Below are 144,179 nucleotides of genomic sequence, written 5' to 3'. Positions count from 1 at the left end.
GTAAGGAGAAGCACCAAGCAGAGGTGGACCAGACAGCTTTTAGATGGACAGTTGCTTTGGGCAAATCTAGAATAGAGTGACCTTTCAGATGTTTAACGAGCCCAGAAAAGGACACCTTGCTTCACTTCACGGGACACAGAGTTTCCATTGTGAAGCCTTGATTTCATAATGTCTTTCAATTTCCCTTGGTTACCTATGAAACATTTCAGAAAGAAGAGTTAAAGGTAAAGAAGTGACAGCGGGTACTGTATGTGCACCCTGAGAAGATCCTGGTGCAGGGTGAGTGCTCAGAAACTCCGGGGCCTCTAAGTTGGTAAATGGCAAGACGAGGCCATATCACAGATTGAGAATGTCTGGGAACTGCCTTTGCTTTCTTTCTGAAACTGTCACGGGAGACCAAGGACTACCTCAAACTTCTTAAAGGGCTTCTTACCCTGTCCACATTTAAAGGTCCTATCTCTTAATATGACCCCCAAAGACTGGTAGGTTTTAATAAATGAGTCTGGGGGAATGCATTCAGACCAGGGCAAGCCATCACGGGCTGGTGGGAGTTTTAAAAAAAATAAACAGAAAGAGCACTGTGAGATCCAGAATGTAAGTCAGGCCTGAAAGAGACTTATTACCCAAGCTAGTTATTTTCTTGCCTATGGTTAGAGAATATGTTATTAATGTTTTTCTGCAGCTGCGATGTGCCAGTGGCAGCACCAGATTCCTCTCACCAAAACACCACAGAGATTTATACACCTGATAATGATTTATTGGACTCTTCTTCTTTCTTCTGTATTAATGAAGGATTTAAAAGTAGTTGTGCTTTATCCTCACGTTACTTGATTGTTGTGAGAGACACACCTGTCCTGGAGGACAAGCGGATCTCAGGGGACAATTTACAGAGAGTATGCTCCTGTCTTCAGTCAAGTAGGATGCTGAGTTTGCACCCAGTTGACCACGCTCAATGGTAGGTGGTCTTAAATGTTGAGCATTCTCATTGGCCTTTAGTGAACGGTTTCATCAGAACTCATCTACCCATTATAATATGTTTATCAAATAATGTATGTGGTGACAAGTTTCGAGAATTCTGGAATTTTGGTTTCTTTAAAAGAAAATGGCTGAAATATTATAAAAGTGTGTTTTTGTTTTAATCCCAGGTGAGGGGATCTGAGGCTGCTTCAGACGGTCTGAGCAGCTCTCTTTGTTCTATCAGAAGCGTGTTTTTTTCAGCTGCAGATAGTTTCTATGATTGTGTGATGTTTGAAATGTTGGGAACTTTTCAGAGGGCCCCAAGAGGTAGGGTGAGTGGTTGTTGGTTCATGGGGGTCAGTTGTGGATTGTTAGTAGTCTAATCAAAGAAGAACAAGAAGGAAATTAAACTCAGATCTCTCTCTCTCTCTCTCTCTCTCTCTCTCTCTCTCTCTCTCTCTCTCTCCTTCTCCCTTTCTGTTTGTTTTGTTTTGAGACATTATATGGCCAAGGCAGGCCTTTCCTGTACACCTAGCCTCAAACTTGCAATTCTCCTGCTTCAGCCTTCAGAATAGTAGGATTAGAGGCATGTAATTTCTCACCTGGCTGTAAACATTTCTATGAAAGACTTTCTAACGAAGATTCCACTTCTTGAATCAATAGGCCTTACCTTCTAGAAACAGCTACTTAAAGAAAAAGACATTGGTGTATATTATTTATGGTACATAGTGTTGGGTTTCATAAAGACAAGCTCTTTCAAACATATCATGTACTTGGATAACATGCACCTCAATCTTATTCCTCACCCTTAAGTGCCCTTCCCCCTAGTCTTCCTCTGATTTCATATCTCATGTATGTATGTATGTATGTATGTATGTATGTATGTATGTATGTATGTATATGTGAGTGTGTTTATGTAGATATTCAGAATTCTTGAACTCATAAATAATAGAAACCATGCAATATTTGACTTTCTGTGACCTATTTCACTTAACATGACGATATCAAGTTGCAGCTATATATTTCTTCATCCATTCATATCTATTCACAGATGCAAGCTGATTCTGTAATCTAGTGTTATAATAATTAAGCCTGAGCGTGCAGGTATCCTTGTGGTCCACTGACTTTGGGCATACACTAAGAAGTGGTACAACTTGGTCACATAGTAGTTGTATTTTAGTTCTGTGAGGAATTTGACACCAATTTCCATAAAGACAGGCCCAGTTTGCTTTCTGAAAAGCAATATATGAGTCCCTTCCTGCCAGTCATTTGGTATTGTTTTTCCTCTTCTTTAATTTGTTTTTAAATTGTGCTATTTTCCTGATGCCCCTGAGAGGGTGTGACAACAATGCCCCTTACTACTTTCTTGGAAGAAAATTATAACTCATGGATTATTCAGAGCCTCAGGTATCAATAACTGTGTAGCAAAATGATGAAGGAATGGGAAGGAGAAATGAGCGGGTGAACAATGAAAGAGGAGGAACCAGATGTGTTGAAAGAAGACGCAGCAGAAAGGTCATTACAGCTGTAAAAATGGAGAACAGATTTCTGTAGGTGTCTACAGGTAATGGACAGTCATAAAAGTCTTTCCCAGTGAGACTGGGAAGCACGATGCCCTGACTGTTAATGCATACAATTTCAAATGGCAATAAAAAGACAAAACGCTTGGAGGAAAAAACTAAACTAGGATGTCAAAATATTGAGTATCAAATGAAAGCAAACCATGAAGAACGAGAGTATATCCAAACGTCTTCCACCAGTCGGTTTCCCCATTTCGCCCGGAATCATCATTGGTGTTTGCCTCTATGGTCGGAGGATGGCTCATCTCGGCACTTCAGACAAGGCAACTCAGTGCGCCCATCCAGGTGAGAAGGACCTCTGTGAAAATTCACCACCTTTGGGTCAGTCTTCCCTGGACAGATTCCCCTCTGCTTTCCCAACCCCAGCAAGTTACAGTCTTGTCCCTCAGGATTTAGGGAAACAGCATAACACAGGCGGCATTGTCTGTAATTCAAGGAAAGACCCAAATATTCCCTCAGTTGTGTGTGGGGACAGAGTCCTGGGTTCTGCCTTGTATTCTCCTGGGTAGGGAAGTCATTTTCTCTGGCTGGGAGTAGGGCATTCAGGTTCCCAAGCTGCAGTTTATGGATATGTACTACCCTGATTTCCCTACTCTAGTCTAACGTTCTTCATGGCTTTTCACCAGGCATGTTCATTAAAATGGTTGGTGCTACTCTTTCACACCGTTAGCTGGCAGGGACTGTGCTGACCCCCCAATGCTCTGTGATTGAGTAGCCATGGTCTGGAGGTGGCAGAAGTAGTGACATCATGAGCCTTGATGAGTAGATGGTAAGGACTATGGCAGTGGTGGCATAGATGTTTGAAGGTGTCACTATCAGTAGAAATTCCCTGGTGATGACACTGCTGCAGGAATTCCCCTGGCAGCGACAGAGATTAAAGACATTCTCTAGACGCTCCTCTACTGATTTTAAAAGGTAACTTTGCTTGAATGTAGTAGGTGACCTAGTTGATAGTCATGTACCTCCAAGGCCTGAATTATGTCATTGATATTTCACTAAATCACTGATTTTCAACACTTCAATTTCAGTGTTTTTTCAAAGATTTATATATTTATCGAGTACACTGTAGCTGTCTTCAGACACAGAGCAACAGAATAACAGAAGGTGGCATCGGATCCCATTACAGATGGTTGTGAGCCACCATGTGGTTGCTGGAAATTAAACTCAAGCCCTCCAGAAGAGCAGTCGATGCTCTTAACCGCTGAGCCACCTCTCTGGTTCCAATGTTTTTTATAGCTTCAATTCTTCTTTTGAGTTGCTGACTTTCATTGGTCCACTGTCTGTTGATTGATCATTGTTTTCCTGTTCAAGGACTGCTTAGTTATCAATAACAGGCTACCTTTCAAAGCAATGCCCAGACACGGCAATCAGACCTGGGGAGTGACAAAATAGACCACCTCTTGAATGTTCACTAGTCACACAGGAGAACCACAGTCTCCCCATGTCCCCAGAAGCCTCCTGAGGCATGTCCAGTGGGTCAGGACGCCAGACTGAATCAGGACTACCTGTATCATCTTTAAGGTGAGGCCATTCTTTAAGCATACTTACTGGGAGCCCATGGCTGGGCACATGCTATCTGCTCCTTTCTCTTGCATTTGCCTCCTGTTTTTCTGTAGGGATAATCTCTTCTGTACAGTGTGGAAGCATCACTTGTCAATAAAAAGCTGATGGCATGTCAGCAAAGGGCAGGAAGTAGAAAATAGGAGCTCTGGTAGAGAGATAGGAACTCTGGGAAATAGTCTGAGGTGAGAGATTTTGCCTTGGCCTTGGAGAAGATGAATGAATGAAATTGAGGAGAGGACACCAGCCATGGACAGACATAGACTAGTCAGAGAACAAGGCAAAGCTTATAGCCTAGACATTTATTCATAAATGATTACGATCCAGAGCTGTTATCTGGGAACAAAGAGGCCTGGTAGAAAAGCTTGTGAAGACATTTTTTTTCTGTACTTTTCAGTGGGTCCATCACTTACTTTGGTGGTTTTCTCATCCATTTTGTTGATTTTTTTCCTACATTGTTTACTTTCTTTCCTAGACTCCAGATTAGATCCATCTATTACCCTGTAATATTTTGTATGTAACTGACCATTTTTACCAGAAAACTTTAAAAAGTCTCCATCTGATATTTTTCCCACTTCAGAATCATTGAGTACAGTAGTTGAGGAGTTATGATGTCTTGGGGGAAGTCACGTTGTCTTGCTTTCTCCTATTTCTTGTATTCATGTTGTAATTTCAGTTATTTGGATACCTCTGGATTTGATGGGAAGGGGATTTCTCTTATTGAATACTCTCAAAGCCTCAATACCCGGTGAGAAAAAAAAAACAAAACAAAAAAGCAAAACAAAACAAAAACAACCCCAAGAAACTCGTGTAGCATTGACAGCCTCAAAGTCCACAAGATAAAGAAACACAATTGTATGCCACCAATGACTGCAAAACTAAAAAGGCTTTTAAGTAAAAATTTATTTAGGGTAATTGTAGAAACGGTAAGTTAATTAGCTAAAGGGGGATGAGGAGGTTGTTCTGATGCTCCGATCAGGAGTCTGAGTGTGAACCCTCAAGGTGCTGTTCCCCAATTGGTTCTTGATCAATCAATAAAGATGCTAGCAGTCAATGAGCTGGGCAGAATAGGTGGGACTTCAAGTTTTCACAGGGCAGTCTAGCAGACACAGGAGAGGAGAAAAGGATTTGCTGTGCTTCAGAGGAAAAGAAAGCCACCGGCCATGCGGAATCTAGGGTGGAGTGGCCATTGGCCACTTTCCTGACTGGGTCTGGGGTAGCAGGTGTGAGATTAGAGATCAGCTGAGCTGAGGGCAGGTTTAGGGTGCTGAGCTGGGAGTGAAAGTGAAAAGAAGGGTGCAATAACTGAGGAAGGTTCAGAAGAGCCCCGCCATTGAGCTAAAACATATAAAAAATAAGCTAGTGTGTGTGTGTGTGTGTGTGTGTGTGTGTGTGTGTGTGTGTGTTTATTTGAGGATCTAAGGGAACCTGGGTGGGACTGGTAGCACCGTCTGCCTGGATCTCAAAGCAAGGTAGTAGGAACTACATGTTATAGGGGGAGATATTGAAAGGGAAGAAATGGAGAGAAATCAAGATTAATACACAGGAAGAATGGAGTGAGTAGGAATGTGGTTGAGATGAAGAGAAAAAGCAACGCTAGCAGGAAAAAGAAAAAACAACTCCCAATAATGAAAAATTTCAAAAACAAAACCAAATAAATGTTAGAACAGTAAGGATAGATAAAAATGTAAGTTTTAAAAAACAAAACTGGATATAATAAAGTCAAGAAGCTGCTTGCAGTCTCTAGAAAGACGGGTGTGCACAGGGGGCAAAAAAACCCAAATCACTATGGACAAGAAATGTGGCACCCCAAAGACAATTAGGGCTAGGGATACAACTCAGTGAAGAAAGTGATTGCTTGGTGTGTATGAAGCCCAGATTCAGTCCCCAGTTTTGCATAAATCAGGCACAGTGGTGCCTGCTGTCTGTAATCCCAGCACTCAAGAAGTGGAGGTTGGGGGTTGGGGATTTAGCTCAGTGGTAGAGCGCTTGCCTAGCAAGCGCAAGGCCCTGGGTTTGGTCCCCAGCCCCGGAAAAAAAGAAAAAAGAAAAAAAAAAAAAAGAAGTGGAGGTTGGTGGATCAAAATTTCAAAGTCATCCTTGGCTCTTGGTTGCATGGTGAGGGTGAGTTTGAGGCTAGCCAAAGATAATCAAGAAGAAGAGGAAGAGGAAGAGGAAGAGGAAGAGGAAGAGGAAGAGGAAGAGGAAGAGGAAGAGGAAGAGGAAGAGGAGGAGGAAGAAGAGAGGGGGGAGGAGGAGGAGGAGGAGGGGGGGAGGAAGAGGAGGAAAGAAAAGCCAGATCCCAAGAGAAAATGGGGGAAGGCGTAGTTAGTATCTTATTGGGCTCTAACAGTTGGAGATGCCAGTTACTTGCATGAAGGGAGGGTGGGGAGTTAGTGAAATGGACGGACTCCTGTCTTTCCTATAGTTTAGGCCATTGCTGAGAGCTGTCTTCAACTTTAGCAGCTTCCCTTCTTTGCATAGCAAAGGCCTCCGCTTGCCACCGTTGGTTTTGCGTTCTGTGGGCCAAATAGACTCTTTTTCCCTAGAGACTTTCCAGATCCCCTGAGTGGACTTTGTAGCTCAGAGGGTGTTTTTGAAGAGCATTGAAAGTGTGTGAAGCAACTTCAGCACTGAGATTAGGGCAGGCAAATGGCCTATCCTTTCGCTTATAAGGCCTTTTGAGTATTAACCACCACCACCAAAGAAGAGCTACAGTGTGGATATCCTATACACTTCCCAGTTTCTGAATTCTTGGGAAGTGAATGACTCATAGTGGCCCCAGGGTTTCATCCAAAAGCTGATCTCAGACTCAGAGCTATCAAACTCCAGGCTCCAGGGTAAGTCCCAGTTGATAAGATCCATTCCCAATGACTAAGTATGGAGTTGTCTCTCTTCATTCGTTTCCCAGCCCTAGCCAAACCACCTGCTGCCCACACCCTTGGACCAGTCATGATCCAGTCCCCTTGTCCTTCGTAACTGCCTTTCTGGGCTTTCACTTGTTCAGAAGCTCTGGCAGGACAAGTTGAGGCTGTGAGTCTTAGACCCCTAGGGTAGCTCAGTGTTTAAAAATAGATTATTAATTAGTGTTAGCAAGATGGCTCATCGGAGAGAGTGCTTGTCATGCAAGCTTGAGGAGAGGAGTTTTGATTCCCAGAACTCATGCAAAAGTCAGGTGGGTGTGATGGCTCACCTGTAATCTTAGTGGGCAGGTAGCAGAGATAGGGAATCTCTGGAACAAGCTGGCTAGCCAGACTAGCCAAAATGGTGAGCCTCAAGTTGAGGGAGAGACTCTACCTCAATGTGTAAAGTGGAGAGTGATCAAGGAGGCCTCGCAGCATCAACTGTGGATGAACACATACACACACATACCTGAGCACGTGTGTGAGCCCCTACTTATGTGTATTACAAACATATACTAAAAATACAGAACAAAGATTCTCTGTCAAGATAGCATTCACCGAATCACAGAGTGTAGACGGGGCCTTGGGGCCCCACCCTACCCAAAGGGAGCCAATAGGAGCCAACACTTTCTGGGGGTTGAGGAAATCATTGTCTTTAGTGATGTAGTCGTTGGGTGAGTTACTCACGCTCCAGTGGATAGTTGCACACTCATGCTCATGAGAATGGCCCTGTTTTAACCCAGTGGGTCACAAAGAAAACACAAAGGCATAAAAGTGGAATGGGGACTTGGTGGGAGGGAGGGGTGGTCACTGCCTTCTGAGTCATAGAGCTTGGGCAACATGAGACCTCTCTTGATTATTAATCTTTCCTATCCATCGGAAGACCCACTCTTTCACCAGAGTCTGAACCTGGGTCTGAGGTCTCTCAGGGCCATGGACTTCATCTGTCTGCTTTCCTTGACCTTCGGAGGTGGCTTCAGTTTTTCCTCCCGAGGGAGAACTGAACAATGGACGCAGTATTCAGCTTACTTCTCTCGGCACATCACCTTTCTTCTCTAAGGCTTTTAAACTCTCTTTTCTATGTTGTATTTCTATCATTTTAAAAGTTATTTAAATGTAGTTTTTACTTACTACTGTCTTAGTTAGGGTTGTATTGCTGTGAAGAGACTCCATGACTACAGCATCTCTTATAAACTCTTAATTGGCTGGCTTATAGATCAGAGGTTTAGGCCATTATCACCGTGGCAGCATTCAGGCAGATATGGCATTGCAGAAGGAGCTGAGAGTTCTATATCTGGATCAGCAGGTGGAAGAAGTCAAGTGACACTGGGCTTAGTTTGAGCATCTGACACCTCAAAGCCCGCCCCCACAGTGACTCACTTCCTCTTACAAGGCCACACCTCCTAGTAGTTCTACTCCCTATGGGCGAAGTATTGGAGACCATTCCTATTCCAACGACCACAATTATGTAGGCGTGTGTATCTCATAGTAACTGTATGGCATGTGTCTGGGGTAATGGTGGAAACCAGAAGAGGGAATCAGATTCCCTAAGCTTAAGTTACAGGCAGCTGTGAGCCAATTGACACAGGTACTGAGAGTCGAACTCAGGTCCTCTGTAACAGCAGCAGGTGCTCTAACCACTGAGCATCTCTCCAACCCATTAATATAGAGGGAAAAACTTCAAGTTACAATTTGCCTCACCAGAACATTTTTTAAAAACTACTTTTCCAAAACAGGTTAATGTGAACAATGTATCCAGTAACTTGTCTTTTCTTCTGTTTAAAACTGTATCAAGCCAGTCTACTATAATATTATTTAATACTATAAATTGTGTTGCTATACATAAAGTATGGTTCTGAAAAATGTTATTTGATATGCAAAATTCTTTTTACTTAACATTGGGTTAATCACATCTATGCCCATATTAGAGTGTAGAGAGAGCAGCCTAAGACGTAGCAACAAGGTTCCTGGTCTTATTTTACACAACATAGCTACTCTTTCGTCTTTCCTCTCCCCACCTCTAACTCTCCCGATGCTCCTTATTGGCTGTGGATTGAACTGCGTATCTCCTAAGGCTCATGAATCATCTCAAATTTAGCGGCTTAAAATAAGCTCAGATTCTCTGTGGTCTGGGATCTCAAAACAGCATAGCTGTGTGGTTTTGGTCAGGGTTGCTTTTTTGGAAGTTATAATCAGGTTGTTAGCTGAAGTTACAGTTGTCTCAAGGCTTGATGGATGGAGGACCTTGTAAGTTCACTGGTGGAATACTGACATGGGCAGGGATCTGCTCCTAAGCTGAATCATGAGGTCTCCCCACAGGCTGTCTCCAGCTGGCTCCCCCTAGAACAGACACCCGAGGGGAAAGCCACCATCTCTTTATAATCTAATTTCAAGCATGACACCCATTGTCTCGTATTTGTTTGATATAAGTCAGTAAGTCCATCCAACACCTAAATGAAGGAATGATTCAAAAGCGTTTAAGTCCTAACTGGTCAATGCATTCCCAGCAGCGCATACCCACAAAAACCACTGGGACCTTATTAGCGTTTGCCTGTACCACATGACCGGGTCGCACAGAGGCAGCTTGGGATGGTGATCCCACCAATCCCGTTTCATTACTCTGCATAGAGAGTTAGCTCTGCCTTCATAAAAGGGATTGAGCTGCTTTGGGCAGATCTGCATTGCTAAAATGGAAAAAGCGGACGTAGGAGTGAAACTTCAGCACGCAGCGCATAAGGATAATGACAGGCACGCTGTGCTTCGCTTTATCTTACAAGTTATCAGTCCGTGAGCCTCTCCGGGCACGCATGGCCATGCCTCGCCTTGGATTCAGTTTGCTTTCCTTTGGCTGTCTGCTTGGTTCATTTTCTACTTCCTTCTCTGGTCAGTATGCACAGACACATGCATTCCTTCCTCAGGGAATGCAGAGGGAAGCATCATGTTGACAGTCACATGCAAATAAAAATACCACTTCTGACGCCTATACCTGGTGGGAACATGTTTATTACCCCCAAAGAAGTCAGTGAGTGAATTCGAGCCACCTCCCTTGAGCAAAATGCCCTGGCTCTGGCTGCTCTGCTTTCCTTTCTCCTGTTGGCTGCCTAGGGCATTATCTGAGGACATTAACTAACTTCCAAAGCTGAAGATATTGAGAGAAATAGATCAAATGTCATCGATGCATTCAAGTTTAAAATAAGAATTGTATAATTACTAGAGCATGCACATATATATATACATATATATATGCATAAAGTATCTATTATAAACAACTTAGTTTAGTGTATAACTGTTAAAACATGTGTTTGCTATAAATATCCTCTTTGTGACCATCCATGAAGGTGTGACATTTTTTGGTTTCCACTTCTACAAATTATTATATTATTAATAATATAGTACAAATACTATATTATAATAGTTATATTATTAATTATATCATAACATATAAATATATAATATAATATTAAATATACTGATATTAATATAATGCTAATATAATAAAATTATTAATTTTATTAAGCTTTTATCTAATTGTTGAAGTGCCCATAACTGGAAATCATGCTTAAGAAATTCTGTGTTCACATAATTCCTTTTCAGTAAAGTAGAAAGAAATGAGAAACCAAATAAATATACAAGGGAAAGAAGAAGATGAGCTGAGGGCAGGTAAGGAGTGACTTTAACAAGTTCTTTGGGGAAAATGTGATAATAGAAGGGAGGGGTGGGGAGAGGGTGAGGGTGGGACTGGCTGCGACCTGTGTATACAGATGTTGACAGAAATGGAAAGCGGACAGAATGCACGGTGGACTTTCTGCTGCTTACTCTGTTGTGTATCTTAGAGGTGAGACACCAGGGCAGCAAGAGGGCGGGGGCGGGGAGGGCGAGTTTCTGAAATCTAATTACATTCTGTTTTATATCCAGGGCTGAGTCTCCTTGAATTCCTGTTTTGGTTGCTTTTATTCATAATTAGATTTCATATTCTGGAAGAAAATTGTTTTTTATTGGAAAATAGAAAGCTGTATTTTCTAGATGAAATAAGACATTTAAAATTTGAAATAATATCCTTATATTTTATGAATATGTGGATATTAGGAAGTTATGGTTTTAATGTGAATCTTCCCAGTTTTTGTGTCTCAGAGAAAGTAAATACCTCAGATGAGGGTTCTCAAGCTGACGTAAAACTCTTGGGTGGTTTTTGGTTTAATTTCCTTGTTTAACTTCCTCAAATATAAAATATTCAGCTATGCTTAGCTTTGCGTATCTACATATCTAAGTATAAAATTATATGACACTTCATTTTCAGTAGAGAAAATTATTGTGGCTGCATTAAAATAACTACTTATTTCAACCTCAGTAAAGCCTTCTACACTCTCAGAGCGAGCAGGAGTCAACTCTCCTTTGAAACGTGGTCTAGGATGAGTTAACCATGTGGTTTGTTTGCTTAAAGCAGGACATGCTGACAGTGCAGCGTTTGTACTAGTCGATTCAGTTAGAGAACTCAATAATATCAGGTACTGTTGTTTTCTTCAAAAACCTCCTTTTCAAGTCTTTTATGGTTCCAGTAGAATTCATTTTTGAGAGGTGTGTTAGTTTCTTAGCCACTCAGGGGTCAGCTACAGCAAACTGATACTCTCTAAAAAAGATTGCCCTTTCTACTTTGTAGAAAGAAAATGCTAAAGATTGTTAGTTCTTCCAGGTAAGATGGCAGCTTAAGAGACATCTTGGTACTGTTGAGGAAGAGAAAGGAATCGGGCTAGAAAGCGATAGACTTAAGTTCGTGAGAGAAAATGCAGAAGAGGAAAGACGAAACGAGGTGAGACCTTTACTGGGAAGCGTCCGGAGTGGCAGCTGACTGGTGTCCAGATGCCCCGTGCTCTGGTTTGCAGTAGGGGGAGGTATTGGTTTGCAGGAAGAGGTATTCTTTCCTCCCGGACACTGGCCTTACAGCAACAGCAAAGTGGAGAGAGACCGACCGGGCTGCAGAGACAAAACTGGGGCCTGCCTGAGCCACAGACCAAGAGACATCAAGACAGCACAGACTGTGGAGATGGGGATCGACCTGAAACACAGAAATCTATGTTCATCTGTGGGGGCAGTGGTAGTGGTACCACTGAGTGTCATGGCCTGGGTGAGCAAAACAGGCAAGGATGAGAAATGCAAGGCGGAGTTGGGCCCTGTCTCCCTAAGGGGAGGAATACACTGCTGGAACTGGACCCCGCCTCACTGATAAGAAGGGATTCACCTCTGAACTTGGCACCAGCTCACCGAGGGCAGGAGTGCACAGCTTACACAGCTGAGCTGCCTGCAGGAGGCTCAGACCAGCTCAGCCATGAAAGGGCTCCCTCAACCTGTGGACTTGCTTTCCGGCTGTGTGGGGAGCTCCAGGGAGGAGGACTTTGGCGACAGATCTGTCTTTGAGTCATTTCATCTGCTGTAAGTAGCCCCAATAAAACCCACCGGTTCACCAAGTCCAACTCTGGTGGTATCCTGTACTTTGGTCTGTTGTCACTTTCCTGTCTAGGGTGTGTAGACGTTTGTTCATGGCTCTCCAGGAATAGTGCCACACAACACCATGATGAGCTCTCTCTCTCTCTCTCTCTCTCTCTCTCTCTCTCTCTCTCTCTCTCTCTCTAAAACATTGAAATGATTCTAGTTCATGACTGAATTTCTTTCATCTGGGGACACAAAGTCGTACACATACAAATCAGTAAATGTAGCATGGCTTGTGAATACATTGAAACACATGATTTCCCCAAGAGATGCAGAAAAAGCCTGTGATGAAGTTCAACATCCCTTCCTAATAAAGGCCTGAGGACATTAACTAACTTCCAAAGCTGAAGATATTGAGAGAAATAGATCAAATGTCATCGATGCGTTCAAGTTTAAAATAAGAAATGTATAATTACTAGAGCATGCACAGTAATAAATATATATATGCATAAAGTATCTATTATAAACAACTTAGTTTGGTGTATAACTGTTAAAACATGCATTTGCTATAAATATCCTCTTTGTGACCAACCATGAAGGTGTGACATTTTTTGGTTTCCACTTCTACAAATTATTATATTATTAATAATATAGTATGAATTACTATATTATAATAGTTATATTATTAATTATATCATAACATAAATATATAATATAATATTAAATATACTGTTGTAATATAATGATAATATAATAAAATTATTAATTGTATTAAGCTTTTATCTAATTATTGAAGTGCCCATAACTGGAAACACGTGATTTCCCCAAGAGATGCAGAAAAAGCCTGTGATGAAGTTCAACATCCCTTCCTAATAAAGGCCTCAAGAAAGCTAGCGATGGAGGGAACTTACCTCAATATGACGAAGCCTATTTCTGAGAAACCAATAGCCACCCTCCTGCTAAATGAGAAAATTGAGAAGGCTCCTTCTAAAATCAGGAGTGTGACAAGATGTCCAGTCTCTCTACTTGAAGGGCTTGAAGTCCTAGCTGGAGCGGTAAGACAAGTGGATACAGCTAGGATGGGAAGAAGCCAAACCACACCAGTTTGTAGGCAGCATGTGCCTATATTTAAAGGACCCCAAAAATTCCGCTGTGCAACTTTTTCATTTAATTAACACTTTCAGCAAAGTAGCAGGCTATAAAAGCACACAGAACCAAGAGCCTTTTTGATCTATCGTGACAAAGTTGTTGAGAAAGAAATCATGGGAAAAAAATTTCTTCTTACCGTAGCATGAAAAATTAACCACTTTATAGAAATAAAAGACCTGTACGATGAAAACTGAAGAAGGCACATGATGGTGGGAAGATCTTCCGTGATCGTGATTTGGTAGAATTAATTACCTGGAAATAGTTTACATCACTGGAAATTGTCTACTAAGTCAATGTGATCACTTTTTCAGAAGTGAAAAAGCAACCAGAAAATTCACATGGAAACACAAAAGACTGAAAATAGATGACGCTGCAATCTTAGGCAGAAGGAGCGATGCTACTGAAAATATCTGCTGTCAAATTACATTATAGACTCATAACAACATTGACTACAAGGCACTGGCACAAAACCACACAATCAGACAAGTGGAATACAACTGAGGGCCCAGAGGCAAACCCAAGCCTCTACAGGGCCCTGCTTTTTAGTGAAAAGTCCCAAAGCATGCTTTAGGTCACAGTTAGCCTTTTCAATGAATGGTTTTTGGAAAACTAGAGGCTCCCACGGAGAAGAATGAGGCAAGATCCACGTCTCTCGCTCTGCACAAGAATCAGTTCTAACTTGATCAGGGAACTTAAATTAAAACCAGAATCTCTGTAATTGGCAGAGGGAAATATTTCAACATACGGGCATAAGGATGAGCTCTTTGAAAATATTGCGGGTAATACAGGTAATTACCCTGAGAATTGGTGGATAAAATTTCATGAAACTAAAATGCTTTCGCACAAGAACTCAGTAGAGTGGAGTGACAGTCCACAGAATGGGAGAAAACCTTTGCTAATTACATGTCTAAGAGGGCATTGATACTATAAAGAACTCCAAGAGTTGCCCATCTAATGATGTCATAAGCCAGCCAATGACGCCCTGACTAATGAATATAACTGATATTGATCAAAGAAAAAAAAATACAAATGGCCAGTGATTATTGGGGGAGGGTCTCTGGTATCCTTAGCCAATAAGGGAAATAAATACAAATTAAAACGGATTCGTGATTTCATCTCAGCCAGTCAGAATGAAGGTCAAACAGATAAATGAGATTATAAGGTGGCCTCTGTAAGACAACTTGGAGAAGAAGTACCTGGGCTCTCTGTCAAGCGGTTGTGTTTCTGTTTGCACTACATTACTGCCTTTCTGCCCACCATTGGCCACTGCATGGGGTTAGGAGCAAAGACCCCTTCCTGCCTTGCAGCTTCCCTAGTAGCCCAGCAGTCTGCTCTATGCCCTCTATGAAGGGGCAGCCCAAAGCATGCTCTCAGGCACTACGAGCATCCTCTGGTCCAAGTTCGACATCTCCCTGTGTTTTGATGACAGATATTTAGAATCACTTTGTATCACTGCTTATGGGCGTCCAAACCACAGTCTGCATTTCACACCCACAGGTAGGTGACAGAGTACTCACGCTAGACTGGCCTTCAGGATGCACCAACCTTGTGACACGCTGCCCTGATCTTTAGCCCCTCTGTTATGTGTTTCTTTTAGGGAAGGAGGAGGGCACAGACCCAAGGGGGATTGGCCACAAACACAAGGGCCTTTACAATGGCTCTGATCCTGTGCAATACAGATGACCACAGAATCCCTGTTTGCAAACCTTACCTGTATCAGATGCAACAAAAATTCCTCATCCTCAAAGGCGTGCCTGTAATTGTGAGGTTCAAAACTGAGCAAGGCATTATGGGACAGAACTTTAACACCTGATCTCTACAGAAGCAGCTGGCCAGCAGATGTGTTCTACTAAAGGGAGTAACCTCATTTAGGAGTCAATAGTCACCAGCACATTTGTTCTAGCTTTAAGATTTTAGGTCAAAATAGACACTGAAGGAAATTACTTTTGGGGAGACTGAATATTTATGATCTGTGATTCGTAGCTTGATTATCCTCGGTATTGAAACCAAGGCAGTGGACTGCATTGTCAAGACGATGACAAACTCAAATTACAAGCACAGAGGATACAGGGCCATAAAAAAGAGCCAGCTTTCGATCAACATGTGGCTGCCCCAAAAGAGACACATAACAGAGGGGCTGAAGATCAGGGTGGTGTGTCCTAAGGCTGGTACATAATGAGGGCCAGGCTAGTGAGAGCATCCTGTCACCTACCTCTGGGGTCTCAGTACGAAGGGAGTGAAACGCGGATTGGGATTTTGAAGTTCGTAAGCAACAACGCAAGGAGATTCCAAATACCTGCCATGAAAGCACGGGACAATGTTGAGCTTGGACCAGAGGATCCTCCTGAAGTCACACACTGCCAAGGGGCCAGTTGTGATTGACAGGGAGATCACATCTAGAGGTCTTAATTTCAATTAGTGACCCTAACTGCAACCATCGAACTGGCTTTTGACAGAGATGGTGAGAAAATAAATACTCCAGTCCATCCATGAAAGTATTGATGTTGTTACTTGTGGTCCTAAACTGGTCATCAGGATTTACCAGTCCATTCGGTTCATATGTCTACCCTGGGTTCAGGGTGTCTACCAAAACTATGAATCTTGACAAGGGTTGGAAACCCTTCCAAAACACTAACACTGCTTTCACAACCTCACTGAAAAGCCCTGATACCTCATGGGGCTTCTAAGTGGGTGACTCTTCACCAGGAGGAGTATCTGATGGGTGCAGAGAGTACTAGATTGTATTTGGTCTCGTCCTTTTGAAAACAATGCAGTGGCTACTTTGAATCACATATGATATCAGAGGCGGCTGATGTGTCTGCTTGTGAACTACGAGAACATTTTACTTTAAAATTTTAGTTTGAGAAGGAAAGAAATATTTACACACAGAAGAATGTTCTATAGTAATAAGACTCCATTAAGTTTTTTTTTTTTTCATTAGAGGGTTGGACGAATACCCAGATGTAGGTGAAGGGACTGTTCGTCATTTCTGTAGCACGGCTCAGCCGTCCCTGTGAAACAGTGAACATGCATTCAGGGTCCAACAATTCTCAGTGTCTGTCCTTTTAAGAGAAACTTAAACTGTTACATCATTACCCCTCCTTGGTAGGGAAGCCTCATTCCTGTGTCTACATTGCCTCTTGGTCTCTCTTGGTCTCATCTGTCACCCAGCGTGTTTCCCAGTGTGAGCTGTTGTGGCGTTGTGTTTGGTGTCCATGCCGTTGGTTTATGATGCTTGCACAAACATACACACAGGGACGAATAGACAGCACCACTGGATGATAACATGTGCCAGCTTCTCAAATGTCTACTTGAGTTTTCTCTTCGCTTTTCTCTAACAGGGATTGGACTGTCTCTCAGAAAAAAAAAAACAGCAAAAAAATCTGCTTTTATAGTTATTCTGCCAATAAAAATGGGCAACACAGAGGGGTTTTGTTAAGGTATTGCCTTTTCGTTGTGATTTTGCATTTTTATCCAGCATGTATTTATGAATTTATTACATTTGGTATTTAGAAAACATAAAATAAAAAAAAGCAACAACAAACAAGAAGACAAAGGACGAAAACATAAAACTACTAGTGAAGGTATGGGGTGAATGGAATATTTTAATTCTGCTGGGGGAATGTCGGTCTGATGCAGCTATGTTGGAAAGAAGTATTCAGGTCACTCATGAACTTCAAAATAATCATATGTCAACCGAGCTGCACCAGTCCCTGTGTGTACCTGGAGGACTTAAGTCTTCTGCTGAGATCTGCACACCCACGTTTACTGATGCACTACTTACACAGTCAAGATGTGGAACAAACCTACAAGTCCCTCAGGAGGTAAGTGAAGGCAGTTGGTACATGGACGGTGGGGGCGTTGTTATTCAGCTGTAGAGGATGATGGAAAATGGATGGAGAGCATCACATTAAGCGAGAGAAGCCAGACTCAGAAAGACATGCTATGGCTTCGCTCATATATAAAACACAGATTGGTGTGTGTGTGTGTGTGTGTGTGTGTGTGTGTGTGTGTGTGTGTGTGTGTGTGTTGTAGTGTGGATATAGCAAGAGGGTATAAAAGGGGAAGAAAAGTCTGAAAGGGGAAGTCACAAGAAAAGGTGACGGGATGAGTATGATACAAGCTACAAGCAGGAGGAGGGAGGGGCTGCTGGGATGAGGAAGGGGACTAATAAAGGAAGAGGACAGACAAGAGGGCACTGATGATAAGAATAGAAGCAAAGTATAATGTCATAGAGGCAGGGACATGAAACGTCACAGTGAAATCCACAGCTTTGTATGCTACCGGAAAAAAACCTAATAAACGTTATAAATGTTAAAAGTTAGTGTTAAATGTTAAAAATGTTATAAATATTAAAACAGGTTTAAAACTTAATAAATGTAAAATAATCTAATGTTAAATGTTAAAAACAAATGTTAAACTTAAATAATAAATGTTATTTATTATTGTTAAATGTTAAACATCTAAAAACTTAAAAGAAAGTAACAATTACTATTCATATAGGTGTGCTTTTTATAGAACAATAACTTCTAGAATAGATTTTATTTAGTTATTTGCTCAAATTTATTTATTTAAAAAAAGTGTGTGGAGTGTGTGTGTGTATGTGTGTGTGTTCATGCCACTCCTCTGTGCATGTTGGGTCAGAGGATAACTTGCAGGAGTCAATAATTTCCTTCCACTGTGTGGGTTGTGGGAACCGAGCTCATGTCTTCAGGCTTGGAAGAACCAAAGAGACCTGCAGTTATATTCTGTATTCCACACGACTTAACGAGGCTCCCCACCTCATGAGAACCCACAGAGTCTTGGCACTTGGACTAGAACCTGGGCCTCATAGTCACCGCTTTTCCCACCTCACTGCAGACATGCTCTGTAGGACTGATTTGGGGCCTCCCTAGCCACACTAGTGTCTGGCTATTCTGACCTCTAGTCAGCTAGTGCCCTGAGGGGTCAGACGCTCATCAGGTGAAGTGTGTTTACGTCACAAGGCCTCCGGCTTTCAGAGTCTAGGTTAGTTTTTCTCTGCTCTTAGTTCTTGCAGGATGCTGCATCTGAATTAGAAATGTTAAAATGTTCATTTATAAAAAGTTCATAAATAGATCTACATATATAGAGATGAGTAACTGTACGCCATCTACAGAATTTTTAACGAAATAGACATTATAAAAATTCAGTACCTCAGAACACTTTTACAAAAACGAAACAGGTAACAACCACAGGCACAGATTCATACAATAATCTGGATAAGATTCAAAAAGCTCTGTGACTTTCATTTTAGATATGTCTTTGTGCTGACTAACTGCACATCATGCACATAACCGACGGATTCCCCCAACAAAATGGGGTGCTATCCAGGAACCCTCAATGAAAGATGTAGCTTGCCTTCTCAATTTCCTTCTCCTTATACCAGGCACCCAGTCAGAAGAGACCAACAATTTCTGCTTCTATTGTTCAGCCAGACTGCGAAAATGTAAAGATGTACACTCTGTTCGCTAGAGCAACCACTGTCACTAGTGGACGTCATAAAATGCAGTCTGAAAATACAGTCAAGATAGCAAGATAGCAGGAAAAGAAAATGTCCTGTGAGGGAGACACACACGCAGGTATATCCACCCCAGAAAGGGGTCACAGATCAAGTTAACTGGGGTTACTAACAGGAGTATGGTGGGACGTTCCTTATAGGAGTGGGGATGACTTAAAAGCAGCTACTTTCTTCAAAAGTCCACCCCAGGACCGGTGATAACTCATGAAAGCTGGAATCCTGGAGCAAGCAGACCCCGGGAAAGCTCCTCTGGGTAGCTTGGCTGGTAGGTCTCTCCTCCCAGCAGCTGTCCACTGTGTCTATAAATTTGTTTAGGGAACTTCCATTATATTTCAACTTCTCTCTTCCCAGACTGGGATGTTTGTTTACTGCCTCTTTGTCCACTCGGAGGGAATGTTTCAATTCAGAGGAAACAACTGTTCTACAAGGGAAGGGAGGAGGAGATACAGATGGTATCAACAGAAAACAAAAAATAAGACAGAAAACGTAACTACAACAATTTCTGGACTAACTTGAGTGTAAATTCAATACATGTTTCAATGGAAAAACAAGGGAAGGGGCCACGGTCAGCGGGTAAAGGCTCTAGGCCTGATAACCTAAATTGTCATATTCAAGTGTGGGGCGCGCACACACACACACACGTAATTTTTATAAAAACCAAGAGAAGAGGAAAAACTTTAAGCACTAATTGGAAATCAAAGATTTCAGGCAGCGGCCTTGCTTCTGATGATAATTGATGAATTCTAAACTACTCATTTATAGAGTTGTATAGGCTTCTGAACGGTTTCAATGTCTTGTATCTTTGGGAAAATATTCTTAAATTTAAATCTGGAGAAGCATGATTAAAGTCTGAGAGTTTGATTTTATTCAGGGTGCCCTGGGGTTTTATGCAAATTGAGCTGTTTTCTCAGTGTCAAGCTTTGCATGTGATTTGATTAGTTCTTTGATCTGTGTATACATCCTCAGAAGGTCACTCCTGTGTATACATCCTCAGAGGGTCACTCCTGTGTTCCTTCCCAAAACAAAAAGGTGAGCCTCTTGATAGATTTTCTAGAATAGGGAAAACGACCCTCTATTCCACTATAGTTTCTATCTTGATACCATTCCCTAGACAAGAGCCTTTCTTCCAGGAAGACTCCAAGGTCTGTCACTCCTTTTGTTTCCCAGAAAAGTAACCCAGTGGCTGGCATGTCGCAGATACTTAGTAACCACATACTGTAATGTGATTCTTAGCCTAGGATTTAATTTACAATTGCCTGTGGGATACATTTACCTGTGTGTGTGTGTGTGTGTGTGTGTGTGTGTGTGTGTGTGTGTGTACACGTGCGCGCGCACTGCGGCGTGCATCATCCTGTCACTCCTGTATAAGGAGGCTAGGAGGGGATATCATGTGTTCTGTCTTTTGTTCTTCCTTATCCCCTTGAGGCAGGGTCTATTACTGAACCTGGAGCTTGCAGCCATACTTGGATTTTATATAGGTGTTGGGCAGCCAAAGTCAGGCCTTCAAGTCTGTGTAGTATCAAGTGCTTGACCCCCCCTACCGCCGCCATCTTGCCAGCCTCTTATTCATTAATTAAAAATGTAAACACATTTATATAAATACATATATGTGTATATATATTGTATGGTTAAAGGTTTCTATTATAAGTAGATTGTTTTAGGAGTTTAATAAATGAACACATGTACGCAACTACTACCTAAATAAACAGTTCCATCACTTCCTACATTCTCTTGAGCCATTTGCCATCTAGGCCGCTCTCCCATTCACATGCAAACTAGATGCACTCAGCAGTCCAGTTCATGGCTTTTTTTGTGGATATAATCTTTTGAGATAGATTTGTTAACATGTTTTAATGGTTTATTTTCTCTTTTCCCATTGTTTCTACAGGCTTCATTTTTAATCTGTTGATGAAAATTTAGTTGTTTCAATATTTCGACTAATACTAATGAAATTATGATGGATTTTGAAAGAAAACTTACAGCACAGAGCTGTTTTCTGTGTGTGGAATGGATGAATCATTAGGGCAGACACACAGAGAGAAAACTCACATTGTTTTAAATCTTGCTTTCAACAGTTTACTCTCATGTCAGCAATGCTTGAGTGCTTGCTACGCTGTATCTTCACTAACACTTAGGATCCTGAGTGGTTTTGTTTTGTTTGGTTTCTTTTTACTCCATTGGCTAAATAGTGATTTCTCACGCTCATTTCAAAATTTACATGTCCGCATTTCTGAATTCCCAGTCATTTCCATCTTACCAGATGGCACTTTGGAGTTATAGCTTAAAAAAAAAAAAGTAATGATTTTACCGTTTTACAGGAAAAGGAATTAAAATAACAAGTCATTAATTGCACCATTTTCATTCTCTCTGGGAAAAGGATATCTTTCTTTGTTACATTTCTAGGATCTAGCATGTGTCTGGTGAATCATGTCTACATGTATTATCTGCTGTTATGCAGTAAACTCTCCTGAATGATATGTCCCCAGTGGGGAGGTGGTTCTGAGTTAGGTAAGAAAGCATGCTTAGTAAACCACAGAAAGCAAGAAAATAAGCAAGACCTTTCCCCCCCATCATCTCTGCTTCCGTTCCTGCTTTGAGTTCCTGTCCTTGCTTCCCCTAAGGGTGGATCATGATCCTAACATTCAAGCCAAATAATCCTTCATCTCCTAGTTGTTAACTTGACACAAGGTAGGGTCATCTAGGAGAAGGGAATCTCAACTGAGAAAATGTCTCCATAAGATGGACCTAAGGCAAGTCTGTAAAGCATTTTCTTGATCAAAGATTAATTGGGAGGGCCCGGCTCATGATGGTTGGTGCCACCCATACACTGGTGGTCCTAGGTGGTATAAAAAAATTGAACAAGCGAGTAACTTATTCCTCTATGACCTTTGCTTCAGTTTTTGTCTCCAGGTTCCTGTCCTGCTTGGGTTCCTGGTTTGGCTTCCCCGAAGGATGGACTGTGATCCAGAAATGTAAGCCAACGAACCCTTCCTCCCCAGGATACTTTTTGTCATTGTGTTTATCTCACCAGTAGGAAACAAACTAGAACACAGAGTAGACTGGAATCAAATCTGGCAGTTAAGTCACCTGGACTGGTTCCCAGGATCTGCAGAGCAGGTGAGCTGTTCAGAAGGCCACAGCGTCTTTGGAAATAAGAAGAACAGGATCACAACACAGAGAGGAATAAGGAATGCTTATTCAGGTTGGAATCCTTAAAAGGCCTGACATATTTAAAAAGCCTACTTATAATTTATTAAAACTAGTCTGTGTATTTCTGAAAAATCAACATTAAACTGAGTAGGTCAGCTTTCTATAACTAAAAAAATAATGCACTTGGAAAACCCACAAAGTTAGTAAGTGACGTGTCTTCTTGGATGTCTCAATCAGGAACCAGAGTTTTCCATGGGAGGTGGCAGAAAGTGGGCTTTGTACACGCTTCTGGAATGCAAGAATGAAGGAGGAGTAGAGAGAGGCTCAAAGTCCTCCTCAAGAATGCAGGCACCAAGTCAGCTTAAAAGGTGAAGCCGGCAGAGTGGCCTAGATGATAATCCTGAGGTAGAAACAAGTCAAATTTCCTCCCTCATCTATGAAGAGATCCTCTTGCTAGAGATGTAGCCGTTATGTGTCCCTTCCCCTCTCCACCCTGTGCAGTTAGAAGTACTGAAGAAACAATGAAAAGTTTCAGAGCAAACTCTGCTTTGGATACTGAGCAAACTCAGTTTTCAGTCTTCCGCATAGTGTGCTGTCGGTGACTCCAAATTTGAGTTGTGGGAGCACTGGGCTTCGTTGCTGGGTGGGGAGTCAGAGAAGACTCTTAAAACAGTCTATCCCTATTGTATTTGACCTAGACCGAATCAACAACTGTTCATGAGGGAGTGACTTTGGCTATTCTGAATAGTTGACTGCGAACAGAAGAAGAGGGGTTCAAATGTCTGGCTGTGGTAATAAGACCGTGTGTGGAGCAAAGGAAGAGTCGTGCTTCCCCTTTGTAAGACGCAGGGTGCTGTCGAAGAAATACAGGAGCCAGCCATAGGAACGTTCATCTGGCTTCCTGCGTCAGTGCTTTCTGTACTTGAGCCCAGGTTAGCCCCAAAGCACAACATCTGGCCAAGGTGCAGAAGAGCATCTTTGCCATCTCTTTTCTTCTCGGAGCATCTTTTAGAAGATTTTTGAAGACTGACATCCATGCTTTTGGTGGCACCAGGAAGTGGGTGACGCGTACACCCCAGATAAGTCCTGTTCACCGAAGATGCTCAGATCATAGGGCGGGCCGGCGAGTTGTGTGTGGACACAGGGCACAAGCTGGGCGGGGAGAAGGGGGTGTCTGAAAGCCAGAACCGACTCCTTCGCTACCCGGCGCTCAAGGTACGCGGCGGGGCGGTACTTCCTGACCCCGGAAGAGAAAGTTGTTTTGGGGAAGGGGAGCAAGGGGAAAAAAAGGCACGGTGAGTAAAATGAAAACTCCGAAGTAGTTCTGCTCTCTCTGGCCTTCCGTTCCTGCCCACCTTCGGACCTTTTTGGGGCGCGGCTCCCTCTAGAGTCGCACGCTGTGCGAATGCCCGCGGAGGAGGGGACCGCAGGAGCACCGTCTCCCGACCCTCGGGGGAGCCGGGTCTCCAGGAAAACCCGGAGCGGAGCATCTCCGGCCGGGACACGCCCTCCGCATGCGGCCGTGTGCGCATGCCCAGTGCGCGGCGGCCGCGAGTAGGAAGCGGAGCGCGGCGGAGGGGGCGGTGGGAGGGGACGCTCCGACTGTGGCGAAGGCGCGGGACGCGGCGAGGGTTCCCGCGGCTTCCTCAGAACGTTCGGAACCGTGGAGCCCTTGCGAGGCGCGAGCGAGCTTGGGGCCAGCAACGAGTGCGGAGCGGGCGGCGGGCCGGGAGCAGCGGGGCGGCCGGGCGGAGCGGGCTCCGAGCCCCGGGCTCCGCGGCTCGGCGGGACACGACTCGGGTGTTGGAGGCGGCGATGTTCCACTGCATTCCCCTGTGGCGGTGCAACCGTCATGTGGAGGCCATCGACAAGCGCCACTGCTCGCTGGTCTACGTCCCGGAGGAGATCTATCGCTATGCCCGCAGCCTGGAGGAGCTGCTGCTGGACGCCAACCAGCTCCGGGAGCTCCCCGAGGTGAGTGCCCGCCTTCACCTGGCGCGTTGGCCGGGTCCGTGCCATCCTCCGCTGACTGCTTCGCTTCGGGAGACTGGCCAGTGGGGAACCACTACTGCTCCTCAACCGCCCCTGTCCCTCTCTCCTTCCCGATTAACCCCATCCTCGAATAAAAGTTCTTTTCCATTTATACCGAAAGACTTGGTATTTAACAAGTAGTTACTTGGTGAGTGGAGAACCGTTCTGGCCCACTAAGTAGCTTAGATCCAGGTCTGGGAACTAACGCCGTTTAGGTGGGTAGGTGAGAAGCCAGGTAGCTCACACTGTTCCCAGCTGGGGGCGACCATGCGCCCCATCACGCCCCGGGGCCGATCGGCTAGCAGCCAGTTCTCCAGCTAGTGGCCCGGGGCTCCTCACTTTGGGCTTAAAGCAGGTTCCAGAGGACACTGGGACCGAGCAGCGCGAAAGTAAGCTTTAGTATCTCGGCATCTGTAAGGAATGTGCCCCTGGCCTTATCTCTGTGGGCTGTGCCCTGGAGAGATGGCGCTTTGTCAGCCTCAGTGGCCCCATGGCGGCGTTGGAGTGCTGGGCAGGAGGAGAGAGCTGCTGCAGGTGCCCAGGTTCCCGCCGCTGGGGCACTGCGTGCGTGGACCTGTTGCGTGGTTGGAACTGCGATGAACGTGTATAGTGGCTCCCGCTGCGAGTCAGCCCTGCTGCTGCTGCTGCTGCTGCTGCTGCCGCCTTTCCGCCACAACAGAGCTTGCTTGGATCCGTCCCATTACTAACGCCGTACCTATTCAGAGTTGTTTACGAAAAAATAATCATCTGCCGGACCGAACTTGGCCAGTGACAGATACTGATTGCGCTTCTAGAAGGGTCCGGGCTGGGTAGACGCTGAACTTTTAACCCTTGAATTTTCCTCAGGATTTTAGCTTTAACTGTTAAAGAGGACGCATCCCTAACCCAGGTGTACGGAGGAAGTAAGCCTGTGGCAATCCAAAGGTGCAGGAAATGGAAGACTGCTGGGAGGCCCAGAGAGCCTAAAGACCTTAGTCTCGGAATGTAAATGCCGTGTTTGTCCTTTGGTAACGCTAATGTCCTGCCATTTTCAAAGAAACTCTGATCAGATTTCTGGTTTGTTGGAACACGGGCTGATAACGATCTCCAGTGCTGACAGAGTTTAGAAAATTCGAAGTGTGTTTCTCTCAACACCTCAAGTGTATAGTTCATCTTGAATTAACTTTCCTTGGTTCCCATGGCCACCTCTGTGTAATCGCAAAGATTACCCTCACTAGGACATCTGTAGCACACCCCTCCCACCCCTTAATTTAATTCAGTAGAAAAACCATCCAGTTCCCTCAGGCGTGTATTATTTTGCAGGCATTTTCAAACACAGGATCTGGTTTTTAGCTTTGCTATATTTTTCTTAAGTGGTAAGCTTTAAGTTGTATAATTTTTGAAATGTAGCAAATGTTACTTAAGGCTCTTAAAGGGATTTGAAATAAAGTTACTAAAAGACTTAGTAAATAGCTCTTGACTTTCCAGTGCTTTCTGTAGTATTTGTGTTTTATTGTGGAATTGGAAGCTTTCTTTGAGTTGGATTGGCTCTTCTCTCTCTTCTGTAATTTGTCAGTTTTTCTGTAGTGCTGGAGAGTTTTGCTAGGCATAGGAGACCGAGAATTTTGAAAGTGGCAGGTATTTCTGTAGTTGGTAAATGACAACTCCGAGACTCAAAATAAGGTCTGATGGCATTCTGTAAATACACTAAATAAACATTTCAAAGCCAGAGGATGGCCTTCCTTATTGGCAAGTGTTGCTCTAATAGCCTTCAATCAAGGTCCTGTAAAATGGATTCCTCTCTGTCTTATTTTACTCAGACTGTTGGGTTTGTACATGCTAGACAAGAACAACAACTACCTTGACAGTCTGTTTCCTTCAGTCTTTCCCTGGGCTAGCCATTGCTCATGTCTGAGATCATGTAACTCATTACTACTGCTCACTGGTGCGTCTGGCTTCTAACCCCCAGCTCCTGTCTGCTCATTACCATATCACCCCTCTTGCTGGAAAGCTTCAAAGATTCTTAGTGTGCCGGCCATACCAGCTGTGTGTTTTATTGCCTATAATTTGGGAGCACATCCAGCAGGGAGGCCTGCACCCTCTACCTGGGCATCAGGCTTTGGGATAATGATAGATACCTTCTCTCCACTGAAAGGTCTGCAACCTCTCATTTGCTCCAACATTTTCATTTACAAATTGAGACGCGGAACTGCAGCGCTTTTTCTCAGGGCTCTGTACTTTGTTGGATGGAGGCAGTGTCTGGCTACCTCTGTTTGCAGACGAGTCAGACAACTGCAGCCACATTGAACACAGAGGATGAGACTGGCCTGTTCTGCTTCACACGCCCAGGAAACCTTAGCTCTTTATTTAGACCCTCCCTTTTGAGTCATGTGACTTAGACTGGGCCTTGTTAAACATTTATTAAGGTACCATCACTTACTAATTATTAAAAGTATAGAGGGGGTTGGGGATTTGGCTCAGTGGTAGAGCACTTGCCTAGGAAGCGCAAGGTCCTGGGTTCGGTTCCCAGCCCCAGAAAAAAAAAGGGAAAAAAAAAAAAAAGAGTATAGAGATTAAAGAAGCCATGATTCTTATGAGCTGTTCCCAGTCTTGTGGGGAGGGAGACTGATGACTTAAATACTGATGTGAGTATGGGGTGGGGAGGGTACCTCATCTCCTCTGCCGACTCACCGGCCACAGACACATTGGTAGTAACTTACCTAATCTACTTCAGAAGCAGCCGAGCATTGTGCTGGCTTCTCAGCAGTGCAGGTTGAGGGTCAGGACCCTGTCTTGAGCTTGCCTTTGGTTGGGTGTCAGTCATTCCATCTGACATCTGGCTTCAGCTGTCCCTGCAGCTAGATTCTTTTGTTGTCTGCACTAACAATCCCACTCTTAACTCCTTGAAGTGCCTGCAATGCCTTTGTTCTCTCCTGCAAGCACGAGAGCCCCAGCCCTGTGCCCAGGAGGGCTTGCTCAATAAACAGTTACTTTTCGAGAATTTTCTGCTGTCTCCCCTTGGCCTGTAGCTAATCTTTTGTTGATTGTCCCATGAAAGTATTTCAAACACCAGTCCCCCACCCCTTATTCTTTCTCATATCCTGACTTACTTGTTTGCTGGTTCTAGGGCAGTTATCATGACCTAAGCTCAAACCATATATGCTTACGTGTCCCTCGTCTGTCTACCCAGCTAAATCATTACCTCCACAAGGGCAGGGGTGTTCATGGCTGAACCTAGGCCACTGTGTGGTACACTGTGGGCCCTCAAGTGCTTGTTATCTCTGCGACAGAAGAGTCTGGCATCGGTTAATGAGTCCTCATGTGTTGACCTCAGAAAGCTGCCTACCTTCTTGGCCATCGAAATTCCCTTCCTGTGACTCGACGAACAAGTCTGTAGAAATCACTTGTCTTTCCTTGGAAGGCTTTGACCGCCATCTCTCCTGGTACTAGAAGACACTTGACCACTTTTGAAGTAATTCTTGTACTCTGAACATTTGCTATGAACGTGACTTCAGTTTTAGCCCCTCTAGCTTGCTCTGACAAGGGGCCATCATCCCTTTTCAGAACAAGTTAGCCATGTTTCAGTCAGGTCTTCTCTTTGGAAATGGTGTTTCTCCTTGGAATTCCATTTCTGAGGGACGGGGCATCCATCTTCCCCGTTTCCAACTTTGACTGATTTTCCTCTCTGTCTTCTCTCCATGGCCTGTTTTTCCTCAAATATCTTCTTTCTTCTCAGTCTCTCACACTCACTTCCGTGGTTTCACCTGGATTCATATGGCCTTTTGGTCATCTTTTACCAAGGCCCTTGTCTTGAAGGGACAGCAGCGTGGCCCACATGCTGGATTTAGATAGTTGAGGTCAGGGCTCTATCTCCCGGATACTCTCCTCCAGCCTTACTTTCTGCCGATGTTAAGATTACTGCCTGCCTTAGAGGGTTAGTCTGAGGCTTTAGCAGACCACTGTGAGCCATCTTTATAAATACTGTGGCCAGAACATCTTACAGTGTTTCTTAATTGAAGTGCGAAGGGCCCCTCCCCCTTTAAGGAGTTTGTCAAAACCCTAATTAAATTTTCGATATGGTTTTCAGCAATTAGAGAAATCGCACATCCTGTAACGTCCAGATGACTTTATAAATGAGTAATTGTAATTGCATAGCTTTATCTGAGCGCGCCTTTTATTGGTCACAGCTGGTGAGGGAAGAGTCGATGCGGCTGTATGAGAGTCAGGCGATGCCTGGAGTTGGAAGAGAAGAGAATCTACTGCATTTGATTAGAGAGACATGACAGAGAGTGGAAGGGCTAACAGCCTCTGTGGTGTTAAATCCCAAGGACCCGCACCTGGTTTAATATTACTTAACACATTTCGAGCAGCCGAAATTGTAGCGTCTACAAACTGTTCAGTTGCTGTGTGATGTCAAGTTATTGTTGAGGTCTCCTCTCTTGTCTTTGTTGGGTTTTTAGAGTTATCTCACTTCCTGGTTACGGAAGAGCTGAGGCATGGGTGATAGACCTGTCTACTTAAGTGAGTGTATTAATAAAGGATTCAATTAGTCAATAAAAGGCCAATTACACACTTGAGGAATGGGATTAGAAAGGGGATTGAAGGGGATGTTTCCCCTACTGATCCACACATTTCTCCAGTTAGAGAAGCAGTTCATTTCTCAGCCATCCCGGTATTACTACACAGTCTAGCACTTTATGGCTTCCTGACTGCTTTCTGTGCTGCTTCACGCCTTCCCCATAGATCTCCTTAGTCCCTGCACTCAGAGGTGAGGAAACCAAGCTAGAGAAGGCGTAATTTCCCGGGTTAGTAGAGTGGAGTCTGAGAAGCATTTAGATAGTATCTGTGACATGATTGTTATAGCCGGCCCTCACCAAGTTCCAGCCTTTGTAGTGGGTTCTTTACACAAATCATTTTCCCTGGGCAGCATAACAACCCGTGTTAGCCATTATACTTTCAGTTTTTCAAATGCAGGGAAATACTTAAGAAAGTTAAGAGGATGTGATTATTAGACTTACCCCCCTACCCCCACACCTTCCCCCTTCCCGCCCCCACACGCACGCTCGCCCAATGAGTGACCTGCCTGGGAGGCAGGGAAGGCTGGCAATGGGGGACATTTGGGAGTCTCTATTGGAGGCTGCTAGAGCTTTGAGGAGTTTCGTGCTTTTGGGGGAAATGAGAGAAAGCTTTAGAGGTGGTGATTCAGAATGGAATAGAGAGAGGGAAGACCAGGTGTGGAGATGGAAGGGGCCGCCTGAGGGTGGAGGCCACCCTGTAGTGGGGTTGAACCTGCCCTGTTAGCAGAGGAGGCTGTGGCTGGGCATCTTAGGAAGGTGGTTCCTGGGGGTAGAAGGATCATGTTGGGAGCTGAGTCAGGAGCCCCTCCATGATGTGGCCAGAGGAATGCTGATGTTATTTGTAGGAAGGATAGGGACAAGGCCCTGAGATGTTTATTCCTGGAGTTCTTAGTCTCTGCATCACCTTCCTGTCATGCTGACCCAACTGGACCTGTCTTTCTTTTGTTGATGTTATTTCCCTTCAGTGTGGGGTGCCTTCATTCAACTAAAACGTTGTGAGTTTTGAATGTAGGCTTCGCCTTGGGAGGAAAATGGCCACTCAGATGTGTTGTGGGTAGGAAGAACTTGCGTATTGTTTTCTATTTTCTGGTAAATACCGTCATCATGTTTATGAGTGTACCCATAGTGACCCTGGTAACTTCATGGGCTCTGTTCTTGTGAGAGACATGAATACATCTATACTGTGCCATGATGTTTCAGTAGACTTGGGGGGCTAACACACTGCTGACTTTATAGAATGTCAACAGTACGAGTGGTAAGTCTGGAGCATGGGAGAGGAAGGGCTGCAGTGCGTGATGGGCAGCTAGAGAGAGGTGCAGTCGACTTTCTCAGAATGCCCACGGAGGTCAAGGGCAAGGCTCACAGGTGTGCATCTCCATTCCATGCACAGGGCTAGAAGGACTTGTCTTCTGCCACAGATGTGCATGAAGAGTGGGGAAGTCATGGGTTGGGCCTTAGTAAGCACAGACAAATCTTCTGGATGTCCATTAACTTTCTCTTAGGTGTAATTTAGTGGACAGGAATGGTAATTTACTGTTGCATGTGGTATTTTAGAAGATCTAATGTGTGTGTGTGTGTGTGTGTGTGTGTGTGTGTGTGTGTGTGTGTAGTTTAAAATACCTTGGAATCTTCGAAGTATGTTTACTCTGATGATTGTTGGGATAGTGTACTTATGAAGGCTATAACTTCTAGACTCTAGAGATTTCCCTCATTTGGGGGAAAATGCTTTTTTTTTTTTTTTTTGTTTCTAAGAATGTCAAGGGATAGAATTATCTCAAGGAATGGATTTGCCTCCTTTGGGTGGGAGGAGGCGTTGCACCTAATTATGGAGTGCTCTAGATGATTTCTTGATGGTTGGGTTAGGTTGGACCACTGTGGCCCCTTATTGCCACAGCTCACGCTTCTTTGGAAAACATAATTAAGAGAAACGGTCAGCGTGTGCGGGAGGTAGCTTAGATGGGCAGTTGTGAGGGCCGGATGTAGCTTCCAGACCTTCCAGGATGTGACGTGAATTCAGACTGTTTGACTTGATTCGAAAATGCTGGCTGCACACGTCTGGCTTCATGCTGTTACTATAGCTGGATTGAGTATGGGCTGGGGTGCCATCATCCTGTTTGGTTTTTCTGATAAGATTGATTTGTATACTATGCTTGAAATAGTTAAAGAAAGAAGGAAACCCATTTCTTTTGTAGTGATATCACCCATTAATTGTTTTAGTTTTCTTTAAAAACCATTTAGTTAGGTAGAGAAGTTTAGCATTCTGAAATTCCCTGTGTAGATGAGTATCCTGTAGGCATGAAGACCAAGTACCAGTGTGTGCTTTGGAAGAGCTCCTTGCTCTGCTTTTCTCCACGGCTGAGCTCAGAGGACCCAACAGTGGACAGGACGTTGCAGACAGCTATCTTTTGCAAGATGACACAATGCTGGCTTAGGAGAAAAGAGTCTGAGTTGACATGGCCCTCTTTGGAGAACAAGGTGACAGTGGCAAGGAGGATAAAGGCACCACAAAGCTTGGGCATCCACTTGGTGTGATAGCCCTGTGAGTCAGCCCACTCTGCTGGCCTTCACGCTCTGCCTTCTGTGCAGGCCTGAATCTCTGCCTTGAACTCGTGGCAGTTGTGAGATTGTTCTAGTCTGCAGGGAACCTGTGTTTCATTCTGATCAAGTTTGGAAACAAAGGAATGGCATTCCCTACCTCATAAGGTTGAGTGAAGATTAACTGCCTTAGCACCTGTACAGTAAGAGATCAGTAGTTGGCAGATAGGAAAAGACAATGCAGTTTTATCCTTAGCCATGTTGTTTAGTAACAGAGGCCCAAAGACCTTCATTGTTCCCACCTTTGAATTCTTTCTCCATACTTGGTAAGAGCGATCTAAGCCACAGATGGAGAGCGGTGCCTCCTACGTGGCCTCCCTGCACTTGCAGGGTAAGTTTGGCAACATTCTTGTCATCCGCTTTCTCTGCCCTTGCGCCTGTACTGCCCAGGAGCTGGCTGCTCTGAGTCACTAATGCACCGCACCGTGGTGTGTGCCCTCATGTCAGGGACTGACCCTGCGCTGCTGTACCTCTCTATTGCCTGGACCTGCCTCTGATCCTACTGGACAGAGATCAGGAGAAGCCCTTTCCTGGGAAGCTTGCCTGCTTCCCCTCTGTGGGCTCTGCAGTCCACTGATAACCACTCTTGACTGCAAACATCCCAGTTCCTTCATTCAGAACAAGTGATGGAAGCTCCCCCCCCCCCAGGCTTTGTGTTTGCTTCTGTTGCTCATTAAGGCAGCTAGCATAGACAAGACATAAACTCCGTACTTGAGTGATTTTCTTGAGAAGTCCGTGACTCTTTTTGGGGAGTGAATGAAGTTTAAAATGGGTTTTGAGGGGTGGGAAGATAGTTCAGTGGGTAAAGTGCTTACCACCCAAGCCTGCCATCTTGAGTTTGGATACTCAGGACCCAGGAAAAGCTGGGCACACAGCAGCATATACGGCTTTCATCCTTGTGAGCTTCTGCCAGGAGATGGGATGGGGAGGCAGGAGGATCTCCTGACTCTTAGAGGTTGTCCTTTGATCTCTATCACTCCTGTTTGTCTCTGTGGCCCCCCCTCTCCCCTCCACTGTCTCCCTCTCTCTCTCCCTCCCTTCCTCTCCCTCCCTCTCCCCTCCCCCTCACTATCTGTCTCTGTCTCTGTCTCTGTCTCTCTCTCTCTCTCTCTCTCTCTCTCTCTCTCTCTCACACACACACACACACACACACACAGAGCCTGTTTTTATTATTACCTACAATAGAGAGCCTGGGGATTAAACCAAGATGCACTTGGCTGTCAGCTGTCCCTGTTGTATGAATGGTCGGTTCCATGGTGGTGGAGGAAATCAGCACGGACTTAGGGGACAACTTTAGGTTCTTGTCATTGCCCAGTTCTCTTATAGGGATGGTCGAGGGTGTGGTAATGCCAGGTCTCTGTGTTCTGACTTTCTTAGATGCTAATTTCACAAGTTGATCTTCCAGGAAGGGAGCACATATTTACACACGTGCTTCAGGAGGCACTTAGTGAAGTTAGTGGGACTGCAAATCTAGGCTTAATCACTGTAAACAAGGGTTTGATAATCAGGTGAAGCCACTCCAAATGAGTCTCTTTCTGTGGCCAGTTGTTGATTCCCAGAGTCAGTTAAGGAAGAAAGATGAGCAGATTTTCTCTGGTTCACCCGTACAAATCCACTCACATGTGCGCTTGTGTAGCTCTCCCCAGCCCACACATTCATTCTGAATACCGAATGCTTCTTACCTGTCAGTGGTTTGTCTTGCTTGTCTCAGCTTTTAAAGCTGCAAGGATCTGAGGAATCTGGCCAGAACTTTACGTCTTTAGTACATTAGCTCAAGCAAGTCAGAGGTGGTCATGCCCCTTTAGGCTGACTTGGTAACCAAGAGATTGTATTTGGGAACTGTAGTGTGGGGACTGATAGCTGGGATTATCAGTGGATCAGGATCAGGTCAGGGCTCTGTGCTCCTGAGGAATACGCTCAGCTCTGATAGGGTGTTGGTGCTGGGCTTCCGGGCATCCCAGCAAGCCCTCTGCTCCTTCCCCGCTTCCCCACAGGAGTTACTGAGTACAGGCTGTACTGTCAGGCTTTGTTCTTTCCAGCACAGCAGGTGGAATCTTTGTCTCTGGAACCTTCAGGTAAGTAGATAAACACATAGCAATTCTCCTGATGACAAAGGAGCTGCCGCCACGAGTAAGTGTGCAAGGTTCTGTCTCTCACAAGAGTAAGTGTGCGAGGTTCTGTCTCTCACAAGAGTAAGTGTGCAAGGTTCTGTCTCTCACAAGAGTAAGTGTTCAAGGTTCTGTCTCTCACAAGAGTAAGTGTGCAAGGTTCTGTCTCTCACGAGGCCCCTGCAGGAGACTGACTCCTGCCCTGATGCACAGTAGGCCACCATGCCAGTACAGCAGAAGATCGGCTTGGTGCTTTAGAGTCTAGACGGGGGTGGGGGGGTGGGGGGGTGGGGGGGTAGGGGGGTAGCAGTGGGAAACAGAGGTGACAGGTTCACTTGTCACCAATTGGTGTATGGCACATGGTAAGTGTGAGAGCTTGCGGATTTGCAGAGGACTGGATAAACGGATTTGGTGAGTCATGGTGGGCTTTAAAGAGACCTAGAATTAAGGAGGGGGAGCCCGGTGATGAGAATTACAGAGACATCGAGTGTGTTCTGGGTCCTTTGCCTCAATCTCTTTAAGCTCTTCCTGTGATTAATTTGCTCTGCCCTCCTACAGCCATGTCCCCATTTCTCATAAGTAGCTTTTCCTTACAGATGAGGACCCTGGGGACCCCACTTGCCACCCAGTTACTAAATAGCAGAGCTGGCATTTGAAGATGTAGGGTCTCTCAAGAGTTGGGGACCACTGCATCTTCCTGCTCGCTCGCCTCAAGGTCAAGCGCATCCGAAGCCCCCGCTCAGCCAGAGTCCCATCTGTCCTGTAACAAAGAGACTCCTGATGTTTGGGCTATTTTTGCATCATTAAGAAAAAGAGCATTGAGCCGAGAGATCATTTTCAGAATCAGGTCACCGAGTATTAATGAGCGCATTCATGCATAAACTCTCAAAGATTAGTGGCATCCATTCCTGGGTCTGGCATTCTCACCTTCAGGATGTAACTTACATCTGAGTCCTTACCCATTTTCACGGCAAAAGTGCATTTGTTAGAAACAGTGATGGCAGCACTGGCTTTCTCAGAGCGCCGCTCCCTTATGTCTGCTAGTACCGGTTGGGGTTGTATTCCTGTTTGCGTGAAATCAAGAAGTTGGATTCAGACAGTTTTTTTAGTCGTGACCATGCCTGCTCGCATCATAAAGTGGGTCCTAACATACTTCCTGGAGGTGCACATGCTTTCACACTCCTACCATCGCTGCTGTGAATGAATAAGGTGAACATTTTATCATAGCTCCCACTGCATTTGCTGTGACGGATACCTGGCAGACACAACTTACAGAGCAAAGGTTTGTTTCAGCTCCTGGTTTCAGGATTTTATTCTGCTGGGGCAGGGCTGGTAGGATATAGTTGGCTCACGGTATTGGGAGCATTGTGGAGACTACAAAGTAGAGAAAGCTGGAGTCAAGGACAAGGGGAGTCCAAGTAACAGAAGTTCTCCCACTGAAGTGCCTCTGGTTAAAGAGACTTTTGGTGACTTCACACAACCTGAATGGTTTTAGGTCAGTAGGTCACTTGCTTTGCATGGTGACCTCCTAAGCAGAAGGGGAAGGCACAGCAAAGTCGTTGGCTTGTAGCCGTCAGAAAGCCTGGGGTGAATAGTGCCTAGCTTCTCCATCCCACTTTTGCTGAGAGTGGACAGGTGGGTAGGCGTAAGGAGGGTAGGAACGGTGCGTAGGTGCGTGGCTGTGTCTGAGGTGAGGTGTGTGTCAGACAGGCGAGTGGTTGGCACCTGAACCTGCTGAGCCTGCTGGGGTGCTGCACACACCCGTCTTTCCCATCATGGAGTCGAAGGTAGCTTTCCCCTCTCACTTAACCGTATGTCTTCTGCCAGAAACAGAGACCATCTGTTAAGGAATCCTTAGCAGAAATGATTTCTTTTTCAGATTATACAAAACAAAAAAGAATGACTGTGCACGTAGAGCTTTCCCTATATTTTATTCTCACCAAATGCCTGGGGAATTCTGAAGAGAACAAAAATTAAGTAAGTAGGATATTATAACATGTCCAGATCACTCAGCTGATGCATGTCTCGTGGAATTTCCATCACTGCCTGTGCTCTCACTTCTGCTCCTGATGCCCCTGTCCTGTGCCCAGGCCACCCCAGTCCACAGCCAGGAATGTCTCCCCTTCCCCAGCCTCTGCTTATGACTAAGGGTGAGGCTTAGGTGTGCATCTGCTTGTTTTCTACCTGCTTGTCATCAGCTCTGAATTGGGAAATTCAGTGCCTTAATCACAGGGAAAGGGCGTGCACGTGTGCACACACACACACACACACACGAAACCTTTTGTACTGAAAAATGCACTTATTTGTTTGTTTGTGGAGTAGTTCAGATAAACAAACTCCTTAGCCTGTATTCTAGACCACCCATGCTGGGATCCCTCCTTCTTAAGCCGTCCGTGTCTCCAGCAGTCTTTAAGGATTGCCTGGGTTTAGTTTACTTTCTGTTGCTGTGGTGAAGACCATGACCAAACACAACTTGGAGAGGAAAGCGTCTATTTTACCTTGAAGGTCACAGTGCACCACTGAGGGAGGCCGGGACAGGAACTCAGGGAAAGGATATGGAGGTAGGAACTGAAGCTCAAGCCTAGGAGTGCTGCTTACAGCCTTGTCTCTCAGGCCACCTCACTGTGCTTTCTTATACAACCCAGGACTTTCTGCCCAGGGCTGGCACCACCCACAGAGGGTTGGGCCCTCCCACGTCATTCATTAGCCAAGAAAATGCCCTACAGACTTGTCTACAGGCCAATCTGTTGGAGGCATTTTCTCAGTTCAGGTTCTTCCCAGGTGACTAGCTTTTGCCAAGCTGACAAAAACTCAACCAATACAAGGCTCCATGAGTCTTGCTTCTGCACAGCCTGTGTTTGTCTACTGTATGCTTTATGCAGCCCTGGCCCGTGGCAACCATATTAATATCAAATGCTTGCTATCTACCTGTGTGGAAAGCAGGGGTGTTGCTGAGTCAGCAGATACTGCTGGCAGAGGGTCAGCGGTAGCACCAGCGATAACACATCATTACTCATGTTGACAGAAGGACATTTCCGCCCCTCCTTGCCTCTTAGCAGGGGTGTTAATGAGGAGCAAAATGGCCAAAAGGCAGGAAGTGTTTCTAAAGCCATTGCCTTTGTTGTCCACATGCCAGACAATCTGCCCTCCCCCTGGAGTTAAGTGAAACCACAGTTATATTTTTGAAATACCAAGAGGAGCTGTGTATTAACTGCTGGGAGTGTTCTAGCTGCATTTACTCAGAATTCGGTCCTTAGGTCAGCTTGATGTGGTCTGTGGGATTTATTTATTTATTTTTTTAATAAAGCTGACACTGAAGGCTTTCTTGAGGGTGTAGGTAGGAAAAGACTAGGCCAAGGTTGATATATAGTCTGCCAGACTCCAAAGATGGATGCTTTTTCTTGTTAAATGAAGGTCCAACAAGGGCGGCCTTGTGATCTTTGTGCTACTGGATGTGAGTTACTGGGTCATGAGGTTGTAAGAGTTGCTCTTTTCAAGGGTCTCAGGCTTAGCATTGGAATCAACAGCTGGGTAGATCAGGCTGTGAAGAAGCCAGCAGACAGATTCTTTCTGGAGATTCTGGGCAGCCTGGAAAAAGGCAGGGGATACCACAGAAGCAAGACTGAAGGCACAGTTTGTTTAAGGAGGGTTGGAGTCCTGTCCTGGGTTGCCCAGAATGCAGGTAAAGGACTTGACTTTCGTTCTGTGGATGAATGAGTGCCTTGTAAGACATGCATTTAGAAACCGTGTCCTAATAGCAGCTCATGAATGGATCTGAGGGGAGCCAGGATAGAGATGGAAGCAAAACAGGGACAGTCTGGTGATTAGCCAGACTTGAGACACAGGAGCTGTGGGGAGTCCCTGTAGTGGGGATTCTCAGTTGGAATGCCTACTAGGCTCAGAGTCTGAGGAGAGGGGAGGAGGAGTGTGAGAAGCTAAAGATCAAAAGCCTACTAGGGGAGTGAGGTGGGGTGGAGCCTGGGGGCTTCTGGGAACTGGAGGGGGGGGATGTTGTTGGATACATGCACAGTGTTGAAGATGCCAGCCTCTGCATCTCATTTTCTTTGGAGTAGTCCGCTGTGCAAGCCTGGCATAGAGAAAAGCGGACGTGGGTACCAGGTCCACTTATGCGAGAGTCGTGGCTGTAGGAGGGGTCAGACTTTGTAGGATTCTGATGGAAAGGTACTGGGATGCTGTAGGCTGGGCAGAGAAAGATGGGAGTCACAGTGAGAAGTGAGTGGTCAGAATGAAAGTGGAACTGGTTGTCTCGGGGCGAGGCCACATAAGAGGCCATAGCCAGACCTGAGGCATTGAACTTGACAATTTGTTAAAGGGAGGGGAAGCTCTGGGTAAGGCCAGGCTTGTGACTCATGGGTAGGTGGCAAGAGCAGACAGGGGGTATGTTGGCCACTGGCCTTAAGGATGGCCAGGAGTGGCTGTGCTTGCTCTGTGGGTGGGTCAACTCCACCACAAGCCACAAAGTCATGGAAGGGCCAGGTGGGCAAATTATAGTATGCCAAAGACCTAACTATAGTCGGACCTGCGGCAAACCCAAAATCGTCGTCTACAGGGGACAGCTCCACCTGTCCTACCCAGCATGGCCAGGTGGGCGTGGTGTCTGTCCTCATCCTGTGAAGCTATGACGGCTGCCCCACCTGCCCCTCATCCTTGGCAATAACTCTTGTGCCGAAGTGTCCTGACTTTTAAGCACCCAAGAAGTTGAAAATGGACAGCCTTTGAAGACTTTGGAAAGGCACATTGTGTGAGTCCATGTTAAGTTGGACTTTAGGACTGGGAAATGAGGCGGCGTGGATGGTGCTTGTGAGTCACACACCAGAGTCTCGGAGCATCTTCCCATTCTTGGTCACCTCATCCAACCTGGAAGGCGGCTCAGTAGCTAATTAGTTTTCAGTAGGAGCTAATAGGGCCTGATTGTAATCTGAAGCCTGGGGCCCAGGGATCTGCAGGCTGGGTGCGTAGTCTTTCGCCCTTCTGAGACCTTGTAAGCCTGCTTCTTTCTTCATGTCTAGAGCCCCTCTCTGACTCTCCAGTCTGTTTTTAAAGATCGAGTCGAGTTTTACATCACGTGTACACGTGTGGGTTTATGTTTGTGACTGCAGCTGCCCACGGGGACCAGAAGTGTAAGATCTCCTGGATCTGAGTTACAGATGGGGTGAGCAGCTAACAGAGGTTCTGCAGCTGAGCTGGGGTCCTGCTCAGGAGCTGTGCATTTCTCCAGCCCTGCAGCTTGTGTGTGTGTGTGTGTGTGTGTGTGTGTGTGTGTGTGTGTGTGTCCCAGCTTGTCCACAGCATTTTCATCTTTAGCTTATTTTCTTCTTCATTTGTGCTCTGTCTAATTTGGTTTTTGTTTGTTTGTTTATTTGTTTTCAGAATTCAGCTCAAGTTAGTTGGCTAAAATGTAGGTCAGTTTTGTTTTTCTGTAACGATTGAGTACAATTCTGTGCTCTGTTTCCTTAGTGTGTTTGAGCTCAGTGGGTTAACTGAGGCGTGACTATGTGTCGTGGGGAACCATTCCATTGAATCAGCAGCAGAAAGTGTGTACACACCTCAGTAGATGCCTTGCCCCTCAATATGACCACTTTGTGAATTTATTCACATTTCAAAACAGTGTTGAAACTCCTTAGGAGGTATCCTCAGGCTGCCTGCGCATGTCACTGGCCATTTTTGTGTGCATGTCCTGGCCCTTTGAAAGTACATTTGCTGGTTGGGTCAGAGAACTGAGTGTAAAGACGCAGGCTGTGGATCACTTGGGAAATTTGGTTGTGTGCTAACACGAAGTCATGACACGCTGACTCACCGATGGGGAGATACACAGATACTTGACTGTCGCGGCCTGCGTGGTAGAGTGTGTTGCCTGCTCCCTTCATTTCAACATGTCTTTTTAAGAAACTTGCTTTCCAACATGATGTATTTATTAAGGGACTAGCAGTCCATAATTCCCACTACCAAAGACCGTTTGGTTAGCTTTTTATTGTTGTTGGAGATAAATGTGCAACTTTTGTTGGTCTTCATAAATTGGAAATAATTGTGAAATTGCTTTGCTGTCCTCCAGAGGAGGAATCTTAGAGAGATGGGTTCCCCTGAGAGACTTTAAACAACGATGTGTGTGGGTCCATGGCTGTAGACACTTAAACGGGGCTCATTGCCAGACTCTGGAATTCTTGTTAAATCAACAGCTGGGTTGCCTTTCCCTGGCTGGTCAGTATAGGACCAGCACAGTGGGATAACTGAGTGCTTTGTCAGAAAGCACTTGGGGGTTGTTGGTGATGTCCCTGGGACCACACTATGTGAAGTATTGGCGCATAGGCCTTCGGTATTAAACACATGTAGGTTCATGTCCTTTTTCTACTACCTAATGGCTATGTGATCTTACAGAGTTACTTAGCATTTTTGAGCCTCAGGTTTTTTCCTGTTTTGTAAATTGCTAAGTGGAGAGTGATGGATTCACTACGGGCGCTGTGAGGAATGCAGTGAATATAAACAGAGCGCTCAGCTCTGTGCTACACATGTGATGCTCATTGTTACTGGGAAGAACGGTTCCTGTTCTGAGTTGTGGATACATTTGTCAGAGGGAGTACAGAACAGCCAAGACTAAGAGCCCTATCCCACAGTCTACTGAATGGGGCACATAGACTTGAGTCTGATGCTTCTCCTTGATGCCGTGTCAGGTCTCTGCAAGTCACGAGCCCATCAGGCTCCTCTTCCTAGTTCTTAGTTGAGATTCACTGTTCTTCCTCTGCCTTGTACTCCGTGTCTCTACCCACGTGTATACACACAGACACATAGGCACAGACACACAGACACACACACACAGACACACACACACAGGGCAAGGAAAGCACACAAGCCGAGCGTATTCTAAGGAGCTGATGTAGTACCTGAGGCTTAATTCAGGTCCCCTCTGTTCAGGGGATTGAAATCTGGTGACACTTCTTATCATACTGGCTCATCAAGGCCCAGGAACTGTGTCTGGACAGTGAGACCGGAGACTCTGTTCCTGTAGGGAAATTAAGGCACCAGCAGCCAGGGAGCAAGCGTTCCTCAGACCCATTTGGCTTTGGGCACTGTGATCTTGATCTTACTGAGGGACAGTCATGGCACAGTTTAAAATATTTTATTTGTATTTGCTCTCAGTGCTAGCAGTCAAAGACAGTCCTGGGCTTCGGCCTACTGTGCTGTGGAAACAGAGTGAGTACTTCCAGTGCACGGTTGGCTGGACCCAAGCACTGCTCAGCGGAGCTCAGACGTGCTGCTGTAGTGTTCATCTTTCCTTTGCAGTGTTGGAGGTGGAATAGCTCTGCCTTCTCTGCTTTCTACTCACTTAAAGTTTTAACTGACAGTTTGGTGTTTATAATGGGAGCTCACTTGGCAAGTGTGTGTGTCTGATACAATGCCAGCATCAGAAACCATTTAAGAGAAGATGCTTCACTCTTTAGTGATAATCTTCCTGGATGATCTCCCCCCATGGAGGACGATGACTTTCGTAGCCCTTAACTTGGTGATGATATTCAGGATAAGTTAGCTTTAAAACACAATAGACACTGGGTAAGTTCAGGTCTCCTTGTTAAGTCTTTTTTTTATTACCTGACAGTATCTACAGGAGCATTTGAGGATTAGAATTGATTCCCCTGGGGTCTCTCCCAAATGGTTCTTGAATGTTATGCAAAAGAAGCATCTGGAGAAAGAGCAGTGGCTTAGCTGGAAATGCTGCCTTCCTGGTAACTACAGAAACCACTGGGAAGCCTTTTGTAGTCAGTTGGGGCTGCCAGCATCCACACCGAGCTGTTTGTCGTCCTTCACTTTGCATACAGCGCTATCATAGTAAGAATGTTTCATGATGTGTTCCTTAGTCTACGTATTTTCTAGAAAGATTTGTGTTAGCCGGCTCACTGCTGGAACAGAGGTCTCAGACGGCGGTCAAAGAGAAAAGGGGGATTTTGGCTCACAATTTCATCGTGCAGTCCACAGCTGATTGGTTCTGCTGCCTTTAGGCCTGGGGCAAAGTGTGTGATGAAACTGAACTTTTCGCCTCATGAGCAGGAGAAGGAGGAGGAGTGGAGAGCTAGAGCCTTCCGTTTCCCACAAGGACGTTACCAGCGAGCTTTGGCTCTCCCACAGGTTCTGCACCTTTAGAATCCCACCTTCACACAGAATTTCCATGCTGGAGCCCTCGAAAGCTCTTCCAGATCCACACTGAAGTCTTTGGTTAACTGCAGAGCCTTTTGATAGCTAGAGAGCTGGGGGTGGGGTAGGACACCTGCTCCTTGCTGTGCTGTCTTCTTCCATTACTTCTTTTTTTTTTTCTTTTCTTTTTTTCAGAGCTGGGGACCGAACCCAGGGCCTTGTGCTTGCTAGGCAAGTGCTCTACCACTGAGCTAAATCCCCAACCCCCTTCCATTACTTCTTGTTCAGCTTTATATATGCTGAACAGTCTGAACCCTGCAACACTCTCCCCCAAAACTGAACTCCATTTCCTTGAAAAAAACCTCTGAACATTCATTAAAGATTGAGAAAATAGACAGAATTTCAATTACGGCTTTAACTGTTAAACTAAGAAACATTCACTTAGGTTGCTCTTTTCAGAGGAGGAATTTTTGCTTTTGTTTTGTTTCATTTGCTCCTAATAGAAATTATATCAATGTCAATTTTAGAAACCTTGACAAATTCAGAACTGTTTATAAAGGAAGAAAAAAGAGAAGAGTCACCTTAACCTCTACTTAAAAAGAGTCCAGGCCCAGGAGCCAGACAGGTTCCTGGCCTGCTCACCGTGGAGGCAGCTGCTAAAGGAGCCTACAGGTGTCACTCCCCCACCCCGCCCTCACCCCGCCCCGCCCCACCCCACTCCTGCTCATTGGCATCCATGCAGCTCTTGCTGGACTCTGAGGCCCTTGAGGGAAGGAACCTGACTGTGTCTCTCCAGAGTTGAGGTAATGTTGGTATTCAAACAGATTAAGAAGGTGAAGCTAAATTCTATCTACTTTTGACTTTACACCATTTGATTGAATAAAGACAATTCTGTATGGTCTGTACTTTCATTTTTTTCCCCTCTAGGTAGTTTAAGGAGAATTTTATATTTTTATTGAGTGATGTATGACATACAGAGATGGGGTGCATATGATGAATAGAAAGTGGTCCTTCCTCCTTGTTATATAAAGCATAGGATAGACCCTTTTGGTGTTTCATTTCTTTCCATGGATGATCTGTGTACACACGTATGGATTCATTTGGTCTTTATAAAACCTGCCTTTGGGATGCAGGGCTGTGGCGGGTGTGTGAGTAGATGCATCCCAGCATCCTGTCCCAGCCCCGGCATCCTACTGTAAGGCGGTGAGTGCCCCAAGATGTATAGTGAAGGGTTTTTTTTGCCAGTTTATTTCTGTGGTGGCAAAAAAGCAACAAACACCCAGAAAAATGGAAATAAAGTGAGTTCCTGTCTGTGAAATTGTTTGGATGAGTGGTGGTGTGGCTGTGGTGCCGTCTTTAGAAAGAGAGGGCAGAGATCTCAAAACTGCATAATAGCTCATCTTCGCAAACCGTGGAGAGCTCTGTGTGTGGCTGGGCATATGTGCATTAACAATGATGTCAGCATGACGGAAGCTAAGGAAGCGAGCGCTGAGGTTAAAAATGCCTTCACAATTACATTATTTTCCTCTTTTTTAATGTGCTCTTGACTTTTTCCGAGAATAGACATCAAGGTCATTGAAGTGATTGCCAAATCTATTTCCTTTCACTTTTCGGAAGCGGCAATGAGTAGATAAATCCCCATTTAATTTCATCAGTACGCGCTTTTATCCTTTGGTTTTCCAGTCATATAAAGCAGAGGATATAGACTCACGAAGGACAGCAAAACTCCAGGGCACAAAGAGTTCATCTTGACTCGAGGCTTACAGGGAGGGTGGGGACCCCATCAGTGGCCAAGGGTGTGACATGTTGGAGGATAGAGCACAGCTGAACCTGTACTGAAAGGGGGTGTGATGCACTGCAGGGTGTGATGCACTGCAGGGGGTGATGCACTGCAAGGGGGGTGATGCACTGCAGGGCATGTGATGCACTGCAGGGGGTTTAATGCACTGCAGGGGGTGATGCACTGCAGGGGGTGATGCACTGCAGGGGGTGATGCACTGCAGGGTGTGATGCATTGCAAGGGGGTGATACACACAGGGAACCATCAGAGCAGAGCTTGGATATAGCTCTGAGGGATTGGAGACAAGATACATTAAAGCTCTAGAAGAGAAAGAGGCAGCAAGGACCACTGGATTGTCTCACTAGAAAATGGTGGATCCACGCAGTGGGAAGGTTAAATATCGAAGGTATTCTGACAGCCCCTTTGTTACACATCTTTGTTGCATAGCTTTTTTGGGGGGGGTGTTTGTAGCAAGTAGAACTGAAGGAGAAAAGGGGAGATGTCATTCAAGGGGGACCTGGAAAGTACTTGAAAGCACAGTATTTCATCACCTCTTTTCATAAAAGCGCCTGTTGCAATCCCTGGGGAGTTAAACTGCTGTTAGAAGAACCTTGAATTATTTCCCCCTAGATTGTGGGGAAAGTTTGGTCGCATGTAAAGGAGTGGAAACTTCTGTGTACCAAAGCCGGAAAGGCAGATGGAGAGGATGGGATGAGATGGGGCCCTGCACGCCCGTGAAGCCTTGAGTACGCCGCCATGCCCAGCTCCTGACCCTCCTTTCCACCTGAGATTTCTTCCTAGGTGACTTACTCAGCACTGGTGAGATGTTGTATCTCACTGAGTCTTTTTTTAATGTTGTATGGAAATCATAAGCCAGGGAGCAGAAGCCATTACCTGAGAGAGACTGATGAACGCTGCTTCAGAAGGAGCATGCTATGGAGCTCTCATCGGCCCACGAGTGGCCATTGTCATTCGGACATCAGCTGCTATGATTACCTTCAGGAGACCCTTGCATGGTAGAGCCCTTTAGCGTTCCCTCATAGACGGTGGGTGGAGATAGGGAAGGTTGTCAGTCACTCCCATGTCTGCTCTCAACGAGTTTCTTTAATTCTCTTTCTGCTGCTTGTGGTCTCGGGTGGGTGGACGAGAGCTTGAGTCTCTAGAGCAGTGGTTCTCAGCTTCCTAATGCTTCCTCGGGTCAGGGAAACCCCCACCAGGAAAGCATTTTTGTTGCTCCTTCATAACTCTAATTCTGCTGCTGTCATGAGTAGTAATGTAAACATCGATGTTTTCTGATGGTCTTAGGCAACGCCTGAGAAAAGGTGTTTGATCCCCCAAAGGGGTAGTGACCCACAGATTGAGAACCACTGCTCTAGGAGGTGGGAGGTTGACGGGGGTAGAAGTTTCGGGAATCTTGACTCTTCATTTGTCCTGGCATAGTGAGGAGTTTTGATGATGAAGCTTCTGGGGACTCATTGGCTCACCAAACTGTGTCGGGGTCCTGTCTGGGGTGAGGAGGCGTTCTGTGCAGCTCCTCAGGGAAAGATAAAACATTGTGTATGTGACTGTTGGGTCCCTTTGGGCTTTCTAGTTTTGGTTAATATGTGTAGTTCAGGGACATGATTCTTGAACTCCAGTTACCCACACCGTGACAACCTTTCTGCAGTCTTTTTATGAACATTGGCTTTAGGCCAAGTCTCCAGGACTGTACTGAATTTTAAGGTTTTTGGATCTCAGTGCAAGACTCTGCATTTCTTGATGCTAAATCTATTCTAATTAGATTAGCACACCAATGTAAAGCACAGTGCAGCCAATTCTGAAGAGCACCTCCCCCCAACCACACGTAGCTGATTTTATACAACTTCCCAATCAGTTTCAAGGACCCTAAAATCAGCAGCGTTCATGGGACTGGGAAGAAAGGAGGAGCTCGAGATTGCTTCCAGGTGACGGTTAGGTCCTTCGCCAGCTGCTCCTCCTTCCAACTTCTTTACCTTTGGAGCGTCATTCTCACACTGGTCCCTTGAGGGAAAAGGAATGTCCTCTGTGTTAGGCTGGGTGTGCAGGCGGGTGGCCCAGCATGCAAATCCCATGGTAGGACACACCGCACACCAGCACACCAGCTGAAGCTTGGGTTTCCAACTATGGAAGTGCTGCTCCACCTCTCAGCCCTGGGGTCTTCTAAGGGGCAGATAAGCTTGCCGACCAGCGTTTGTTAAGAGGCTGTTGCTTGTCCAACCAGTTTGATTCCTCACCCCTCATTTTATTCCTCAGAGCATGTTGCTGTGTTTTGTCTAGAATACAAGGAGGTGTTATTCTTACATTACCAAAAAAAAAAAAAAGAAAGGACATTGTTTGCTATAATGAGGAAGTTGCACATTGAAGTCACATGCAGTAAGATCATAATTTGCTAAATGCATTTGTAAGTGAGGCAGATATAAGCAGGGAGAAAGGTAAAGCAGCGCATAGAACTGTCAACACTTAGGGACACCGTGGGCACTGCTCGCTCATATCCCGTAGTGCCAGCTACCCACAGCCGTCTCTGTATGCATCCGTTCTCCGGGTATTAGAGCTTATTCTCTCTTTGTCCTTCCAAAGAACACGGGAACAGTGGTCCAGCTCTCTCAGAACAGTGGGAGGAAACCTTTCACACTTGACTCCATGTTTGTCATGGTGTGCAGCGTTGACTGTGAGCTTTCTCTGTGGAGTGGCATTTGTACAGCACCTGACCACCCTATATGTTCAGTGTCTGCCTTGGATCCCAAGTAACTTGTCTCACTGTCTCTGCTTGTTTTCTCAGGACAAAGCCACAGGTGACTTTCCTGCCTCCCACCCCCAGGCAGTTTGCTTTTAATAGCCACTTCTTCCATAAAATGTAAATTGTAGTTTGTGGCTGCACTGGACAAATATAACTCATGGTTGGCTCATTACTGCATGTGCACTGTCACTCAGTTGTTTATTTTTGATGTTAAAAAAATGGAACATTTTTGAGGACTCCCCACCCCCCAAATACTGTGTCTCTTAAACCTTATGATAGTGTCATCATTCTCAGGGATTTAGCAGTATGAGTTATGATGTGCCTCTCTGTGTCATTTATTCAGAAAGTATTTTGGGGTCTTGATTATGTGAATAGTTCTTCTTCTTCTCCTTTTTTGCTGTTTTGAGATAAGGCCTCCTGTAGCCCTGACTGATGATGAATTGATTACGTAGCTCTCCATGAACTTGCGGCTGTTCTCCTGCCTCTGCCTTTGGAGGACTGGGACTGTAGGCATGCGTCACACACCTAGCCTTGCTTGTCCTTAAACGTTATTTCTACCGTCCTTCCAGGTTATTGTTCCATGACGATGACAGAGCTGCTGCACTATTCGTCGGTGCTGAGGGAATGTTAGCAGAGATGCGAGGTGTGGGTGGCTTTGGAAGGGCGTGGCAGTTATAGTACTCGACCCTTCTTTCATCCTCTCTTCATTTATTTTTACTGTGAGATTAAGCTGCATTTGCATTTTAAGTGGGGACAGTAGAGTATCTCAGTGCTGATTTTGAAATAAAGTTCGTCAAAGAGAATATCATTTCCACACTGAGTCATATGTCAAGAGACCGTCTCTCTGTTCTCTTCTCTTCCCTACTCTACATTTCCAGGTGTTCTGAGAACTGCTAAAGGGTCGGGTTGCTAGAATGCAGTACAGATCCTTGGGAATAAGAACACAGCAATGCAGGGAAATTACAGAGGAGCTGAGGGGAGGGTAGGAGGTAGCAAAGGCTCACAAGTTCAGGAGAGCAGGGAACCTGTGTAGACTTGACTCTTCTCTCTTCAGACAAAGGGAACAAGAAGCCAGAGAGGCATTCAATGGCCTGCACACCAGGAGTGGAGGAGTGAGGAGTTAGATGCAGTTGATTCTGTCAGAGTTGCTGTATTCCAACCCTGGAAGAAAGCTTCAGTATTCTGAAAACCAGCATACTCCTCCTGTCCTCTCAGACCAGGGCTGGAGCAGTGAACACATGTGCTGCTAGTGGTTGATAGGGAGGGTAAGCTTAGGGCCCATTGTCTCTGGACGGGAGGCCAGTTTCTAGTAGACTTGTGGGCCGTGAAGTGGTTGGTTTATATTTTAACCCTGGTTCACTCAGGGTTACTGGACAAATGGCCACCTCATCTGTCACTGGCAAAGCATTGAAATCTCATTGAATATAACTAAATTCTCATTTTGTTCTGCCTGACTTTGTCCCCGTGGAAAGTGCACCTTTAGAATGTGAGGAGATCATTACTCACTCTGAAGTGTGAACTCTGAACCGGTTCTCTGAAGTCTACTCTTGCAGACTTGTAACCAACATGCCTATTTCGGGGAAATGCCAGACTGTCCCATGAGTGAGGAGGACAGTTGGGCGTGTGCCTTCCCATGTGCTGGAAAGGACCAGAAGAACCAAGAATGCCACGGTGCCATCCCGATTCTTCCAGAATAGCCATCACACATACCGTGTCCTGGTTACCTTTGATTGTCAACTTGACATTGCCTAGAGCCATCTGAGAGGAGGGGTTCCCCAGGTCACACTGGCCTGTGGGAGTCTGTGTGGGGCTTTGTTTCCGTTAGTAACTGATGCAGGAAGGCAGGCAGCGCCATCCCTATGCGGGTAGTCCTGGCCTATAAAAAAGCTAGCTAATGTTTCTCCTTGGTTTCTGCTGCACTTCTTTGGTTATGAATGTGTTCTTCTCCGACTTCTCTCAGTGGTGGAATGTTTGCTACCTGAGAGTTGGAAGCAGCCTCACTAGTTTGCTTTTGGTTGTGGTAATGCCATAGCAACAGACTGTAGCAGTGGGGCAGACTCTTCTATTTGCTCTTTGTTGCTGTGACCAAACACTGACCAAAAGCACCGAGGGAGGAACACGTCTATTTCATCTTCTGTTTCCTACTCACAGTTTATCATTGAAAGAAGCCGGCAGGATCCCAAGACTCTGTCAAGTTGACACTCATGGCTAACCAGTGGTCAGGCACTTGTTTGGATGTATTTCTAAAACCTAAGTTGATCTGCAGAATGGATTACCTGTGTCCAAAGATGTCTGTGAATTCAGTCAGTGCCTCTGTAGATGACAGCATCCAAAAGTTGGACCCTTGGTCACTGCTGAGTCTAGCCTGCCTATGTCTGAGGTATCTGAGGTATCTATCATGGCCCTTTGCATGGGCCTCTCGTGCATTCCCATGTAATACTGTCCTCATCTGTGAGCCTCCCCTCCCGTTTAATTTAAAAATATGTTTCTATCAGCATGGAAAAATATAATAAGTTATATTTCTACATTTAAAAATTCTTTGCGTCATTGTGGGTGGTGGTACACACCTGTAATTCCAGCACCGTGGAGCAGAAGCTGGAGCATTGTATATCTGATCTTTTTTCTTTATACAATCCTCAAGAAAGCTGCTCTGGTTTCTGTTCCCTGACTTGACTGACCACTGATTGCTTCCTCCAAGTTCTTTTCATTTACCAGGGGCCGTGCCGTACATTGTGTTGCGCTCGGCTTTTTGTCATATGATCTCAGATAATCTATAGATTTCCTTGTCGCTGCTTGTAAATGCTATATTTATATGCTAGTTAATTATAGGCCAAAGTGCATACCACCCAGTGTTACCATAAATTACCTTGGCAAATTTTGAATGTGAGGCAGAAAATATGCCTACCTGGAAACTGAACTTGAACCCGAGGGCTGTTAAGACGCTTTCTAGATCAGTTGCGTGTCTGATTCTACAATTCTTTAGAAAACGTGCCAAGCTGTCATCAGGCCTGCTTTGCGTAGACCTCACTGCCTTCACAGAGGATTCTGCCGTAATTTAGTTCAGTATATACGGGAGTATATATTTTTACCTTCTTGCTGTTGGACTGATTCCAACAAGAATCAAGCAAATCTGATTCTTTGCTCATGGCAGGTCTTCAGATACTTAGAGTCATGACTGGAAATACAGTAATTGGACTCCTATAAAAGGTTGGTTTATATGCTCCCTTTTATAGTTCATAATGTTAGTAGGTTGGACACTTTACTGTGCAACAGAGGCAGAATGGACTTTGGATATAGTGTATTATGTCCTTTGCAAATCTGAAAATTTGGAAAGTGATCATGAATGCTAATTTGGGCAGACTTAGATCAAGAAGCCTGGATATCATATTGGCCTCTCCCTCAGGTGTTAACTGCTTGTACAGTTAATTTTAAAAGTATAAGCATTTGGCCCGGGGTGGGGGTGGGAGGAGCAGAGATGTCAAATCCTGGGGGCCTCATTGGCCAGCCATTCTAGTTGAACCATCAAGTTTCAGGTTCTGTGAAAGATCCTGTCTAAAAAAATATGGTAGTGAGTGATAGAGGAAGACACACTTAAGGACATGTGTGTGCACACACATAAACACACAAAAGAAACTTTTGTGAAAGTAGAATTAGAAGTCCTGTTGTGCTGGCATTCAGAAACAGACTGGTGTGGAGTAAGTCCCTTTGTATGCAAAGGAAAGAAGCAAGCTGTGCTCTTTATTCCAGCCTTGGCATCCCCTCCCACCCCTAGCCTGCTCCTGTGCTGAGTCTCTGAGGCTTGGATCCTCATCAGTCAACTGGGGATATTTATAAACTGCAGTGTATCACCCATCGCAGACCTCCCGAATCAAACTCTGACAGGGCCTAGGGACCTGCTAATAATATACATTGGGGATGTTAGCTGCTTGAAGAACTGCTAGAATATTTTACTGTCCAGTCCTAAAATCACAATTTTACATGCGTTTTAGATAAATGCAAGTGTGGTAATATCTGAGGTACTTGTAACTCCTTATGCTCCACCCATTTCCTCCTGGGAACCGTGTTGTCTCTGCTGTAGTGAATGCGCACTTTAACCTTCTCATCCATCCCTTCCTTGGGCTCAGGTCGCAGAAGGTCTAATCAGCAGATTCAGAGAACATTGAACTTACAGCAGCAGCTGGCCTGACGTGTGGCTCTGGCATTTCACATCTGCCAGTTGATGTGTAGCAATTGATTGCTCACTAGGTGGTGTAAGAGCCAGCACTTTGTAAGCTCTTAAAACCCACTGGTGTTAGTGATGTAACAAGCATGTGCCAGGATTCTTTGAGTTCCTACCTTGTTCTGTGGTGAGTGGTCAGCCAACTGAAGGCTTTGAGAAGCCATGCTTATTATATCGGGGTGCTGGGGGCAGGCGGTTTTCTGCAGGCCTACTTGAAAAGGTATAAGCACATTTCATAGGGTTCCTGAGCATATATAGAGATGCATCTAATGTTGGCTCTGACCTACAAAGGAGCAGAGCCTATTGAGGAGGTCGAGGCTCTTTCATTGAAAATTAAAAAAAGCAAACCAACCAATCAACCAACCAACCAACCCACCCACCCACCTAACCAATCCACCCAACAACTCAAACAACCAACCCAACCAATCAACCAACCCAACCAACCAACCAACCCAACCAACCAACTCAACCAACCAACCAACCAACCCAACCAACTCAACCAACCAACCAACCAAACCAACCCAACCAACCAACCAACCAACCAACCAACCAACCAACCAACCAACCAACCAACCCACCACCACCCACTCCAACCAACCAAGCAACGAACCCACCCATCCAACCAAACCAACCAACCCACCCAACCAACCAACCAACCAACCAACCAACCAACCAACCAACCAACCAACTAAACCAACTAACCAACCAACCAACTTAACCAACCAACCAACCAACCAACACAACCAACCAACCAACCAAAACACCCACTGCATAATTTACCTTACCAGTGTTCTTTCTTTTCATAATTAGAATCGCAGTCTGCTGGTAGTAAAAAGAGGGGTGGGGGCAGAGATTTAGCTTCCTCTGGTTGTCATCTGAGGTGCCCAAGGTTGCTGGCAGTTCTTCAGGCAGAAGAGCCCTGTCACAGGGTAATAACTCCTGGGCCGCAGGCAGGCAGGCAGGCTGGCTGGCTCCCATCACTCTAGAGGCCATTCTAGCCAGAATGGTGAGAATTGGTTTCTTCTGGTGCAGCCTTCCAGCTCCCCTCTTCACTGAGTCTTGCTGACCCTGCTCTGAGCTTTCCTGATATCTCTCTATCCCTTTCACCCATATTTTGGTTCACAAAATTTGTTGGTTTGATTGATCTGAAGTACACTTTTGGATCCCCTTGCCTGAGTACCGATGGATTGTGGGTTACTGGACTGGACTTGTATTTAAGGTCTACTCTCTAAGACCGTGTGTCATTCGATCCTAGCAGTCTGTTGACTTCCCTGTAGAATGACTTTTGTATGTGGTCCTTCTCTGCTTTTGCAAATCAAAGGAAGTCTTAATGCGTCAGCCCGCTTGCAGTTCAGAATGTATGTAGTTGTATCTTGAGAGCATATTCCAAGGGTCACCGGATGGTTGGGTTAGAGCTTCTTATGCTTGGGGAGTTGGATGCAGAAAAGGGATCTCTTTATTAATAAGCAGTTACTATAGCTAACACATATATACATTTCCACACAGGCAGCTACTAGGTATGTTACCCATATTCACTCACGTGATGTCCACCGCAGTAGAGACAGATACCCTGGTTGCTCATTTTCACGATGGAGAATCCAGGCTGTTAGGTTAAACTGCTTGCCTGAGTTCACACGGCCAGCCAGGTAGTTAGGGAACCCTAGAGACTTTGCTCTGCTCTGCTCATGGGCCTTTGGATGTGGCTCTGAGCCTCAGCAGAGATTCACCTCTGGTATAGCTAAACCCTGCCAGGTGCCCTCCTTGTGCTCCAGTCTCTTCCTTTGTACCACCAAGCCTGGATTGGGACTGTTTTTAGCTTAAATGCAATTGTGTGTGTAGAAGCCCTAGCTAATATATGGCACATTAGAATTGTTTCTCATTATTTTAGAGGTGCTTTTGAGAAAAATAAGCAAACAGTGGTGTTGTGAAGTTTTTGAAATTGGGGTTTCAGAAGCACTTACTAGTGATGCTTTTGAATTTTAAATTGCTTTAACTCCTACATATGATAAAGTCCTATACTTAAAAGGAGTCTGGGCATCCTGAGCCCACAGTCTCAGGCTCTAGAATGTGCTTTCTACAGATTTCCAGAGGCAGAGAAGTGCGGATGTGAGGCCGTTCTCTCCCTGACCTTAGTGGTCCTGATGACCGGTCCAGGGAGCCAGGACATAGTAGTTGTGCCCTCTTGTTTTGTACAGATCTGGGTAAAGAAATGGGACTGTCGCCTGGGAATGAGACACTGGGAAACTGGAGCAGAGGAGTCATGGAGACCACTGTACTGGCTCAGGAAGTTGCTCAGGGACCTGGAGCAACTGGTCACATGGAGGTCTGGTCACACCTGGACACCAGCTCTTTTGTGTCTCCTGGAGGTTCAGGTGCCAAGGATGCTCTCCCAAACTTCACTCTGGAATTATGTCTGGGAGTATCTTGTATTACCACCCCCTTTCCACATCTGCGTGTTCCTGTATGCACAGGTGTACAGTGTGAGTATGAGTATGCCTGTGCGCAGAGGCCAGAGGGTCATGTCTGGTGTCTTCCCTGACTGCCTTCTGACATCTTCAGGTTGTCTGTCCCTTGAACCCACAGCGCCATGATTCAGCGTGTCTGCCTAGCTGGCTTTTCCACTGGGGTCCCCTGAGCCTGCCCCTGAGTGCTGAGACTACTTGTGGACTACTGTGTCCATCAGGTATCTCTGTAGGCTGTTAGGGATCCAGACTCCATATTTACACCGGCACAGCAGGCGCTCTACCTGCTGAGTCATTTCCCAAATTCTTCTAGTCTCCCTTCCATAGTCTTCCTAGTCTCCTCCTCCTCCTTTTCCTCTTTCTCCCCTTCCTCCTCCTCCTCTTCTTCTCCTTCCTCCTCCTACTTCTTCAGTTTTTCATCAAGTTTCTTTTTGATTGCATGTCACAGAAATTTCTGACTCCGGGAGCTTCTGAGGTGATGTGCTGAATTTGGCCCTTAATAAATAATGTTTTAAGTAACCGTCTGGCCAGCAATTGCCAGGACACAGCCAGAACTAGAGCTTAGTAACAGGGAAAGAACTGTAGCCCTCAGTTATGGTAGTAGGGTAGCTCACTGTGTGGCCTTAGGCTGCCATCCATCATACTTGTAAGGTTTAGTATTGGCCAACTTCTAGAGTGTTTTGCCTCTTACCCAGGTTGCTAGTAAACAGTAAAAAAAAAAAAAAAATACAGTTCACAGATTGTTAAGAAGAACATCTTTTGACTGAATGGCTCCAGGGCTGCCTGTTCTCTTCATGCAGAAAGCAGACGGAGGGCTTGAGCATTTAATCAGATGAGAGGGCGGGTGGGGTGGGTTAGTGGTTGCTCTTGGGCCTTAAACAGTAGGCAATTCAAATGCTTCTCACTTAGACCTGTGTCTGTGGCTCTTCATCTGGATTAAAGGTAGAATTTGATATTTTGTGAAGCCAAACTGTAGTGGTCAGTGTGAAATTTGTTTGGGTTTTGCATTGTTGAGTTGCTATGGGATACTCTGAGCTTTTCCATTCTGCTGTTTACTTCACTGTTTCTGTTAACCAGTAGGGAATAGTGTGGATTTGGTCAGTGTGAGAAATTCAAATATGCGAGTGTTTATTTTGAAGATACAAGTCTGTACCTTCAGAGCCACAGAAACTTTGGAATGTAAGCCTATGTGGATAGAAAGAAACCCTTATACTAAAACTATAGAATTTGAATTTTCTAACTATAAAATCATATTATAGCTAATGTGTTTTCAGACTAAAGTTCAGCCCACTTCCATTATAAAATTTTGCAGTGATTGTAATTAGATAGTTATATTTCTGAGTGCCTAAAATCTGTCTAGAGCCTAACAGTTTGAATGCACAGCTTTGCACAGTTAAACCAGGTTTTATGTGTTGTTCTTGAATCAACTGGGGTCCTGTTGGACTCTACAGTGTGTGCATCTGGTGACTGGGTTGGGTTTTAGTATTTGTTGTATTCTGCTGCATAAAGATACCCTTGCTGTGTTTTGGAAAAGTACTGTGGCAAGATCTTGAGACAGGCTTTCCAAAGTAAGTACATCATGGCTGCCCCTGCAAAGCTTAGTTTAAGATCGAATCCTTGGCTTCAGTATTAAGTTGCATTAAGTGGTGAATCATGTTAGTTACTCCCATCCCCTCAAGATTTCTTGATAAGGGCTTAAAAACTCTGTTCTCCTACAGCATTTTTGAGAATATAAAATAAAGGTCTTTTTGTGAAATTATTCATTAAACGTATTTTCCTCAAAAGGGACTGACTTTTAATCTGTGAACTGAGCTTAAGTTTCAAGGCACTGTGTTATTTGCAGTCTTCCAGTTCTTGCTTGCTTTCTAGAAAAGTCAAATCTGATTTTGGACAGTATGAATTTATTGCTTCAGAAGACAATCTCCCCCCCCCCCCAGCAGTAAGTGACATAGACACAGGGTAAGCACTTACTGTGGCACATGCCTTACTCCTGAGCGCTCCACAGCAGAGGCAGAACGGGGTTTGTGAACTGGAAGTCAGTGTGGTCTACACAGTGAGTTCTGGGCGATGTAGCGAGACTATCCCAAGCAAGCAAAACAAAACAAAAGTCCCTCATAGACATGTCGACTGCCTTACTCCTGCCATCAAGGTTCCTGCCATTGTGAACTGTGCCTTGAAACATTACTAACAGACATTTACTTCCTTAGGCTGCTTCTATCACATATTTTTGCACAACAATCAATAAAAGCGACAAAGAAAAGATGTTTAAACAAGGATCTAGGACATAACAAGACAGGTGGGAAGCATGAGCCTGGTTTCCATGGTGACTCTACATCATGTCATGTTGACAATCAAGATTAACCATCACAATGACACCACTGTCAGCCTGACACCCAAGCACATCACCTTTGGGCCCTTTTGTCCTCATAGACTCATGGCGGTCATCTCATGGCGTGTCCAAATCCAGAAGTCACCACAGTGTTAAACAATCTCAATATAGCTTTAAAAGTACAAAGTCCGAGCCTCTCAGGCTGGCCTTGAACTCACAGAGATCTGCCTGCCTCTGGTTCCTCAGTGCTCGGATTAAAGACATGGGCTACTATGACCAGCCTGAAGGCGTTCACCCAAGTGTGAGCTCCTGTCATCTAAACACACATTTTATGCTTCTAATTCCCAGTGGCACAGAGTAAGCATTTCCATTCCCAGAGGGAAGAGTCAGGGCATAGCAGAGAATGACGGGAACAGAACAAGACTGGAGTCCAACAGGAAAACCGCCAAGCCCTTCAGTGCATGGCCAGCATCTGGGCTCGAGGTGGAGTCTGAAAGTATTTCATAACCTAACATAGCACATGTGCATCCCAGGGCTGGTGCAAAACAAACTAAAGTTATACAACTAGTATAAAACTTACTTTGCCTAAAAGGTGTAACAGGAATATGGGAGGGGGACAAGGGTAAATCTGTTGAGAAAAATTAAGCCTAATGGTTAGACTTAAGTTGAGGACTCCTCAGCTTCTTTATGTCTGTACCGATGCTTTCAATCACAGAAAACCAGAGGCAGCGATGTACACTAAAGCGTGCTTTAGCCTTCACATTTCCTCTCTTGTTGTCGTTGTTTTGAGACAGAGAAGCCTTACTTGGTAGCCCAGTATGACCTGGAATTGGGATTTCTGAAGTATATTACTGTCTGCTGCTTTCCACCTTCACAATTTAAACAGTGATAACATCAAGGAAAACTTGAAAAGATAAATAACTTACACGTAAAGAAAGGAAGCCAAGGAGCTAGAGGTGTGGCTTCCTAGAGTAGAGCACTTGCCTAGCACACTGGAAGCTCTGAGCTAAGTCTCTCGAACCCCGTAGAACTGGGTGTGATGGCGCATGCACCATTCCTAGCACTTGGACTGTAGAAGGCACAAGGCTAGAAGTTCAGGGTCATACTCAGCTAGCTACACAGTCAGTTCAAGGCCATAATAGGAGAAAAGAGGAAAAACACAAAAGTCGAATATATGTACTCACATTTATGAAGCCCAACTGACCCTTGTACATAGGTGCTTATGTAGGTTTCCATTTATTGGGCTGGACTGTGAGGTTTCATGTTTAGGCTGGATATAAAGGTAATGAACCAATTTGTTTAGTAAAAGAAAATTCAAAGCAGTGTTCAAGCCATGTCATCAGCGTTGCTCCTTGCTCAGGTCCACAGTGAAGGAAGTGGGGAGAGCGGAGAAGGGCATTCAGATGGGAGACTGCGGGACACGAGACGTGGATCCATCAAGGAGCTCAGAGCCATTAGAGGGGCATCTCCAGCTTGAGGGTGAGACTCAGGAGACAGAAGGCTTCATTTGTTAAACCAAACCCAATTGAACGACAGTGCCTAAGCGGGGAGTAGTGATGAATGGCTGGCTCCCTGTTCCTCAGGTAGGACTGCCTAGCAAAGTACCGCCCAGCCACCCATGGTCAGCACTGAGAAACTGATACAAATGTGTGTGTGCAGGGGGTGGCCCTGTCTCAAGCAGGTGGCAGAAGTTGGAAGTATCATACTGGTGTTGTGTGCATGAAAGATACAGGTCTGAAGGGATCATGGGGCATGTCTAAGTTTCAGAGAGCTCCTGAGGCCACACACTAAGTGGCTAGGTGTGCAACCCTGTTAAGAGGCTCCCCTGGGAGGCTACTGAATGAAGCCATGAAGGGAAAGCCTAAGTTGCAATGGAGACCTCAGGGCACTGAACCATGGGATATGCTCAGGAGAGAGCTGCAGGCACAGACAGAGTGGAATCCGCCCTAGGGAGACATCTGAGGAGGTGGAAGGTGCAGGACAGTATACCTAAGTCCCTAGAGCCTGTCTTAATGGCCAGCGACCCATTTTAATTGTTAGTATTTTCTTAGTTGATCTTTCCCAGACCATCCTGCTCTGCCTAGCTCCTGTTGCCCCTGTCATTTCTCTGTGGTACCACCAGCCTGGTCTTTCCATGCCAACAACTAATTAGGGTTCCCAGTAAAGTAATACTGTCCTAATGTCTTCTGGTTTTAATTAAGAGTTTCTTCTGTCCAAGTATTGCAAATGCCACCGTCAACTTTGTCCACTTCTCTGATCAAGCATGAAGAACAGAGCATTCCTGGCTTTGTGATTTTCAGAGTGATTTGTCCCCGAGCCTTTTCAACAGTGGTGGGGGAACCTTGGGCATTTACATCTTTATTAAAGATCATTAATGGTGAAAGTGTAATGGGGCGTGAAAGTGCCGTGAGAAGAATTCAATATGCCAGCAAATGAGAAGATAAAATAATCAACGGGATAAAGTACTGAAAAATTGGAGACCTATTTTGAGCAAAATAAACGCAGCCCTTTTGTCATAAATGCCCAAGTGCACACCTGCTAGCACTCAGCGGGGAGCGGATTTGTCTGCTGAAAATTGGCTCCTCTGAGCTTTTAGGGCTATGGAAAGAAATGAGTGAATGGTTATTTCTTTGTTGCACAAAGGCTTCCTGTGCAGCTAAAACACAAACCTATTAAATATTATATTGTAGAGTATTAATCTGCCTTCTGAGCAAATAATTTGGCAAGCAAATTATTTTTCCAATTATAGAAGAAATAGTTTTTTTGGACGGGATGGAGCTTTTTGTCTCATTTCATATTTATTAATCATATTAACTGTTTCCAATTTTTGAGTATATGGATATGAGATTTCTAGTTTGTGGATCACTATTTCAAATTCTTTTTTTTTTTTTTTTTTTTTGTTTTTTTTTTTTTTTCGGAGCTGGGGACCGAACCCAGGGCCTTGCGATTCCTAGGCAAGCGCTCTACCACTGAGCTAAATTCCAACCCTCAAATTCTTTTTTGGCTATGAATCAGTAGTTTATAATTGAATAGGTCTCTTGAGATACAAAACAGTGCTAGGATCTGTGCATATGGTGTAGAGCAATTAAATAAATCTAATTGTATCTATCACCACATTTAAAAAATGTGCTGAGAACACTGAAACAAAGTTCTTTTAGTTGTCTTAAAATGTGTAATACACAGTTCTGTTTCCCATGCTGTATGTTAGGAGAGGATGGGGAATACTGTGTGAGTTTGTCTACTGGTGCCAGTTGTCCACACAGATGCTCGAAGTGGGTGTGCAGTGACCTACTCTGTCACTCTCTGCCTATTCTGTTTTCTCCAAGGCCAAGGCTGGCATTGTCTTGGATAAGCTGGGAGGCAGCAACCACAGAAATCCTTCTGTCTGTGCCCTCCTCAGAGCAACTGGGGGTATTGTATGTGAGTGCAGAATGCTCGGGCCTCCTGGGTAGGTGCTGGGGTTTCAGGAGCAAGCTACCTTGCCAGCTCCCAGTGGTTTTGAATGTTTGCTAAAACCCTTTCAGGATGTGAGAGCAGTTTTGTTTGTTTGTTTGTTTGTTTTTAATTCTGGGCTTAGCTCAACTGGTTCTTCTATTCTATAAATATTGTCCCTTCTTGTCTATTATAAATTTTTTGTTTACTATGAAACCTTTTACCCAGGTACTTGCTTTTTTCAGTTTCTGTTAGAAAACTTACCACTTTGTGATTAGCTATAGCATTTTGTAGAGTTCTTTACTCAGTTGTAATACAGTTCTCCTGCAGTGGATCTAGAATTTGCATCTTAGTTTTTGGTAGACTCTTAGGCTAGCATTATTTCCTCTGATGTTTTTAAACGTTTTCTGTTACTCTGCCCATGTGTAGAAGAGACTATTTTCCAACCTTCTGGATTAGGTCCTTTTCATGACATACACATACCCCTGAGGCTTCACCCTCCTTCCCTGGCCCTGTTTGCCCTGCTGGTAACTCCTCGTTACCAGTGCTGTCTCGTCTGGAACTCCTTTACTCTTCCTAGCCCTGGTCCTATTCTCTCGAGACATAGTGGGGCTCTTGGGCCTAGACCTTAAAATCCACCACATTCTATTGTTCAAACCAAGTCACAATTCCTTTTTATGGTCCCCTTTCTATTTTCATAGTGCCCACACATATATGTAAATGCATACATTTGTACACACACACACACACACACACACACACACACACACACACACTTAAATCAGTCCACCTGTGTGAGAAAACATGTCTTTGAGTCTAGCTTCCTTCATTTACATGCTGATCTCTACTTCTGTCCACTTTCCTGCAAATGTTTGTCTTTGTAGTAGAATAAAATTCCATTGTGTGTGTGTGTGTGTGTGTGTGTGTGTGTGTGTGTGTGTGTGTGGTGTTTTCAGCAGTAGGGTTCTTCAACCCAACCCTGGTGGGCAACAGAGTTACAGTAGTTTGTATTGTTTTGGAGTCTCTGCGACAGACCTGACCAGCAGCTAGAGGGGAGGGGTAAAAATAAAATAAAAAGTAAAAGTAAAATAAAAAGTAAAATAAAAAGCACCTGGGCTTGTGGCTCTAGGGTGAGTGAGCACAATAATCCCGTGTCGGGTAATTCTAATTAAACACTTATAACTATATATTTTACATGTGTAATATACATGAGACGTGTATAAAATACTAGGGTTTCATATGGGTTTTTTCACACATCCTTGGAGTTAGTTATTCCTTCTCCAACCCCTTCTCTGCCATGTATGTCTAGAGTATTGAAAACTCTCTCTTCCGTTAGAATCCATTTACTGACTGGATAACCTTTCATTGTTTCTATTTGCACTTTTTCATATATCCTCGAGATTAATTCCCTGCACCCCCTGTGATTGGAAGATGTTCTCACGTCCTGCAGACTGTCTCTTTCCCATCGGTGGTGGTGCTCTCTGCTTGTACAGAAGCTTTTGGATGTCATGGACTCTGCTTGTCAGCTCTTGGGGTCATTTGCTGTCCCACTGGGGTCCTTCCAGAAAAACCTGTCAGTGGCTAGGAAGGCTTTTATGTAGGTTTTCCTCTGCCATTTTTAAAGTTTCAGGTCTTACATTAAGGTCTTTGATCCATTTTGGACTGGTGTTTTTGTTTGTTGCTTGTTTGTTTATTTTGTTTTGTTTTGGGGGTAGGATGGGAGAGATGGACCCTGTCTCCCATTTCTATCGATGGAAACCATGTTACACCACCCTCCTTAAAGAGGCCGGCTTTCCTTCAATATATGTTTGACACCGTTGTCCAGCGTTAGGTGTCTGGCTGCAGCTGGGGGCTTCCTTCTGTTTCTTGACTTAGTGTCAAAACATACACATTTTGTTCCCATAGCTCTAGTACACTTTGGTATCGGGTGTGCGATACTTGATTACCTCTTCCCTTTCATGGATAATGTATGCTTTCAGGTAAATTCTAGAAGGTTTTCCCTCAGTTCTGGAAGAATCTCATTGGAGTTTTGTTAAGGATTGGGATGTAGCTGCAGATCACTCTTGCTAACATAGCCGTTCTCACAGTATGAACGGCCTCTCCGTGAGTGTGGAGGGCTCTGTTCTGAGGTGGTTGTTTTCTTCAGTGTCTCAGAGTTCTCAGTTGTAGAGAAGGTATCTTTTACCTCCTTTGCTAGACTTTGTTTTCTTTTGAAGCTAATGATATTGTTTGTCTCCTAATTTCTTCCTCTTCATTATTGGTTTACAGAAAAGGCTGCTGGGCTTCGTGTGCTGATTTTGAATCCCAGCATTTTCTGAAGCTGTCTAGGGTTTTCTGGTGGAGTATTGGGGGTTTTCCATGTCATCTACACGCAGGGAAGCACTCAGTTTGGCCTTTCCTGTCTCCGTCCCCTTGTTCTCTTGTCTTCTCCGGTGCTCTGTTAGATAAGATTCGGGATAATGGGCACCTGTCTTTTTCCTGATCTTGTAGGAAATGCTTTGGTTTACCCTATCTGTATAAGCGATTGATCAAAAGGCCAGCCTAAATGGTTGAGGACAGGGGAAGGGATTTGATTTATGTTATATAAAACACAAAAAGGTAAATGATTTACGTTAGGGATTAGAAGACCTCCACTGTGGCAATAGGTGTCATTGTAGCTCAGCCCCAGCTGTGCAGAAGCTTGTGGCATTCCTGACACTTGTTCCTCATGAGAACCCATGCCCGTGGTTCTTCTCTACTTTATAGAGGAATTTCGGCATCTTGGGAACGGTGGGTTGATGGTTGGCCGTATAGTAGCATGCAAGGATGCAGGTCTTTCTTGGATGCAGAAAAGAAGTATTAATAGTACCAGAAGGGCAAAAGACCTTGTCAGATGGAGAATGGAAGCAACATTTTGTTTTGTGGAATGAAGGGCTCAGCATCTGCTAAAAACAATAGTGGCTGTAAAAAGCCTGGTACCCCGTAACAACCTAGGGCAATTGGGGTTTCTCTGGATATAATTGCACAGAATGTGGTCTAAGTGGGTCAGTGAGCTGTAATCAAACATGTAGATGTGAAGAATAGTGTAACAGTGTGTTCTGTCACATGATTGCTCAGGGCTCAGGCACCCTGCCAGAGAGCTACACAAGTTGTTCTTCACGTGCCCCGGCTGATCTCAGAGGCAAGGCAGAAGGGCTTATAGCTTATGAAGGGAGCTGAAAATTTATGATGTGATATAGTTTGACTGACAGCCTCCTGAACTGTGTAAGAAAGCAGGCGATTTAGAACATTTGAACCCCACGATTAGATCCACAAGGCTGGTTTGGGAAAGGACTGAGGAGTTCCTGAGGGTTCATTTTGGGATGATGGCATACTGCAGTTTTACTAGTATGCGCCTTCCCATGCTGACTAAAGCAGTGTTTGGGGCAGGCTGTAGGTGAGGATGCTTTCAGCCTGTGGAATGAACCATAGTTTGTTTGCTTGTTATGACCTCTCTTAGATGTGGGGATTTGTAGGCTGTTGTTCTTGTTGTTTACTGCAGACCCGAGTACCTGATTTACTTGATTTCTTGTGTTACATGAGCCCTAGATACATGGAATTGGTGATGGCTCTTGTATTTTTGCTATTATGCCTTTCTTGGAAAACAAAGTAAGCTTTTCATGCTTGAGTAAACACATTGATGTATTATGAGACTGTCAGACTCTTTGAACAATTGGCATCGGCTCAGTTATTCAAATATGTGACTCTTTTCAATGGCTTTTGTGTTTGCTAATGCTTTAGTACAGCTAGTATAAAGAGATTGCCGTCCCTTAAAATAAATCTCAACTGATGGTTAAAGAAATCTCAAGGATTAGCGCCCACTGAACACCTTTTTCATTATCATATACATCCAATTAGTAAAACCGTTTGTGCAGATTCATAGTTCATTTAAATAATCTGTATTTTTTTAACGTTAAAACCAGTAGTCGTGCAGTACTCTTGTCACGTGACCCGAGTGATCTGCTTCCGTCCTACCCAGTGGATTTTAGCATGGCTTTTCACAGAGAACCTGAAACTTTTTCTTCTAGAATTTCGTTTGCATTGTAAACCGTTTTCAAGTTCTATTGCGTTTGCCAATAGTCATTTTTATTATCTGCAGAATACTGAATTATTTAACAGCTGGATAGCCTTATTCACGATGTGCTTCCTGGTTTTAATTTTAACATCATAATGCAAAGATATAGCTGTGCGTTATGCTTGCTTTTGCTGTTTTCAGCTATAGCATGAGGAGAGGTACAAAGAAGTTTATCAATAGGCTTGAAAATATTTTGTCTTTCCTGTGTTACCCACTCGCTTTACAAAAGGCAGTGCCTCTTTGGATCTCTATATAAATATTAATACTTTTCTTCTCTTAGTCAAAAAAGGGGCAAAATAACTACTAAATATTAGCATCTTATAATCAACATTTGGAACATCCTCTCACCTTAGCATCGACTTTCTCTGTAAACTCATTTTCTAGTTTTAAAAATGTAGTTTATGCAATTGTTTCCCAGTTCTAGTCATCCAGGGACCATGACAGTGAAGGACAGGGGCCTCTTGCCTTTCACGTCTCTGCCCCTGGGCTTTTTGAGAACTTTCTGCTCTATGCTGTTTCTATAAGTCCATATGGCCAGTGGTTTGTTTGTTCATTTTTCGGCTGGGTAATGTCCCACTCTGTAGCTCTCTGTAGATGTCCTGTAGTGGAGTTGAAGACTCAGCTCCCAGTTTCTTGCCTTTGTAATACTGACATAAGCTTTATCAATGTCGATGGAATAATATTATTGTGACTGTTATGTATTCCTCCTAGCCAGATCTTACATTTATGGTACGATTTTCTCTTCTTATGATATACATTCCCTGGGATTAACTCATCCCCATTTGCTTGTTTCGCTGTCCCCGTTCCTGTTTCTGATTTATCACTAAACATCTTGAGACGTGCAGATTTCTTCATTGTATTTCCTACCACATCAGGGAATCCTTGAGGTGCATTTTTATTCATATTTTTAAAGTTTCCATCTGGGAGCCTAGATATTTGGCTTCTGTGTAGACTGGTTGTTCGTGGGGCTTGTGGTTCAGGGGCATTTGGAAATCTTGATTTCGTTCTGAGGGTCTCTTTTTGTCTTTCTGAGCTTTGTTGATTCTGTATTCACAGTGCGTCATTGACTTTCAGTTTTGTGTCGGGTCCAGCAGCATTCTGGGTTCCATCTCTGGTTTGTCTTTGCCCCTTTATTTTACTCATGGGAAGGTTAAAAATTCCAGTTAGTTTGCACTATTCCTTAATTGTGCTTTTTAAAAATCTGTCTTATTTTGTGTTACTGTGATGAGAACAATTGAGAGAAACGAGGGCAGGACAGATTTATTTTGGCTTACGGTGTCAGTCCCTCACTGTAGGGAAAAGAGACACATTTAAGGGGAGGTGAGTACAAGGTGGAGCCTGTTCCCTCATTGTGGGCCGGCATTCAGAGAAAGGGAGGCGGAGCCGGGATCTGGGCTACAACTGTCAAGGTACACTTGTCCAGCTAGGTACAGTGCAGACCCAAGCCGTAACACATTCGTGTTGTCCTGACACTGCCCTTGGGAACCAGAAGCCGTGTTGTGCAGTTTCGTGTGTTCGAGCACCATATTATTACATGGGTTATTACTTACAGAGCAGTTTGGTTTTTCTGCCCCACCTCCCCATCATTTTGCCATCCCTTGGGTTTCACCAAACTTCTTCTAAGGGAATATGCCAATTTTATTTACTTCTCTTAGATTCTTTAGTGGGGGCTGCAATAATTTTAAATTTCTAAGTGTTTAAATCAAGTTTTTCTTGATTTGGTAACATACAGCTTCAGTTTGATTCCCCCCACCCCCAGTCTCCATGCTTTAAGTTTTAGCTGATGAAGTTTCCTTTGGGTCTCTGTATTGTTTCACAGTGTGTGTGTGTGTCTGTGTGTGTGCGCGCGCGCGTGAGCGTGTGTACAGTCCTTCATGTGCATGCACACACACTTGGCACCTTGATAGTGTGGGCTTTTTCTTAGGTATCTAGAGAATCTGGACACTGTTAGAGATGCAGGTCCTGGGGTGTGGGTGAGATGAACATGTGTAGACAGTGTGTGTGCTGGGGTGGGCGGTCACCTTTCGTCAGCTCCTCTCTATGATGACTGGTACCTCTGGCTCTGTGCCCATGCCTGGGGTCCTGTTGCCCCAGACAAGAGGGTGAGCTCTCACTGATAGTCTGTAATTGATTTTTTTGTTTTTTTAAAATTAGGATTGCCTTATTCTTGTCCTTAAAGCCCCTGAGTTTTCTGTGAGCTTTTTGTGAAGGATCGAAAACAAGGATTTAGCTGTTTCTTAAACATGAATTTCAATCACTTTTCCTTCATTTAGAGGTACTTGACCTAATTTCTTTATGTCTACTTACAGCACAGCACCGTTTTCTAAAAACTTTATTATTACTTTCCCCGACTTTTGCCGTTAAGACTTTTGTCACATAACAGAATATGTAGATAAATTAAAAAAATTTGTTGCATAATTATCTAGTTCCCCTTTGCTTTGTAGGGTAGTAGTCTTCACATATTTTTATGTTTATGTTCATCGCTGTATAAATTTTAATACATCATTGAGGGGTATAGAAGAAAGACTACATAGTCAGTCTGCCTCCATTATGGGGATGCAGTGCAGACTTTTGATTCTTGGTCAAAATATTTTTTTTACTTACTGTACACAGTGTGACATATTACACCTATAATCAATTGAATTAATTATTATATTGAATAGAAACAATTTTAATTACAATTCTAAAATATATTCTGTTTATATGTTTATTTAATATAATTTTAATATTAGTTTTGATAAGTAGATATGGCAATCTCTCCTCACGAAGTTGCTTGTTCATATTTTAAACATTTTTTTAAGTACTTAGAGATAGATAAGGAATTCACAAAAACTGTATGTCCTGAGAGGTACTTTGTATGTAAAGATTATTTATATTTTATATCTGTATATGAAGATATTTCATATGAGCAGTTCACTACTCAAATCAGGGAACTGACATTGGTACAGCCTTTATTAGTCTTGAAATGTAAACTGAAATATTCTGTTAGCTCGAAGGGCCATGCAAATATGTATGAAATCCATGTAACACCGTTTTCTTTTTCAGCAATTTTTCCAGCTAGTGAAATTACGGAAGCTTGGACTCAGTGATAATGAAATTCAGCGGCTCCCTCCGGAAATAGCAAACTTCATGCAGCTGGTGGAACTCGACGTGTCTCGGAATGGTGAGAAGGCATCCGTCCCTCACGTTTCTGTGTATGGAAATGAGTGCGGTTTATGTCTTTGAGACATGGTCTTACTTTGTAGCTCAGGCTACCCTTGAACTTGCAGTCCTCCTACCTCAGCCCCCTGAGTATGAGGAACCCAGGCTATCTAACCATGCTTGGCTAATAACACTTTGAATAGTTGGCCAGCTTCTCATGTTTACTAACACTGTTTTTGTAACTTTTAAAAGTAGCTTCAGTCCTCACTCCTCAAGTTGGCTGGAGACCACGTGACTTAGCTTGCTCAGCTTAGTCTGGCTTGTGAGACAAGGTCTTAGTATGTAACTCTCTACTCACCGTGAGCCCCGGCTGGCCCTGAACCTGTGGTGGTCCGAGTGGCCCTCCTGAGTACTCGGGGTTTGGGTGACTGTGACCGGCACTGGCTCCTTTTACTGAAACTGGCACGGAAAGCTGCTGGCCAGTGTTCGAATGCTGTGTAGGGAAATCGCGTCCCAGAGAAAGGTTGATCTCGCCAGATTACGGTTTAGAGTGACCTACCCCAGCAGACTGACGTGCCATGAGCTGTCTTCTGCTCTCTTAACCAGGGGCTGATGGCTCTGTCCTCCTACGTTTATGTGGCTGACTTGTGAGTTCACTAGTACACTTTTTTCCACTATTAAACATTGTACAGGGGAGATCCAAGTGCCTCTCATGTTGAAGGAGAGTCTGTGCATCCTTTTCAGTCCCCTGCCCGCCTGCTGCTTACTGCAGAGTGAGGGGAACCGCAGCTCCTGCTGTGGTCCTCTCTAGGGGTGAGATTCGGTCTCACAAGGACCCTTGGGACTCCTCAGGATGGGCCCATACAGCTAGCATTAGCTCTGTGAAGAAGAGCCCTTTCATGTCTCTGACATGACACATCTGTTTTGTTTCGTTTTCTGGAAAAAATAAAAACAACCCGTGAGTTGCAGACACTGCGGTTCCGAGAACATACCTGGAAGCGGATCACTGTTACAGTAGTGAAGAGGAAGATCCCTCCCTTTTTATTTAAACACCGCTTACATGGCTCTCACTTTCCATTCTGTAAGTTGGGAGGTGCCTATCGGCTGTGCTGTTTTATTGACACAGAAACTTTTATCTTTCATGAAAACTATTCCTGACTTTGAAAGTATTGGGGGGAAAAAGTCCTGCTTTAAACTGGCTTATGGGGGCTGGGGATTTAGCTCAGTGGTAGAGCGCTTACCTAGGAAGCGCAAGGCCCTGGGTTCGGTCCCCAGCTCCGAAAAAAAGAACCAAAAAAAAAAAAAAACTGGCTTATGGATCACAGAACAAAAGATAGGCTGGGAGCAGAGTGGACGTTCCAGCAGTTGATACCACTCGGGGTTCATAGCCTCTGTCTTACTCCTTCTTCCTAGGTGCTGTGTCCTTCCCTCTCCACTGGCCCACCCCCTCGGGGCCACCTTGTGGTATTCCCCCAACACGCAACTTTTATGGCCCACATCTGTGTACTTTTCTGCTTCTGTCCCTGATGTGGTATCCATTTATCAGTGACTCCTTGCTAAGGGAAGAGTAGTTCTCCAAGCTTACCCTTTTATACCAACTATCAGGTACAAGCTGCAAGATGGCTACCCTGAGAGGTGAGAGCACGTCACAGAAGTGACTCCTCCCTCCCGGAGGATTTCTGGTCCTGAGCAGACTTTGTCTGCACTGGAGTTGAAAGGGGGACCTGGCCTGTCCGGGAGTGTACCTAGGAAGTGCCTGTGAGGTAGAAATGACTTCCTGTCTTAGCAGTAACCCGAGTTACTAAAACAGTTATAAAGCTGCCTGTTAGTTTTATACAGAAGCAGCAAACAACTGGAAACTGAAATCACAAAGTCTGAGGAAATAAAACGCATCTTTGAAATTGGAATTAGAAAGGAGAAATTAATAGGGGCTGGGAAGTACTGGAAGAAGAAGGAGCAAGCTTCTGTGTTCGCTGTGATGGAAAGCCCCGGAAGGTCCGTAGAGCTGGTTGCTTCCTGGCTCCACAGTTCTCAGGGCAGCACTTGTAGCTAGGAGGGAGCGCTACATGCTTCTTCCATTTGTCATTTCTAACCCCTATGTATTGACACGAAGCTAACCATGCCTGAAGTCCGTGACAGGGCATAACATTTTCTGCCCTGGGGATACTCTGAACCTTAGAAATTTCGAATCCAAGTCATGCCTTTTGTAAGTCTTGGGGCTTTATGAAGGACCCGGCAATTTTTTTTCAAGTTCCCTGAGGCTGTTTAAAAATGCTGTCCCGGAAGAGCCTTGCTTTCATGATCGGGCTTGCTAGAGATGTGGTAATTTGGGGCGGGGAGACAGGTACATGAGATAGGGGCAAGAACCCCCATGCATGTAGGAGGAATGAAGCATGGGGCGTGGGTGGGTAAAGGGAAAAGCCTGGTCAGAGTGACAGAGCAGAACAAGGCCACTACTTTATACAGGGACAGGGTTGTAGGCCATTTCCACATGGGCAGGCCTCAATGTGCTTCCTCTCCCTTTTCCTTTTATTTACAGTTATTTTTTTTGGCAGATAAAATGGCATCAATATGATTTCCAAGGCAACCGAGTAGGTAAATAAAGGTCACAAAGCCTGTTAGAGGCGGTGTGAGAACCTACTCTGTACACTTTTGGGCACTGAGGGTCTGGGGCTGCTGTCTGAGGTCTGTCTAGTCTCTGCTTTTCTCTTGCACTAATTGGAGCTGCCTGCTGCAGACAGAAGCTGATTGTCTTTAATTCCCTGCCCACCAGGGCTGGCCGCTTCTTGAGGGCTTTCAATGGAATGATAGTTCCTGTGTTTCTAAAAAGCAGTGCTTTGACCATGAAGGAAGAAGACAAGGTGTGGGTGCCAGGCTACACAGCTATTGGATTACTGAGTGTTGAACTTGAACATGCAGTGACAACCTGACAGTTTTGTTAAATTGAAGATTCTGGGGTAGTGGGTCTGAAGTGGCCTCGAGACTTGTGCCTTGGTTCCCAAGGGCTTTTAACCCTGCCATGAGCTGCTAACCCTGCCAGGGGCTGCTTACTCACCCCCCCCCAGGGGCTGCTAACCCTGCCAGGGGCTGCTCACCACCCCCAGGGGCTGCTAACCCTGCCAGTCTACTAAACAGACAGTAGCAATATTTTAGAAGTCCGCACTCAGACTTACTATAGACTTCCTTTAGGAGTCTTACATGATTGTGAGCCTAACTTCTCTGTGCCTCAGACAGTCCTGCACCTCTGCTTGTAAGATGGGTAAAAAGATATTCCTGGCTCAGAAAAATATGCTAGAGTTGACTTAAGTTCACATTCACTTGGATTCTCTTTCCTTGCTTAAATGAAAGATAAGAGAGAAGTTTTGTGTTTCTTTCTAAGAAAGTGTAGATTTTTTTCAAAGCATTATGAGGTGAGGGCGATGCTTATGGCAATGCTAGGCTGTGAGGCTGGTCACCCTCCTTTTGGTGGGGATATGGAGTAGAGGCTACTCCCAGAATTACTGCCAAGGACCTTGGGCCAGAGTCCTGGCTCTGTCTTCAGTGCCAGAACTGCTTTGGATTGGCTCTTGAGTCTGCTGGGCTGTGATGGGATGGAATGAGGCCTTACTTCTTGTCTGAAACACGTGAGCACCAAGTTTCATGTCAGATAGGAAGGGACCAGAATATATCAAGAGAAAAAGATACTACATGTTTTCCTTGAACATGGATTAAAGGGTGGGTGGACTATAGTATATGGAGTTGATATCTGGGTATGGGATTAAAATCTTATATAAAACTGTACAGACTTATTTCATACAGTTCAAGTGTAAGGCAATTTCTATAGTTCAGTGCCTGTAGTTTGATGCTGGAACTTAATGTCTGTTTCCTGTGCCCACCTGTTCTTGGGTGTCCTAGGGAGATGGCCCCTGGTCATATAATTGACCCATTATATTATCTGATATCCAAGGATCCGGGGCAGACTTTCCTAATGCATCATGCATCAGCCCCAGTGTTAGTAGATTGAGTTTTGTAGTTGACACTGTAATTTGGCTTCAGCCATTGCATTTCATTCCCCTTTTAATTTAGTTTTTCCCCAAAGTATGAGGCCTAGACTGCTGGCCTTGCTAGAGGTTGTTATTGGTAGAAGTGAAAACCTCTGACACTTACTATTGAATCACAGTGACACACTATCCGTTTTCCAGTTTTATCCATGAGTTGCTATGTGTAAGACCTTATAACACTATATCCTATTTAATATTCATTTCTGACGGTGAAAGTGGCTTTGTTTTTGTAATCTAAAGCACTATGCTCTTTTGGGAAATAATTATTGAGATTAAAAGGGCAATTTAAAAGAATACTAAAGAGCACAGGAGGGTTGCAGTGGAAGCCGAGGATGGCCAGCGGGCAGATGCTGGTTAGTATTGCATACTGAGCCAAAGAGGCTCGGCCTGCTTCTCTCATAAGGAAAATCCTGCTTTGTGACTGGAAGTTAGCAAACCTGAGTTAACCAGAACTTAGCCGTAGGGTCTTTTCAGTATTACGTAATGACACCATGGCTGCCCTCCCTGCACCAGAGCCAGTCTTCTCATCTGTTCTGGGGCTTGGACCTCACTTCAATGCTTAGGGAAGTTCCTTCCGTCCAAGCAGGGGGTGCCGGGCAGTGCCTGTGGTTTGCAGCTTTTGGCTTCCTTGGTGTAACTTATTACCAGGCTGGAGACCTGCTGAAGTGATCTTGTGCCTGCGTTGGAGTCTGTCCTGAGAAAAGATCTCTCTGGCAGCACAAGTCTACAAGTCTAAAGTGTCTGTCTGTCTGTCCTTCTCCTCAGTTGCACACTGTTCTCATTTGTTTTATTTGTGATTAAGTACATGCATCCACACCAGAAGTGCTGCACGAGTCAGTTTTTACCCACACACACTTGCTACAGACTGTACTGAAGCCATTGCTCTTTTCTCTCTGGCTGTCGGACTTAGGCCCAAGATAAACACTGTGCTTAGCACATTGCATGGTGGCTGGACCAGGAGAGTTTCCTTGTCATGGCTACCAGTGACCATAAGAGATATCGGCAAAAGGAAACACACAGCTAGACTTGCTTTTCATGAAGGGCGGCTAGACAGCACTCAGCCTAGAGCCTGTCCTTTGAGTTACAGAAATGTCTGCTTCCTCTCATGTGCCTTTTCTGCCTCGGTATGTACCTTCCTGTGAGTTAATACAGAAAAGTAGGGTTGCTTTCTACTTGCAAGAAGCAAAGTGCTTAGTCACTGTGAGGAGACACCACGATCAAGACAACTTATAAAAGCTCAGGTGACAGCAAATGCTGGCGAGGATGCGGAGAAAGAGGAACACTCCTCCATTGTTGGTGGGGTTGCAGACTGGTACAACCATTCTGGAAATCAGTCTGGAGGTTCCTCAGAAAATTGGACATTGAACTGCCTGAGGATCCAGCTATACCTCTATTGGGCATATACCCAAAAGATGCCCCAACATATAAAAAAGACACGTGCTCCACTATGTTCATCGCAGCCTTATTTATAATAGCCAGAAGCTGGAAAGAACCCAGATGCCCTTCAACCGAGGAATGGATACAGAAAATGTGGTACATCTACACAATGGAATATTACTCAGCTATCAAAAACAATGACTTTATGAAATTCGTAGGCAAATGGTTGGAACTGGAAAATATCATCCTGAGTGAGGTAACCCAATCACAGAAAGACATACATGGTATGCACTCACTGATAAGTGGCTATTAGCCCAAATGCTTGAATTACCCTAAATGCCTAGAACAAATGAAACTCAAGACGGATGATCAAAATGTGAATGCTTCACTCCTTCTTTAAAAGGGGAACAAGAATACCCTTGGCAGGGAAGAGAGAGGCAAAGATTAAAACAGAGACTGAAGGAACACCCATTCAGAGCCTGCCCCACATGTGGCCCATACATATACAGCCACCCAATTAGACAAGATGGATGAAGCAAAGAAGTGCAGACCGACAGGAGCCGGATGTAGATCGATCCTGAGAGACACAGCCAGAATACAGCAAATACAGAGGCGAATGCCAGCAGCAAACCACTGAACTGAGAACGGGACCCCGTTGAAGGAATCAGAGAAAGAACTGGAAGAGCTTGAAGGGGCTTGAGACCCACATGCACAACAATGCCAAGCAACCAGAGCTTCCAGGACTAAAGCCACTACCTAAAGACTATATGGACTGACCCTGGACTCTGACCTCATAGGTAGCAATGAATATCCTAGTAAGAGCACCAGTGGAAGGGGAAGCCCTGGGTCCTGCTAAGACTGAACCCCAGTGAACTAGACTGTCGGGGGAGGTCGGCAATGGGGGAGGTGGGGAGGGAACACCCATAAGGAAGGGGGAGGAAGGATGTTTGCCGAAACCGGAAAGGGAATAACACTAAATGTATATAAGAAATACTCAAGTTAATAATAATAAAAAAAAAAAAAAAAGCTCAAACTGTGTTACAGAGCAATAGTGACGAAAAATTGTGTGATATTGGTACAGAGATAGGCAGGTGATCAATGGAATAGAATTGAAGACCCAGAAATGAACCCACACATCTATGGTCATTTGATCTTTGACAAAGGAGTTAAATCATCCAGTGGGGGGGGGGAGATAGCCTTTTCAACAAATGGTGCTGGTTCAACTGGAGGTCAGCACGTAGAAGAATGTAAATTCACCCATTCTTATCTCCTTGTACAAAGCTCAAGTCCAAGTGGATCAAGGCCTCCACCTAAAACCAGATACACTCAAACTAGTAGAAGAGAAAGTGGGAAGAGCCTCAAATGCATGGGTACAGGAAACATTTCCTGAACAGAACACCAACGCTCATTCTCTAAGATCAAGAATCAACAGATGGGACCGCATGAAATTGCAAAGCTTCTGTAAGCCAAAGGACACTATCATTAGGACAAAATGGCAGCTAACAGATTGGGAAAAGATCTTTACCAATCTTATATCTGATAGAGGGCTAATATCTAATATATACAAAGAACTTAAGAAGTTAGACTCCAGAGAATCAAATAACCCTATTAAAAAATGGGATACAGAGCTAAACAAAGAATTCTCAACTGAGGAATATTGAATGGCTGAGAAGCACCTAAAGAAATGTTCAACATCCTTAGTCATCAGGGAAATGCAAATCAAAATAACCCTGAGATTCCACCTCATACCAGTCAGAATGACTAAGATAAAAAACTCAGGTGACAGCAGATGCTGGTGAGGATGTGGAGAAAGAGGAAGACTCCTCCATTGTTGGTGGGATTGCAAGCTGGAATCTGCATTCAGTCTGGAGGTTCCTCATAAAATTGGACATTGAACTACCTGAGGAACCAGCTATACCACTCCTGGGCATATACCCAAAAGATGCTCCAAAAATATAACAAGGACACATGCTCCACTATGCTCATAGCAGCCTGATTTATAATAGCCAGAAGCTGGAAAGAACCCAAATGTCCTACAACAGAGGAATGGATACAGAAAATTGTACATCTACACAATTGAGCTACTAAAAGCAGTGACTACATGAAATTCTTAGGCAATTGGATGGAGTTAGAAATATCATCCTGAGTGAGGTAACCCAGTCACAAAAGGACACACATGGTATGCACTCACTGATAAGTGGATATTAGTCCAACTGCTTGGATTCCCCAAGATACAATTCACAGATCATGTGAAGCTCAAGAAGAAGGAAGACCAAAGCATGGATGCTTCATTCCTTCTTAGAAAGGGGAACAAAATATTCAGGGAGGAAATAGGGAGACTCAAGGGTGGAGTAGAAACTGAAGGAATGACCATTCAGACTGTCCCATCTGGGGATCCATCCGATATACAGACACCAAACCCAGACAATATTGCTGATGCCAAGAAGTGCATGCTGACAGGAGCCTGATATAGCTGTCTCCTGAGAGGCTCTGCCAGAGTCTGACAAATACAGAGAAAGATGCTCTCAGTCAACCATTGGACTGAGAACAGGGTCCATTGAGGAGGAATTAGAGAAGGGACCGAAGGAACTGAAGGGGTTTGCAACCCTATAGGAAGAACAACAATGTCAACCAACCAGACCCCACCAGAGCTCCCAGGGACTAAACCACCAACCAATGAGTACACTTGGAGGGACCCATGGCACCATCAGCTATGTAGCAGAGGATGGCCTTGTCAGGCATCAGTGTGAGTAGAGGTCCTAGGTCCTGTGAAGGCTCGATGCCCCAGTAGGGGAATGCCAGGGTGGTGAGAGGGAGGACAGGATAGGATGTTTCCAGAGGAGAAACTGGGAAGGGAGATAATATTCAGTTAAATCAGACAAGAATGCCAATAAGTAAATCAATTTGAACCTACACCCGGGGAGTGGGAGAGACAGAGAGACAGAGACAGAGACAGAGAGAGACAGAGAAAGAGAGAGAGAGAGAGAGAGAGAGAGAGAGAGAGAGAGAGAGAGAGAGAGAGAGAGAGAGGGAGAGAAGACATTTAATGGGGGCTTGCTTAGTTTCCCAGGGTGAGTCCATGACCATCATGGTAGGGCGGCAGGCAGGCACAGTGCTGTAACAGTGTCCAAGAGCTTGCACCCTGACTCACAGGTGGCCGACAGACACTGGGCCTGCCATGGGGTTTTGAAACATCGAAGCCCACCCTCAGTGGCATACCTCCTCCAGCAAGGCCACACCTCCTAATCCTTCCTAAATAGTCCACCTACTGAGAATATAGATAGATATCAACTTATCTAAGCCTCGTGTTTTCACCGTTACATAGCATGTCAAGCTAGAAAAGACAACTCCGGGAAAGGGAAGAGGACCTTAGGGAAAGAGTCTGGGAATGAGAAGCATTACTTAGAACTGTGACTTGGTGGTTATGTGTAGTGATGGTCTGATTTCAGTTAGTGGTGTGCTTTCAGTCTAGTTAACACCACTGCACAAAGCCAGTGATGCAAGTGACCACGGGTCCCTTCTGAAGACAAAGCAGCTATAGACTATGGTCCATTAAAAATGCTTTTGGTTGACTATGGCCCTGGACTTTGTTTATAAGTGTTTGTGGGGGCAGGGTGTGTTTGCATGTGGATGTGTGCGTGTGTAGAGGTTCCTGGCCGATAGCTCCCTCTGCTGCTCTCCATTTGTGTTCGGAGGCAGGGTTCCTCGCTGATGCAGATGCTCACGAATTAGGCTATACTAAATGGATAGTAATCCCCAGAGATTCTCTTGGCTCTGCCTCCCCAGCACTAGGTTTATAAAGGGTGTGTCTCTATGCCTGGCTTTCCTTTCCTTTCTTTTTAAAAGCCTAAGTGCTGGTGCTTTGAATTCATAACTTCAGGCTTCCATGGCAAGGACTTTTCTGACTGATTCATCTCCTTACCCCCTTATTTTTTTTATTGAATATTTAAAGTACAAGGTTCTATGTTGAGTCCACCTGCCACTTAAAGAGGAAAATCCACAGGTAGTACAGATAAAACTATACATAAATGACTGTCGTACGGTGTGTACGGTTGTACGGTTACCTAAGCTTTTAGTAACTGAAGTCAGTGATATGTCAGTATGTGAGTACACAGAATGGGAAAAGCTGTTATGTTGAATCTGGTGGGCTTTAATAATTTTTTAAATTTACTTACTCTTTTGAACTCCATTTTTCTTTTTTATTGTAAATCAATATTTGCTTTAACAATTCTTACAGCTTAGTTGCAGAATTGCTGGTTTTCTTTCTTGGTTTGCTTTGAGCAGGTCTCATGTGGTCCAGGCAGTCTTGAACTGGGCTGTGAGCAAGTGGCTTTCTCAGCGTGTCTGTCACATGTTTATTATAAACATATTTGCAATATTGTGGCAGATTTATAGTGACAGCATTAAAGTGGAAATATATCAGTGCTTACCTGTTAGCTCCCCACTGACAATTTCAGTATCCATAAGGTCATGGGAATAGTATAGATAAGATCTAAAATTACACAGACAATAGTTGATTGGTGTGCTACCGGGGACTTGGCCAGGTTAAAGTAGTTAGTTCTCACTCATTGCTATGGACTCTTACAGAACCTTGGTGTTTCAACAAAATGGGGCAATTTTATTATTGCTGAATGAATAGTGCAGCATGCGAAGGACATTGAGAGGGGGTAGATGCCCAGGGCTTCTGCACCATATAGCTTCATAGATCTAGGCTTCCCCATGTGGTATCCTGCTGTCATCCAAGGTCGCCAAGGTCTTCATGGGAGACATGTTTAGACTTCTTGGCTGAAAGGAGCTGGGAAAGGACAGACAGCTAGAAAAAAAAGAGGGAACTCTGGCTCCTGGTTTAGCACAAGATCATCTGCAAACCTTGTGTTTAACTTGCTGAAATAGTATCATTTTGTGCCGGAGAAAGAACACCAGGAAGAAGAGGGGGAGGCAGTGCACGGGGACCACCTCACACAGTCTGGAACACTGAGAAATCCATGCTGTCCTCCCTCGGGAAACTGGAGTTTCAGGAAATGCCCTGCTAAAATTCCTGTCTGACTCTGAAGTTGGGGAGTATGGTTGGCTTCGTCAACTGTGTCTGTTTAAATGTTTATCTCACCTGGAAGCATCCTCACAGACTCACTCAAAGTTTAATTTGTCACACTGTGCTGCGGTCGGGTTAATGCATACACTTCCTCACACCTAGCACTCACTCTTGCAAATGGGCACAGCCTTATGATCCTGTGGTAACGTTACTGCCTTCCAGCAGTGAGCCCCTCATTTGTAGGAAATGCCCATGAACCCCAGAAGAGAACAGATCTGTAGAAAGGACACACATCCAGAGATAGGTCAGGATCACTAGTACACAGCATTATGCTAATGAGTGTGATTTCTAACCTGAAACCTGAAACTTAACGTTAAGTTGGAGGTTAAAAGTTGGTGTTTTACTTTGGGGAATCCTTGAAGCACTCGCTTTAAGCAACACAAGGTCATTAAAGGATTCGGAGCCAGTGATAGTTACTTAACAGATTCGTTTGGCCTTTCTAGGTCCTAGTTTGCTTCATCCGTGAAGTGAAGACTTTAGGCTTAGATTAATGAAGAGGCTGCATGTAGCGCTTAGGGCAGCCTATGAAGGGCCACAGCAGTGAGTCTACAGTTAATCCTGCCCACTTTCCTTTGGACATGAAAATCTGAGTTAGCGCCGAGGGTCAGAATCCAGGAGTTTGCTGAGGATCCAGCCTCGATGCAGCTGCAGGAGTGACAGATATAACAAATCCCGTCACAGGCTTGCCCCTTGTATCTTACCTTCGCCTCCGTCCTGTGACTTGTGGGTACCACTGTCTCAGGGTGGGTAAGGAAACTGAGGTTTGAAGATGTTATCACAGGCCCCAAATTTCTCCTCATTAGTGGTGGAACTGAGACATGGCACCATGAGAGAGTGACGCTCTTCATTGTTTTGTGATTGAAGATAGTAAAGCCAGGGCTGATAGTTTATTCCACATTTTTAGAGATGAGAGGTTGTCAATTTCTGGTTGTCAACCTCTGAGTTGAAGACAGAAACAGTTTTCCTTTTTGGTTTTCCAGAAGGTAGTTTCTTAGTTTGTTCAGGAACAAATAGCCTTACACTGAGCAGTTTCCACTCAGGGGGAAGCTTCGTGTTTGTGATTCAGGGGCTGAGAGGACCGGGAGTGGAGCAGCTGCTGTATCAGTGAGGATATGCCGCTGTCTGCTTTGAGGGTGCCATCTCCTGCTGCTGTATCAGTGAGCATATGCCGCTGTCTGCTTTGAGGGTGCCATCTCCTGCTGCTGTATCAGTGAGGATATGCCGCTGTCTGCTTTGAGGATGCCATTTCCTGCTGTGTCCCTTGGCAGCCGAATAAGGGAGCTGGCTGTTGCCTCTTTTATAAGGAATAAACTCTCTTCATAACTTGTTCTCTTCCCAAAGGCTCCCCTTAACTCAGTCACTTTGGCTATTAGGGACACCAACACTAGATGACACCATGTTGCTTGTGACTATCTTGAGGCTGTCATCCAGTGAAGAAAGACACAACACAATAGTTCTGAGGTAGTGTGCTGCTCTGTGGTAAGAGATGGGTTCATTTCTAGGATCCAAGAGGGAGCGCAGAACACACACGTTTGTACCTTTAGAGGAAAAAACAAAGCCATTAGAGAGCAGTGAGTGTCCCTCAGAGGCAGGTGTGGCTTTCCCCTCTGACTTTGTGAGCTCTGGTGGCTGCTGACTAGCTCACCCCACGCTCTTTTCCAAGGGTGTGGTTGTTCCCTGAGCACTGCTGGGAAAGTTGGGATTCCTGACGTAGATGCTGGGTGGTGAGAGGTCAGGATGGCATCAGCTGTCAGTGCCGCTTGGCTGCCGTAAACTTCCTGGGCTCTGAGTTCATTGCCACAGCTCATCTCGCCGGTGGCATCTGTGAGAGTCCACAGGCTCCCTTGCTCCTTACCCCTAAAGGGACAAGAGCAGCCCCTCCCTGAGGAGGTCAGCACAGTGAGCTGTGAGGGTCACTGCTGTTTTAGTTTCCGCTTTTTAAGAGTACGAAGGAGAATAGCAACAGACGTAAAGAGCCAGCTCTGTAATGAAAAGACGGCCGTGTGAATCTTTCTTGTTGACAGGTTTACCGCTGTTAATTGTGTACCAGAATGAGGCGGCGTCCTTCATATGCATTTTCTCATTCATCCTCAGAACATCCCCCTGGCCTCAGCTCAGTCTTCCCTCTAGAGATGCTAAGGCTGAGTTGGGCTGAACGCTGACTCCAGTTGTGTGGTTTGGATGTAGTATGGGCCTAGGTGTTCTAGTTCTAAAATTACAGTTCTGCTTCCTCAGAATTAAACTTATAGTTTTTAGATAGAAATAATTATCATTAGTATTTTCATATTTCCCACTTTATTACTTGTTTCACAAAGTTGACATCATTTATCAATAGGTGTACATATACTGCTTTTATTTACTTAATATATGCCTCGAGGGTTTCTGGTGACAACATGGGTTAACACAGATTAATCTGGGTAACTCAGCTATATTTTACATTTCTGGAGAAAATATGAACAGACCTGTAACTTTAGCACCAACGGGAAAGCTCTAGATGCGAAAGCTGAGCCTGGCGTGCTGTAGCTCACACACAGGAGAGGTTCTAGCAGAGGATAATGTAAGCTCCGGCCAGGCTGGGTGGACAAAGCTGAGCTTCCAGCATTGAAGTCTGTTGGTTGCTGATCCCACGCTTGCCGGAACCTCTCGGGGAGCCACGCTCATTCAAAGACATATGTGGACATGTGGACAGGAACAGACCAAGGATGAACATGTGACTTTCTAAAGTGCCATGAAGCAACCGGTTCTCTGTTTACCCACCATGTACTGTTTGCAGAGTGCCTGTCGAAAGGGCCATGCACACTACTGGTTGACGCCTTGAAGTATTTAACTTTGCCTTCAACTTTCATGTAATGGTGTTGCAAAGCCGTCAGGAGCAGGCTCTCTAGTCACCAAGCCAAGGGCAGTGGGGTAAAGAGGAACAACAGCTCTTGAGCTAGTCAAGCAGGGAAGGCTGAGGACAGCTTTCTGGGAACGATGACAGTTCAGCTTTGGGGAACAGGTAGTTGATGGAGACAAACACATTCTCATCTGTGCTCATGAAACTGTGATTGGATTTAGATGAGAAGGCTTGAGATAATATGGAAATTTGGGGAAAATGAGCTACATTATTGGAGCTGATGAGAGGAAGACAGCCATGAGACCTGAAAGGTGAAGGCCGGGAGCATCTTCCGGAAAGCTCTTGGTAGCTGTGAAGGTGGTGCAGTGGAGTGGTCTGCTGGACCTAGCAGGAGGCTTGAAGTTATGTAAGGACAGGCTGGATGCAGGAGGCCAGGGAAACCAGACTAAATGCACCAGACCCGAGGGCAGCTAGCTGCAAGCTTGCAAGTGGGGTGCTGTTGTGGGGGCAGAGGTCAGTTTATTCCTGAGATGACCCCTCACCCATCACCCTGGGAGACGGGAGACTTCGAAAGGATGACTCCTGTCTGTGGGCATGCGAGGGTGAGGTGACTTTGTCAATGGAGAGGTTTCGTGGCAGCTGAATCTGAGGATCTGAGATTTAAAGGGCGTTTTTGGGGAAGAGATGAAGGGCTGAGAATCCTCCATCTTTATTGAGATCCGAGGTTCCAGTACGAATGAAATCGCTCTGGGGAGGAGCTGCAAGTGCTGGAGGGGCAGAAGAGCACGAAGGACATCCTTGTAAAGGGAGAGAACTTGGGCTGGGCTCTGGAAGAACTCAGTGGAGGATTGGCTAGCAGTGCTGACGGCCACTGTAGGAAAGGTCAGACAGGGAGTGACAGAACAGTGGTTCACAGGGATGCAGTGTGGAGAGGAAGCTGACTCTGCAGATTAGGCTGTTGTCATGTCATAGATGAACCCATTATACATAGCCTGTGGAAGGACAGAACCCTGGGTTGGTCTTTAAAGGGCTGCTGAAAAAGAGACCAGACAAGCAAACCAGGAAGGAAGAAGTTAAGAAAAAAAAGTGGGAGCTGAGGAAGCTAAGGGGTCGGGCACCCCAGGCAGCATGGAGTATAAAGTGGCAGGGACTGGGTAGAAAGTGTGCACTGAACCTTCCACTGTGTCTGGCGGAGGCCCCCGTGATAGCCGAAGGGAGCAGTTAGACCATGTAGTGCTGAAGTACTCTGTTCACACGGTTTGAGAGATCACAGGAGAACTCGAGACTCATTAGCTGTCTCCATTTCCTCCAGGAAACAGCAGTGATTACTGTTCGCTGAGGGTCAGCCTTGCAGAGGGATGGGGTTGCTGACAATGGTGGGTGTGTCCCGGACAGCTACAATAGATGGAGGAATTTCACAGCACTCTGTGCATCCTGCATGTGCCTGGGCGTTACATGATGTGAGCACAGGCATGGCTGCTGCTGCAGTGTGGTAGTCTCAGGAGGAAAGGAGTGTGTGTAACCCACCACCCAGTGTTGTCTTTCTGCAGCTTACACACTGGCTGTGAAGGGGACCAGGCTACGATCATTTTAGGCCTTTGGTCCATGTTGAGGGTTGAGGGTTGAGGGTCCCAGACAGGTGTTTTCATCTGAGCTTTTCCATTGCGTTCACCGTACAGTGCTTGCAGGTTTATTTCATTTGGGATTTTCCCTCAGAATTAGAAAAGTAACATGGTCATTATAAAATGCCAATGGGGGAAACTTCCTCCACAGTGATAAGGTTGTCTGTCGAGTATCCCACTATATGTGGTTAATTTTATTTATTACTTTTCCCAACATAGAAATCTTCTGATACTGCCCAGGCTTGGCTTGACTCTTGCATTCAAGAGGCTCTCCCCTCCGAACCCTCCAAATAGCTGTGGCTACAGGTGCATGCATGCACCATGCCTGGCTTTGTTTAATTCATTTATGACTGTCCTGACTGCTGAGATCATAGTGGGCAAATATCACTCCTTCTTAAGTGTTGCCATGTGGTCCAGCATAAATGTCAACTCCTGGTCTGGTTGGACAAATGACCAGGCGAACAGCCTGAGCTTTGCCATTTGTGCCACCATTTTTGACCCCTCAGTTGTGTTCCCAGAGATGATCATAGCAGGGATCATCATGTTTGTCCTTTTCCATTATAGGCCTGCTTATTATGTAGAGGATGCCAGGAACGGGGAGGGGTCTCTGAACTGTATGCAGCCTGCACTGTATAAGCTGTAGAAAGGTTTAAGCTGTTGAGGAACTGGTAGGTGAGTGGTAGAGAGTGTGTGGAAACAGGATGATTGCACATCTGTGCAATTGTAAGCTGATATTTATAGTACAGTCTAAGTTGTCATAAAGGCACCAAGACTTGTACGTTGAATCGAGAGACAAGACTCACTTCTACCCTGCACATCAGGCGCTGACTGGTCACACACAGCAGAGGAAGACTGATGACCAGGAGAGGACACGATGCTGTGTTCTCAGGGATGGGCAAGCTGTCTTAGTAGAGTCCTGCTTACAGGTTTGAAAGGGTTAGACAAGAAAACACCCCCAAGGATGGTGACTCAGAAGTCCCTCGCAGTTGTCAGCCAGAGCAAGCGAGCGCTGGTTTCAAGGGTGGTGATACCAGCTAGGATTCTTTCTAGAAATGTTAAGTCTGGATTGTGGTTTGTCTTCTTTTCCTGGAGCAGTTGATTCTGCAGATGTACTCTGAGACCACCTACATAGAATCTTTGCTAAAATCCCTTATTTCCATCTCAGCCAAGTCAGAATTTCTGAAGCCAGATAACTAAAGTTTGTATTTAAAGACCAAGAACTTTAAATTTAAATTGGGAGCTAGTCACCCGAACCTGGGCAGTTCTTGATTGGGTCCGGATGCTAAAGTAGTTTTGGGGCCAAAAGGATGCTACAGTCTGACCTTTCTGGTCTTTATCTAAATCTGTAGTAGTTTGATAAGGATCGATTACATGTCCCTAATTTGAAAATCTGAAATTTGAAATATTCTAAAATTTGAAACATTGAGTACCCAAGTGAATTTTGGCTGTAGGGATTTTCAGCTGATGTACTTGATAATTTAATGTCAACTTGGCACAAACTAGAGCAGTGGTTCTCAACCTTCTAGTGCTGTGACCTTTAAATGTAGTTTTTCATTTTATCGTGGCTCCTCCCCCAACCATAAAATCATTTCATTGCTACTTCCTAATTATAGTCTTGCTACTGTTATGAATTGTAAAGTATCTGATATATCCCCCAGGGGGTCATGACCCACAGGTTGAGAATCACTTACATTTGGGATGTGGGAACCTTAACTGAGAAAATGTCCCCACCAGACCAGCCTGTGGGCAAGCCCGGAGTGCATTTTCTTGATTGACAATTGAAGTGGGAGGGCCTAGCTCACTGCGGGTGGTACCACCCATGGGCAAGTAGTCCTGAGTGCTGTAGGAAAGCAGGCTGAGCAAGCCATGAGGAGGAAGTCAGCAAGCAGCACTCCTCTGTGGCCTCTGCCTTAGTTCCTACCTCCAGGTTCCTGCCTTGACTTCCCTTCTTAATGGGAACTACGAAGGTGAAATAAACTTTTCTCCCTGAGTCACTGACAATTGTTTTGGTTTTATTACAGCAAAAGAAACTTAAGAAACCTAGCAAAATCTATGTACATGTCTGAAATTCAGAAAATTCCAAAATCTGAAATACTTTTGGTTTCAGGCATTTCAGATAAGAGATATCAGTTTGTACGGAACATTATTTTTGCCCAGTTCAGAACTCAAATGTCTGTTACAGAGATTCAATTACCATTCAGGAAAAGCAAGGGTCTCACCTTCTGCCTCCCCACCAGGTCTTGGACTGTGGTACCTGTGAAGATTGCTGTGAGGGTGTGGGAGTTAGTCCAGCTACAACATCACATCTCCAGGTGTGATTAGCTGGACCACGCTGCATGGTTTGCTCTTAGTCTTGGTTTTTGTGTGTGTGTAAATTACAGAAAACACTAGTTTTACAGCATGTATTTCATAACATTCATCCAGTGCCAACATAAGGTGGGGGGAGGCGAGGGGCCCAGCGAGTGTTGTGTGATGGATGCTTGCCGAGACAGTGCCAGTTTCAGTGCCTGAGCTCTGTTGTGTCTTTAAGGAACTCAAACACCCTTATGGGTATCTTTTCATCTGTCAGTTGACAACTTGTAATTTGAAAGCTTTTTACAGTATTCCTCTGAGTAATGTAAACATGTTTTGAATTTCTTTTGAGTGCTTTTCTTGTACTCCATTTTCCTCTGTATCTTTTAAGGATTACTTTAGAAAAAAATGTCAGTGTGTATTGGAGGTAGAGAACTTCTTAAAAGAATTAATTTTAGGGTTTGGAAAGCTGGCCCCATTGTGAAGGACGAACAGCTCCTGTGGAGGGCCTGAGCTCCATTCCCAGCACTCACGTCGGGCAGCTCACAAGTGCCTGCCAGCCCAGCTCTGAAGCCTCTGAGGAAGAAGAGGCTGTGTGAGATTGACCTTCCAACCTCCATCCTCCGTCTCTCCTCATCCCTACCCACCTACAGAACAGAGATCTTCCATCCCACGCAGTTTAAGCAGACCTTCAGCACAGGCTTTTGGAGTTGACTCTGTCTCTATAGGAGGAAGTGACCTCGCTGTGGAGGTAACGTGTGTATAGGAATACTGTGAGGTGCCACGGTAATGGCCAGCTCCTCAGTCAGTAGTGATTTAAGTCTAGCTAAGTCTCAGGTACAAGCGAGGCAGGGTTTTGTTTTGTTTGCTTGCTTGTTTGAGGCAGTGCCCTAGGGATACCCTGGGCTGCCCTTTTGACTTCTTGGGCCATGGTGGCCCCAGAGATTGGTATGTTAGGGCTGATAACCTGCAAAGGTAAGTGCCCTGGTATTTTCAGAGGTTTCTATAAGACTCCCCTCCCCTCCATCTTCTCCTTCCCTCCCTCCCTCCCCTGCAGGGTCTTACTCTGTAGCCCAAGCTGTCCTTGCCTCACCTGCTGTCCCGTCTGTGCCAGACAACTGAAAATCCCTGCTGCTGGACTACGCAGTGGTTATATTACTATATTAGGGGTGCTTTGGAAAAACCCAGTAGTGAAACAGTTGAGAATGGTGTCCTGGCTGGTTTATCTAGGCCAAATGGCTTCTCCCTGCACTTGTATTGAGCTGTGTTCATTCTTGGCCCTGCACTCTTACCTACTCTGTGTATGTTATCCAAAGAGTGACTCATTTAGCCTGTGATTGAGTCTCTCAGCTGACAGTCAGTGTGTATAGTGGTGTGGCAGGCAAACACAGCTCGGTAGGGTGTGACCTAACTGGAAGGGCAGGAGGCACTTTTATAAGAGACCATAGCAGTGTGAGACTGGTCAGAGGAGTGGGCCGCAGCAGGGCTGTGGGGAGTGGGCCCCTGCAGGGGTGTGGGGAGTGGGCCCCTGCAGGGGTGTGGGGAGTGGGCCGCAGCAGGGGTGTGGGGAGTGGGCCCCTGCAGGGATGTGGGGAGAGGGCCGCTGCAGGGGTGTGGGGAGTGGGCCCCTGCAGGGGTCTGGGGAGTGGGCCCCTGCAGGGCTGTGGGGAGTGGGCCCCTGCAGGGGTCTGGGGAGTGGGCCCCTGCAGGGCTGTGGGGAGTGGGCCCCTGCAGGGGTCTGGGGAATGGGCCACTTCAAGGATGAGTCAGAGGGAGAATTTTTGCTTCATGGTCTAAGGGTACCCCCCCTTAGGTAGGGGTGTGGAGTTAGATTTTTCTGGATCAAAATATACATCCATTAGAATTTTCTAGAGGATTTGATATATAAGTCCCAGAGACAGTATTTTAGCTGTATTAAGTCAGAATAATTCCAAAGAGCTGTAATTTTAAACGAAAAGGGAAGGTTCTGATGAATAACACTATTTCACTTTTGATAGTTGATATTTTCTTGAAGTATATATAACTGATAATCAAAATCATATATGTATTATATATTTAAACATAACTGGTTTTAGGAGAGAAGTAAATGAATGGCAAGTGACTGTATTTCTTTCCTTTCTGTTATTTTATATGAAACCTAGTACTTAATATTGTCTATGAAACAAGACCTTGTACCTGCAGACATGATTAAGCCAACTCTGTGGGGAAGGAAAAACTGAGCTGTAATGATTGTTTTGATGTTTGTTGCCAGCAGTCTTGGTTGGAACCTTTTCTGAAACAGCGTCCATGTGTCCTAGGCTGGCCTTGAATTCACTGTGTAGCTGGAGGTGACCTTGGCCTCCTGAGTTTCCCGTCCCAGCCTCTGGGAGCTGAGAGTATAGGGCGTGCCACCACACCCAGCATGAACTTTTTTTTTCAGTGCAAGTAGCATGACTTGTTCCAAGACTTATACAAAATAACATTTATGAAGGGCCCTTGTCTGTCTTGCTTTCTTCCCTGCATCATGTGAGGCCCAAGCCTGTCAGCCTTCTTGTTCACTGGAATAAATACCTGGAACTGGGCTCTGTGCACAAGGCTGGCTGCCTCCTGGGTGTCTGCAGTGCTTGGGATAGCGTGATAAATGGAAACATTTGAAGAAACTCCGCTTTTAGCTTTTCCCTTTCATTACCAGAAGAACAGCTGTGACAGCAAAAGGGAGACTGGGAGAGCGCATTCATATTTAGCCTTGTTTGACAATCCCAGATATTTTTAAACAGGATTGAGTCAGACAGCCTGCAGCCCAACATTCAAACTGTCTTAATCAGCCAGCCTGTTTGGCACACAAGGACCTTGTTTTATTCTAGTAGTAAATAATTCTAAATGAATCAATGTGATGTACTGGCTGTCCCCAAAGTCACAGTGTTCAGTATGTCAGCACAGCCTGTCAGCGTCTCCTGCACATGCTTGCTCTCTTTGCTGCTGGTTGTCGTGGTCCTGGTAGAGTTGGATCCTGTCTCTGGCCGAGGTTTAATTCATGGATTTTGTATAATAGGATGCCCCATTCTGGGCCATCACAGCCTTCTCTCCCTCCTGCTTCCACTTACATTGCCAAGTAAACACTTCTCACCTTCTGCCCAGAAGTAGTTCATGCCGTGGTGCTCATTTCCTTCAGATCTTGGGATCTTAGCACTCTGCTTCTCTGTGGCTTGGAGGTTCTCATCCCAGCAGGCTGCTCTCGGTTGATAGACTCCTCATGCACCCACCATTCCCTTCTGCTCTCCCAGGCCATCTGCTCCCACCATCCTCTTCTGTTTCTAACATAGGTGTCCTTGCCCTCTGCCCTTGCTATGTGGCTGCATTCCTTTTGCCTTCTGAGAAAGGGTTTCTCTCTGCTACTTAGATTATTGAATTAAAGAAAAAAAAAATCTAAACATACTGAAGTGACTTTCCTCTGAACCTTGGTACCTTCTTCAACACCCCTCCTTTTTTTTTCTCTTTCCAGTTGTCGGGCTTATTGAAGACTTAAACTACTCCAGATTCTCAGACATGGAGATTCAGTGTACCTGTGTAATTTTTTAGAAACAGTTTAATTTCTGTGGACTAATAAAGATGTACTTGTGTGTCTGTCACAGGAAAGAGTGGAGAAGCAAGTGTAGATCTAGAATTACCACTGAAGGCTCCTGCTCCCTGGGCACTGTCATCTGTTGCCTTGGAGATGAGAGGTGACTCCGAGGGGTGCTGTATGAGTGAGGGGCTTGATGAGAAAGTGACAGCAGTGGGAGACTGTCATGGCAAAGCAGAACGGTTCAGATAGGTCATCTCAGCAATTGCTTTCCTTTCTCTGGCTTTTCGATGTGGACCTAGGATCAATAGGAAGCGGAGGTGGAAAGAAGACCATAGGGGAAAATCAGAGTGAGCAGTAGCCGGGAACACCCTGCCTCCTGCTGGGAGACAGCTCAGTGCACTGCCCTGGGAACTGGACAGTACTGCATGTAGAACTCAAGGAAGCCTTTGGAATCTGAAGGTTTAGATGCACTGCGGACCAGTGAACTACTGTGAAAGTCAAGATGCTTAGCTAGATATTGGTGCTGAGGGAAAGTTAGAGATGTAAGGTCTACACCGATGCGCTGGCTTTAGGGAATTGGACTGTTGATGTGTAAGTGAAAGCCTAAACTCGGCTCCATAGGTTGTGCAAAGCTCTGGAGCAGGTGAGCCAAAGCCACCAAAGCCATTCCTGCGTCTGCTTGACAATGACAATGACGAGTTTCTTAGAGCTGCCGTCTCTAAGGAGAAATGTGACGTTAGAAGTCACTAGTGCCGGCCATATGTGGAAGGTTCTACCCCTTACTTCATGTAACCAGCTTTAGGTAAGACAGACTGACTCAAAGTAACACCCCAAATTACAATTAGGTCACGTGCCTGTGGGATGCACGCTGCCCGGATGAGCAGGGTCGTCATTTGTTGTTGTTTTATTGACATTCAACATAGGTTTGTCAGCTCTTGTTTTGGTAAGAAAAATGCTTGCCATAATTTAGTAAGAGACACATTGTAGCCTGCCAGCCCTGGATATCATTTCAAACAACAGTCCTCTGTCATTCTTTCCTTCACTCGTTTAGCATCAGGATGAGAAAGCCTTGCCGTGTCTCCCCGTTCTCCTTGTTTAGTTAACGAGTGAGCGCGCTTTGGAGACTGGAGTCTGGCTGTCGCTTTACCTTCTTCTCCTTTCTCTCTTCCTCGGGCTCCTCAGCCTTTGTGGTTGAGCCTCTCCTCACCTCACTTTTAAAGACAACAGTTTGTTTCTAGAAATTAGCTTACAGCTATACCCTTCTTCCCTCTTCTGTTGCTGTGCGGGCTGCACTCTGAGCGATGCGTTTGGCTCTTGACCCCCCCACCTATTCCTCAGTTCCTTTCTTTTCTACGCAGTGGCTCTCCAGGTATCTGTGCAGCATCCTTAAAACAGGGGGCTCACTCAGTCTTGCCTCCTCTGACCTCCACACTCCTCACCCACCCCCATTTCTGACAACAACCTGACAGTATTTTGTATTTCTCTGCGTACACTCCTCTGTCATCTGTAATCCCTGCAGGGTGTCTGGAGAGCCTCACATGTGGCTCTGTAGATCTTCAGGGGGACCTCTGTGTCTTCTTGCAGAGGGATTGACCCAAAGCTCTGCTGTTCCAGGTGTCAGTGGAGTGGTCTCGGGCCATTTATTTGATGCTTCTCTGTCTCTGAATAGGCCTGCTACTCTCCGTCTCCACATTTGTCACACAGAACAAGTGCCGGTGAGCAGCTGATTACTCACTGACGTGAAATGTGTCCTGACAGACAAAGCAGGCTGTCCACAGTCCTCCACAAAAGGAAGGGCTCTGAGTTCTGGAAACAGAACTGAAACCCGTGCTTAGAAGGAAAAGGTCACAGCCTAACGTCTTCATTCCTTGGCATCACTAAAATGGTGGTGGATCGGTGGTATGGACATCAGGAGCTGCTTTACCTTGATAATTTTGGGGTCCAGTGACTCCTTTATTTCTTATAGGAACACATAAACTAAACTTACACATTGCTTTTGGTGTGGGGTAGAACAGACTCTCAGCCTGTCTGTTAAAAGTAGATGCCCTGAAGGTCAGGGGATGGCCTTTGACATCGCGTCTGAGGTGCTGTGTCTGTTGTGAAGGCTCTGTGTGTGAGCGGCCTCCACAGACAGTGCAGGAATGGTGGTCTGCCTGCTCTGCGGCAGCTTGGCCTTGTGAGTGTCCTCACAGAAACTGTCCTGCTGGCAAACTCTGGATTTGGTGTGTTCCTTCCAAGACGGCTAAAACCCACTTGTCAAAAGCAGTTCAAACTCAGAGATGATGATGATAATTTGCAGTGGATCTGAATTAAAGGTTATCTTAAAAAAGAGGAATAAAAATAACAAAATCTGATACTTGCAAAATGCCTGAGAGAGATTTTGTTATTTTTATTCTTGTCTGTAAATGGACATGTCTAATATGAACTATAAAAAGCAAGATTAACATTTTTTTGTCTTTTACAGTATTGGCAAGTAGAAGTTTTGAGTTATGTAATTTAATAAGTTGATGGAAATCTTAACGCTAAGTATTAATTTACTAAGAATATAATATTAAATGTCTCTAACCTTTATATGGAAATACATTCTGATTCTGGGTTTAGTCATTATTGCTTCTCAAATCATTTGAGCAACAGTAAAACGCTCATATTCTTGCTAATGGCCTCACTCTTCCCCAGTGTGTTTGTTAACTATAAGGCAGAGATGTGACTGCTGCTCATAGACAAGGAAACCGTGTGCTGCAAATTAATAGTGGACCGTTAGGCTGAGCCAAAGTCAAGGGAACTTTCTAGTCCTCAAAGTCACCCCTTCCTTACCTCACATTCATGCCTCAGCTTGTCCTCTACCAATGGCTTCTCTCCTCCTCCTGAGCTTTGCTAAGGTCCACCGGTGGCCTGTCACCAAACAGTTCTTGACTAATGCTATCTTACCAAAGCCATAACATGAGGCCAGGGGAGCCCCAGCTTTCAGTAACTTTCTTTCAAAGCACATGACTGCTCAGCACTCTTTAATTACACTCATACCATTCTTGTCTGAAACTATTCGTTTAGAGCACAGATATTTAAAGGTCATGATTGGCATGTGCACTCAATGGACAGAAGTCAGGCTTGGTTTTGTATTCCTTCTCCTACTTTATATATTCCCAGAGTATAACCTGGAGTGGAAATGCCTTCTTCTAACCAGACCTAGTGTAGGTTGCTTTTGCCTTGACTTGCTCAGCTGTGTTCTGTTATCCCAGAATCCCTGCATTCCAAACTGTTACTAAGCAGAATTTTTGGAATTTGTGTGATGTGTGTGGCCGTCTTTTCAAGCCTCAGTGGTGTTCCTGACACCCAGATAGAAAGGAAGCCTACTTCCTGAGCTATCTGTCTTATACAATGGAAGTCTGTCTGAACTGTGTCTTTTCCCCCCAGTTATTTTCACTAATAGAACATCAGGCCTCTATAGAATTCATATTGTGATGTGTGGCAGTTACAAGGCACCCCTTCTCCCCATCATTATACAGACCCAGCAGACCCAAAATTGTGGCAGGAAGGGACTGTTGTGGTCTGTCCAGGCTGCTGAGCATTTTCCAGGCCAAGGCAGGCCTGTGTCCTACGGCTGTCTAGGTTGCAGAAACAGCAGTGCTAATCCTGTGACAGATTTGTGTCTTTTTTATTCCTGTTGCCTGCTTTTAAATTAGAAGCTATTGATCGTGCAAAACCATGGGTTTCCTTCCATTTCCATACATGTACATAGTGTATGTGCTCTTGTCATATCCGCCTTTCGTTTTCTGTTCCCTTTCCCTCTTCCACATCCTTAATCATCCACCCCACGCCTTCCCCTCGCCTCTTTCTTGTTATTACTTTGAGATAGGATTTCATTCTGTCTCCCAGATATCCTGGTTTGTACTGTGTAGCCCAGGCTCACTATCTCCCAGCTGCAGCCTCCCAAGTGCTGGGGTTGGGGGCCTGTGCTGCCATGTTTGGTTGGCACCCTGTCTCTTCCTGTTATTTTCGTGGAAGCCCATGGAAGAAGGACCACCTGTGGCGCTTCTCTTTGTCATGCTGCCTTAATTTTCTTACTCGATCGTTAGTTCCACTCATTTTCCTACAAACGGCAGCATTTTACCCCTCATGACAGACTGAATCTGCAGCGTGACTGTAGACTATGTCTCTTCACCCGTTTCTGCATCAGCAGGCATCTAGGCTGCCCATGTAATGGCCGGTATGAAGAGTCCTGTAGTGAGGACAGAGATATCCTCACTGTGCGCTGGCTTTGATTCCTTTAGGTACTTCCTCAAGCACTAGATGGCTGGGGCTGTGGTAATTCTATAGTTAGTGTTTGGAGGAACCAGTCTACTGACGTTATAGTCTGGGCCTATCATACCCCCGTCAGCAGTGTAAAGGAGCCTCCAGCCCATCTTCACCAGTCATCTTACCTTTTCTTGATGGAATGAGCTGGGGTAAGAGTCATTTTCATGTGCATTTTCCTGATGACTAAGTATGCTAATTAAGCATCGCATTTATTGGTAGTTTGAACTTCATTTGAAAACGGTTCAGCTTTTTTGTACCCATTTCTTAGTTGGATTACTTGTATTGTTATTTAATGTTTTTATTTTGAGTTCTTTATATATTCTGAATCTTTATCCCCTGTCAGATTAATAACAGGCAAAGACCCCCTCCTGCCAGTTTGCTATTTCGTACTTGCCAAGGCTCAGTACAAGAACAGAACTAGCAGAATGAACATTTATCACAAAGAGGCTTTGTTAGATTGGCTTACATCATTTGAGTTGGATAGGCCAGCAATGGTTGATGATGAAGAGACTGAGAACCTGGTGCTTGCTCTGTCCACAAGACGTCGGTCTACGTCAGAAGGCTGAAGAAGCTGCGTTCTGGTGTAGGGAAGGATGGCAAGAATAGCAGCAACAGGGTGGGTGCATTAATAAGTAGGGAGAGGAGGCAAAAGCAGCACTGTTTTCCCTCAGACCAATTCTGGGCTGCTGAAGACACCACTCATTCTGGGGAAGGCCATCCATCATTATTTAATCCTTACAGGAACTACCTTTTGTGACCTGGCCAGAGGTGTATTTCTTAGTTTATTCTAGACCCAATAAAGTTAATAATCAAGATTAGCCACCAGAAGTTCACTCCTTGACAGCTTGATACCTAATTATATCTCCTCGTGTCGTGTTTACTTTCTCAGTGAATGCAGTAATGACTGAGGTTCTACCTAATACCATACAACTACCCCACACACAGCTAAAACACCGTTATTAGCAAAATAGGACGAGTGCTCATGGCAGCCACAGTGCCCATTTCTGTAACTCGTCATACGCACGGCCTTAAGAGCTATTTATAGCTACCTTTTCTAACACTCATTCTGTTTTTCCTTCATTCTCCGCAAGCAACCCACCAGGTCATGCTTGGTCTTTATCTGGAGGGTGACTCACACCTCCATTTCTGTAGGTTATGGGCCATTTATTGTCCCTGCCTGGTTGAATTGTAGTTGCTCACTGACCTTAATCATAGGATATCATACCACCAAGAGACACCATCACAGACCTCTTCTATCCTTATACCTTTTTGCATCGTGGGGAAAAAAAACACAGTCTAGCTTTTTCCTGATGGCCTGGATAAATCGTCCTTTCCAACACTAACTCATTTCTCAGCCTGTTGACTCAAAGGCATCAGAACTGAAAGTGGCCAGGGGGACAGCCTTAGTTTCCTGTTCAGAGGAATAGTTTTGCCTTCAGCAGGAATATTACCCCCTCTAGAATCAAAATGTTTGGCCAACAGAGCCTGAGGTCACAGAATAGTGACCCCACTACTACCCCTTAATTCCAGGAGCCATAAATCCTGGCTAGAAGAGAAACAACACCATTTAATGAATGCTAGTGTAGCCTTCTGGAGAACCTTGCCTTAGACCTCCAGATATTGCTACCTATGGCGTTGTAACCAGCTTTTTAAAGACCATCCCACCATATTGTCAAGCTAACTGCTTCAGGATGCATAAACTCACCGTCTCACTTCTTTGGGTGTGAGGTGAGTCCTTAGTCAGAAGCAGTGCTGTATGGAACACTCTGACTGTGGTAAGGCATTATGTAAGTTAATGGACAGTAATTTTGACAGAAGAACTACATGCAGGAAGGCACGCCCATACTCAGACATATCTGGTATCCTTCCAGTTAAGTATAAAGCCTATTACCAGATTCCTTTGTTTATTACCCCAGGAATGGTGCTAGGGGGCTCAGTATTGATCTCCGTAGCTGGTGTATTTGGCCTACCTTGGTGAGTAGAGGCGTACATTATTAAACCCATGCATAGCTTCCATCCCTGCCACCACAGCCGTCTGTCCATGTGGGCACTAGTCAGGGAACGAGGCTGACTAATCAGTGGGGTCACCCTAGCTACTTATTACTGTTCTCCTTTGCTGAGGGTAGCCTTCAGTTCAAAATGTACATGTGATACAAATATCTTTCTGCTCCTTGTGTATTTCAGAGACCTTTTTCTTTCTCATCTGCCTTTCTCACCAGTTTTCAACTCACCAGTTTTCTAACCTGCTTCTTTAAAGGTTTTTACCATTCAGCCACTTGGCCATAGCTCACAGATGACTGTTTACTTGCACATCTGAGTGTCTCTTTTTCCAAGCACAGTGGACAATTACATGCACTACCCAGAGTTTTTCCCATTATGAAGATTTCCCCTCACCATTGTCTTTCAGAGTTGTCCCAGACAGGAGTTGTAGTGCTGCAGCTGTCCACTGTAGTGCTGCAGACTCACTACGGGGGCCATCAAAGGTGCCCAGTACCTTCTGTCTGCCACGGACACCTCACTACTGTGGGTCTTCTGGATCATAGAGCCCAAGAAGCAGAGGGGCCTGCACAGCAGCAGGGACCTGTTGAAGCCTTCTGTCCCGGGCTAGCAGGTTTCCAAGTTCTTGGTATATGGGCCAAAGTAACACAGAAAGTGTGGAATGGGCTGTGTCCAGAATGTACGGAGGCCAGGTCAACACTGGGATTCGTCCTTGCTGGTAGAAGGGTCAGCAGCAATGATTTATCTTTCCCCTTAGAAGGAGTGTCTGTACAACCAGTGCACTGGGTCTGTCACTGAGCTTAGAGCTCCGTAAATTTTGATTGGATTTAGTGCCTGTCCTTGGATGCACACATGCTTTACGGACAGGGTCAGAGTAGTTACTCACTCCTTACTCACTTGGCCGCCACAGCATGACATCATCACTATAATTAGGTTGTGATACTATGTGGAACAGACAAGTGATCAGAGTCCCTGTGAGCTAAGGGCACAGGGCTGGTGAACTAATAATACCTTTGTGGAGAAAGAGTAGAAAAACTGCTTCTCACGGTCCTTGAGGATTGTATTGATAAAAGCACTAGCAAGATCAATAGGTGCTCAAATAAGGACTTCAGCGTAGCCTCAGTTACGGCAGCTGCATTGGAGTCACCTCATGATTAAGTTGTAACCATCCTATCACCTGCCTCTGTGGGGTCCTACCTTAACCAGAGTGCTTGAGGTGGGGAAGGGGTGGCTCTCAGATCAGTGTCAGTTGTGAGCAGGTCTGATTTTCCCCAGTATAAGGGCCCTTTATAGTCTTTTAAAAGGAAGGATGGGAGTAAAAGAGGAGAGTGTAGTATGAAGCTTTCCTCTGTCACAGCAGGGTCACTCCTCAAGGGAACATGGCCTCCCTTCAGTCACAGGGCCCTGGGTTGGCTGTAAAGGAGCCGAAGTTTAGAAGCTGGTTGAGTATCATGATTGTCTGTCGCTGTGATTCAGGAGAGCTGTTTGTTGGTTCTGCAGCTTTTCTGCTTTTATCGCTGAAGCAGGAGCTTGTGCTTTGCCTGTCTCACTTCTGGGAACATCATGATTAATTACCCAGTGCCAAAGGTCTACTCGAGTGAGACCGTTAGGGACATTGCTCTGCTCGCGTTGTCCTTTAGGACAAGGGCTCTCCTCGCCTTTGCTGGCTTGGCACTTCCTCCTGACCCTTGCTGCTCTGGGATCAATTGGACCCAATGAATTTAAGTTGTCCAGTTGGGCAGCCATCACTCCTGCTGCTATAGTGGCTCCTCAGATGTACAGCTTCCCCTCTCACAAGTCTGTTTCTTGCAGTAGGAGTGCAAGAAACTCCCACTGCAAGTGCAGAAGGCCTTGTGTTCTCTGTACCCCCCTGTGGTGGAGGGTCAGGTTTTACACTGCAATCCTCTCCAGCCTTCCAGTCTCCCCGAGCCTCTGATCCACTTCATCCACAGGAAGCTGAGAACTGTCAGACCTCTCGCTCATTCACACTCGACCATCTTTTGACTCACACAGCAACTAACACCATAAACTTTTGGTACCTTTTCAACTGTGTGAGCTAAAACATTAAACCCAGAATCTCTGCTCATTGGGCCCATACATTTTTAATGTGTCTCCTTAAAGAACGTATTTTCTGTAGACAAATAGTTGTAACAAGCCGGGGCCATATTCGAGTGAGCTAATGGTGCCTGGGTGTTTGTCCTGAGATGACCAAGTGTTAACAGTGCTGCTGGACTTTGTTTGCCCCTGCAGATATACCCGAGATTCCAGAAAGCATCTCCTTCTGCAAAGCGCTGCAGGTAGCTGACTTCAGCGGAAACCCTCTCACCAGGTAACCTTTCTGCCTCCCAGGCTAGGCCAGCACACTTGACAGCCAAGCACAGTGTGCAGCCAAGTGGGGCATCCAGGAGGTGTCTGATGGGGTGCTGTCTCTGCCAAATGATTAATTTTCCAAATGTATGTTCATAAATAGACAGTGGGAGGCAGGCGAGCAGTGGAAGAGGGCACACTGTGGTGCTGATGGGGTCGTGGGGACGGGCAGTACAAAGCAGGAGTTAGTACATTTCTAAAGCAGCGTAAAGAATTCCAGCATGAACGACTCTCGGTTGGGCAGGTGGATTGGCTTAGCAGGTAAAGGCACTTGGCAAGCAAGTCTGGCAGTGGTGAGAATCCAGTTCCTGGAGCCCACGTAATAGAACTGACTCCTCTGGGTTGTCCTTTGACCTCCACACATGCACCATGACACATATATGTGCAGTCAGTGTGTGTGTGTGTGTGTGTGTGTGTGTGTGTGTGTGTGTGTGTGTGTGTGTGTGAAAGAGAGAGAGAGAGAGGGAGAGGGAAAGGGGAGAGAGAGAGAGAGAGAGAGAGAGAGAGAGAGAGAGAGAGAGAGAGAGAGAGAGAGAGAGAGAGAGGAGAGAGGGAGAGAGGGAGGGAGGGGGGGAGAGAGAGAGAGGAGAGAGAGAGAGAATACATGTAGAAATAAATAAGGATGAATCCCCTATTCCTCTGTTGTCTTGTGGGGTAAGACTGAGACCAGAGAGACTCTGCACATTTACTCAGGCAGTTGCTTGTCTTTATTGACCTTAGGGCCACAAATTACTAGGCTTATGCTTTTCCACTGACGTATATCCCCAGCCTGAAAAGTCTTATTCAACTCATTTTTAATAGTCCAGTAATGAAACATTTATAATCTCAACCTTTTATAAAAGAAGCACTCACAAAAATCCCTTAACGCCATGCTTTCCTTACTCTGGCAGTAACTGTGGGGTTTACTTAGGTTTATCTGAGTGTGGCCACCTGCCCCATTTTACTACTCAGCGCAGCTCTGCCCTTCCTGGTGTTTCACAGAACACTATCTGGGTGTGGCTGAGGGGCATTTTCAAGACTCCTTGTGGCCTGGTTGAGTTGGGAGTCCACTGGCACCTGCCTTCAGGGGTCTTTGTTGCCAGGAGAAATGAGCTGATGCCCATAGGCAATGAAGAGGTAGCTGTTAGGTGTGTCTTCTAGAGGATTCCCTGGACCGTTGAGTCTGTTTGCAGGATTCCTCAAGGCTCTGTACATAGCTGTTCCCTTCTTCAAAACTGAACTGGATTTATCTCCTTCATTTCAAAATTGAGGCTCCTTGAGTATGGAACAATTCCCTACTTAATTTTGTTATGCCCATATCTCACTGCCAAGAATTAAATGTGTTTTTACAGAGCTTCTGGTTTCTCTCTTTCGAATTTCAGCAACTGATACTCGTATCATTTACAACTTAAAAACAATCATCTTTTCTGGTGTAAAGGCTAATGCCTTTCTTCTATGTTCCTGTCCTCAAGCCGTATGTCCTTCCTACTGTCCTCCATGGAATCCTACCTTGTCTCAAAACCTCTTCAGTGTCCTGTCCCCAAAACTCAGCGTTTCCCCATCCATGGCTTTGAGAGCCTCCTCAGCTCTCTGTGCTTAGTGTCTACCCTGATTGTCTTTCCCCCCTTTGGTCAGACCCCAAGCAGTAATGAAGCACTGTGTTCGTTTTTGAGCTCCCTATTCTTGCAGTGATCCCTCTGATCCTTCCAGCACCCTTCAGGTCTAAAGAAAGCATTTCCCTCACTCCCCGATGCCCCTCTGGTCTTTCACAGCCTTGTTGGTGTGTTTTCATAGCACTTGAAATCCACACTGTAGTTATCCCGCTGATAAAGACCCCTTCAGAAATGACGAAGTGACTTGTACTTCTCTCTCCTTTATTACTGTGTCTCCAGCCCCACTGTCGTCCCTGGAGGAAGTGCTCAGTAAACGTTCATTGCGCTGAGTGAACCAAGCTCTGCTGCAGCTCATGTGCCTGGTGAGCTGGGCGTACCTGCTGCAGCCGAGACCTGTCCACACTGTCACTTAATCACCTTCTGATTTCTGCTCTTCTCTTTCTAATGTCTGCCAACTGTTGCCGCCACAGTTGTCTGTCACAGCTAGAACACACCCAGCTTATTCCTGTTTTTATCCTGGCCTCGTACGTGCAGGATTCTTAGAGATAAGCAGTTTCACTTGGCAGGTGTCCTGATGTTCAGAATTAAGATGTTCTTTGTGAGCTGAAGGTAACTTGGTTATTGTGTGGTCCACTTAGTTTATGGCTGAGGAAACCGATCCGCAGCTAGGTGTAAGGACCTCTAGATGGTGCAGCTACTCAGAGCGAGCATTGGAACCCCTGTCCCGGCCTCTGCCTCCCTCCCATGCTACACAGGCTACTCTTCCTGCTAGCTAGCTAGCTGCTTTTGAGTTCATAAAGGGGTGTATACTTACGACAAAACTCAAGACAGACCAAATAAACTGTCTTTTGAGATGTAAGTAACAATCTTCAGAAAGCTATTTCTAACAACAACAAAACATTCCTGTTGGTGTCCTGTTCTTGGATACCTAAATTTGGTTTTGAATTATGAAGTGGACCCATATTAAATGTCAAACACTAATACAGGATTTCTTTTTTATGCAAATGAATTATCAAAAGAAAAGACAAGTATAGTGGTGAAGAGCTCACTGCTAAGCCAGAGGTCTGTTCATGCTGTGTGTGCGTGTGTGTGCGTCTGTGTGTGTCTGTCTGTCTGTCTTTGTGTCTGTGTGTATCTGTCTGTGTGTATGTGTGTGTGTGTGTCTGTCTGTGTCTCTCTGTGTGTGTGTCTGTGTCTGTGTGTGTGTCTGTGTCTATGTGTCTGTCTGTGTGTCTGTCTGTGTGTCTGTGTGTCTGTTGCGTCTCATTATAGATGTGATTAGATTCTTTCATCTTTAGTCATGATTTCCCCCCAAAATACAGGTAACTGTAGGAATATTAAAACTAGAATTTCTTTGTAAAATTTAAATACTGATTTTTATATTAAATTTTTACTATTTTGTGGAGATGAGACATGCTAAAATGCTTTTGAGGACACTATGCGGTGAAAGATAAAATTATGTTAAATGAGTGACATCTTGAATTTAAAATGAAGTTAGACAGTAGCAGTTGGCCGGCAGCCCATCAGTGCAGAGTAATCCTTTGCTCTGGGTGGGCATTGCGAGCTGTCCTGTGGCTCAACCCCCCACGGGCTAGCTAAATCGTGTCTGTATTTTCTTTATAATCAGTGCAGTGTTTCCATCCTCGGTAGGTTTTTGTTTTGGTTTGTTTCTTAGGATTTTCTTCTCTTTTGTCTGAGATGCGGTCTCACTGTGCAGCCTTGGCTGTCCTAGAACTCACAGCCATCTACCTGCCTCTGCCTGTGAGTGCTGGGATTAAAGGAACATCCATCACACGCAGCCAGGTTCTCACGAGTTCTGGCTCCAGGGGCAGCATCTTTCAGGACACTCAGTGTGTTAGACCTTGCATATCTACCTGCTTTGGGGATTGTGTTTGCCGCCCGCCATCAGTAACCATCTACGTGGCCTGTCCAGAAGTGGTGGACACAGGCGTTGGTTATTGCTTATACGTGTGGTACACATAGGACAAGGCCACTGTGGAGGCTGTTGCGGCCAGCACATGGGGAAGTCTGTGTCTATACTTGGTGTGCACTGCTTTCCTTGTTGAGTTGACACACTCGTTGTCGTTTCAGGTTGCCCGAGAGCTTCCCTGAGCTACAGAACTTAACATGCCTTTCTGTAAATGACATCTCGCTGCAGTCTCTGCCGGAGAATATTGGAAAGTAAGTTTGTGTGGACGCTTGTGAGTGCCAAGGCTTCATACTCTACCTTTGCAGCCTTCACACAGCCAGGGGCCAGCCATCCTTCAGTTGTCACCTTCAAGAGAGATCGGAGTCAGTCTTCCGTCTGAGGGTCCAGCCGCTTCTGCGTCTTACTATTTATTGCCAGCTGGGCTCCCCTGTGTACACTGTATGTGCCAGGAAGCCAGGGGACAGTGGGCTGTGGTGTTCTGCTCTGTCATCAATCCTCTCTGCTCTGTTCCTTTAGACCAGGTCTCACTGAGCCTGGACTAGTGCCTAGCCACCCCCAGTGATTCCCATCGCCACCTCTCTCAGCTCTGGGGTTACAGGTTACTGTTGGCCACACCCAGCTTTTTACATGACTTCTGGGATCCAGAGTCCCACGCTTGCTTGGCAAGCATGCATTTACCCACTAAGCCAATTCACCGGGGCCTGGCTGTCCCTAAATCTTAATGGCTGTACACTGTGGTGCTCCTTTGTATCTGCAGGAAGTCTGATTTGCTTCAAGGTCTCCTTTTGTTTCATGGTGTTTTTCAATATATGTGTGCCTTTGTCTGTGTCTATGACTTGTACTTCTCAAGTGCTCACGGAGGCCAACAAGAGGGTGTCAGGCCCCCACAACTGCTTGAAATAGGTGCTGTGAACTGAATTCTGGATTCGCATTTGCTCTGGAGTTTAGGCCAACACTGGACAAATGGCATCTCATAAAATTAAAAAGTTCCTGTGCAGCAGAGGAAACAATCAGCTGAGTGAGGAGGATGCTCACAGAGTGGGAGGGAGACTGTGCCAGCTGATAGAAGATCAGTATCCAGAATACACAAAGAGCTCAACGCCAGACACTGACCCAATTAAAACACGGATCCGAACCCAGCAGAGGGTCCCTAGAGAAGAACAGCTAAGAATTACGATGTTCACACTCCTTACAAAGGAAGAAAAGGGAGGGAATATGGTAGTTCATCAACAGAACCTTAACAGTCCTTACCATAACAGACAAAAATGTAAAGATTGGCATGGTGGACTTGACAGATGCACCTGCCTGTAAATGTTATTTTTAATATAAATGTATGTAGTAAGTCAATTCTGTGGCTGTATTTCTTTATCCTAGCTAGTTCTCAGTGACAACACAGGGAGACCAAGATTATTTTCAAGCTTCACCTCAATACCTGGGCAGTCTAATGTTCTGTCTTAACCCCCTAAGCTAATCTGGCTGCCTCCCATTCAGGATCCTAACAATACTTGCACTGGTGGCTTCCCGTTCTCCAGCTTAACCCCATAAACTCTCCCTCTGACTCCTAGTGGCAAATCTCAGTCTCCCTCCCTCCCTCCTTCCCCAGGCTGGTGGAAGTGCCACCCTGTTCTCTCTTCTGCCCTAGCCATTGGGTGATCAGCATTTATCGACAAGGCAAAAACTGGTGGTAAGAATTGTTTACACAAACTTGAGACAGGAGATTCTTGACATAAGCATTGCAGTGCCAGGTCAGGATAGAAATGAGATATGAGGGCAGAGAAATCGACATTCTAATAATATAAGGATAACATTTACACAGTGCCCCAAAACATTATGCCTACACCTGCCTTTGCAGAGTGTCTTCCTTAATCTTACAGTCAGGAAGCGAGAGAACCCCTAGCCTGGTGTTTTGTCACCAAATGTAAAGCAAAATGTGCTGTGTGTGCATAAAGAAAAAAAGCATCAGTAGCCTAGTGCTCTTTGGTGCGGAGGGCAGTGGTGGTATTGTAGGAGCACACACTGTAGAGTCTCATATTTTCAATAAAATGTTAGCTGATGTTAGCTGAGTGTGGTGGTGCATACCTTTAATCCCAGAAGCAGAAGAAGTCTGAGAGCACCAGGGCCAACTTGCTCTACATAGTGAGCGTCAGGGAATCTAGAATCATAAAATAAGACCTGTCACATTTAATATGAACATTATATCAGTGCATAATGCATTGTATTTAAGATAATAAATGCAAGGACTGTAAAGGTATATTGTAGGTGTGTGGGGAGCACCCTTTCATTGTAGACTGCTACAGCTAAGCTGTGTAGCCTCGGTGTTCGAGGTCTGTTTTTCTGGGCTTCCACTGAATTCCGTTGATGTCTTCCCATATTGCTCTGAGAAGTGAGAACCAGTGCCTGGGTGGTCTCTGCTGATCTTTGTGTCAGGTCCGCTTTAGTTTTGAAGAGTCTGCTGCAGACATTCTTCTAGCTACATCTGGGGACTGACTTCCAGACATCCTGTGCACCTTTCTGTCTTCGTGCACTAAGCAGATTTTACTGTGGTGTAGACCTACGCATGGGCCAAGCAGAGAGCTCCGAAGCCTTTCCTACAAATGTATCTTAAAGTCTACCGAGTGCCCTCTCTCTCCAGACTGGCTGAGGTATATCCTTCACGTACACGTACAGGTTGAAACCTTGGGTGGTGACAAGTAGAGGTGAGCTCAGTTGCAGACCCACAGGTTCCCTGAGCAGTCACTCACCTCCTGTACTGTGATGGCCTCAGTTCTGTGACTATACAGAAAAGGCTGGGTGTCTGGGGGTGTTCAGCTGTGTGTACCTGCATCAGTGAGACTCCATTAACAGCAGGGACCTGGCCTCTCACTCCTCTTCACCTGCTGGGTGAACACACACAGCAGAGCACACAGGATTCACTCCATCAGCACAACTAGACATGGTAGCTTCTGGGCTTAGAGTTCTTGCAAGCTCTGCCACAACCGTTTGGCTTCTCCCGATGCAATGCCCTAGGCTCAGCTGCTATAAAAAGTGGCTATGATGAAATAACTATGAAAAGTACAGCTTCTAACGAAGAATAAGTATTGTCTATTAGTATTGCTTAATTTTCTCTGATATAAGGAGCTATTAAGGAGAAAGGGGGTTATTTTTAGGAAAAAGTATCTACCAAAGAATGGGAAGCTTCTCTCATTTTAGTAACAGTTCTGACATTTATCACATTTACTTCTCTGCCTTTGTTGCCAGAAAGCTTAGAACTAATTCCAGTGTGTAGTGGGAGCCGCTGTGTTAGCGTCCATGCACTGAAGGAAGTAGGGAATAGGGTAAGGTGTGGCTGGCAGCTGCAGTGAGGCAAGCGCTACCGAAGCTCATATGCTCTCACCACAGCACCCTTGATCCCAGGGCTGGCACCAGCCACCTGAGCACCATTAACTTCTTCTGCAGTGGTGATAAGCACCTTTTGTGTTTGCGTTGCTGTGGATGGTCAAGGTCGTGTCAGCCGCAGAAGGCACGGCTTCCCTGCAGATACCGATGTTTCTAAATCGCACACTTCTCCCAGTAAGCACATTTACAGGCTCTTGCTTTCCACGGTTTGAATGCTTTAGGTCAAGAGTCTTTCTGTGTGTCTGCACGTTACACCTTCCGGGATGATTTTTAAAGGGTACCCGGCAGCAAGCGTCCCTGAAGATCTAGAGAAGCTGAAACCTTTACCTAGGGCTGATGGAAAAGGTCAGCATCGCAGCCTGATAGTAGCAGTTTGGGCAGGTTCTCTCTCAAGGTTGAGCTTAGCTCCCATGTAGCCCAGCTATTCTAGCCATGTGTACGCCAAAGATTTAAAGACATGTCCATACCCAAGTTTGATGGTGAGTTCAGAGCAGGGTTCTTCATAATGCCCTCACAGTAGAAGCCACTCACACTTGGATGCGTGAGTGAGTAAACTACTATAAAAGCAACTCAGTACTGCTACATGCTACCACAGGAGTGAGCCTTGAAAAGATACGAAGGAAGGAAGGAAGGAAGGAAGGAAAGAAAGAAAGGTAGGTCAGACCCTAAAGGGCGCATACCATCCAACCCTGCTTATGCAGAGTGACAAGTGCGCGCAAGTCTCCAAAGCAGCTAGCAGTTGTTAGCGGCTGGAGGGTTGAACAGGTTTGAAGATGAAGGACTGAATTTTAATGATTTCTCCCTAGTTATATGTGCTCGAAAGAATTAAAAACATGTCCGTGCAGGAATGGCTTGGATTCTTTTGAAGAGGGGAAACACTTTCAGGAATAAGTAATAATGTTTGCATAGCTTGTACATAAATGTGCTAAAAACACAGAATAGTACACTCCAGAAAGAATCTAATAATGGATGAGTTGCCCCGAGGTCACCAGTCCAAATGACTTGCTCCCGGTGAGCAAGCAGACGCTTGCAGCCAGTCTGTGGTGCTCAAGCGATGCAGGGTGAGGGTGAGGGTGGGGTGGGGGTGGGTGAAGGTTGGAGGTCACAAGGCCCCGGTGGGAAATAGCAGAGTGAGCCGAGGGCCTGGGAAGCCTGAGGCCCGGCATTAGGCAGTGTGCTACTTTGTCCTGGACTTGTGTAACCTTGCCATGAAAAGTTCCTATTATTTGCTGTTAAATTAATGCTATAAAAAGGAAGGTAGCCTCAGAGTACTTTGATTAAATTTTCTCCTCACAGTGTAGCCTGCTTAGAATAGCAGAACTGTCTATGCCATGCTAGTATAGGCCCGGCACAGCCATTGGTCACCGAATAGGTCTTATCAGTAAACATGTAATTATGATAATTTGGTGGTAGAAATAGAATGAGTAGGCAGGCCTTAGGTTCTCTGGCAGGCTGAGCTAGAACACGTGGCTATGATTTTGTATGTGCTGCCCTTGCAGCCAGTGACCTTGATTTCAGTGGACTTGAACTAAGTAAGCCCCGGGGCCTTAGCTGACAAAACTCGCACTGGGCTACTCAGCTGTGTGTGGTAGAAGAGAAAAGGCTTTGACTAAACTGCCATTTTAAATAATTCCTTTTTGAGGTCTGGGGATTGCTGTAAAATACTGTTTCAAAAGCAAAAGTAAAGACTTTATTTTTAACTTTGGAGTCTTGGGGCATAGTTCACTGATAGAGTACTTTCACCAGCAAAATTGTTTTTGTGTTTTTTTTTTCCATTCAAATTGCTACTCTAAATCTATCTATCTATCTATCTATCTATCTATCTATCTATCTATCTATCTATATCGATCAATCGATATAGATTTTTTAAAAGTGGTGTTTCAGTATATTGCCATTTGTTTGCTTGGTTTAAGTATCTTTCATTCTGTTTTCTAGATGACTTGGTAATGAAAATTGGAAGCATCGAATTGGATTTAAAAGATTATTTAAAACAGTTTTAAAAAATATAAATTTCTCAAAATAACCATTCATTCAATCCCTTGAAATAGAATCCTAAGAATACAGTTAGCCTCCATTCTGACTTAGAGAGAGTGTAACTTCTGCTCTGCCATTCTGACCTGTATGATACCAAGGAGCCCTGCTTCCTGTACTTCCTGGCTGGCTTGTTAGCTTTTGTACCCTGCCACTGGCCTAAGGTAGGGATAGTGCTAGTGGCAAGAGATAATTGGTGTGTTCTATAGGACAATGAGGCCTAGGATTGCACAGGAATTTAACTTGCCAGGAATCAAAGATGAAAGATGAGATGTTTTTTAATAGGGAATGATTTTTAAAATCAAGATTTGTGTGGATAATGAGACACTGTGCAGCTGTTTTAAAAATACAGTATGTGGGGCTGGGGATTTAGCTCAGCGGTAGAGCGCTTACCTAGGAAGCGCAAGGCCCTGGGTTCGGTCCCCAGCTCCGAAAAAAAGAACAAAAAAAAAAAAAAAAAATACAGTATGTACAAGGTGAAAAGACAAGCTGTGCCGAGGAAGAGCAGTGTGTCAGGTACACAGGAGAGGTCAGGCCTCCAGCTCAGTATGGCAGGGTCGGGGAGGGCTCACTGCCTACGAGCAACTTTTTCTCTTGCAGAGGGTTAAGGTGCAATTCTCACATGATGGATGGTCCACAAGCATCAGTAACTCCAGTTCCAGGGGATCTGGTGCCCTCTTCTAATCTCCATGGGCATCAAGCGTACAGATAATGCACATTACCTACACACAGGCCAGTCTCTCTCTCTCTCTCTCTCTCTCTCTCTCTCTCTCTCTCTCTCTCTCTCTCTCTCTCTCTCTCACACACACACACACACACACACACACACACACACACACACACACACACACAAACACACAAGTTTTCTTTTTTAACCCATTAAAAAGGACTATAGAGGACTGGAGAAATGGCTAAGAGGTTAAGAGCCCTGACCGCTCTCCCAGAGGTCCTGAGTTCAATTCCCAGCAACACATGGTGGCTCACAACCATCTGTGATGAGATCTGACGCCCTCTTCTGGTATGTCTGGAGACAGCAACAGTGCACTCACATACACAAAATAAATCTTTTAAAAAAAAAAAAAAGACTGGAGTCATAGCTGCTTATCTTTGAAGAAAGGAAAATTTTAGTTAAAAAGTCTTTTGGAAAGTGATTGTGATGGTGCTTTAGAAAGGAATTAATATGGAAGGAAAACTTTGTGTTGAACTTGTGGACTTTAAAAGACACACACACACACACACACACACACACACAATGTCTTTATACATATATGCACATACATGTTATCCATTGCCAGTTCACAAGGCTTGCTCTCCAACTCCAGAGTGAGAAGCAGAATACTGGAGCAGTTGCAGTGCAGACTCTCGGTGAAGCCTGATCTTTTACTCCCCACCCCACCCCTGTTCGTGTGAGACATCGCCCAGCCTCTTTCCCTGTGAAGCAGCTATAATCATACATCATAAAGTACATTGCCAATATCATCAGTACTGGTAGAATTGTTAAAAATTAATACTTTATGTGTACTAAGTATCTCACTTTTATCATGTTTATAAATTATTAAAAATGCCTGGTTTTTATGTCGGCAGCAGTGTCCTTTACTGAGGTAAGAGAATCATATGGAGGTCTCTCAACTGTCCTGATTCAGAGCACGGACTGAAGATCATTATTTGCTTAAAGCCTTCCTCAGCCCAGCAACACCTCTCAGTAGCACATTTTTACTTTCCTCTTCCTTTTTTTTTCTCCTCTTGGTGATAGATCTCTCTATCTGTCCTGGAACTCGCTCTGTAGACAAGGCTGGCCTCGAACCCAGAGATATGCATGTCTCTGCCTCCTGGGTGCTGGGACTAAAGGTGTGTGCTGTCTATCACCTTGCTCCTTGGTATCACTTTCTTTTGTAGATTCTGTAAGAGATGAGATGCTGCTCGAATGGGAGCAGAGACTGTATTAATGCTGTGTTCTGGGAGATGAGGAAAGAGATTGTTTTCTGTATCACCCCCTAACTCCAGAGCTCTCACACAGATCCCATGTCTATGCCACACAGCCGTCTGGAGACTGGTTGGTTGGTTCTGAACTTGGGTCTAGCACATTCCAAGACAAGATGCTGATGGGAATCCAGGCCGTGGTGATTTCAAATTAGTCCACTGTCCTCCAACTGAGAATGGCTTGTCCAGGTTATACTGAGTTTTGGGCTCAGGGAGGAGGCAGGAGACTCTAGCCAAAGCCTTTCCTTTGTTTGCTGCCACTTGTTTTATGAGTCATGACTTACAGTGTATGTCAGGTACAAAATGGCCACACCAAGCCTCACCTTCCTGGGTCTGAGCTCTCAGATTTCAGTGGTGGGAGGTGAGCTTCCTCAGACACTGGCTGGACTTATGTTCTCGTAATGTACCCATATAAGGACAAGGGATGTGTCAAGTTTTAAAAAGACTAGCCCTGTAATTTGAAAAGGGGAATGTATTAAGCCCTAATCACCACAACAGACACAATGTATTAGAAGCCATTGAAATCTAATAATGAAATATCTCAACCAAACAGGCCAGGATTTGAGCTTTTCAGACTTAGAATGGCTTTCAACATGAGGTCGCAGAGTCTGATTATAATGTCCAAATCTTTATTTTTAATTGCTGGGAGCCATAACCCCAGAAAGGCCATTATTTGCACATATGTTAGCGACACGTATAGGTTTAACTCTGCTTCACCTGAGTAACAGCTGGCGCTCAGGAGACTGAGCGGGGGCGACAAGCATTCTGATCCGCAAGTTACCTCAGTCCACATCCTTGCTGCCTCCTTGCTGTCTGCATTTCCCCCTCCAAAGTGTGGAAACTGGGAGCTGCTTTGGGGGTGGGGGTGGGGGTGGGGTCCTGTTTAGGGTAGGATCTGCCTCAAGTTTTAGGTATCTTAGCAATCATCTTGCCTGGGTATTAGATATGCATGGTAAGTATGCCATGAACTTTCACTTAAAGAGGACTCTTAAAATATTTATTTGTTTTTAATTTAGTATCTTAACTTTTGAAAATTCTGTATGTAGGCATTGTATTTATATAATTTTCCCCTTCTTTTTCCCTTCCAACTCTTCCCAAGTTCCTCTGCCGAGTACTCCCCATAAGTGTTTATGTGTATGCACTCCTGTTTAGGGCTGACCACTGCAGACTGGACATTTTATAGGTTCTCATCCCTGGATAAGATTGATTTTTCTCTCTTTCAGCAGCCATTAGTTGCCTGTAGGTCTTCATCTAGGGATGTGTGGGGCCTTTTGAGATTTCTCTCCCTGTCTTCATTGATGTGCCAACTGGTAGTGTCCCTGTCAGATCTCGATTAGGTGTCATGCTGTTAAGATGTCATGGATGCAGCTTCCCTCTTGTGTGTGGAAGACACTCGCTCGTCCAGCCTTTCTGCCCCCTCTCCGTTTATGTCCCCTGAGCCTTCAGTGTAGGAGTTGTATGTGTTTCCGTTGTAATTGAGTACCTCACTGCTTCCTGTGTTTTGACCACTTGTGAATTTCTGGAGTCAGGGTAGCTGCAAAAAGTATCATTTTTGATGAGGAATAAGAGTTAACTGTTAACTTACAGATGTAATGAGTGTTACACTGGTTAGGGAAGATGGCAGTGATAGGTTCTCCTCAAGGGACCTCCCTCATAAGTCATGGTGATCAGCTAGGTTTACAGTATTAGACATGAAGTCCCACATTGATAGTGGCTTAGCCCCCCCAACAGCTGTTGGTTACCCCTAAGATATAAATGCCACAACTGTACCCTTGGAGACATCTTGTCCAGCCAGTCATTGTGGTTTGTAGGCTTTGCAGTTGGGCTAGTGGTTGATTTCCCCCATTAGAAGCTCAACGATGTACCTTTAGATGTGAGCATTAATCCTCGGGGAGGAGGCTTTCCGGTCAGTTCCAGCTCCGTTCCCCCAAGTCCTGTGCCTGAAGTGTGCGCTGTCTCAGCAGTCGGGTGTTACCTTTGAGTTCCCGGAGGCAACCACGAGGAGCAGCCTTAGCCCAAACTGTTTGGGGACTCCCCGTGCCTGGCACTTGGGGTTTTATTAGTCAGTGACTCTTGAGGGGGTATTATCACCCCAAGTAGAGTCGCTGCATTTAAACTGTGTATATGTTTGTGTAGACACATATGTATTTATATACTTTAGGTAAACATACATAACAAGAGGTTTTAACTGGGAAACTTTCACAGAGTTGTGAGCTCTTAAAATGCTGATAAGTCCAGTGGGAGGACAGCCCCTGGCTTGGGGCCAGGGTAAACTGTGGCTTTGGGTCTTCCTTGTGAGGGAAACCCCAATCTTCCATTTGTGTCATCATAATGCTGCCCACAAGGTGGTTGTGACCACTCCAGTCCGAAGTGGTGTGAGGGAGCCACCCCCTCTCTCCAGGCTCCCTTCTGTGTTTCCTATGCAGATGCTCAGACTAAAGCTTCAGAAACATGTTACAGCAAAGACTCAAAAACCGTGTAAATAACAGCTTCCAAATGCGTTTGATGGGGCTGGAGAGGTGGCTCAGGTTAAGGTGCACATTGCTCCTGCAGAGAGCCCGAGTTTTGTTCCTAGCACCTACCATCAGGCAGTTCAGAACTTCCTGTAACTGCGCTTCCATAGGACTTAATGCCATCCTCTGGTCTCTGTGAACGTGTGTGTGTGTGCGTGTGTGTGTGCGTGTGCGTGTGTGTGTGTGTTTGTGAGCACGTGCACAGATACACAAACCTAGATGCGTAACTAAAAATTATTTAGCGTTTTAAAGTGCATTTGATGATGCCTAGTAAGTGAAATTTCCTGAAGCAAAGGACTTTCCTCCTTGTATCAGTAGATCGATCAGTCCTTAGTTTGTCAAAATAGATATGAAAGTAATAAGTGTTGAATTGGTAGCATGACAATTTAACCAGTAACTTTGTTTTAAAACTCTAAGTGAACACAGATAGGGGCTTACCACCTTTCCAATAACTCTGGGAGAGGACATGAACACATGTCTGAAATCAGACCTTTGCTTTTCCCTTTTGGTGTAATTATTAGCCTCATGTAGGTCAGGACTGGATAGCAGTTCCCCCATGACAGTACTTCCACACGAACACGTCATCGAGAGAAAGTAAAACTAGAACATTCTAGGGAACACACTGGGATTCAATCCATGATTGTTTATTTAAAGCGTGGGTTAGGTTTTGTTTGATCGTGTACATTTGACAACTTTTCTTGGCTTTGTCCTTTGGTGAACACTCCTATTCTGTTTTAAATGTCTCGTTTCTGTGTGTATGAGTGTATGAGTGGGCACTGTATGCACACGGTGCCCATGAATGCCAGAAGAGAAGGTTGGATCCCCTGGGACTGGAGTTAGAGACAGCTGTGACTAGCGTGTGGGTGCTGGAAGCTGAACCCAGGTCCTCTGGAAGAGCAGCCGTCCTCTTCACTGCTGAGTCCAGCCCCGTGCTCAGTTTTAACTGGACAGGATTCAGAATGTAAACAGTCCATAGTATAGTTACAAAGGTTTTGGCACACAAATGTTGAGATTTATGTTTGTACAGAAGCACGTGTGTATCAGTGTGTTTGTTGTGTTTATGCTTTCCAGCATTATAAAAGCGGCCTTTTAGCTCAGCTCACGTGGTCCTAGTTCTGTTGTTTGTTGTTGGGAAGATAGAGAGTAAAGGATTAGGGGAGATTAGTGTTGATGTAGCTCCTGACTCCTGTATGCTGAGAAATCAAATCCCTCCAACTCTAGATGCTGCTAAAGTGATATTAGCAGAATTACCTGGGGTTGGTACGGAGCCTGCGTACTGTGAGATGAAGGTTGGTCACTCTGTGGACTCTGCACCGTGCAGTGTTGAGATGGCTCAGTATGTGGGGCTTGTGCTGGTGAGGTACTGACTCTGTCCCGGGTAATCATTGTCAGGGGAGAGGGTCTGCCTGTTCCATAGTGTCCTGATTGGCTCTCTTCTATGTGAAAGGCACGAGAGTCTTGCTTCAAAGAGCACCGAGAGCAGTGTCAGTATAGCTACAGTGCTAAGTCAGGTGTACGGTCAGAGCCTCCTAACACATTACCCTGGACAAATTAAAGGGGATGTATTTCCCCTGCTGGTCGGTGGCCATGGGGTAGAGCACTTGGCTTCTGTAGATGAGACACCTTAGTTTAATTTATATATATATATATATATATATATATATATATATATATATATACATATATATGTATATATATATAATAAATATAATAAATATATAATTTATTACAATTGTTTGGACTGGGGCATGCTGTTGTGGTTATCATTATTGTGGGGATTGGCTGCACATCCTTGTTGCCTTTATCTAATAGAGTATTAGGGGTTTCTATTCCACTTAGACCATATAGTTCTCAAATAAAAGACACAGAGTCTTTAGATTTATAATAAGCTTTAAAATAAGCTTTTAAAGATGAGGGTTAATATCTGCTTTCCGGTGGTGATCCCTGAGGTATCACTTTCCGTGTTCTGCCTGGGTCGCTCCTGCTCCCTCAAGCCAGCCCTCAGGGTCATGCCCTCACCTACCTTCACCTATCCCACGGTGATTTCCTTTCTTTTCCCTCTTCGCTCTCCTTGTTCTCCTCATGGGTCCTGCCTGAGACTCCAAGCTGGGGAACCTTCACTCTATCCCATCTCTTCTGCCTAACCCAGGCTGTAGGCATCTTTATTAACCAACCAGGGATAACTTGGGAGACAAAGGTTTACACAGCACCATTTGGTGTACATGAGGGTCTCCTTGTCTAGGGTGCAAGCAGATCTTGGGGGCCAGTATTTGGCATTTGAACACATAACAGCACAAGACCAATCCCATACTGCACGCCACAGTGAAGGCCAGAAAACAGTTGGCAGGAATTGGTCCTCTTTCCACTCACAGATCCTGGGGTAGGGGTGTGAACTGATGTTGTCAGGTCTGGTGGCAAATACCTTCATGCACTGAGCCGTCTCATCACTCTAAGGCACCCTGCTCTGCAGCAGGCCTGTTCGGTCACTGATGACCAGAAGAACCCCCAGCCCCTGTGACAGCACATTTCTAACATTCTGAAGTTGAGAGCCTGCGGTCGGCTTCTGTCTTAGTTCAGGGAGTGGTCGTCTTTAGTGGGTAGTAAGTTATTTCCACATGTCTAATGTATAAGGGATTTGTGGGTTAAAACACTATCTTTTATTAATGCCATTGAATGGAAATTTGGGAAGTAAAGATTATGCTGGGTGGTAGTGGTAAATATTTTTATCCTGAGGAGTAACTGGAAGAGGTTTTAGTAAGAGCAGCCTGTGGGAGATGGGGACAGTGGAGGAAGAGTGGGAATAGCTAAGGCGTTTTCTTAACACGGGTTTCCTCTTTGCATTTCTAGTCTCTATAACCTGGCTTCCCTGGAACTGAGAGAGAACCTTCTTACGTATCTTCCTGAGTGAGTCTCTGGGGAAAATGAGATGGGGTTTTGTGCAGTGACTGGAAGTATAGTCCTTCCTGTCCTATCCAAATGAACCATGCATTGAGAAACCAGTCCCAAGAGGGAAGGGTGTTACTCTGTGTGTCTTGAGTCTCTGAGTGTTTTCCTTGTTGTTGGTTGTTTCCACAGCTCTCTTACCCAACTAAGGAGACTAGAAGAACTTGATTTAGGAAACAATGAGATCTATAGTTTGGTAAGTGTGTATCCCAGAGATTTGCTGCTTCTCAGTCCTTGAGATGACAGGCGGGTGGGAAGAGTCACTGGATATGTGTTTCTTTAGGTGCAGCTTGGAAATGCTGCAGCTTCAAACACTGAAGAATGTCCTTCAGTTCACAGTGGTTAAGAAATGTGCTTTGGGGAGTGTCAGGACTAGAGATCTGAGCATTCGGGGACAGGTTTGCATTCTAGGTTTGGGAGTCTCAGGGGCAGTGTTGATACCAGAGAGGCAAGAACTAACCCAGCTGTGGTACCCTGTTCCCATTTGATGATTCTTCCTTCCATAATGGAAGATGGAGGTCTAGGGCCTTGTTACTGTAATGTCACCTTTTGTTTCAGCCAGAATCAATTGGGGCGCTCCTACATCTGAAGGATCTCTGGTTGGATGGAAATCAACTGTCTGAGTTACCTCAGGTCAGTGGGAGCTTCAGGACGTCTCCAAAAGTGTATAGCAGCAACAGTAAACTGTGTGTGTGTTCCCTGCATGGATGGGTCTTTCTAGAGGATCACAAGGAGAAGCATTGTTTACAAAGCACATTTGGAAACAGGCCTCGAGCTTTCACCACGGCACAGCGTGCCACAGGGAGAGTGAAAGCTACAGCCCACCGCCTCTAAAGACAGAAAAGCCCTCTCATCTTGCTACCCAGTATAACTTGCTTCCAGCCCAGCAGATCTGTGCATTACAAAGGCCATAATTCTCAGAGTATGAATCTCTGCTACTGTTTAGTGATGTGTCCAAGTACTTTGCGGTAATTTTGACTACATTTCCCCCTGTGGTAGTTGATGTCAAAGCAGTATTAAGAGGTCCTGGTGCCCTCAGGGCACTCACAGTTTGAGCTGCCACATGGTTAGTTGGCTCTCTACTGCTGACAGCTGTGAGACCTATGTTCTAAATGAACCACGTGGGCCTTGGGCAGTCACCTGAGTGGAGTCCAGCAGGCAGGTACGGTTTCACATGGATCAAATGAGAAAGACCCCATAAAGAAGCCTCCCCCAGCACAACAGGTATCCCTTCCCCACACTCCCTCCTCTACCGCAGCGTTTGAATCCTGAGTGCTCAAAGACTGCGTGCCTTTCATGGTGTGGGTGGTCATATTTTAAAACAGTTTGCACACTGCCCACTTGACTTGTTTGGCCCAGCAGTGATGGGGCTGTGAGCTGTGGGTGGGGAGTGACAGATCCAGGCCAGGAAGTCTGACGCCAGAAGGAAGCACTCATCTAAAATTTGAGTTGTCACTGTTACCACGCTGCCAAGGTTACAGTGATGTCACTTACTGACTAAGGGAGCTGAGAAACTAATTAGACTCTGCGTCTGACATGTGGGCTGCAGGTCAGAAAGAGAAGCAGACAAGCTGCTTGCTGTAGTCTTCGCCTGATACTTAGATTTCACTGGGGCTTGTGTAGATTCCTTGAGGAGAGACCCCTTGGGTGGGAGAGAACACTGTACAATGTCAGGAGTATAGTAAAATACTAGCCATCTGACAATAAAAGGATGTATATAAATGACCATGTGACATGGCATTCTAACCACAAGGAACCGGAGCTCCAGTGGATCCTTCTGTAAGTGTTTCTTGAAAAGTCTCATTTGCCTATATATGAAATGTACTAAACCCAAAACCTCCTTCACACCCCCTGGCTGTGACCCATACAGTTCATCATGTTCATCTGAAAGAAGTCCAGAAATTTACTCATGTATTTATGCCTAGATCTGTGCTAAAGTAACATTCTTAGAACTGAAACCTTAAATTATTTTATCTAATTTTAGTATTTCATGTGTGAGTGGTTCTGCCTTCTTGTGTGACTGACAGTCATGTTTGCTCAGGGCTCCTGGAGGCTAAAGAAGGTATCGGAGCCCCAGGGACTGTAGTTACAGGTGGTCATATACCCGCATGTGGGTGTTAGGGATTGGACCCGAGTCTTCTGGAAGGGCAGCCAGTGTTCTTAATCACCAAGCCACCTCTCTAGCCTGAGAGCTGAGGATATTTAAAAACAGTTTGTCATACAGATATATACATCATATTTTAACTGTACCTACTCTAGCTCCCCTCTTCCAAGCCCCCTCGTCCTGCTTCCTCCCCTCCCAACTTCGTGTTCTTTTTATTTCCTTTTCCTTTCAGTCCCACTGAGTCCAATGCTGCCCATATGCACATGGGTATTACCCACCATTGGGCCCACATTCCCAAAGAAAAATGACCCTTTCCCCAGCAGCCAGCCACTGCCAGTAACTCCTCGCTGGGGTGTGGCTTTGGGAGCCCTGTCCAGCCTGTGCTTGAGTTTTGCCCAGCTGCATCTTGCACAGGTGGCCACATCTGAGTGAGTTCACGAGTGCACGCTCAGAAGGCTTTCCCAGCACGCCTCCCAGCCTCCAGCTCGCTTACACACTCTCCGCTCTTTCCCCTGGGATGTAACTGCCCGATAGCAGACCCCTTTGTGCTATGCCAGCTTCGAGCATGCGTTTCCCCTTTTGTGCCGTCCCCACAGGAAATAGGGAATCTGAGGAGCCTGCTCTGCTTAGATGTGTCTGAAAACAGGCTGGAAAGGCTTCCTGAGGAAATCAGCGGCCTGATTTCCTTGACAGACTTGGTCGTTTCCCAGAACTTGCTAGAAACAGTTCCCGACGGCATTGGTGAGTACTGAGTAGTACCAGCACAGAGTCCTCCCGCTGTCCTCAAGGGCTTTGCAACTCACGCTGTAGTTCTCTGGTCCTGGTCAATGCTGGGAATGCGGCTCCTCGGTTTTTGTTTTTAAAGAAGGAAAGCAGGGAATATTTAATGCAGTATGAGTTTCAAGTGCATCTGTCTATCCATCCTGGTTTGACAAGACCTATAATGTTGTTACTTTCAAGTGTTGATTCATATCTATTTTATCCAGAATTATAAAAGTGATTAATCAAAATGAGAGGGCGTGTTTAAGGCAAATGAACCATCACTAGGACGTCTCCTGTCAGCCTCCTAAACTGTTCCTGAGGGCATAACTCAGACATCACTAAAGCTTAGGTCTGCACTGGACTTGGTCCTCTTGAGAAGAATGCCCTGGGGAGGTGCTTTAAAGGGGACAGGGATAGAGCTGGTCGCTCCAGCAGCTTAGGAGAGATCTTTTAACCGTCCGTCGGTATTTCCTTTCAAAATAATCCAGGTATTTCCTCTTTCTTTTTTTTTCCCCTCCTCCTCCTCCCTCCTCCTCCTCCCCCTCCTCCCCCCTCCTCCCCTCCTCCTCCTCCTCCTCCCCTCCTCCCTCCCTCCTCCTCTCTCTCTCTCTCTCTCCTCCGAGAGACAGTGTCTCACTATATACCTCTGGCTCTCCTGAGTTGGCTTTATAGAGCAGGCTGGCTTTAACCTCATGGAGATTTGTCTGCCTCTACCTTCCATATGAAGGTAGAGGCATCTCCTTTCTTATAAAAGAACTTAGACCCGTGTGAGAAGTTAGTTCAGAATGTGATAGAAAAATGTCTTTACAGAATATGATAGAAAAACATGTAATTTAAACTGTGAGAAAACTTTTTTTTATCATATCTCTTTCTTGTCTTAATAAACAAGGTGTCCTAAATTTGTTTTTTTTAATATAGATTTTCATAATGTTTTCCTATGTACTGCTAATCCTGTAAGAAAAATAAATGTCTCTTAATGTGCTTTTTTTGGTTGTTGTTCATTTGTTTGAATTTCTCAGATAGAAAGTTATATAATGTAGAAATTTTGAAAACAGACTCAATAAATTAAAAATTAATTAAATGAAATTATCAAAATGGAATTAAAACATGCACATACATGCACACATACACACAGAGAGGGAGAGAGAGTGTAAAGGCAGGGTATCCCCATCCCAGTGCTCCCTCATGCCTATAGTAAGGACCTGTGTTTAACCACAGGTTGTAAAGAAGAGTGTGGCCAAGGCCAGAATGAAAACGATACCCAAGGGCAGCGGTTAGCTAGGTAGGCTACAGGCACCATGTTTGGTTAGTACCAGTTAAAACCGGATGGGGATTTCGACTTTGTAGATCATTCAGAATCATATGGCATCATGTGCTGTCGAGACTAGATTTGGAATCGGAGGAATCCACAGAGAGGAGCTGACCTACTGTTAGCATTAAAGGGCTGTCTGTAGCACGGCCCTCTGTAGCAGGCTTAGTGTATCCTGTAGTTCAGATGGGCAAAATGTTGTCGATCATAAATCTCAGTTTCATTTGAAAGCTTTAACAAAAACAGACATAATTGCTACAAATTACTTTGTGATCCTTCTTGGAGAAAACAAGTATCACATTCACCTGAACTATTCAGGCTGTAGAACCTCCAGCTGGGATAGGGTTAAGGAGACGCCTCAAGCTGCCCTGTGCCCTGTGTAATACCAGCATGACTTCTGACGGCAAGGGCATGTGGAGAGCTACCCGGCACTTACTATGTTATCGATTAGGCTACATAGTGAACTAATTGTTGACTCTTTGCCCCATGGCTCTGCTCAAGATCAGATAGCTCTTCGTCATTTCTCTTTGCCCTGCTTCATGTTTCTGTGTCATTTGATGGGGGAAGGCGTCATGCTCGGATCTCAGTAGACAGTGAGGGGTGCCTGTGCTGTTTGTTTCCCTGACATCAGCTGAATGGCGTAGGGACTTTTTTTCTTTCTCTTTTCCCTGGGGACTTGGAGGTGGCTGTTCGACTCATTCTTCTTTCCTCTTGTCCTCTGGGAGTCTGTCAAGACTTCCTGTTCAGAAGCTCTTTGGAGCTTCTGATCTTTCTGCACACCCAGAGCTACCTCAGGTAGGATCTTCACTGAGCTGTTGCGTTCACAGGGGTCTACTCAGCTATTAGAGTCGGGATGATGGAGTCACATGAGGGTCCCTCCCATCCACAAAACTCTTAAGAGTGCACCAGTAGACAACTATTCGTCCTTCGTCAAAATTCCTGGCTTTCGGTCTTTTTAGTTAGTCCTTTCAAACGATTTGTTTCTAATTACCTATTTTCTGATGTGCTGAACAAATTACTCCGACTCTTGACCTTTAGTGATCTAAATGAGACTGATACAGTATCAGTTTGAAAAGCTGGATGAAGAAAAAAAAACAAGTAATTATTTGAAATGAAAAAGAACAGCAGATGGGGGGAAAAAACCCCAAGTGGTCATTAGGCAAAGAATCACAGCTAATGAGTTTAAATGACATTTTTATAGGAAAACTAAAGAAGCTGTCAATCTTGAAGTTGGATCAGAACAGACTCACACAGTTGCCTGAAGCAATTGGGGATTGTGAAAATCTCACGGAATTAGTTCTTACGGAAAACCGGCTCCTGGTAAGTGCCTGAAGACCGACTTCAGTTACATAAGCGAGGAGTGTTTTCCACACGCAGAGCATGTGTGCTTACTGAGCTCCCGCCACACCTATCCCCAGTGAAGCCTACCTGTAAGCTGCATGTGTCCGGGGTGTGAGTCTGCTCAGGAGGAGGAATGGTGACTCCCCGGGAAAGCCCTGGGGTGTGGATGCTTAGACTGTCCTGTCTTCTGAGCTGGAGAAAGGTGTCTGAAAACTGAGCAGGACCATTGCTAACTGCACCCTAAAAACAGGGACTGGAGACAGCTGCCCAGACTCACTTTGACCAAGCTTCCTCTCCCTACCAGGGGCGAAGAGAGCACACGCCACACACCCGGGGGGTCAGCACAGTGGCCGGCAGGCTCTGTGGTCCACTCCCTTCCTGCCCCTCCCTTTGCTTTGTCAGGTCCTCTGTTCATCCCCCTTTCCTCTACTGCAGTCGCCTTGTGCATTCCTTTTCAAGAGGCAAGCCCTCTGTGCTCTCTTCACTGTCCCGTGGTCACGCTTCTTTACCCTGTGCTCCCTCCATTTCTTCCCCCTCTCTGTGTTGTTAAGTGAAATAGTTTTTCCTTTGGTGGAAAGAACAGTGAGAGACAGCCTAAGAAGAGCGAGAACTTAGACCTGGCAGGAGCTCCCTCATCAAACCTCCCATCACACGAGACCCATTACAAACCTCAGATATACGAAAAGTACTTTTAAAGTCCTGCCTTAGCCGTGGTTTTAGGCTTACAAATAAAAGTTGTAACAGCAGTCACCCTCAGATTCTACTGTGATGGTAGAGAGCCCCAGTGAGCCCAGCCTGCTGCTCGAGGGCTCTGCTGTGCACGCCAGCCCTGCCTAGCTTTCTTCCTGCCCACCTGGGTCTTTCTGCTCCCCTAGGCTCACAGTCGCTGTGCAGCGTTCTGGCCTTCTCGCGTCAGAGCTGCCGTCCACCAGTGGTTGTCTGGTATGCGAGCAGGGCAGGTCTAAGCCTTGAGAGTGTGAACACACACTTGTCTGAGTGGAAGACATCACCTTTCCCTGTCTGCCTTTCACTCACTTCCTTTCAAACATACGACCACATCAACAGAAAGTCAGAACACTTAATTACGTTTCTCCAAGATCCCATCACAGACCTCAGATATTCAAAAAGTATTTTCTTTTGCTGATAACTTTTAAAGTCCTTGTACATAATTGCTTTTTTCTGTTGAGCTAAGCTTAAAGAAGTCAGTGATCAGTTAATAACAAAAGCATTATTTTAACAGACCTTACCTACGAGCATTGGAAAACTTAAGAAGTTGAACAACTTGAATGCAGACAGGAATAAACTAGTGTCATTACCAAAAGAGGTATGTGCTGCTAAAGAAATAAAAATGGTAATAATTATTACATTTAAAGGTTGAAAAATGTCCTTGAGCATTGGCTTGATTCTTTTTAATGTTTAATAGATGTATAATACATTTAAGGTTATGAGCGTGAACGTGGTTGGAGGACTGAATCCGAGAGTGGTTATCAGTAACATTAAAGAGAGCTGAGAAAGGCATGTTGATAAGATTTAAATAGAAGAAAGAGAGTGATATTTTGATAGAAAGAGAACAGCTCTATTTACAAAAATTTGGGAGTTTGCCAGAGGATGTGGATGATTTCGAGTTTAACTGTCACATATAACCATAGACGGTTACTGTGCTTATAAAAGTGGACCTCCATACAACCCTGTTTCTCATCACAGATTTAAACCAGGACACGTTAATGTCTAGGTAGGAAGCCTTTACAAAGGCATACCTACCTTCTCCACCACCATCACCCCCTCTTCCTCCTATGTCACCACCCTCCTCCTCTCACCGCCATCTATCCCTCTAGTAAAAGGAGACAACCAGCTTCCATTGCACAAAGGAGCTCTAGGCTTTTCAGAGGCTTTGAAGTCCATCAGAGGAGGTGAAGTGCCAACCAAAGAGATACCCCACAGAGCACAAAGTGTGGAGGTCTCCAGGGCCCTTTGTGGTGGTTTACATTCGGGGGGGCTGGGAGATCTGTACTGGAAGGAGTAAGACTGGGCTTCCCCTTTTGTTGTTTTTAATGCTTGTAACACAGCTAAAGGCTGAGTTTATGGTCCTTACCGTTCCCTTTATGGAATAGACCATTGGTGAGGCTTCCTGATTGTTGGGCCCTCATAGAAAAATCCTCTTTCTTTGCCATGATCATTGGCCAGATTCAGTTTTTGTTCATATTTCCTTCCTTTGACCCTTCCACCCTCTTTCTTGGAATAGTTTCAAAATTGGTATTTAACCAGCCAGAACCTGAGGCCCACCTACTTTTCTAGGGCTACTATACAGGGTGTGTGGGCTTCCTCTTTCTTTTCCTCAATTAGTTCTCTGCTCACAGAGCCCAGTTTACAGGGATAACTTTCCTGAGTGGAAATGACAGGATACAGATTAAGAGCACAGCACATTTTCTAATCCGACACACCTTTAACATGAGCCATCACATCTAAACCAAACTGTCAGCAACAGAACTACTCAAGTCTACCTCTCAGCCAAATCGGGACACAAGTAAGAGTCTGCTCTTCAAAACATTTGGTTCTCCTCTGCAGACAGTAAACCGGAGCACTGCCGATAGTGTGAGCACGCGTTTTCCCCTTGTAGACTAGCACTTGTGGATGGAGATAGGACTGGATGCAGAGCCAGCACAAGGAGATGTGTCACTCTCTTCCTTAACCCTGTGTGGTCCATGGCACCTCTGTGTGGTCAACGTACTCAGTCTCCTGAAGTCATGACCTCCTAAGTTCACAGATGCAGAAACTGAGGCCGGTCAGTCTTTAGCTCCAAAATAACCTCTGACCTGATCTCTGATTCCTGTGTCAGTAAAAGCAGGCCAAGCAGCGGATTCTGACGCAGCAGTGCATTTTCACCAGTGCGTTCTGGAGAGTGTGGGAACCCTTGGTTAAGTAAGGAAAGGCCAAGTGATCTTTAGTCTGGGTGCTCTAAACATTAGTACAGCATAGGGGCATCGTGGTGCAAATGCTACTTTGAAGTTTAATGACAGCATTCTCCCAGCGTCTCTGGATCCCTTGTGAATCCTTTCTTCCAGGGACACATTTTAGCCAAGAACTTTGCAAATCTTTAAATTGTAAAGCTGCCTCTGTCATTTTAACAGGGACTCGTCTTTGTTTTGAAAGAGTGACTCTCCAGCAGTGTTTCTGGTTAGAGAGTCTCACGTAGCACCTCTGTGTCTTTGAAGTCCACCACCAAGCATGGTTAGCTCTAAGGCACTTACATCTTCATGTTTTGTTTATTTTCTGGTACATTCTGGTTGATTTCCTGGCACGAAGGGTTTTATAAGTGAATAAAATGGATGCTTTTTTCTTTATCCTCTTGATAAAGTAGAAACATTTTGACTCTTAGGAGTGAGATCTTTCTAGACTATCTTCAGCTCTGCCCACCCTAGATAAAGAAACTCACCAAGTCTATGTGTCCGCTCTGCTGTGGGTCACATGCTTGGTCCCCGTGAGAAACGATCTGACTGCTTGGCTCCTCAGGGCTCAACAACTAAACCACAGAGTGTCCCAACCACGTATTAAGTCACCGGTGTGTACAGTTAGTGTGGTCTTCCCCGTGATTGTCCGTGTGTGTGAACACCAGCTCTACCTCTATGCGGATACCACTCCATCAAATCTTATGCTTTCCTTTGAAAAAAATATATTAGCTTTTTTTCCCTCGATCAGTTAAGTTGCATACATAGTATATCTAGGCCAAAATAAGAACGAATCTGTTTTTACAACCCAAATCCCTAGTTGTATAACTGCTGTTGGTTTGCCCTGTAGTTTTCCCTGTACTGTGTCGTCGTCTTACTGGATGGTATTACACATTGTCAGTCTCCTTACTTTTCAGCCGCATGTATTTCTGTCTCCTTTCCCAATGACTGAGGGGAAGATGTTTGTACCGTTTGGGTCACAGTAAAGAGCCCAGTTTCTGTGTCATGGTGTTATTTGTAGTAACCATTTGGAAATCAATGAATGTCTCTTGTTTTCTTAATTGTTAGCTGCTTGGAGTTTTAGAAAAGTCAGGTAAACTTGTCATCTTGTAAGTATTGTTCTGACTACAGTTCCATCTCAACCTCCCGTTTGGCTTCCTTAGCATGAAGATCCAACCTGGCTGCATTCCGTGTGTGCTCCGCCTTGTACAGTATGGCCGTCCTCTCTGTAAATGGATGCAATGACTGCATGGCCGGTCCGTTGGCTCAGTATGTGTTTTCCACATTGGTTGAGATTAGTCACAAAAGGATGCTTTTCTGTGACTTACGCTGTAAGTTACTCAGAAACCCTGAAAGGCATCTTTTGCTGCCTCATCCACCTTCACTGCATCGTGCTTTGTCAGCGTGATTCTGGCTCGCGGTGGAAAGGCTCCACCGGGCCTGTTCGCTCCACCTGGCATGCGTCTGAGCTCCCAGCACTTACTCGTGTGTTTCATTTCTCATTCTGTGGTTTATGTTTGTACACTCTGGGAATGGGGAAGAGTTAAGCGGAGGAGAGCATGGGCAGGAGCTGGTGTGAGCGTGGGTCTGATGCAGGAGGACAGCGCCTTCAGTATTCCCAGCCAAGCGCTTCCTTGAAGCACCTTCTGGCCAAAAGAAATCGAGCATATGGCCAGGTTTAGAACATAGAGGATATGTTTGCTTGTTTGCTTGTTTGTTTGTTTGTTTATTTTCTGTATTGGATCAAACTGAGATCAAAGTGTCCCAACTATATCATAACCTGTTTGGTCAAATAGGATAAGGTAGAACTTTTACAACATTCAGGAAAGCTTTTGTTTTATTCAGGCAGTATACAAATATTAATTCCCTATAAGTATTCTGATGTTCAGAAATGTCTGTGGTGATTGAGCATTCATTCCACAGACAGCTTGTCATTAAATTTGTTTTAGTCTAAGTTGCCCTTCCAGTTTAAGATTATTGATAGAAAGTATAATATAGAATAAGTATTCGATACATAGTAGAATAAATTACAGTTGGCCCTAAGATCTGAAGACTGAGAGTACGTTCCTAAATCTGTAAGAGGAAATAAATCATCCAAGAAACAGTTGACAAGGCTAGAGCTGGCTCGGTGAATACAATGCCTGCCCCACAAGCACGAGGACCTGAGTTCAGTCCCTGGGGGCCTTGTTAAAAAGCTAAGTGTGTATGATAGTATATTTAAGTGATGCCAAAAGTTCCACCAGAGAACTACTAAAGCTGATAAACAACTTCAGCAAAGTGGCTGGGTATAAAATTAACTCAAATAAATCAGTAGCCTTCCTCTACACAAAAGAGAAACAAGCCGAGAAAGAAATTAGGGAAACGACACCCTTCATAATAGACCCAAATAATATAAAATACCTCGGTGTGACTTTAACCAAGCAAGTAAAAGATCTGTACAATAAGAACTTCAAGACACTGAAGAAAGAAATTGAAGAAGACCTCAGAAGGTGGAAAGATCTCCCATGCTCATGGATTGGCAGGATTAATATAGTAAAAATGGCCATTTTACCAAAATCGATCTACAGATTCAATGCAATCCCCATCAAAATACCAATCCAACTCTTCAAAGAGTTAGACAGAACAATTTGCAAATTCATCTGGAATAACAAAAACCCAGGATAGCTAAAACTATCCTCAACAATAAAAGGACTTCAGGGGGAATCACTATCCCTGAACTCAAGCAGTATTACAGAGCAATAGTGATAAAAACTGCATGGTATTGGTACAGAGACAGACAGATAGACCAATGGAACAGAATTGAAGACCCAGGAATGAATCCACACACTTATGGTCACTTGATTTTTGACAAAGGATCCAAAACCATCCAATGGAAAAAAGATAGCATTTTCAGCAAATGGTGCTGGTTCAACTGGAGGTCAACATGTAGAAGAATGCAGATCGATCCATGCTTATCACCCTGTACAAAGCTTAAGTCCAAGTGGATAAAGGACCTCCACATCAAACCAGATACACTCAAACTAATAGAAGAAAAACTAGGGAAGCATTTGGAACACATGGGCACTGGAAAAAATTTCCTGAACAAAACACCAATGGCTTATGCTCTACGATCAAGAATCGACAAATGGGATCTCATAAAACTGCAAAGCTTCTGTAAGGCAAAGGACACTGTGGTTAGGACAAACGGCAACCAACAGATTGGGAAAAGATCTTTACCAATCCTACAACAGATAGAGGCCTTATATCCAAAATATACAAAGAACTCAAAAAGTTAGACCAAGAGGGGAGACAAATAACCCTATTAAAAAATGGGGTTCAGAGCTAAACAAAGAATTCACAGCTGAGGAATGCCGAATGGCTGAGAAACACCTAAAAAGAAATGTTCAACATCTTTAGTCATCAGGAAATGCAAATCAAAACAACCCTGAGATTTCACCACACACCAGTGAGAATGGCTAAGATCAAAAACTCAGGTGACAGCAAATGCTGGCGAGGATGTGGAGAAAGAGGAACACTCCTCCATTGTTGGTGGGATTGCAGACTGGTACAACCATTCTGGAAATCAGTCTGGAGGTTCCTCAGAAAATTGGACATTAAACTGCCTGAGGATCCAGCTATCCCTCTCTTGGGCATATACCCAAAAGATGCCCCAACATATAAAAAAGACACGTGCTCCACTATGTTCATCGCAGCCTTATTTATAATAGCCAGAAGCTGGAAAGAACCCAGATGCCCTTCAACAGAGGAATGGATACAGAAAATGTGGTATATCTACACAATGGAATATTACTCAGCTATCAAAAACAACGAGTTTATGAAATTTGTAGGCAAATGGTTGGAACTGGAAAATATCATCCTGAGTGAGCTAACCCAATCACAGAAAGACATACATGGTATGCACTCATTGATAAGTGGCTATTAGCCCAAATGCCTGAATTACCCTAGATCCCTAGAACAAATGAAACTCAAGACGGATGATCAAAATGTGAATGCTTCACTCCTTCTTTAAAAGGGGAACAAGAATACCCTTGGCAGGGAAGAGAGAGGCAAAGATTAAAACAGAGACTGAAGGAACATCCATTCAGAGCCTGCCCCACATGTGGCCCATATATATACAGCCACCCAATTAGACAAGATGGATGAAGCAAAGAAGTGCAGAAGTGTAGATCGCTCCTGAGAGACACAGCCAGAATACAGCAAATACAGAGGCGAATGCCAGCAGCAAACCTCTGAACTGAGAATAGGACCCCCGTTGAAGGAATCAGAGAAAGAACTGGAAGAGCTTGAAGGGGCTCGAGACCCTATATGTACAACAATGCCAAGCCACCAGAGGTTCCAGGGACTAAGCCACTACCTAAAGACTATACATGGACTGACCCTGGACTCTGACCTCATAGGTAGCAATGAATATCCTAGTAAGAGCACCAGTGGAAGGGGAAGCCCTGGGTACTGCTAAGACTGAACCCCCAGTGAACTAGACTGTCGGGGGGAGGGCAGCAATGGGGGGAGGGTGGGGAGGGGAACACCCATAAGGAAGGGGGGGAGGGAAGGGGATGTTTGCCCGGAAACCGGGAAAGGGAATAACACTCGAAATGTATATAAGAAATATTCAAATTAAAAAAAAAAAAAAAAAAAAAACTCTGAGAGGACCTGCATGTCAGTGGGAAAATTATCACTGTTATTTCTTGTTGTTTTAATGTTATCTGTCTATTCATATTGTTTTTTATGATTTTGTATTATTACCTTAAACTTAATCCTAAGCCTACAAGACACATACCACCAGGTGAGAGCAGTGTCACTAGAAGATAGTACAATTAAATATGGTCTTATTGTATAACTCAAAGTAAAATATTTTTTAAATCAAAAAAAAAAAAAAAAAAAAAAGCTAAGTGTGTAACCCAACACTGAAGAAAGAGGCCCTTGGGTCCCTGGGGCTTCCTGGCCTGGCAGCCTAGCCTAACTAGGGGGTCCAGGCCAGCGAGAGACCCTGTGTCTACAAACTAGGAGAATTAGACCCTAGAAAAGATGAGATCGCCCCTGACCTTCAAATGCACACCAAGCCTCACATGCATGCGAGGAGCAAACAGTTACTTATGATAGACTTGTTTCCTTGACGATTTCTTATCTGAAAGAGGATAAGAAACAGCTTACAGGTATGAAGACAGTTAATCCCAAATGAAGAAAATCTTACTGATTATTAGCAAGTTCTTCATGTCACTGAGCAAAAGATGGAATAGTAAGCAAAAGCAAAACCAAGTGACACCCAGGAAGGGAGAGTAGGGGAATCAGCTTCCTTGGTTTTCACAGAGGTGTGGCAAATAGTACAGGGCAGTACATAGTATCCTGTCAGGATAGATGTCTAGGGCTGTCACAGGAGAGGCTACCGAGATTATTAAGAACCTTACAACATGCATATCCCCTTTGTTCTTCTGTCTCTAGAAGTTTATTCTTAAAATATAGGCTGTGGATACTGACACACACACACAAGCTGTATTTTGGATTTTATACAGCAGGGACCATCCTAGACACACAGGAAGCGGCCCATCCTAGATACACATGAAGTGGCTCATATGTTCCAGAAACCATCCTGAGTGTAAATAGAGGAGCCGTCATGGGCCAGTCTCTTGTGTCATGTGCTTATTGTCTGGTTTTTACTGTACTTTTGTGATATAATCAGTATCACATTCCGCAGATTATTAAACTAGTGCTGGGAGGGAAGCAAAGGTGTTAGAACTGATGATATCGCCATAGTGGTGGCTCACACCTTTAATCCCTGCTGGGAGGCAGAGGCTGGTAGATCTCTGAGTTCATCAGCCTGGTCTACAGAGTGAGCTCCAGGACAGCCAGGGCCACACAGTGAAACTCTGCCTGAACATCCAGAGTGGGGGGGAAGGGGGGAGGGGCGGGGGTAAAACTAACTAGGAACATCAAACATGGATGGATTGTGTAATAATCTGTTATGTATCTACAGGGGAAAATACTGTGCAGTCAATAAAATCCTTGAGCAGCATAATGACATTAGAATATGTTCTTGATATGTGCATGCACACACTAAAGATCATGTCTTGTTATATGTGTGGTCCAATAATTTGTAGAATCCCCAAACCATATAATTTCAAAAACGTTCCTGAAGTGGGAACATTTTTATAATATAGCAAGGCTCTGAAAAGGATTCTAAAATTATGTATATTTTTTTGGTTCACCTTGTCTTTCAGACCAGATTTTGTTTTCTTTGTAAATTTTCCTTTTTGCCTGTGAAATGTGGCCTCTATTCTGCTTCCAATAGTGAATCATGGGAAAACAGCCTCATACATGTGACCTTGGCTGCTTCTCTGAGTCATTGGTATGATGGCTGCTCCAGAAGAGTTTACCCCCTAGAGTACCGCTTCTCAACCTGTGGCTTGTGACCCCTTCACGGGGGTCACTTAAGATCATCTGAGAGGCCTCTCTAAGACCACCAGATAGCACAGATATTTGCGTTATGATTCACAACAATAACGAAATCCAATTGTAAGGATGCAACAAGAAAATAGTTTTATGGTCGGGCGGGGAGGCCACCATAGCGTGAGGATCTGTATTAAAGGGTCTCAGCGTTAGGCAGGTTAAGAGCTGCTGCTTTAGAGACTGCAGTGCTCATCCCCAGGTCCTGCCTGGGTCAGCTTAATGGCAAACAGTTACTGATGGGATCATTTGGAATTAACATAGACACAAAAGAGCTAAACTAGGGTTTCCTGCTACATTCTGTAGTTTTTAGAGACTCCAGATCCAAACCGATGTATTCTTGGAAGGTGTTATTAGTGGTTTAAGGGAGGTTTAAAATACCACCTTCCTACATAACTGGTAATAGGTTATTTAAATAGTGACTCTGCTTCCCAGAATTTCTAAGTGATAATAGACATTTTATCCTGATGACCGCCAGGGAACCTTCAAATTCTGCCTGTGAAACCAAAAAAGAGATCAGAATACACACACATGATCGGGTAACATGATAGTGAGCTCATGTCTGTCCCAACTGAGTTTTCATATAAAAGAGAATTGGGATATGCGGTCAATCAGACAGTTCTTAAAAGGTCCGGGTAAACTCTACAAAAAAAGGTAGCCACTGCTGAAGTAGTTCCAGGAGTTCCATGAATACTCAAGTGTTGGTTAGACTTGTCATTCACATCTGTGGCTTTCACTTCTTGGAACAGAAGAGCTGCCAAACAGCGGCAGCCAGGATAGGCACCAATTACACGCCTGGTTTCATTCAGTTTCTTGCCGTTACTTTTGGTTGAAGTGGACTGATCCAAACCTACAGAATAAGTGACTCAGCCTAGAACCTCACAGATGTGTGCATGACCTCACAGCATCCCCTCTCTCCATGCCTGACACCCTCCTCAGTATCCATAATAAACTAGGTCTTGAGCTGTTTTGAAGCTGCTGTTTCTAATATTTTTCTTTCTAAAAGACAAAATCGCATGCCCTTCCTTGCTGATGATGTGTAAGCAGGCTTTTGACAGGAAGGCATATCTGACAGTATGGTTTCAAGAGTGGCCAGGGCCTCCTCTTTCAAACTTTGCAGCATGTGCTGTGTGGTGCTGACACTGTCCTCCAGACAACATAAACACTGGCTGTCAGGAGGCTGCCGGCTTTGACAGCCCAGAACATAGGAGGCTCCTGCACGTAGCTGCCTGCCACTGCCTGAGGAGAGAGAAAGTGAGAGGAGATGAGGTTATAAACCCAGCAGATAGCATATACACTCCAGAGCACATTTATGCTGTTCTCATCTAGTACTTAGGGGTATTAGCTTATTCTCATTTGTCGTGCCCTCTGGTCTTCTTTAAGCAATTTTTACCATGCAATATATGCGTAAGATACAATTGGAAAACATTGACATGGTATAGCCTGGGGTCCCCAAACACATATGGGGGGCTGAGATGAGACACTGCCAAGGCGAGATGCCCATAGGCAAGCAACTGATATTGCCTGTTTTGCCTCCTTTGGGTATGGATAAAGCTTCTCTTTTCAAAGTTAGCCAGAGGTGTGGCTGCTGAGCACAGCCTTGAAAGACGGACTTTTATACAAACCCTTAGCCCACACTGCACTCAGGTCTGGTAGGGATGCTGGCCCCTGGGTGGGTTGGGAATGGTGTTCTGTGAGAACTTCCCACGAGGAGATCTTTGTCAGGACCACCTAAGCTTTTCAGAGACAGTGATGTCAGACCTCAGAAGGATGGGGCTTTGATCGCTTCCCATGATGTTCCTGGACTTCTAGGTAGGGCCAGCAATTTCCTTCCTCTCTTTCATGCAGTGCCAAGCCAGATGGGAGACAGCAGTACACCTCTGTCATGGCACTGCATTGGGCTCTTGGTTTTGAAAACTCAAGAACTACTCTTGTTAATCGTGCTAGAACACAGAAGAGTTTTACTGTCTCTACATCTATGAGAAGTGGGTAACTCCCACCTATCACCTTTCCTCACCAGGAGATAAGCTGTGTGAGTGTCCTTGAGTAGGCAGAAGCAATGGATGGTGGGTAGGTAAGAAAGGCACTACTCTTGTCAAGTAGTCTAACTGTACAAATAAACAGTAATCTGGTCAAACACCTTAAGACTTTCCAGAGACATTTTGTCCTGTTGGAGTGATGGTCCGTAATTATGAAAGAAATGTAGAGGGTAGTTTATTATAATGCCCAGAAGGTTCTGGAAAACTGGAGGGGCTGAAGGACAACCAGCCAATTCGGATTATCGGTAAGATTGTTTTATAACAGGAAGACATGTCTGTGAGAAGTGATCGTCTAAATATACAGTGAATAAACTGGTTTTACCGGCATGACAGGCTTCGATCTGAGACCTGAAAGGTTTAGTCCCGCCTTATGTGCATTGAGGTGCTCGCTCTGTGACAAGAGACAGTTGTAAATCTGTGTTTCATAATGTTAATGTGTTTACATCTGTTGTGTTTGAACTCTGCAGTTAAATATATTAATTTGCAGTCCTGATATTCTTAGAAGTAAAAGGATTATGCATGAAATCAACTGTAGCAGTGTTTTAAAGGTGCATTCTCTTCATATATATATATATATATATATATTTTTTTTTTTTTTTCATTCAGACAGTTGAGGATTCAGGAATCTTCCTCTAGTGAGAGGCCCTAAGGTAGTATTTTTCCATGTGTCAGAAAGAAATCAATAGGTCCCTTCATGAGCTTTCTCTCCTCAGGAAGGCAAAGGCTAGAAGAATGCAGTGCTTTATGGAGTCTGGGAGAAGGTTATGTGTGCGATCAAGTTGTTTTTCCTTCCCTTTGGTTCGGCTTTTCTGACTCAAAAATTCATGGCCTCTTTGCTCAGAAAAGGCGTGAGCTAGCGTGTCTTGAAGACCACACACTGAAAGTTCGACTACCTTTGAGTAGACTCAGATGTGGATGTAGCTGTTGGTTCAGTGCAGTTGTTAAGAGCTGACCATGACTGAGAGAAATGTATACATTTACCAGTGTCACTTCTTGCTAAGATGTTACTGGTTTTGCATTCCTCAAGGGAAAGTGATTTTACCAAGTTAATTTATGAGGGACCAAAAGCTATCAAAATGTATTTAGTGACAATTCCTGCATATCAATTCCCTTCCTCCCTTGCTTAACTCTGAAATAGTGAAAATATTGGAGTTACAGGGCAGGCTATGAGCTGTGTATCATTGCTTAGTGTTAAACCTCTAGCCTAATATTTTGAAGTAGAATTGTTTAACTCAAAGTCATATGCATCTTCTTCATGCCTCTGGCCTGCTTTCTCACCCCGACATACACCCCTGCTTAAAATGGAGAAAAGAAAATATGCTTTTCTCTCCCACTGTAGATTGGTGGATGCTGCAGCCTCACCGTGTTCTGCATACGGGACAACAGACTGACCCGAATACCTTCAGAAGTGTCACAGGCCATGGAACTTCACGTCCTCGATGTGGCAGGGAACAGGTAAGGAAGGAGACAGATCCACATCCAGTCCCAGTCTTTGCGTGCCTCTCTGTAGCTGCGCCTTGGCCCTATCTTTCTGAGGGCTATACTGCTTTACTGAACCATCACAGGGTTAGAGAATTCTGCACGGGGACCAAACTAGTACAGCCAGTGGACCTGGACTATTTCAGAGCAGAGCCCTTCCTGAATGGTGGTGCATCTAAAAGACCCAGAAAGCAGGCCAGAGACCTTGCCGTAGTTTTATAGGTGTTTAAGTCACAGTGGGCCTTAGAGAGTCTTTATCTGTAAGAAAAGCTTACATCAGGGTTCATATATATGAGGCGCGACAGAGTTTCAGTATGTTCTTGGGCCATCCTCCTCACCCCAGCCTCCCAAGAGGCCATGAAGAGTCACATACCACCCAACCTGGCTGAATTCTAAACACGAGTCTTGATATTCTGTCCTAGTCAACTTCCTGAATTTGTAAATAAAGTTGTGCATGTAGGGACAGGGACATGGGTATGGGGAGAGGCTCTATAATGTCCACGTGATTCAGAATCCAGACGGCAGTTAGAACCAGGTGGCGTCACCATGACACAGCGTCCCCACTCTGGGCCTGAGCAGGCTGGCCTTTCTTCAGGGACTCCCTCTCCCAACCCTGCCTTGTTCTTCAGCCTGCTCTTCACTCTCTCTCCTGTTTCCCCTTCGGATCTCTGTGAAGAGCTTTCCTGTGGTGATCATCGGTTGGCGTGTATGTGCGTCACCCTTCTGACTCTGCGCCATTGTGTCACCTGTCCCGTCACAGCATCTAGCACAGTGGGCGGCTGGTAAATGCTTGACTCAACCAAGTGGTTTGCAGAATGAGCAGCTTGGTATTGAAACGTGTGTTATAGTCTTCATTGCTAACAGAGATTTAAAAAACTGCCTTTGAAAGTGATAGGGCTAGATCAACAGTAATGCATTAATCTGGAGAAAGCTGACTTTACTTGGCAGAGGCCCACAATGTGAAAAGTGCTGGAGGACTCGCTCCCACGTCTGATTAGCTGGTCACTTAGGTCAGGCACAAGCCTCCACTCTTTGTCCCTTGCAATGGACCCGCAGACAACTGGGTTAAATGAGCTGTAATGGAGGTGAGCCGTGGCTTTAAAGGTCACTGCTCTGGAGAAGTCTCGGTTGACTGGAAACTCAGGGTGATTTGTACTGAACCTCGGTTTCTGCTGTCTGCTCACTGCAGCCTTTGCATCGTGAGGAGGGTCACTGTTCTATCCAGCTGCTTCCTCCTCTTTGCAGCCCAGGAAACTCAGGAACTCTGAACACTTCCCTGGTCCTTGACCATGAATTTGCTCTCTCAATTCTTGAGCAGAAAGATGACTCTGACTTTTAAAACTGTTTCCTATGAGTAGGGCATTCATTATCCAGTTCTCAGAAGAAATGGGACTTAATCTTGTGTCATGCTTGGGTTGCGTGGAGACACACATTTAAGAGTTGAGGTACACAGTCATCATCTGAGTCAGTCAAATGTGCCATTTTGTCCACCCATATATAAATTCGTAGCTAGATTCTCAACCTTTAAAAGTGTTTAATCACTACTTGTTGTAAAATTTCGGTAGCAAAACCAATAATAATAGTCAGACTACCATGTCAGTGTTGAGACTTGCAGAACTATCATGGGGGGAATGACTGAAGTCGTAGCCTCTGCTCTCAGCATATACAGGCAGTGCTAGCCGCTGGGACTGCCTGCTCCTGTAGGAGCTTGCTGTAACGGACCTGATAGGATGTGTGACACAGGGGTAGAATACCATGTAGGAACCACTCCCCCCGCACCCCCTCCCCCTGCCCTGTGGCAGGGACAGGAAGTGTCCTTTATCTTCAGCTACTCTTGGACACGGGATAGAATTTCTTAACGCTTACTAACCTCTCTGCCTAGAACTACTCACCAGGAACACACAGTAGGGTAGATATGTGGGGCTCTTGCTTCAATGTAAATAATACCAAGTACTAGAAACAGTGCCTGTATGTGTGTGTGCGTGTGTGTGTGTGTGTGTGTGTGTGTGTGTGTGTGTGTGCATACACAAATGTCCTAATAAAACAGTTTAAACATCTTTCAACTGGACTATTAAGTCATCAAAAATGAGTTGTTGGGGTTTTATTTTTTTGCATTCAAATGAAGACTCATGATTCTGACTGAAAAGCCAGTGCTGAATGGTGTTGCACTGTTTTGTTTCTTGTCTTCTAAAACAAAACCGTATTGGTGCACTAGCCCAGACGATGGCCGGCAGTCCTCCTGTCAGTAGGCAGTGGCAGAGACCTGCAGGGTATGGGGCTTTCATTTGACATATTTCGCTACTTTTTTTCTCGTCGCTTCTGTTCTAACCTTTTATACACTTCAGACTTTTTTATCTAGTAAAAACCGCTTGAAACTAGGAAATCCACTTGGAAGTAGCAAACAGATGAGACGTTAAAGTGGAGCAGCGCTCACCCATTGGCTGACGTTGGGTAACACTGTTGGCCAGCACTCACACTGGGCTCTTGAATACCTTTGGCAAAGCGGTTGGTTGCTGTAATATTCCTGAGGCATGGAAGGTCACTTGAGGCTGGCGTTGGTCACAGTTTGTTTGCTCTCGTCCTTGCCCATCGGCGTAAACCAGTAAACACCAGCCTTTTATTTCTGGGGCGTGTGGTGCTGAATAGAACACAGCGTTGTGTGGAAGGGAGACCATGGCTTCCTGTGCTGGTTCCACTTACTCAGTGGCACAGAGAAGTGGCTCCCCTGGAAAGCTGGGTATTTATAACATTTTCTGACATCTAGTGAGGCCATCTTCCTGAGGGAAGCAGAGGAGTGTGTGTGTCTACAAGGAGCAGGCCACAGCCAGGCCAGAGTAGGGGCTTGGCCGGGCCAGCAGAGAGTGTGCAGACGGAGAAGGGACAGGAGCACTGTGGGGAACATTTCTGTACTGAGCCGTTGAGAATGGCGGGTCTGTGGTGTGGACTTAGTCAGCAGCATCTGTGTTGGAGCTGGCTGGCACTTGGGCTGTTTGCAGGGAAGCCAGTGTTTCAGATAACTCGTTAATGTGAGCTGGAATACGATTATAAGGTCCACTGTTGGAGAGTCTAGTAATTTATTTCGGCTTTTATCACCCACTTGTCATCCGTGGAAGCTGTTATTTGTTGGTGATATTTTTAGCCTTCCGATTGCCTTTGGCGGTGCTCACTGGGAAGCCGGTGATTGCTCTGAGGTACTGGGGGGAGCAGATTGTCTGTTTTGTGCCAATTTTCAAGTCTTGATTTTTTTTTTCCCTCCCTTGTGCAGTTGTGAATAAGAACAGCAGATTTTCTGACTGATGTTTTTGGGCAACACTTGGGTTTCTTTTCTTTTTTCTTTTTCTTTTTCTTTTTTTTTTTTTAACAGTTTAGAGGATATTATTTGCTTAACTCCTATTTTAAAAGAAACGGTAAGTATTCAGACCATTTCATGTCTGTAATAGAAAGGTGTTTTCATCTGTGATGCTTGAGCTGTGTGTCCATGTGTCTACCTATGTTTGTGCTGCTGGAGTCAAACCCCGACCACTGAGCTGTGTCCTTGGTCCTGTATTCACATGTGTGTTTGTGCGTGTGCGAGTGTGTGTGCGTGTGCGCACGTACCTCTGTCACAGTGCCTGCCCTCTCCAAAAAACTGTCTTTGCTTTCTTTGAATTTGAATGTGTATACAACAGATTTGTTACAAAGAGAAATGGTTTTGGGGTAGCATGAGAGGTTTCGCGTGCGGCTCACCGTAAGAGCAAACACTTCTAAGTGTCGTAAGGAGGGGGCTGAGACAAGCTGTCTCCCCTCAGATCCTCCAGAGGTCCTCGTATTGGTATGAGCTCTTCACTACAGAGTTATGAGTGGGACCGTTCGTGAAGTATTATCTTAGTTAGGCTTCTCCTGAACTGGTGGAGGCCACAGCCGAAAGCAGTGTGGGGAAGAAAGCTGTAACTGGGGCAAGCCAAGGCAGGGGGACCTGGAGGCAGGCAGTGAAGCAGAAGCCATGGAGGAGTGCTGCTTATTGGCTTGCTCCCTCTGGCTTGTTCAGTTTGCTTTCTTATACATCCTAAGGCCACGTGCCGGGGGTGGCACCACCCATAATGAATTGGGCCCATCCGCATCAATCATTCATCAAGAAAATGCCCTACAGACTTGCCTATATACAATTTGGGTGGAAGTAGTTTCTCAATTGTGGTTTCTTTTCTCAGGTAACTCTAGCTTATGTCAAGTGAACTGAAAAAAACAAACAGACAAACAAAATATAAACAAAAAACCAACCACGACAATTGACTCCCTTATCTGCTTGATACACAAACATATCACTTTTCAACTGTAACCTTTCCTTTCTTGTTCATACCCCTAATTCATATTAATAACATAAAACATAAGCAACATTAAAACCACTTTAAAAATTCAAACTCTGTTAAAGTATTTTCTTTAGAATATTTCAAACCTCTCAACTGTGGACTCCTAAAAAATAAAATAAAATAACCACATACCTTTTTGCTCCAAGAGGAGAAAACTAGGGCACAGTCACATCAAATCAAAGTAAAACCCAAGTTCAGAAGTATAGCCAGCTCCATGTCTGATGTCTGGGACTTGTGGTCTTCTTGGCTCCAAAGGGAGCTTCATTTCTTCAGCTCTGTCCGTCATTGGTAGCAAACACAGCTTGTCTCCTACGTTCAGACCAACTTCACTCCACAGCTACTGCTGTCCGTTGTGGCTTGGCCCTGGCGTCTCCAGTGTGTTGAGGATGCACCTTCAACAGTGGCCTCCTGGCCTCTCTAGGGATTCTGATTCTGCCTTTCCCATGACCCCTTCAGCCCTAGGGTCTGTACCGTGATTGAAGCTCTGCCTTCAACACTTAGTATCACCTTTGAGACTCTTAGTCACTGTCAAGGTTAGCGGCCAGCATCACACGCAGCCTTGTCCCACTCTGGTTGGTGACTTTTATGCACTGAGTGTTAATCCTGAGATTCTGTGGGGAAAAATCCAATTCTACCATTTTGAGCCATGTTTGGAGTAAGCTTTATTAAATGCTAACCAAGATGGACTTTGGTCAGGACCACCCTCTGAAACTTACACACACACTGCAGGTTGCTTATAAAGACAAAAGCCATAGGCCACCGTAATTTCCCATGAGGCTTTGTTATTTTCTAAAAACTACAAGTCCTGGTTCTTGGGCTGGTGCAGCATACAAGTTGATTTTGTGTGTTACATGACCCCGGGGAAATATTCCCGGAAGTCCTTATCCCAGTGCTGCTAGTCTCTTAATCAGTGCCTGCTGGCTGGGTTTATGTCAACTTGACAGAAGCCAGGGTCATTTGGGAAGAGGCAACCACAACTGAGACAATGCCTCCATCAGATTGATTTCTGAGAAGCCCTGTAGGACATTTTTTTAATGGTTGATGTGGGAGGGCCCAGCCACTCCTGGGCTGGTGTTTATGGGTGTATGAGAAAGCAGGCCTGGGGAGGGGGCGCTGGAGAGGTGGCTACGTGGTTAAGAGCACTAGCTGCTCTTCTAGAGGCCCTGAGTTCAATTCCCATGGTGGCTCACAGCCGTCTGTAATGGGATCTGATTCCCTCTTCTGGTATACTTGGAAACAGAGTACTTGTGTATATATAAAATAAATAAATGAACCTTTGAAGGAGAGACAAGAGGTGTGGGGGTGGGGGGAGAAGCAGGCAGGCTGGGGAAGCCGGTGAGCCTCTGCATCAGTTCCCGCCTCAAGCTTCCTGCCGTGAGGCCCTACCCTGACTTCCCTGGGTGATGAGCTGTGATGTGGAAGCACAGTAAGCAGGCCTTCCTCTCCAAATTGCTCTTGGTCCTGGTGTTTCATCACAGCAATAGAAACCCTAAGTAGAATAACAGCTCGTTTCTCAGCTCCACCCAACCAGCATCATTGTTCCCCTAAAACAAAGGTTTCGTTCCAATAGTACTAGTCTTTTTTGTTAATCATTCCTGAGCCTTCAGCCTACCTGACAGACTCTTAAGTAGTCATACCTTACCTATGGTCCCAGTAAAGTCTTTGCTTCCCTCTGAAACTTTTCAAGCCAGGTCTCAGTTGTCTGCCCTGCAGTATCTTCCAATATTGCACTGAATCATAAGTACTTATGTCATCATCCCCTGCCCAAAGTTCCATACACTTTCACAGTCTTGCCCAAAATGGCATGGTCATGTGTCTGTCACAGGACTAAACCATAACCCTGGTACAAATGTCCATATTAGGTATATTTTTTTATTTGATATTTTTTATTTACGTGTCAAATATTATTCCCTTTCCAGGTTTCCCGTCCATAAACCCCCACCAATCCTCCTCCTCCTCCTCCTTCTGTGAGGGTGTTCCCCTACTCACCTACCCCTTCCTGCCTCCCCACCCTGACATTCCCTTACACTGGGGCATCGAGCCTTGGCAGGACCAAGGGCTTCTCCTCCGATTGGTGCCCAACAAGGCCATCCTCTGCTACATATGCAGCTGGAGCCATGGGTCTGTCCATGTGTACTCTTTGGATGGTGGTTTAGTCGCTGGGAGCTCTGATTGGTTAGTATTGTTGTTCTTATGGGGTTACAAGGCCCTTCAGCTCCTTCAGTCCTTTCTCTAACTCCTCCATTAGGGACCCCGTTCTCAGTTCAATGGTTGTCTGTGAGCGTTCGCCTCTGTATTTGTCGTGCTCTGGCAGAGCCTCTCAGGAGACAGCTCTATCAGGCTCCTGTCAGCATGCACTTCTTGGCATCAGCAATAATGTCTGGGTTTGGTGTTTGTATATGAGATGGATCTCCAGGTGGGGCAGTCTCCGGATGGCCTTTTCTTCAGTCTCTGCTCCAAGCTTTGTCTCTGTATTTTTTCCTATGAATATTTTTGTTCCCCTTTCTAAGAAGGACTGAAACATCCACACTTTGGTCATCCTTCTTGAGCTTCATGTGGTTTGTGGACTGTATCTTGGTAATCCAAGCTTTTGGGCTAATATCCACTTATCAGTGAATGCATACCATGTGTTTTTTGTGATTGGGTTGCCTCAGTCAGGATGATATTTTATTGCTGTGATAGACAACCATGACCAAAGCAGGTTATAAAGGAAAGGGTGTGCGTCAGTTTACTCTCTCAGGTTACTTTTGTGAGATACACTTTTGATGGTTGCAGTCTCCCAAATCTTGGTGCAAGCACAAATATACACCTAATATTCCAGTGTCGCATTTCAAATTTTAAAGTGTTTTCGTATGGATTCTGTCATCTGAAGTAAAATAATTTGATGGGAATGCTAATTATCACTTGAGTGATTCTGAAAACTAGGAGCGAAGGCCAAAGTTTAAATGGAGCCCTGAAATGATGTCCCCAGAGATGGCGGTTTCAGGAGGGCTCTGTGTTTGTGTCTCTGCTGCAGCTTGATTCCTTGCCTCTTTCACTGTCTCCTTCCTGCCATTCCTGGGGACTCCCAGCAGCCAACCAGTGGGGCTGCAGCCCTGGGCAGTGGTAAGAACCGTGTCTGAGGCTCCTATTTCCTTCCATTTGTGTTGAGAGGAGTCAGTTCCCGGCTTTTCTGGTTGTGATCTCTCTTGTTCTACGTCAGGTTACACCATCTGCCCTTATCGCTGACCACCCTGAAGTTAAAGGCCCTGTGGTTATCTGACAACCAGTCCCAGCCTCTCCTCACGTTCCAGACAGACGTAGACCACACCACCGGGGAGAAGATTTTAACGTGTGTCTTACTTCCTCAGATGCCTTCTGAGCCCATCTGCCAAGGTGACTTTATCTTGGGGACATCGAGCTGGGACTAATGATGGCCCACAGGGCCTATTCCTCCCAAGTGTGCTTGCATTTTGTTCCATTTGCCCAACTAGAGCAAGGTGAAGCAGTTGTGTGGCGACTTTGGAAGGGTCCCCTAGGTCTTTTAGGAAAGGATCACTCGTGTCTGCTTATTATGTCTGAAATTCTGGAAGCAACCCTTTGGTTTGGAATTACACACATAAGGGTAAAAGCGTAGTGCTCATCAAAGGGGTGGCTTGTTAAAATCCAAACGGATACAGGAGGATTCCCAGTTAACACCTTTGGCCCAGTATCTTTAAGCCAGTGAGTTACTTTGAGTCATTGTATCTTTGTTTTGTAGATTTCGTGATTTAAAAAAAAAAAATCACAGAAACATGATGGTATGAATCCCTTGCTGAGAGATACAGGCTTGGTAGGAATATTGGAGCCCTCTTAGCTGGAACATTCCAAAATGACCCTGATAGTCTCAGCAAACTGTAATAGAATGTCACAAAGGAAAGTACCATCCCCCCTCGACTGCAACCACACCATCATAGGGGGAGAGGGGAAGGACACACACACACACACACACAGTGAAAAGACTCCACAAAAAAGCAAAACAAACAAAAAAACCAAAAAGAAAGAAACACACACACAAACAAAAAACACCCTTTAATGTATTTTAGCCTTCTGTAGTGAAACACTTCAGTGTCCCAGAGGATCTCAAACATAGTTCCATCGTAAGGGAGGGATTCCTCCCAAGCCTTGTCTTACATTTTAGTGGAGAGCAAAGGCTGGAGGTTGAAGTAGTGGTCTGCCCTCCTTATTCCTGGCACTGTGCGTCTCCATATGGATTCTGACCAGCCAGCCACTAAATTACAGTGTAGCCCTTCCCATGGCCAGCGTTCCCTGCTGATGTTGTCTTTGTTACTGCAGAGAGCCTGCCGCGCTGTGGTGCCATGGAGAGCCTGGTAAATGACATCGCTGAGGAAGCCTGGGATGACCACTCAGTCCACAGAGTTAGCGCTATCCGCTTTTTGGAAGATGAGAAGGATGAAGATGAAAACCAAACGGTATGGGGGTGGACACTTATCCCAGACCGACAGTGCAGCCCAACGAGGATTTATTTGCTTTGGTTTCGCATAGTATTTTTTTCTGTTTTGCCTTTTAACATCTGTGATTAAAATCAATCAAACAAACAAACAAACAAACAAACTAAAAACCAGAGTAACTCTCAAGGCACTGAGTCCTAACATTTGGATTGGGCAGCTTGAGCTGCTAATGCTGTTGCCTAAATAGTTTTTGCTGTTTTTACTTCCTTGTGAGAATTTCCCCTCATGTCCCACGCTTTCCTTTACAATTGGCAGTGCTTCCCTCTGGGTTCTGGCCTGTGTGGCCTGTCTTTCCTCTCCCACACCGCTCATGGCTGGGCTGTGTTCTCTCCATCCTGAGGCCATTGCGACTCAGCACAAGACATATCTCTTCTTGGCACACCAGGCTGCCGTGGTCTTTGGGTAGAGTTTTGCCATGTTGGTTGAACTATCTTGGCAAGCAAGCGTCCATTTAGAAATCAGGACTGTGTTTGAAGCCCACACTCTCTGGTCCCTATTTGAAAACGTCTCTCAGGCATTCCTTGTCTCAGCTTGATACTGGTTTGTATAGTTTCTGTTTTTTTTTTTTAAGGTTTTTATTTTCAATCATGTGTATACATGTGTGTTTAAGTATGAGTGTTGCCTGAAGAGGCTGCCAGATGCCCTGGTCCTGGCTGCAGCTAAGGCAGTTGTGATCTAGCCATCATGGGTGCTGGGTACTAAGCCTCAGGTCTTCTGAAGAGTAGTTATGTGCTCTTTACCACTGGACAGGGCTATTTCTCCAGCCCGTACACTGGATTTCTGAACTCTCTGTACCAATTGAGGTTTTCATAACAGTGCTTAGGGGCTGGGGTTTGCGGCCCCCCAGACTAAGACCACTTTAACATGATTATTGCTGTCTTTATTACTCCAGCTGCTACCAGCTGTCTGGTAGGCATATGTCTTAGAAGAGAGCAAGAGGGGAGCTAGGGATGACAGCATCAAAGTCAGCATTTCTTTAATGCTCACCACAGACAGTTCAGAGTGTGGTTATTTCAGTGGCGCTTTTACTGCCTCAGCAGTGCTCCCTGTTAAGCTGATGTGTTCCAGGAGAAGCCTTTGGGGAGATGTAAATCCTGCTTATGACCAAATGAGCATGGCGTATGTTAGCTAACAGGGAATGTACAAACTGCAGAGCCTACCGCTCACCTCTTAGCACTGTGGTCCTCATTAGAACACACACTTCATTAGAACAGTAAATGGCACACAGCAGTCAATCCCAGATGAAGTCCTCCTCACTGGCTTTCTCTTTCTCAGCCCCTGAGCCTGCAGGGGTAAGGGAAACCAGAGCTAACTTAGCGTAATGAAAGAGCATTAGGGCAAATTTATTTTAGGGTATATTTTTTATTTTTCTTCTCTATTCCATAGCTATATATAAATTTTGTTATTTTCCATGAACACGTAGAAACTTACTACCACTTTATACTAATATTTTAAAATGTATTCCTTTATTCTAAAAGTCATATGTTCAGTCATGACTATGAAGTGACTTTAATGTCCCGTGAACTCTGGGTGAGCAGCTCATGAACACGCACAGCTGTGAAGAAAGCTGTTTCCCCTGGAACTCGGATTTCTGAAGTTGTAAGATTTGTGTTGGAATGCTAATGCCTCAAAGCTGCATGCTTTGAAACAGTAATGGATAAAACCAAACACTCGGGCCTCTGTTTGTTTGCAGAGAACACTTCAGAGGCGAGCCACTCCACACCCAGGGGAATTAAAGAACATGAAAAAGACGGTGGAGAATTTACGGAATGACATGAATGCTGCCAAAGGACTGGATTCAAACAAAAATGAGGTCAACCACGCCACCGAGCGCGTGACGACGTCGGTGTAACAGTCACCTCCGAGTCTTACCTGCTGTGTCTTCCCTGCTGTAGAGATGCCCCGTGCACCTGAGGAGCCTCCTGCCTGCCGTCCTTGTGCCCACCATCACTCGTCAGGATGCTGCTCTCGCTTGCACCAAGTGCCTTATGCATCCCTCAGTCCATCAGCGTACCAGTAGCCTCCCATCCTGATTATGTTCAATGTTAGCTGTGCATACTAAGTAGAATACACTACTGTCAACATCTGACCTTCGTTTTTGTCTTGTGTTGGGGTTAGAGAGAGCAGGAAGGGGGATTCTGGCCCTCTTCCCTTCACTGAGTGCTGGACATTCTAAACCCACGTTCCTATGGACCTACCGATGAGAGGAAGCTTTATGTATGGGGGGGAAAGATACTTTTTTAACCTTTCTTGGCAGCTCAGATGGTGTAAATTTTAAAATTTTGTATAGGTATTTCATAACAAAAAATTATGTATTTCTTTGTTATTTTATCTTGAAGACGGTACATATTTTCGTATTTGTGCAGAACAACAAATTAGGCCCAAAGTATTCGTTTTTACCTGTACCATCCACTCTGTGCCTTATTGTAACCTGTCCTGTCACACCGGTTGTAAACAGTGGCATCGTGGAGCAGCAAGATGGGAGCACGGGTGTGGTCATTTTAAAGCGGTGTTTGGCATTTTAATCAGTAATGTGCTGGTTTGATTGTTAACCAAAAAGATGAATTTATCAGTGATTTGTAAGCTTCATCGAGTGATTTCTTCAAGAAGATGAACCAAAGGGTCAGACTCCTGATGCCTCATCTCGTACCCCCCCCTCGTCCTGACTCAGCCCGGCTGAGTGCAGCGTCGGACTGGACCTGCTCCCAAGGCATTGCCGCCTGTGTACGAGCACACAGCAGAAAAGCACAGAAAGACAAAACTGGTTCAGAGATGCGTGGATGCATAACTTCTGGATCACAGGAGAATGACTGTTGCTGAAGAAAGCTTTAAAAGTTTTATATCCAGATAAAAGACCACAATAAAGCAAAAATAACCCATACCATAATAGAAATGTTGCTATCTCTATACAAGTGCACTTTGATCTGTAAACAGTTTTAGTCAAAGCATAACAAGACACTGCTTCAAGATTTACTTTCAAATCTGCTAATTTAAGGGGTATGTTTTTCATGTGTTTTTGATGTTTTCTTTTTACATATGCTGTGACAAAAGAGAAAATGCAGAGTGCCAGTCACCGTGGTGTCTGGGGACATCATGGGGGAGTGGGAGGTGGGCTTCCCTGTGAAATAAACTCATCATGGACATTGGCCATAGCTTTTTAAAAGTTGTTACTTTGTGTGTTCAAAATGCTAGCCAAAAACTGAGTTCTTACACAGCGGACTTCTAGGCTTTAGCCAGTTAGTTTGAGTAACTCCTGATGAGAGTCTGGGTTCAAGTCATGGTTCCACACAGCGTAGAGCCCAGAACTGCCTTCAGTGTGGAGTCATCATTGTGAGTTGAGGCATCGGGACAGTTGCAGTCCTTGGAAACCTAGCAAATGCAATACCTTCTCTGTACATTCAGTGCATGTAGTCAGTATATGCCTGTGCATACACATGGTCAAAACATTGGAGGGCAAAGTACATGGCATTCAGCGGTTTTCAACTTTGCCTCCTATCCAGTGGGGACTAATTTTCTTTCCACCATTTCAAGGGTTTGACATATCCTGATTTTAAAACCTAGAAAATAGGTCTTGGCAATTCAAGGACTGATTCTATGCAGATAAACCGAGAATTTATTTAAGAGAGCTATTTTGACTCTGAAAAACTAACTGAACTTCTCAGTGTATTTAGTGGTGGTTTTCCTATAAAGGTCACCATTTGCCACTCAGTCTTATCTTGCTTGGCTTTGGTGAACAGATAGAAGCAGAGATAGAGACCCATGGAGAGTGGAGGAGGGGAGCTGGCTACTCTAGGAAATGTTTTCTGTTTTCTTTATGCCTTGGCCACATGTGTTCTTTGTTCTGATCTGAGTTTGGGGTTTGAGAGGCCTTGCTTCTTCCTCTCGATGGCTTATGTCGGCTGACTCTGTGGCGCTCTTAAACCTCAGGGTGGCAGGTCCAAACTTAGCCTCCACAGTGGAGTCAACAGCACCTCAACAGCCCCAGCCTGAGGATAGCCAGCCTTTCTAAGAAGGGGAAGGAAGTGAAAGCTTCCTTTTGAGTAGCCGAAGCTTCTGACCTTTGGCTGGGGGCTTCTCGCTTCCTTTAGGAAGGGTGGAGTTCAGTCTTCCACCTACTTCTGTGCCTGGTGGCAATAACAGGTACAGGAAGAAAAAGATGTCTGTAGAAAATTTTACCCCCTTTCCTCCCACAACCCTTTCTTTCCTCCTTTTTATTTTTATTTATTTTTAGCAAGGGAGTTATACCTCATTGGATAAAGTGGCAAATCAGCCAAGGCCACACCCAACCTTAGAGGAGATGAAATCAAAGAGATAATGGAGGTGGAAGCACGCCCCAGAAAAAAACTGCAAAAAACGGTTACCTACTCGTTGGTTTCCCTCTGGATATTTTAGAGGAATGTTGGTAACTAGCCAACTCTAAGAGCTTGCTAACCGGTTACCTGTGAGGGCAGAAACACCAGCCTTTTTGCACAGCGAGCTTGCCATGCCAATGAAGACGTTATTAATGGACACATGAGGGCCAGGAAAAAAATATTTCTGTGTCAGGAAGTGACCCTGAAAAGCCAGTGCTATCCCAGTGGAAATGCCTCTCCTTGAGTCACCGGCGCCCTGGCAGGTGTGTGGCGACAGACTCGGGAAGTAGAGCTGCTGGTAAATACAGGTGACATCCTGGAGAGCTGAAATCTTACTTCACCAATTAAAACTGTTTTAAGATAGCCCTCATCTTCTGATTGTGGAGAATCCAGGACACTCAAAAGCAAAACTGTTTGATGGGTCTTGATATGCTGCCTGTCACCTTCACCAAGTATCCATAGACTTCTTTTAAAGGGACTGAAATTATGTTTTAAAACACACCCAGGAAAAAGATCACATGCGTGCTTAAAAGAAAAGGAAGGAAGAGAAAGAAAGTACCTAAGGGTACTCTTTAAAATAGCATTTTGGAGTTAATTTTTTTTTTCATATCAAGAAGCCAATGGAATCATGGCTTTGAATCCCAGCCATACCACGTGGGCTCGATTAAGCGATTTGGCCTCTAATAGCTTAGGAGACTAAATGGAGTATGTGGAACACAAGCTCTCAGGAAATTGATGGTTGCTGTTACTATAGACTCTGCTACCATGACCGTAAGTGCTGACATTGGGAGTTCTGCAGTCTGTACCCTCTAGCAGTGTGTGACCGGCAGGCAGCGTT

The 144,179-nt window shown here is 45.0% G+C and overlaps 1 protein-coding gene across 1 annotated transcript; it reads left to right on the top strand.

Annotated features, from left to right (window-relative positions):
* Positions 1–23,814: 23,814 nt before the first annotated feature.
* Positions 23,815–142,152, top strand: Lrrc1 (leucine rich repeat containing 1). Its single transcript, XM_032909372.1, has 14 exons — positions 23,815–24,236; positions 65,813–65,930; positions 95,253–95,331; positions 99,053–99,142; positions 111,638–111,694; positions 111,866–111,929; positions 112,292–112,366; positions 114,434–114,578; positions 117,110–117,228; positions 118,490–118,573; positions 130,014–130,129; positions 137,702–137,874; positions 138,814–138,950; positions 140,683–142,152. The coding sequence occupies exons 1-14, from the start codon at positions 24,078–24,080 to the stop codon at positions 140,839–140,841; spliced, it is 1,575 nt and encodes a 524-aa protein (XP_032765263.1). The 5' UTR covers positions 23,815–24,077; the 3' UTR covers positions 140,842–142,152.
* Positions 142,153–144,179: the final 2,027 nt, after the last annotated feature.

Source organism: Rattus rattus, chromosome 8 (genome assembly GCF_011064425.1).
Source record: "Rattus rattus isolate New Zealand chromosome 8, Rrattus_CSIRO_v1, whole genome shotgun sequence".
In the NCBI taxonomy this organism is placed as follows: domain Eukaryota; kingdom Metazoa; phylum Chordata; class Mammalia; order Rodentia; family Muridae; genus Rattus; species Rattus rattus.
Note: the sequence above shows the minus strand (reverse complement) of the source record. Positions and strands in the feature narration are given on the sequence as shown.

Bases quoted from the DNA above. Each gene is read 5' to 3' on its own strand.
- Lrrc1 (XM_032909372.1), top strand. From the start codon at position 24,078: ATGTTCCACTGCATTCCCCTGTGGCGGTGCAACCGTCATGTGGAGGCC. The intron at 130,130-137,701 runs GTAAGGAAGGAG...GTTCTACGTCAG, and splicing joins CTCGATGTGGCAGGGAACAG to GTTACACCATCTGCCCTTAT. The intron at 138,951-140,682 runs GTATGGGGGTGG...GTTTGTTTGCAG, and splicing joins ATGAAGATGAAAACCAAACG to AGAACACTTCAGAGGCGAGC.